The sequence below is a fragment of the Nuphar pumila genome, chromosome 14, assembly GCF_984573655.1.
Source record: "Nuphar pumila chromosome 14, dmNupPumi1.hap1.1, whole genome shotgun sequence".
In the NCBI taxonomy this organism is placed as follows: Eukaryota; Viridiplantae; Streptophyta; class Magnoliopsida; order Nymphaeales; family Nymphaeaceae; genus Nuphar; species Nuphar pumila.
Genome location: NC_143262.1, coordinates 16681310 through 16825488, shown reverse-complemented (window position 1 = coordinate 16825488; position 144179 = coordinate 16681310). Strand labels below are relative to the sequence as shown.

General features: G+C 37.5%; 2 protein-coding genes across 12 annotated transcripts; both read right to left on the bottom strand.

The window, feature by feature from the left end:
• Positions 1-4775: 4775 nt before the first annotated feature.
• On the bottom strand, positions 4776-5276 carry LOC149816511 (growth-regulating factor 5-like). The gene has a single exon (XM_089986910.1). It carries the CDS (start codon positions 5274-5276, stop codon positions 4776-4778), a length of 501 nt encoding a protein of 166 aa, XP_089843036.1.
• Positions 5277-32701: 27425 nt separating this feature from the next.
• Positions 32702-139424, bottom strand: LOC149816510 (DENN (AEX-3) domain-containing protein). Of its 11 annotated transcripts, none has more exons than XM_089987178.1 (19): positions 139276-139424; positions 137407-137768; positions 127716-127904; positions 126537-126620; positions 117145-117204; positions 116909-116953; positions 92203-92402; positions 90795-91262; positions 85489-85615; positions 85161-85358; positions 84974-85063; positions 69504-69566; positions 68853-68927; positions 68679-68729; positions 68305-68382; positions 48176-48310; positions 45870-45977; positions 44735-44800; positions 32778-33153 (listed from the first exon to the last, which is right to left on the bottom strand). In XM_089987178.1, the coding sequence occupies exons 2-19, from the start codon at positions 137713-137715 to the stop codon at positions 33133-33135; spliced, it is 2367 nt and encodes a 788-aa protein (XP_089843304.1). In that variant the 5' UTR covers positions 137716-137768; positions 139276-139424; the 3' UTR covers positions 32778-33132. The 11 variants fall into 11 exon arrangements, 9 of the variants coding, with proteins under 9 accessions (XP_089843308.1, XP_089843311.1, XP_089843304.1 ...); XM_089987176.1 differs by having other exon boundaries at positions 32778-33076; XM_089987177.1 differs by having other exon boundaries at positions 32778-33071.
• Positions 139425-144179: the final 4755 nt, after the last annotated feature.

The window sequence follows — 144179 nt, the reverse complement described above, 5'->3', positions numbered from 1 at the left end:
GAGATAGATAGATAGAGAGATAGAGCACGGGTTTAAAAGTAAGCAACAAAAAGAAGAAAAGTTATTTGGATAAAAGATTGTTTTCATTTTCATTGGGTATTTAACAGGTACGTGATAATTAAGGAGGGATGTGCCTTTTGAAATAACTTCTGTAGTTAAATAAGTAAAATCATGAAACTGCTTGGGGAGGGTTATGCACTTTTTATGGGCATGAGTGGCATTTTATTATGCATCTTTAGGGGCAAATCAAATCTAAAATTTTATGAAATACCATTAGAAATGTTGTCATTATGAAAGAAATTATAAAGACAAGTTTTTTCTGTGATGATCATCCCCATTTCTTTTATGTGTATAATGGTTGGTATGTTTCTGGATCTGCGCAAAAAGTATTTTCCTAGACAGCCTAGGTGCACCAATAACTGCATAGATTGTCTATTCAAATGTTTAAGGAGCCTATTTTGTCTGCTTAATATACTTATTTTGCTTTATACGTGCAGACAACCATAGTTGTTATACCTGGACTTTCTGCTTGTTTTGGTAATGTGTTTTCACTCCTTGTAATAAAATTGATCTAATTCCAAGTTGGAAATTTTTAATGGCGCATTTTTTAGGCCTTCAAAAGTTATTTATTGTAAGTGAACCGTCCATCAATGTCCATGTCCTGGCATTGGATAACTTGGTGAAAGTATCAAAACAATTGCCAAAACAGCAACTATAATTGTTGTTATTGCATTTTTAGTGGCTTTGTCTTGGGTTGAGGCTTTCCATGCTGCAATACATCCATCAGATTTTTGAATATGAACCATGTTGGTGAATTTAAAAATGTATAAACAAATCCTGAATAGCATCGCTTTGGTTTAACTGTTTCTTTTCTGCAAATGCTTGAAAATAAAAACTAGATTAGACTGTGCCTAGCATGCAGTTTTAGCAGTGAAATCAAACTGGATTTCCTCTCAGATAAATGAACAGTGCCGATTTTTTTCCTTGAATACCTCTGCTGAATTTCCCCGTGCCTGATCAGCAATTCCCAAGATCTAAGTTTGAAATCCCCTGCCTATATTTCTGCTGTACATTTCTTCCACACCATGTTGGGACCAAGCTAGTAAGGGTTAGAACTATGCCTGTGAATTTGAAATGGAGTACCATGACCTTAGATTTTTCCTGTCAAAGCCCCCAAAAAAATCTCAGCTTTCAAAGTTGAGACAATGATGAGGGGCTGTTTGATCCATGAACGATATGGATTGAAGGTGAATATTTAGGTGAACGTCTGGTTATACTGGGTGGGTCCTAGAATCGACCTCTGCAGCATGATCTGATGCTTGTGCCTGAGCATCTGCTGGCGCAGCACAATGTCAATTCACATCCTAAGCAAAGTGAACTAGGTGCTCTACATTCAGGATGCTAGAAGTTTTGGAAAGTTTTACAGCTAACATTTCAGAAGATTGGTCATATAGTGACTTCAGCTTATTTGGGGAAAATACTCATTTCCGTCACTAGCTTCATGCATGCTTAATTTGAAGTTGATATGATATATGAGATAGGCTGCTTGTGACTACAAGGTTGCCCACCAGTTGCCGTCCTGACTTTCTTGATGCTTCTATTCTTCTGCACTGAACTGAGCATCATGGAGTTCCATATCTAATAGGTAGGTGAAGATCCACGTCCTTTGGCTGTTGGCTATACTTTCTCTGGCAAGTAGATGGAAAAGAGTAGACACAACCAATGGGTTTTATAGTCTGTCCTGTTACGGGATAAAAGTTGCATTCTTTTTTTGATATTTCCATTAAATTGACAATAGAGGAATTTGTTGGGATATGCTGTGGCAAAAATTTTAAACTGATTGTTGAATCATCAGTTGCATCAGATGGTGGGACATTGCCTCTAGCTGGCTGTCCAACTTAAAAGCCTGCTAGGGTTTTCAAAGAGCTGCTTCCTTCCCTTGACCATTGACTGTTAAAACTCGTGAGATTAGCTACCTAGGAAAACAACAGCTCTTTAAAAAAAAGGAAGAAAAGAGTGGGCAAAGGCTAGTTTCATCTTTCTTTGCGTGTATGTACCTTTTCTTGAACGGAAACAGAACTATGATTTTTGAAAAAATCCTCCTCAAGCTCATGTGGGAAAAAAAACCCAAATTTTAAAGGTGAAAAAGAGACTAATCACAGACGGTGCTCCAGACTACCCACTCTTTCACCCCTTTCCCAAAGTCTCCTCCTTTCTTAATAAAAAAACTGCATCAAAAGTTAAAGCCATGGTTGCCTTTTTTTTCCCTTTTCAGGAGAAGTTCCAAAACCATGGTCCCCACGCTTCCCTCTATCTGTTCAAAATTTTCTCACTGTGGTATTGCCTTTTTTCTTTCTTCTTTTCCCTAGTTCACAATTTCTTCTCTTCACTCACGTACAAATGCATATAGAGAGGTCATGCTTTATTTCTGCATCCAACCGCATTATGAAAAAACTCATTTATGACAAGTTGCTTCCCTTTTCTTTTAACCACATTAACATTCATTTTATATTTGCATGTAAGTTTTTAGAGAGAGAGAGTGTGTGTGTGGTGGGTGGGGGGGGGGGGGGGGCGGGCTAGGTCAACCCATTCTCCCTATTTGATCCAAAATTGGAACATACCTAAGCATCTGTTTGACGGATGGATATGGCTTCTTGAAAGCTAGACAGGGAAGATCGGTTTTGAATTATGGATCTGATCCGCTTCACTTTGACCGAATATACTCATTGTAACTTTTTTTCTTTTGCATCACTCAATTATTCCTAATCTGAAATTTTCATTTTCATCCCTATAATGAAAAAGGGATGAATATACGAAAACTGATGGTTTTCCTATAAATGAACAGGGCCCTTAGGGTGTGTTTGCATCAAGAGGAAGCATGCCGCAGAGCCTTCTACCTTTGAAAAGGATCGAAACATCCACCACCCCCACCACTATGCGAAAGGATACTTTGGAAAGAGGGGTTCCCTGTTGAAAACGGGCAGGACTTCGTCTCCGTAGGGGAAGCCTTTGCTTGCATTGCTGTTCATGCGTTTCTATAGAAACAAAGGTTTCTGCACCATGCAAACGCACCCTCAATGTCTGTGTGTGTAAGCACGAACTTGAGAGAGAGAGAGAGAGAGAGAGAGAGAGAGAGAGAGAGAGAGAGAGAGCACGCTCTTCATAGTGTTACAAGTCGCGTGATTGGCAGTTTGAAAGGTGTTAAATTCTGGAGCTTCTGACATCAAGGGAAAGATCAGGTGCAATGTGATTGTACACTTTTGGTATGCTGCTGCATTTGATCACCCACCATCTGCTGTTGGGTCTTACAGCTGACAGGCTGTATCCCAAAGATGAAGGGTGATCAGGTGCAGCAGCACACTAAAACTGTGCAAATCACATTGCACCTGATCCTCCCTCTCTGTCATCAAGCTTTCTTATGTTATTTTTCTATTCTAGCATTTATTTTTAGCTCTGCTGCCTGCCTTTCTCAATGTAAAATTGGCATTCTTGGTATTAACATGACCAGGCATATCTCAAATCAAAGAAAGTCGACAAATGGTCAGCAAGAGTAATTTTTTTTAACCTCCATATAAAGACCAGTAGGGGTATTTAACTCCTCAAATGGCTACCTGAATTTTTTATAATTCCAACGGTCAAATTCGTGTAACCATGGTGCCAAACATAGGGAGGGCATTATCCTGGAGTTAAAGACCCTCTTATAAAAATGTGGTAGAAAATTCTTTACCGCTTTAAATATGAGAAGATAAGGTCATATTGTATACATTCCATCGTCAGTTATATTCAATCCTCACCGCCTATCTCACTTCGGAACTGTGCATGGTGCATCTCGCTTGGAATGTGTGAAAGTGAGGCCACACACACCTCAGTGGTGATGGAATATAACCAATAATTTGGTCATATATAATATGATCTGTGTGCTCTCATTTCACCATTGAGCTTCCTAACAGCAAGGGTTGCTCCTCAGTGGTTCAGATCACCAAAAAAAAGGAATACCATCTCTGTTATTGCACATGTAGATCAATCAAACATTCGCTAGCAGTAGGTCTCATACATGGTAAAACGGGAAAAAAAAGGTGGTGAAAAAAAAGGGGCAAAAAACAGACTGAATCATTGCAGACAGCGGAAGACTAAATATGCTTGATCAGTTGACTGACTGGACCCTGTAGAGCCACAGCTGTTGCAGGGTCTTGTTTAGTACTGAGGTCTGACAGTTGGGTAGAATTCCATCATCTGCATTAAAAAAGCAGCAGGTTGGAATCCAAAAATTGCAGAAATTTCAGGAAAAAAAATCATTAAGAACTAGGGTGGAAGACCCCAGTATACTGAACGAACAAGAGTCAAGTCCATAGAATCAAATAGAATGCCGCCTTCTTGTGGAAAACAGTGAATAATAATAACAGAGCTTACATTGTAAAAAGAACGAAAGAGAAATAGTTAAACTGTTTGACAACATGAATCAAGAGCAAGAGGGGGCTCCCATAAGAATGTTGAAGACCTATATGGAAGAACCCGAATCTGCAGATATATTAAGTGAAATCCAAACCACAAATTAATCAGCTAACCATGGTCTTGGGGGAACAGAAAGAGGAACCACAAAAAAGAAAAATAAACTAAAAGAATCAAGAAGAGGGAGAAACATGGCAAGAGTTCAATCTTGTTGAACATCAAAAAGACATGAAAATACAAAAACCACTGACAAATTCAATGAATATGTCAAAATTTCATGAATTGATTGCAGATGGTGTATGTGCAATTAAGTTACCTGTAAGTATTCATGAATTGGTCAATGAGAAATCTGAAGAAGCCATGGGGATGGAAATTGAGAGCTGGGTGGTCGAGAAAGACTTATCATTGGATTTATCCCCATGGAAACCAGACCATGAATCTCTGGCTTTAGGCCAATCATCAAAGAAGCACCGAAGTGGCTTCACTTCATGCACCCTCTCTTCTTTAACGTCCCTAGATTGCTCTGCCATAAAATCACTTCTCAGAAAGCAATGCTGCTGCTGCTGTTTTGGAAGACCTTCAGTCTTCACAAACTGTGGGACTTCATTCTGTAGGACACAGCCGTTCCTGTCTTTCTTCTGATCAAGAGTGCCAAGTTTGAGTGGCATTAAACTCCATTGGTTCTCTTGAGAGGAAGCCTCAATACTTCTTGAACCATCTGAACCTTTTGAGAGGAAGGCATGCTCATCTACATCCTCTTTCAGTGCTTGAAAATACCTGCAAAAGGCATCTATTATCTCATCATTGAATGATATACAGTTTTCCATCTATATGCATTTTTAGTGGGTTTTCAGCCAACCAAAAGATCTAATCATTAACCAACTACTTTTGTTAACAAAACAATGTGATTTTTGTGGTGGGTTTGAGACCAGGATCGGTACAGATGCAGTACCTGTATTCCTTATATGATGAAGAGTGTGATACTGTGCCAAGGGTTAGAGAGGAAGAGGAGGAAGTTGAGCCATGCAATGCTTGAAATGGGACACTGTGGTGATTGGTGACCACTAGAGAAGACAAGGATGAAGAGGATGGTTGAGTTATTGAAGATGGGTTCACTTCCACATGCTTTCTTGAACGGTTCCGGCCTCTGTGCATGTGCCGCTCACAGTACTTGGAGTCCAGAAATGCTTCCTTGGAGCACCTCCATTTCTTCCCGTCTGTTCTCCTGCATCTGCCAGGTTCAGGGTCTGCTTTCCTGCCAAGCCCCATCTGCAAGCAACCCCATCCTCCTAAAAAAAACAGAAAATACTTGAAAACCAAAAAAAAATGAACAAGGAAACTCAAACAAACGAAAACCCGTATCTTTCACTCAACATGACATAAAACCATACACCACAACAGATCACAAAATGGACTAAATGTAACCACACTCCAAATCATCAAAACCACAAAAAAAGGGGATCAGTAGTAGAAAAGAAGAGATCTTACCAGTTTGTTGATGAAAAAGGGATGCAGAGATGGAATCAAAACTTCTTCTTATTGGCAGCAGGAGTTCAGGAGGAACAGGGATTCCAGCCACCATGTATTTAAAGATGAGAGCTTGGTGTTCAAGTTCTTGCCATTGTGATGCAGTAAAAGGGGGTTTGCTCCTTGTATTGATCATGTCCTTCGGTAGATTCAATACCCACCTAGAGGAAGAAAAGGATGGTGAGAGTGGTAGCACAACCAGCCGAAGCAGCAGCAGCAGTAGTAGAAAGAACAACTAGCAGTCTGCCTTCCCTTTTCTCTTTAATCTCTGTGATAATCCAGAGATTTCAAGCAGAGTGGTGTGCTGAGTTTTTCTTGGTGGCAGAATCTTTGGTGAAATAAAACTAAGACTCTGCTCTGCTGTTTGCTGCTGCTGCCATTATGACTGCAACGCTCTGCCCTTGTCTCTCTGCCAACTCTACGGAAACCCATAAAACATATGGGGATCAAAAGAAGAGAGAAAATAATAAAAATTAAAATCAGAAAACTATCATTTCTCCCATAAAGCGTCTCTTCCCTACCTCTTTTATTTTTTTCCTCCCTTTTTATTGTTTTTCGAGTTTTCTTTTTCCGTTTTCCACCTGAAACCTATTACAACAATATGACTTTTTTAATCATGAAAATGGGCGTTGTGTAAGAGAGAGAGCTTCTGCCTCCAGGCCATAAAAGGTCTTGTCAGACATGAAGTAGAACTTTAATAGCGTCAAGTTTGAACTTTAAGATAGGTATACATAATATGCATTCATAATTAAATATAGCATGCACCAATACAAAGATTCATTCAAAATAAACTGTTCCATGGCAGCATCTTACCTCCTGGTTAGCTGATTACCACCCTAAAAAAAATGAGAGCAGATCAAATGATCTAACAGATCACTTTTAGAAATGTCATTAGGCATCCTCACCGTCCACAATGTACACAAGTACCATGAAGTCCTTATGGGACGAAGCAATGGACGGTGAAGATGTCAAATCACGTGATTTGACAGATCACCTGATCTACTCTCCCAAAAACTACCATGGTTGCTTTTATTTACTACAAATACCCCCATCTTGGGCCAAAAACAACTATGCATATCCCACCCCATAAAATGTTCTTCCATGAAATATGACAAGAAGTTATGGCTATTTATGTAAATATAACATGGATGCTGTTAATGCCATTGGCAGTGGAGGGTGTGTTGTGTTGTTACTTTTTGGGCGTTAAAATACATGGCTGCTTAGCTGAAAGTTACAAGATTATCCCTGCATTATTTCCAAATATTTTGCACTTACCTTGTTTATCATAAACATGTTTAATTCAGGTTAGGCTTTTAGCAGAAATATCCACCACCAGTAGGGCAAGGTAAAAGAGCCCAAACATAGGGTGTTCATGCTCAGCTGGCCCTTGGAAGGAGCCAAACTGAGCTCAAGCTCGTGGCAAACTTGAGTTAAACCAGCCGAACTAGAGCCAACTCATTTATAAGATTTTTTTTAAATTAAAAATAATAAAGTTTGTACCCTAAACCTACTAAGCTAAGCTTAAACTGGTCATTTACAAAATAAATATATTGTTTTAAAGTTGTATGCAACAGAACTTGAACTCTGAGCTTATTTCTTGCAGGCCAAGCTCTTCTACCATGTACACTCCATGATATAAAATGTATGTAACATGTATTTGTTCTTGGTTAATACGCCTATACGAGCTGAGTTGAAACAAACACCTGCTATTCATGTTCAGCTTGCCAAGCCAAGCTTATTTCACAAGTTTGAACGAGCTCTTTACAAGATACACACTAGCCGAACAACAAGCAGCGTGTTTTGCTTCCAGCAAAGGTCGTGATTATGTTAGTCTCTATTTAAAAGATGCACATTCATCCTAAAAAAAAAAGTGGAGTGTGTGTGACTGTCAATGCTGAGTGGGCATATTGTTCAGGTGCAGGTGCAGGTGTAAGGGTTTATGGGGGCAATCTTCCATGTTACCAGTTCTGTTCCACTCATCCCCTATGTCATCCCCCATCTTCATACCCCTCCTAAATCTTATGATGCATGCAAGTTGTTTTGATCAAAGCCCGGCCTTATAGAAGGATTCAGCATAGTCGATTTAATAAGAATTGACCCATGGATCATATTTTTTATGAAAAATATGATTTTTTAAATCATAAAATTATGTGTTTTGTCAACCGTTGATTTTTGAGTCTCAAAAAAACTGTACACAAGTCGGATTTCATCAATTTAGATGTCAATCTTTAGTAAATGAACTAAGTATATCACATATGTAGATTCCGATTTGATCAAAACAACTTGCATCAATGAAATCCCAATGAGGGGTATGAAGATAGGGATGATATAGGGGGTGAATGGAACGGATTCGCCATATTACACCTTCCCATTTCTGAAGCTTATGCATATTTAGTTGGAAATAGGAAAATTTTGAAAATGGCTCTTTAGGGCACAACTTACTAAAATGCCATCTTGTATTCATTCAAACGTTAATAGTAAGTAGCAGAAGATGCTCTGCTTAACATGGGGCCCTCTGCCATTTTGATGGGTGCCAACAATACACATGTAAGTTTTACCGTGAAGAAAAGCAGCCCATTAACACCTCTCTTTCTCTCTCTTTATATATATATAAAAAGAGAGAGAGAGAGAGAGAGAGAGAGAGAGAGAGAGAGAGAGAGAGAGAGAGAGAGAGACTTCACATTGTCGGGTTGGGAGGGTGTTCATCTTGAGAAATGTTGAGATAACATATAATGTGAAGTCTTTCTCTCTCTCTTTGAGAAATGTTGAGATGAATGGTCATATGAAGTGCCTAGACCATGATATCATAAGGTGGCACAATCACCCATAGTAATGAATAGCTTTTAAACTGTCTTAAACGGCTTCAAATTAAGGCCAAAGTTTCGGCTGTTTGCTTAATCTAAAGTTATAAATGTATACTCTAGCTTACTTAATAAAAGACATTAGATTAACCATTTCTCATGTTTAGATGTGATTTAGAGCAATAAAAAACAACAGCTTATATTGTATAATAACTTGATAAAATAAAAATCAAGGTTTCTGATAAAATTGATTCAATTTAAAGCATGTTTGTTTGTGAATAAACAATGATGAATACATCTCCAGGTATAAATTAAGCAAAAAAATACATCAACTATGTTTTCTAGAAAGTTTAGAATGGTTGATGATATAAACTGTTTAGGAGGAGTCTCTCTCTCTCTCTCTCTCTCTCTCTCTCTCTCTCTCTCTCTATATATATATATATATATATATATATATAGATAGATAGATAGATAGATAGATAGATACATGAGAACTGAACATATTACGCCCTATTTCTTGTTCTGCCCCATAGGTTTTAAGTGTTTATGATAGATCTAAACTGTTGAATTGTTTAGCATGCTCGATTTAATGAGAATCAACTCTTGGTTCATGTTTTTTCGATGAAAAAACATGTTTTTCTGAGCCGACAAAAACTGGTACCTTCATAGCCATTGATTTTGGATCACCAGAAAAACCCGTATATAGGTCAGATTCGGGCGATCCAAAAGCCAGTTCCCACTAAACAAAACCTATAGATCACATCTATGATGTTAGCCGTGAGAAAAAATACATAAAACTATGATTCTTGAATGGGCCTAACGAGACCTAACGAAAAAAGGGGCTTAAGGAACACATTATATATATATATATATATATATATATATATATATATATATATATATATATATATATATAGAGAGAGAGAGAGAGAGAGAGAATTGAACATATTAGGCCCCATTTCTCATTCTGCCCCATAGGTTTTAAGTGTCTTATGATAGATATGAACCATTAGATATGTTTAGCATGATCGATTTAGTGGGAATCGACTCTTAGATCATGTTTTTTTGATGAAAAAATATAAATTTTATGAGCTGAGAAAAAATGGTACCTTTATAGCCATTGATTTTGGATCACAGAAAAAACCTGTATACAAGTCAGATTTCGGTGATCCAAAAGTTGGTTCTAACTAAACAAAACCTATAGATCACATCTTCGGTGTTAGACACGAGAAAAAATATCTAAAACTACGAGTTTTGAAGGGGCTTAACAAGACCTAATGAAAAATAGGGCCTAAGGAATGTGTTACTCTCTCTCTCTCTCTCTCTATATATATATATATATATATATATATATATATATATATATATGTGTGTGTGTGTGTGTGTGTGTGTGTGTGTGTCTTATCTCCTAAACGATTCTAGACAGCTTCAAAAAGAATATCCGTAAGTGTTTGCTGAACCTAAACTTATGTAAAAAAAATCTATAAAAATTCATGCTTTAGATGAGGTATTTTTCATGTTCAGGCCAATTAAAAATATTAATAGCTCATATCATATGAAAAGTTTATCATAAACAGACCGATTTTCTTGTTAAATTGATTTGATGTAAAGCATAATTTTTAGTAATCATATCTATTGGTTTAGATTAAACAAAATACTTGTAACTATGTTTTATTAAAGCATTTAGGACATTTATGAATAGAACTGCTTATGGCTCCGTGTTGTAAGATTCAATTTTCAAGAGGATGAAAAAATGGATGGCTTAAAATTCATAATGATCAGCATGTTTAGAAATGCCCCAAAACATCATGTTAAGGTCAAGGCGTGAAATAGTAAACAAAATATGCTTGAACATAATCTAAAGGCCAGCATTTGCTTTGCCCACAGTTAGCATCGAAGCTACTGACAATGTGCTGTGGGTCATTGCGGGGGGGGGGGGGGGGGGGGAGGTCCTTGGATTACCCAACAAAAAGACTATCATTTGCTTTTAAAGATTACACAAATGTAAACAAGAAGTGTACGACAATTACTTATCACCATAAAATATTAACATGCATGTCTATTATGACACTAATCAATGATACCGTATACGAAAAAAGAGAACAATAAGGTATCATTGTTTAGTATCGACATGCATTTCAATATTTTATGGTGATGCCTTGCATTATTCGGAACTTGGCATTTTGAAATTTGTTACGCACGAGGGATCATTTGCATGGGTGCGTGTGTGTGTGTGTATTGGGTGATGAAAAGTTTTTTTTGTAACCCTAGACAACTTGAAAATCGCATGGTATACTAACCATACACAGGGTACCACCATAAAATATTGAAATCTTTAGTGCTAAGAATAGGTAAGGTTGTTAGTGTCTATTGCAATCTATTTATACAGATTTACAACATAGTCGATACCTGGTGCATATGAATACTCTTTAGGTTAGCTTTAATATCCAGATTTGCATGCAAAAGAGCATCTTGACAAGAATTTTGAAGACAATATGCAGACATATTGGTTGCTTCGCATGAATAAGTTTAGGACCAGTAGACTGAATAGGCTGGAGCTTTCAATCGCTTCAAGACAGATTGTTTCTTGTCACTCAACATGGCTAAGGCGGGTCTTGATTATTTAGAAAATTTGCTACTAGGAAACTCAGATGTTCTTGATTCATCCCAACCACGCGGTTTTCAATCATTATATATATATATATATATATATATATATATATATATATATATATATATATATATATATATATATATATATATAGTGATTTTTTTATTTGATTTGTTACTCGAAGAAACCGAGTTTGGGATCGAAGACATGGTCGCATTGGATCAATCTGTCATATCTAGTCATCATCTCAGAAGCATAAAACTTTGATGCTAGGACCCTCTCCACAGGGCCTATGCTGGGCATTGACTTGAGCAATGGGGTGACACTTGCAAAAATCAAACCTTGATCACCCATCTAACAGCCAAGGCCCAATCCTACCGCCCCCACCCCCTTGGGCTCTATACAAGGGAATAGTTAATAGCTTAAGTTTATAGTTGAACATCCAAATGCATTAATCCTCCTACAAAAGCTAACACCATTGTTAAATTGCTAATTAACATCAGATAATCACCAAAAAACCCCTCCATGCATGAATGATAAAAATACCTACGAGCAGTGCTAACTTGTACAACATTCTAGCTTTAGATGATTCTCCGCGTTGACACATTGACATCTTGTGCAGTTGTTGAAAAGAACTTTATGAGTTGCCAACCACAAACTAAACATTCTCCACAAAGAACAACAAAAAGGGGATCTCTTGAGGTCACTTCTTTCTTTTCATCCCGGATCCACTTACAATCACATCCACTTGAACCGGTTGGTAGAAAATAGGCGCGCATTTGACCTGGTTCACATTCAACAGGAGTATACATGTACGTTTCTAGGACAGCTTACCACGACTAAGATTCCAGTCTTGTCCCCAATCTTCATCGTTATTCGTTTAATTTATTTCCTCCTCACTAAGCCAAACCATACATGTTCTCCAACAACAAGTGTTGTAGTTTGGTAGTATAATGGAGTCTCAATCTCATAATATTCTTTTCCTTGTAATTATTACTGTGCTATTTGAGGCTTGAAGTGGCTTTATTCTCTCTCTATATATATATATAGAGAGAGAGAGAGACCAACTATAACCATTAACATTGCGAAAAACAGGTTCAACCAACGTTGAACCCGTCGAAAATACAAAAAAGGCCCAAGGCAAGCCTAAAAGCCCAGAAAAAGAAAGCAAGATACAAATACAGATGATCGACGAGCGTCACCCTGATTCAGGAGGTGTCGATGGTGTTGATTGCGCTAAAGCCCAGGAAGGCTAATGCGCAGAATGGGGTACACGTCTGCCAATATCAGGTTCGCTAGTTTATTGAAAACCACTGGAATATATGTCGAAAAATGGCATTGTTGCGGGTCATTCAAACGGCCCACCAGGACGAGAGAAGCCAAGTTTGCCAAATAATCCACCATTTTTTGCACTGACGTACTGGTTGAGGACCCCACAATAAGTCGTTGGGGAACGATTCCTAGCGTACGCTGACCACAGGCTTATTCCAGGTGACCTTAAAGATGTTTTGAAATACAGTGCACTCCCCAAAAAGGTGAAACGCAGTTTCTTCGGCCGCCTCGCACAACACACATTTACTCGAAAGCTAGAATCCGATGGTTTTGAGGAAGCTGTCAGTCTGCACCCGATCGTGAAGGATGATCCATGCCAAGAAATGAGATCTAGGAGTCGATCCCTTGCCCTAGATAAGGCTTGCCGGGAACCGTTCCACCCCCGAAGGAAGGAGAGAGAGGTAGCATTCTTTTGCGCAAAAAGAGCTGTTAGGAGCAAAGGTGCATCCTAAGAACTGAGACTGCGAGCCAACAATGCCATTATTTGAAAGAACTGCAGCCCAAGCTTGGATCCATGAGCGACAAAGCTTTGGCATTGCTTGCTGATTTGTGCAAGTGACCCCAACCAACGATTCCACACCCCCGTATTTAGCAAGAAGAACGCTTGCACACGAGGACCCATGTTGGTGCGCAAGCCAGCTCTGCTTCACGATAAGAATCATACTCCTCAATCTGGGGTCCTTGATTCCCAAACCCCCCATATAAAGAGGAAGCCTTAGGGTTTCCTACCCTATCAGGTGGGGCTTATTGTTGGGACCACTTTCAGACCACAAGAAGTTTGCCAAGACCCAAGATAGCTTCTTACTAACCCCCACATACATCAAAAACATTGACATAACAATTTCTGGCATGGCGTTTAGGACGTGCTTGATGAGAGCCAGTCTATCCGTGATAGAAAGGTAGGAAGCTTGCCAGGCCGAAATTTTATTCTGAACTTTGAAGAGTCGTGCTCCAGGCTGCCTTTATGACCCTGCTTAGCTGAAATGATAGTCTCAAATAAGAAAAGGAGTTGTCTGTTACCGTGCATCCAAAAATCTGCTGGCCCATGGCTAGCATCGACTGAGGGGAATTTATCAAGGACAAACAACACTTATCATAGTTCATAGATAAACCTGACATCGACAGGGGAAAAATGACAAGCTTGAATCTTAACATTTGTTAGATTGAAGCCCTTCCAAAGATAATCATATCATCGGCGTAGGTCAAGATATGACACAGGAACTTTGGTATACCGAGTGGCTCAATTAGACAACACTCCACTGCCCTCTTAACCAAAACCACAAGGCCCTCGGAGACTACATTGAAGAGTAAAGGAGACAGGGGACAACCTTGCCAAAGACTATGACCAAGTTTGAACTGCTTGCTCCTTACCCCATTGATCTGAATTTGTGACTGAGCATTGGTAACCAACTCCTGCACCCAGCTAGAGAAACGTCTGCCGAAAACCAAATTCGCCAACGTTTTAAAAAAGAACGACCAATGAATCGAGTCATAGGCTTTATGGAAGTCAAGCTTAAGAGTGAAGAAAGTCCCCTCGCTGATCTTGAGTGAATCAACACTTCTATGGCCAAAATGAAAGAATGTTGAAGCCTTCTATTAGGGATGAAGGCGAACTAAGTATCCCCAAAAAATCTAGGAGCGACTGACCACATCCTATTTGCCAAAACTTTTGTGATAATGTGGTATAAACCTTCTAACACTGAAATAGGGCGGAGCTGCGAGATGTCTGATGCGGCAACCTCCTTAGGAATAAGAGACACAATGGCGAGGTGGGAATGAATCGGCAATCGACCATTGCGATGAAACTCTGTGAAGACACTAAGGATGTCACTCTTAATGCATTGCCAGAAAATGCAAAAGAAATCCATGGGATACCCATCAAATTTTGAAGCTTTTCACCCAAACGAATCCCTCATAGCCGAGAAGATTTCATCTTCGAAGAACGACACCTGAATCGACTTTAAGAGAGCCTGATCCATGGACAAGAATAATGTAGTACCCATAGCACCCTCTGTCGCGCGACTGCAGAAATACAAGTTAGTGAAATAGTTGGTGACAACATGAAGTACCTGATCGCCCGAATAGAAGACACCATCGATAGACATAGAAAGAATCACATGACTTCTATGCCTATGAGAGGCGAAAGAATGAAAGAACCTTGTGTTCCCGTCACCTACTTTAAGCCAAATCACCCTTGCCCGCTACTTCCAACGTATCTCATCCTTTAGGCGCCAAGATTGCAACAGTAGAGACAACTCGGTCGATCTAGCATTAAAGCTTTCAATATCGGATGCAGACATTGAGGTCATAACCAAGAGTGACTGATTGATGTTAGACAACTCGCGCTCCCACTCTCCCATATTTTGGAATTTGATTATGTTATTGGAGACAAGATAAGATTTGATATCGCAAGATAACCAAAATAGTTTAACCATGCATCGTGAAGTCGCCCGGTCCGCATAGCAAGGTCTATTCCAAGATTATTGGACTAACGACTCGAAACATGTCTCCTTAAGCCACCATTGCTCAAATCTGAAGGTTTTGTTGTCAAAGAAGCCTTGACCCCATCGGATAACAATCTGACTATGGTCCGAGACAAATAGAGGAAGAAGGCAACAAGAAATATTATTAATAGAGTTTAGAAGATTCAGCGATACGAGCACCCGATCTAGCAGACGAAAGCACAGTCGAGAACGCTGATTGGTCCAAAAGAACGCTTTACCTACATGTGGGACGGGGTATGGTTGGTTCATAATAAAATTTTGGAAGTCCCTAATTGAGGCCGAGAAGAAAACCGGAAGGCTTGAGTCGGTTGGCGACAGAAGGCAGTTGTAATCACCCATGATAATATGCTGGTCCCCGAAAGTAGTAATGACCCTATTCAGGTCTGACCAAAACTCTTCTCGTCGAGAGTTGCAGTTGGGACCGTAAATCATTGTGACCACAACTGGCGCCGGCTTAGGCGGGAGTGGAAGAGCGATGGATATGAAAAATGTTTCTACGTCAACCTGGTGTAAGTCTAGAGAATGCTTCCCAAGGATGAGTATACCTCTCGCATAGTTAATCGCAGGCTTGAAGAAAAAATTTGCACCACGCCAGATTTCAGAGATGATAGTGTGCGAGATAACCATCATCTTTGTTTCGCAAAGGGAAATGAGATTGGGCTTTTCTTGATGGATCCAACTTGCCAGGAAATAATGTTTAGAGGGACAAGTCAGGCCCCAAATATTTCAACATAAGAACTTCATAACTGGAAATCCGAAAATCCTCTTGGAGTGCGGATCCTCACAGACCACCTCGAAGAAACCCCCAACTCGTCGAATGGAGAAAGCAGAGGCCGATGACGTCTCCTAATTGGGGGACCACCCTGCCCAGAAGGAGAGAACCCCCGACCAAAGCAGGAGGTTGGATGACGTCAGGGCTATTTCACTTAGTCTCGACCAAGGTTGGAAAGACATCAGAGATAGCAGTGAATGTTTCACGCATAACTGAATCGACGCTTTGTAACTGTGGTTGAGGAAGCGATAAGTCTAGACGCAGAGCAGCTTCAGCCACAGACAAACCCATGTAGGATGATATAGGATTGCTCGGTGCTAGCATATCCGCAATAGAATGAGAGACCGAGGAGTGGTAGCTCCCGTGACTATCGAAGGGGCACTCCCCGGAGGAAAACGAATTGTCCATAGTACACATAGCCCTGCAAATCATGGATAACAGAAGAGGACTGACAATACTGAAGGAGACCAGGCGAAGCAGACAGACGATGCCTTTGACAGAGATGAACAAAACCAAGGCTGAAAGGCCATCCACGAGCCTACAAAAAGAACTATAACTGATCGAGGCTCCAGAACAAGGCAACGTATTGGTCCATGTAACAAGTGAAGCCTCCGCTAGAAATAACCTCTAAGGTGCCATGGAGACCTCGATAAACGTGCTATCAGAGCTGCCACGTGCATCGATCCCGATAACCAAAAAGGAAAAAGGTAATCCCTCAGAAAGAAGATAACCTCCGAACGACGAGCTCAGAAAGGAGAAGACATCAACGAATGATGATGTCGACGAGCTCTCACCCCGAGGCAAAAAATAATCACACCCAGACTCAACGGCACAACAACCGCCTAGTTGTAGAGCGAGCCCGTACGCCAACACCACCAAATGAGAGCAAAAGGTCAACAAAGGATGTTAAAAAACCTTGCACGCCCACGTGGACCCCACGACGTCGGACAAGTGCCCCACCCTAGCCATTGGTAGTCGGGGTGCACAGACACCGACAGTCCAGCGCGGCCACCAAAGTGAAGAAAGGCAAAGACTCGGCCTAGGCAATGTGGTGGGACCGCCTACCTTACCTATATCCTTAACACCACCTCAGAAAAAGAAAAAAGGGAAAGAACCAAAAAAGTACCTCCACCGAATAGAAAAAGGCGACTCTATCGCAGCCACCCCAAAGCACGCATCCTGCAACCCCGACCTGCCATAATCATCGAAAGATGCACCCTCAGTAGCAGCAGCAACACAAAGATGAGGTGAAACCGACAAAGCAGAGCAGGACCCGAGTCGGCCCAATAGGTCGAGCGAACCACCATGATAGTCACGACAGAGGAGGTTGTGATCGAAACGTTTCCCTAAGAATGACATCAGTGCTGTCGACGACGGGAATGTCTTCACCCAAAAGGAGTCAATCTTGATACCCAAAAACGACAATGAAGGATCTTGCAATTTGTCGATCTGGACCCAAGGCGAGAAAGAGGTGTTGTGAGGGAGTTGCAAAATTCGCGGAGGCCCGACCGTTGGAGGAAGGAGAGGAAGTCGTCGTAAAGCACCTGGATACTGGGTGCCACCTAGACCTGAATGATGCGGAGCAATGGAAGCAAGCACGATGCCTACGAAAGTTGAGAGAGAGACAATCTGCATACCACTAGTCACTCTGCATAGCCCGTGGAAGATGTGACCTAGAGAGTTTTTTGGAGAAAGAGTGCTACTAGGATGCGATCACCGCCTACCAGCCCCTGCCAACGACCGAACTGGGAGAGGTGAGGTAGAAAAAAGGAGCCCGAAGCATGGCATCGACAGAGCAAGCATGAAGGGATTCAACCCTGATGGTCCACAAGAATCGCCCGACGTCACGTGGGAATAGTGATCCGGATGAGATACAGGACGTGAAGGCCTCCGAGAGAGAGAAAAACACCTGAAAGAATAGGCGTAAAGAGAGGAAAATAGAAGCGCCCTATCGACGAAGAGCGAAAGCAAGCCCCTAGTCATTCAATGCCTTCTGAATCGAAGAAAGTGCAAGCTGGTTGACACGCAGGGGGTGGGATGGGCATAAGCCCCAAAAGAAGGGGGAAGGGAGAGGCATGGGTCAAAGATAGGGAGAGAGAGAGAGGGTTAAGGGTTTCAGCAAGCAGGTTGCCTCCAACAACAAGGGTGACCTCCGGTTTAAGCAATGTGGCCTCCAGCAATAGAGGGAATGGGGTTTGAGGAGATGAAAGAGAGAAGAGTTGGGTTTAAGGTTTTTGTGGGGTCACACGTCTTCAGTCAACATCTCCAACGAAGAAGTTCATTGACCGCAGGTGGGTGGGGGTCAGGGGTGATCAAGCCTTGGGAGGGCAGAACAGGGTGGGTGGGGTCACGAGTGGAGCCTCACAGAGTGAGGAACAGGGTGAGTGGGGTCAGGAGAGGAGGCAAAACAAGGGGGGGGGGGGGGGGGGTCCGGCCAACAATGGCAGAGAAACAAAGAGAGAAAAATAGGAGTGCTCGTGCTTGGGTGGGTGGGGTCAGGGGTGGAGCCTCGAGGATAGAGGGACATGGTGGGTGGGGTCAAGGGTGGAGGCAGGTGGGATCATGCGACTCAGGCCGCTAAGGGCAGAATCAGGCAAGGCTCACATCGATTGATGCTTGAGAGAAAGGGAGAAGGGGAGATAGGGTTGCAGAGAGGGGAAAAGCAGTCTTCCAATGGTTGACAGGGTGCTCGCAACTCCTTCAGGCTTCAAGCTTGCCGCCGAAAACGCAATCTTTGACGCCTAAAAACGGTGGCAGAGGCCGGAGGGGGGTGGACCGCAGGAAAGAGGCCATTGATAGTCGATAGTCGAGAGAGGGAAAGAGGGCCAGGATCGCAGGGTTATGTCCTTCAGGCTTCGAGCGAGCCTGCTGCCGGAAACCACTTGTTGATGCCGGAAAATAGTGCGGGAGCGGAGGCTGGAGGCGGATGACCGCAGGAGAGAGGGCAGAGGGACCATGAGATGCACAGAGGGGGATGGAACGCGTGAGAGAGAAACCGGGCAAAAGGTCAGAGAGAGAGAGAGAGAGCCGAAAGTAATTCAACATTACCACTCATGAAGATCAACAAAATGTTGAACCCATGAACTGAACAAGAACAAAAGCCAAAACAAATAAAGAAAGCACAAGAGAAAAGAACATTAGACAGATAAAATGGGCTCACGCCATAGCCGCGTGCCCAGATTGTGACAAAGGATAGGTAGCATCAGCAGGAGGGAAGAGAGAGAGAGAGAGAGAGAGAGGCTCTTACCGACATGCTTGCGGGTCTCATTAATAAAAATGATAGAGCCAAGAGAGAGAGAGAGAGACTAAAATATGATATGAAATCGCTGATCTTCAGATAGGACAACTCTTGTGTTGCCACTCGTTGTCCCTTCCCCGCCTCCCCACCCTCCTCTCCCTCTGTCCCAACCTCATCTCCCACCTCTCGCCTCCGACCCGCCTTTCGTTCTTGCCTCTGATCCTACCTCTGCCGCATTTCCTCTGCCCCAACCTTCTCTCCCTCGCCTCTGCAGGATCCCCCTCCCACCTCCACGGCTGGTGGTCCTCCAACTAGAGAGAAAGAGAAAAGAGGGGCACCATATAAGTCGATTGATCTGAAGATTGGACGATTTCTGTTGGTTCATACCAGCAAACACAGTTGTGTTTGCTGGTATACATATTCTAGTTATATATATATGGTGGTTATGTATCATGCACCAACTTATTTGCATGGATATAGCCACCAAATGGTTTGTTTACTTTGTTATGTTTTATCATGTTTAATATACCACAAGATTCTATTTTTATATGTTGAAAAATCAGTGGCTCATAATTCATCAAATTAAAGGTGATTTAAAAATAGTATAAAACATCATATTTAAGTCAACTTTAACTCATGACAATTGTAAACTGAACATGCTAAACAGGATCCAATTGTTAGATTTGTATTTGGAGCTTAGATGGTAGTGGTACATCATCCACACACACACCACAGGCACACACATATATATAGTGAAAGAAAAATGGGTAGGTGCAAAATTGATATATGCTAAATGGGTTTTTTCTGCCCTTTCTGTGTTTTGACATAGTTTGGTCCCCATGAGCATGGTCAATTTAAGAGGAATCTACGCCTGGATCATGGGTTTTAAAAGAAAAAATTGATATTTGGAGCCTAAAAAATTTATAAATTTTGGACTGTTGATTTTTAGAACCTTATAAAAACCTACCTATATGTCTGAATTGAACACTTCAAGAGCTGATTCCTATAAAATCAAGTACATAGATCACGTCTGGACAGTCAAAATTTTAAAATAAAACCTGAAAAACTCATTCAGCACTCACCCATTACTCTCTCTCTCTCTCTCTCTCTCTCTATATATATATATATATATATATATATATATATATATATATATATATATATATATATAGCAAAATTGGTAGGTATGCATCTGGACACATTAACCTTGAATTGTCCAATCAAATGATGGAATGCTTAAATAAATCCCTTACATATATAATCTACATGCTTTCCTTAGTACAAAAGCAGGTTTGAATCACGTGATTAGAATGTGTAAGAAAACCTTTCAAGAGCTTCAAATATTGATAGCGCACAATACACCAAAATTTTATGATTCAAAATGTATGATTTTGCTTCGTAAAAACAGAGTATGAGGTATGATCCATAGCAGACAGGTCGAGTGAGGGCACTTTTTAACCGAGATGCATTGTGCGTTAATTTTAAGAAAACAGTTACATGGTCCAAATATCAATTCCTTGCAAATTGGCCATGCCGAACATATCTACAGTGTCGGAATTGTGAAAAAAGAACTGAAAAACTCAATTTGACACATTTTGCATGTTACAATAGCTATATACTGTTAATGTTTGCTACCCTCCATGGTAAGGAACCCCTTAGTAAAAAACTTTAATATTTTTTAATGTTTTAATGTTTTTTGCGCATCTGACCCCCACATATTGGATCATATTATTATAGAGTATAAATAAGATCTTGCTGGGGTTAAAAAAAATTACTGGCCATAAAATCATATTTTTACATAAAAAAAGTACAATCCAAGAGTCAATGTTTGACCATGGTAAACATGTCCATAGGTTTAGATTTGATTAAAACAACCTTTCACTATGACTTCTAACTAGGGGGTTGCGCATCTGACCCCCACATATTGGATCATATTATTATAAAGTATAAGTAAGATCTCGCAGGGGTTAAAAAAAATTTACCGGCCATAAAATCATATTTTTACATCAAAAAAAGTACAATCTAAGAGTCAATATTTGACCACGGTAAACATGTTCATAGGTTTAGATTTGATTAAAACAACCTTTCACTATGAGTTCTAACTAAGGAGTTACTCACACACACACACACACACACATATATATATATATATATATATATATATATATATATATATATATATATATATATATATATATATATATAGAGAGAGAGAGAGAGAGAGAGAGAGATTGGTACCTGCTAAATCCATAGGTACTAAATCCGTGGTCAAATGCATTGACCGTTCATTGCACGTGTTGATAGACGACCAACGAAAAACAAAACAAAAAATCGTGTTTTTGATGAGCTTTTTTGCCAAAGGGGCATTAGCAGCGACAATTTTGTCGTTGCTAATGCTCTGGGCAAAAAATGAGCATTAGCAGCGACAAAAATTGATGCTAATGACCTTTAGCGATGATTTTTGTCACCGTTAATGCTCGTTTGATCATTAATGGCGATAATTTTGTTGATGCTAATGTCCGACAGAAAAACTCAGCATTTTGATGCTTTTTTTTTGTGACCATCCACGTGATGGACTGTAACGACCTCAATCCATACCCTTTGAAAATGCGGAATATTTTTTTTTTCAATGTGAAAACCTTCCCAGAGATCCGGGGTCCTCACAGTTCCAATTTTCATTGGATAGCCCAACCACCACAAACGAAGTTGCAATCATCATCCATAAGAACCAAACCAATTCATTTATTTATGAGTAAGAGTAAATTTCAAAGACAAGATTTTATTCAACTGAAAATAAAGCGACAACTGAAAAGAAGCAAGAAAAACTAAGACAAAAGAAAGAGCCACTATGTCCCCTGCTGAAGCTAACAAGCCCAAGTATGACTCTCATTCATCCCCAGTAGCCAGTTCAGCCTCACTGTTCACCATGTCCTGTGAAAAACCAACAAAGTAGGGTGTCAGAACCGAAATTCTGAGCACAGCTACTTCTAAAGAAACCAGGTGAGACAAAGAACATGGATAAGATTTCATGCAATGATTTGAGTGAGTGCAGATATAAAATTTGCATCATTCAAATATCCATACCTACCAATAATTACATATGCTCACCAATCAAGAACAGTAAAGCAATACCATATATCAAGAACTAAATAATCAAACCTTGCAACATAATTTCAAGAAGTAAATCATATGCTACCACCAAATCATGTCATGATATAGAGAATGATTCAAACAGGCATGATCTAATGCCTAACAGAAAATTGCATGATTATGTGCAATGCATGATTCCTTTTTGTTATCTTTCATTTAAGTTCCATCTTTCCATATGCATGCCCTATTAAATGCACGCAACTTTAAGTTCATCTTTTTAATTACCGTTGCCCGCGGATACACCAAACGGGTATAATCCCCGAAGTCAAGTAGGTTTCCAGGGTAGCTTAACACACAATTTGTATTTTATTACTGGGTTTCAACTTAGCCCTCGACCGAATCACTTCGGAATATTAGACCTCCACATCTAATGTTGGGAACACAAGTGACACCCCACGCCCACAAGTGTCACTTCCTTGGTACCATAACAAACTCACAACTGTGACCAACACACCACTCCCGGGTAAAGTGGCGGACTCTCCCTAAAACCGTGGCCAGGAGAAAGAACCTCAATATCGGGTTCAGGGGACCAAATTACAGCACACGGAGTTTTTGTATCCTCACAGTCTCCCCAAGACCGGATATCCAAGATTCTCATACTCCAGATGAGATATCCCAGAATGTATATTACATTGTTCTTATTCATTATATTTTTATTAAAGTTAATTATTTAAGTTTGCAACACCATATGCAAAAGTAAAGTGAAAACCCGCATCCTCACTCCAACCTGTATAAACCACTAGAATAGTGTAGTAATGTGCCAAGTCATCTTATGTGGTTCAAGCGATGCAATTAAAAACATATGTGAAAGGAAACCAAACCCACGGCTCTTCAGGCCGATGATAGTCCATTTAGGCCATCGAGGCATCACATCACAAAACCAAAGTAAGGTAGTGTTTCATTCATAACACTAGGCTAAAGTGCCAAAGAGCATGTGCACTTATGCAATCATGCACCCAAACATATGCATGTCATAACTCATTCATATGCATTTTCACTATGTGTGTGTTATCACATACAGGTATAAACCAATCCATGGTTTCTTTAAGTGTGTGAGTGCACAATTCAAGTATTCTTACCCAAGAAGAATTATCAATAACTGGATCATGCTCACATTCATGAGTACCATAATCATAACAATAACAGTTACATAACCTTCTTAGAAATGACATTCCAACTTGTTCTTAACACCTATATATAGGTGTGCATAGGTTCCAAGATTTCCCTTTATTCATATCAAGACTTATATCATACACAGTATTTATAAAAATTTGGAACATATTTCCATTAAATCTGATTCATAACAGTCAAGTGAGATCATACACCTCCATGGCAAACATAAGTAACATATTAAAAACCAACACTTCCCTTCAGTCCTATAACAAGAGTTTAATTTCTATTTGGCACTGAAACACAATTCCATTTGTCTTAATTCAAGATAGAATAGCATGTTATCTATTTTTACATAGATGCAGTTTCAATTGAAATCTGCCTGCTGAAGATGGAAAACAGTTTCCTTACGAGTAACAATACTAACTGTTCATTAATCAAAGCCTAATGTATCACGTAGAAACACTTGAACTGGGAAAATATCAACTCAACGTAGGCACTAATAGTTCATTAACAAAACATACACAGCAACACTTTGGATTGATATCAAAGGCATTGCTATCGGGTCATCCATGTCGGATTCATGGCCCAAATCCAACTAGGGATGCAAATGGGGCAGATCAAGGATGGGGGTTTGAAATCTTTTGGCTATTTTAAATCTGTATCCCCATTATCAACATCAACTTCAGATTCCAAACAGTCCTTAAGTATTCGGTTTCAAGAATACAAGCACTCAAGTTCAGATAACCCTATTTCAGGTAAATAACAATATCAAGACTTAACTTTCAGAACACAGATTGATAAAACTAAATCATGTCCATAGAACACAGCCTACCTAATCCGAGGTTAAAAATAAAATCAGCCCCTGTGGATTTAACACACACAGCATATCTAAACCAAGATTTAAAATAAAATCAATCCCTGTTCTGTTTACATACCGCACACAGGGATATGCGTGTGCACCTAATACACTGGCCTTCATGGTATGAAAATTCAAAGTAATTAAACAGGTTTCTAAATCTTGATGGCCAGTCCAATCCTAATCACCTTAATACAATTAAGAAAACCATGCTATAAAATGACACTTCATGGTTCTGAAGTTATGATGAACCAAGTTGTTGATATGAAACTTTATCACATATAAATAGAAATTTGACCCAACTGTTGCAACTTAGTATAAAAACCATGATCAAGAATATTGTAGTCAAATGAAAACTGTAAAAGAAACATTGTACATGAAATAACCTAAAGTTCATGGGTTTAAATCTATCAACCTTCACATACACGTGAATCAAATTTCTTTAAGAGAATCGTGATTACCCCTAAAATCGACAGATCAAACACCAAATTAGGCTAATCAGATGCTTCTATACTGATTTCCTAAATTAATACATGCCGAACCAAAATCTGTGTAGATCACGCATTTAGAATCAATAATTTGCATTTACAAGTTAAACTCTTATTTCCGTCCGAGTTAGAGCTTCCTCTGTAACCCCAGGGTTCGTGATGGCCTTCAGGTCCCCTTCTTGCATAAAAACAAGAAACCCCAAAATCGTACATCTAGGGTTTAACAAAATTTTCTTCCCCTTTTTTTTTCTTTCTTTATTTTTGAAAATAGGGAATACCTCCATCGACAGCCTTCCCTGGATGCTCCCCTCAAACCCCTCACACGAGATCGAACCCATGTTCGATCCCTCACCCAAATTTGTTAGAAGCATCGTACCTTTTTTGAAGCTTTTCTGGTGATCTTTCAGGTGATCGGGGGTTGGGGACGCGAAGGCAGAACCGCGGCTGACGCTCCTCACTGCTGTCGTGACAGGCTGCTTGTTGTGGCCTTCAATGGCAGCCGGTAGCCCCCCGTTATCCGGCGTAACTCACACCGAGAGAGAGAGAGAGAGATAGAGGGAGAGAGAGAGAGAGAGAAGAAGGCAAGAACCCCCTCTCCACTCCCCCTTTATCGGCCCCAAGCCCCTCCTCTACCGAGAGGTGCGGGGTCGGTTACGCCCTGCGTACCCCCCCCCCCCCCCTTTCTTGTTCTGTTACAGTTTTATCGGGCAACCCTTATCGGGTTGCCCTTTTTTTCCTTTAAAAGGTTGTACAGGGTGCGGCTCGGGTTCGAACCCGAGACCCGTAACCCAACCCCAACGAGATGGATCCACAAGTTGGATCCCAATGGATCCAACTGTGGATCTAGGCCCAATTTGCATATTTTAAAATATTTTGTAACAAAAATTTTCGGGTTTTACATGGACAGCCAGCACGATTGACTACTGATTTAGTACCTAAGCATTTCTCAGCTATCAATTTATATATAGAGAGAGAAAGAGAGAGGACTGAACATATTAGGCCATCTTTTCTCGTTCTGTCCCGTTAGACCCCATAGTTTGAAGTGTTTTATGATTGATCTGAACTGTTAGATGTGTTGAGCATGCTCGATTTAGTGGGAATCGACTCTTGGATCATGTTCTTTCGATGAAAATGTATTTGTATGAGCTGAAAAAAGATGCCTTCATAGCCATTGATTTTGGATCATCAGAAAAACCTGTATACAGGTCAGATCCAGGTGATCCAAAATCCTGTTTCCAAAACTATGATTTTTTAAGGAGCCTAATGGGCAGAATATATATATATATATATATATATATATATATATATATATATATATATATATATATATATATATATATATATGAGGCCCCTTTGCTACTCTATACTAGTAAAGCAGCCATGGACCCAATTCTCTTGAGGGTGCAACCAGTAAGTTGGGAATTTACCTTAAAGCTATCTCAGGAGTCCAGCTTGTCTGGGTAGGTTTTGATGGCAGTGAACATTATTGACGCATTGTGCAATTTTAGTACTGAAGATGACGTTAGAAAATATGGAAATACTTCTGACCAATGCCCTGGGTAGTTGCTCATGTACAAGAGTTGGTACATTCATGAATGGTAGAGGGCGCCTCCTCATCCTCCCGTACTTCTGATGGTCTAAATGGCAGGTGATTGTTGCACCTAAAAGGCTAAAAGGGGAAGAATCTTCCTGTTGTGACTGTAGATAGCCCTGTGCCTCGTATCCCAACCACGGTATCCTTGGCTTTAATCCACACAGCTCTTCAATAATAAGAAAGCATGCAAAGGACGCAGCATCATGGTCTCATGTTCTTTAGTTTAGGACCGTTATGAAACAGCAACTTGGAACTTACAAATACATCTATAGGCTTATCAATGGTATATTTTCATATAATAACATCTTATGGTGTTGCTGCTGGTGGTAATGGTGATGATGGTGAAGAGCTTTACTAGTATCTGTTGTTGTTATTATTACTATTATTATTTATTATTGTTGTTGTTGTTGATAACAGTGTACATAGTTTAAGATCATATGCCTACTCTTGCTTTTTCATGTTTTAATCTAGATTGGAGAAAACACCAAATTCTGTTTGATGGAGGTACGGTTGGGTAACCTGTGTGTTGTTTGCAATGTTCGTCGATATAAAACCCTAGGTTCTCCTCACCCATTAGAGAGTACACCCAGTTTCTGTCTTGCTGTGTTGGGGGCTCAACTAATACATTAAAAACCCTTAAAGACAATTAAAGTCAAGCCCTTAACCAACTGGGGCTCGGCATGTCTGGCAGGAGCAGTTAGTGCCCGTCACCTTGTAGTGGGACGTTGCAAGTTTGAACCCCAAATGGTATGGTTGTATAACTGGTAGGGTCTTCCTAACACCAGCTTTCTCTGTCGAAGAAAAGTCAAGCCCTTAAACCACTAGGATCCTAACATAAAACCACGCTATACAACTGACATCCGCTTAACTCCAGGTAACTTTCATTTTTGGTGGCTTTCACTTTAGTCTAGAACATCATTTTCCCTCAATAGTCTACTGTAGGACAGCTCTCATTCTAGCCTTAAGTATTCCTTTTTAGTTTTTTTTTTTAAGGAAAAGTAGACCTTTCTAGTTTAGATAGTCATTTTCTTAGGTCACCCTTTTTTGGGAATCAAAATTGAGATGTGAAAGTTGAAAGTGGATCGGATACCAAGCATTAGGTGCCTAAATAATACCAAAAAGCCCTAAAGTGATTTAGATGCATAAAGTCAAGCCCTTAAACCACCATAATACTAACATAACCCACACTACTGGGTTTGAACTTTTGACGTCCTTTCATCTTGTTGACTTTACAAGTGCCCTCCTCCTAGCCAGATGAGTGGAATACTCAAGGGCAGAATTATGTTTTCTTCATTCTAAATGGAAATGTTATTTTAATATCCTAATTGAAACATTATGTGGTGTTCAGTTCCTGTTCATCATTCTAATTAAAGGTTTCATAGCATTCAGTGGCTGTTCAGAGTAGAGGGTCATTGTTTGGTAAACCGGTGTCACTGTTTTTCAAATTTAAGATTGTGACTTTGCCAGCACTGGAAAATTGATTGGCATCCTCTTTTGCTTTTGTTGGAAAACAAAGTTGAAATGGGAATACAGACCATATCTGTTTCTTGTTAGAAGGATAGTTTTGAGGGGATCTGGCACTCACTTCAGTCACCGGCATTTAATACTGTCACTGCTTGAGACAATCACATGTGTAGCTTTAATGAGTGCATCGTACCCTGCGCTGCCCCCCACATATAATTCCATTATATGGCCAAACCTTGCTGCTTTTGTTTTTTCCTTCTCTTCTTCACAGAAGAAACCAAACAGTCGATTTCAGAGAATAGTGATAGCAACTTTTATAATTACTAAAAAACCAAAAAATGGCTGATCTCCATGTCTGTCCAGCTAAAGAACAAAGTGTCTGCCCATAGCTCACACTAGGGATGGCAGTGGACCGGGGGAAAGCGGGGCCCGCCCCACTTCACCCCATTTGGACCGGGGATGGAGACAGGGATGACCCCTTCTACCTCTCCGCATAAGCTTCTCCTTCCTTCGGATCCTTCCCTATTTGCAGATCGGTCGGAACCACGCCATCGTCGTGACCAGTCGAAAGCCAACCGCCGCGCCACCATCGTGACCAGTCGAAAGCCAACCATTATGCCACCATCGGAAGCCACTGTCACTGACCACCACAGCCTCCTCCATCGCCGCACCACCGGAAACCAACTGTTGTGGCGAGCACGATGTTGCTATCACTTACGTCGGGAACCTCGACTATCGCCAGGTAACCTTCTTCTTCTCTCCTTCCTCTTCTCTGCAACCCCCATTTTTGGGTTGCCGGGGGTGTTAAGAGCCATCATTACCCCTTCTTCCAATGCCAGCCATCAAGGGTGCACCCCCTACTTCTAGTTTCTACCGAGAGTCACGTGAGTGTCCAGGCTCTATCGGGAACAAAGCCACTGCCCGGGGGATGAATCTCTTTCTCTGAGCATTTCCCCTTTCCTTTGTTGATCCAACCAGGCGGGGATGGGGTGGGGATGTGGCAGGGGCAGGGATTGGTTGGGGACGGGGCGGGGATGTGGCGGTGGCGGTGGCGAGGCGGGGCGGGGACCGGGTGGGGGTGGAGGTCCAAAGTCTCCCCCGCCACGGGGATGGACCGGGGATGAAGGTTAATTTTCTGAAACGGGGTAGGGGTGGAGACCTTGTCCCCCGCCCCGCCCCATTGCCATCCCTAGCTCACACTTAGGGTATGTTAGGACAGAAATGAACAAAAAAGATGAAATAGAATATTGGTTCGGATCGTTCCTTAACAATTGTACCAAGTCCAAAGTTTATTTGAACCGCACTCGGATGTTGTGTTTTAATTATGTGTACAGGGATAATGGGCCGGATTACTTCATTTTGGATCGTATGACCCGATTCGCCCAGCCATAAAGTGTTTTAACATGTTTATTATATATTTGAAATTGGATTTAAGTAAAAATAATATTCAAATTTTGGGCAATCTGAGAAAAAATAAGAATTCATATTTTTTACATATAAATGCAAAAACTATAAATAAATCATAAAACCCTAAAATGAAAAAAAATAAACCAAAAACTCTTAACTACAGAAAAAATAAACCATAAAATTAAATATAAAAATCCCTATTTAAAAATATTTGATTCAAAGCCCTAATAAATAAATAAATAACCCTAATCAATGAAAACCACCCTAATCAATAAAAATTAAAGAAAAAAAACCTTAATCAATAAAAACCAAAGAAAACCAAAGATCTAACCTAGTCAATGAAAAAAAATAGCTCTAATCAATAAAAAAAAAATCCTAATCAATGAAAATAAAAAAAAACCCTAATTATTTTGAAGATCTAACCTAATCAATGAAATCAAAGGAAAAAAAGCCTTAATCAAGAAGAGAGAGAGAGAGAGAAGGGGAAGAAAGAAGAAATGGGGGCAAGAGAGAGAGGTCACCGCCGGCCTCCCCTCCAACAGCCTTGCCATCGACCTTGGAGACGGTCTTGCCTTTGCTACTACTCTGGCCACTGCAGAGGAGAGAGAGAGACACCCCCCCCCCCCCCACCCCCCGAAGTTCTGTGTCTACTGTGTTCAAGGTTTGTTGCGATTTATGTCCTTTTTTGTGTTTTTCGTCCTGTGGGATGCGCCATCAAAGGTGCTCTTAGGGGTGTCAATGGGTTGGATCTGGTTTAGATGCAGGTGAGTCTGACCCTAGATTCTGACTTTGAGGTGTGGGTACCTGGTTTGGACCTGGGTCTATTCAGTTCCACCATAAGAAAAACCATACTCGGATCTTATAGGGATTACGTGGGGTCTATACCTTATAAGATAAGTCTTTTATCTTTTTAATATTGAAAAATCATAGGGACTTAATTGGAACTTGAGTTGGACCTGGGTCTGAATCATACCCAACATCATGTACTAATCGGACAGTTTGGATCTGACTCGGTTTCTAATCAAACCTCCTTATTTATAACCAAACCCTGACCCTACAGGGTTTGGTAAGGGTAAAGTCCAGATCAAACCCCTTCATACTATGAATCGTTTGAAGGACCTCAACTTGTGCAAGACAAGAGCTGGAAAACAAAACCAGCCCTATGCACAGCTTATAAAGAGCTTGTTCAAACTCTTAAAATAGACTTATTTGGTTCGTACAGGCACAATAAGTAGTAATAAATATAATTTAGATATATTCTGTATCACATAATGTATTGCAAATAAGTCCTATTGCTTTCAACGTTGAGACTATTTTTGTGTAAAAAAATCAGCTTCAGCTTTTTCTCCACAAGTCTAGAGATTAAATCCTATCACTTCTAACTTCGATACGATCTCTTTTTTTGTTAAATGAGCCAGCTCGGAGACGGCTCATTCTGCTTGATCTCGTCTCAACTCATCATAAAAATAAACTAAGCTTGAACACCTCATGTTCGGTGTTTTTGGCTCGTTTACAAGCCCCTGCCAAAACTGAGATGATACAAGCTTGTGTGTGTTGCGTGTGCGCCCACCGAAACTGAGATAGTACAAGCCTGTGTGTGTGCTGGCGCCAAAACTCACCCACACACGCACACACTCAAGGGCTATAGCAATTCAGTTCAAACTCTAGCTTTCCCTGTTTGGATCACTTTATAAATTGTTCATTGCCATTTATTTTTATTTTAAATGGCAAATTTTGGTGTTTGGATCTTTTTCTTTCATTTTTTTAATGACCACCCTTGTTTTACAAAACTATGGAGACCTACAAATTTTTTTCTACTTATTTTCTTCCATTCTACCGTCATTGTCCCCATCACCGCCACCACTTTTCCAACATTACCATCACCACCACCATCATCGCTACCACCACCATTACCATTGCCACCACTTGCATCCACCATCATCACCATTACCACCACTGTCACCACCATCTACCACCAGTGTTGTGAGAGGCGTACGCCTCAGAGGTGAGGCGCACGCTCAAGGTACTGAGGCGTTGCTGTGATGCGCAAATTGCCCCTCATCACAGTTCCCCGGTTACAAATTCCCCGGTGGCGAACTTCGCCGTTGGCTGCTCAGTCTTCTCCGACCACCGGACGCGGCCCCCCCTCGCTTCCGTACCAGCTGGGCGCGTGGTCCTTCTCCTACTGCCTCCCCTCCCACCGCTTCACTTCCAGTCCAGTTGTGAGAGGCGTACGCCTCAGTACCTGAGGCGTACGCCTCAGAGGCGAAGCGCAGGCTCAACGCCTCGCTTCGCCTCATTGCATTTAACAACCTTGTCTACCACCACCACCACCATCTATGCTAACTATCAACACTACTACCCACTAATCTTAATTTCTCTCATAATAATTTTAACAGATAGTAATCCAAATTCCAAAGATTCGCATAATTAAAAATAAAGGTAAGATTCTTATTTATAAAATGCGCTTACATATATATTTGTAAACAATAAATACAAATAGATCCACACAGGGCCTTAGAAAGTCGTCATGCTATAAGTTCACAAAAAAGGTGGATTTGGAAGCAATAAAATTAAAAATAAAGTTGAAGCAGAATTTTTAACATAGTAATTTCACAATAGCTTGCGAACCTTTTGGCTCGGTCCACACACACACACACACACGGATGGTGGATAGGCCGTCATAAACGATGAGCTTTTGGTTACCTACTTAAATTAAAAAAGAAAAACCTAATAGTGCATAACTACGTTATTATCCAATATTAATGACCAAATGTAGTTTATGAGTCCTGATGGACATATTTTGACAACATTTTGGTTGTAGAACGCACACATTTTCTTCTTTATATGTTCCAGTTATGGTACACGGTGGGTTCCAAATATATGTATATTTCATATGATGATTCCAAATTGTTTTCCAAGTCAACTAGTTCATTCCAGGATGCAAGTGGATCTAGGATGTGGGTTCCATGGCCCTATCGGGTGCAGTTTGTTAAAGTCGAAGAATGTGAAAAATGACTGGCACTCCGTTACGTACTTGGTTCAAACATGCTGAAAGAATTATATAATGTTGCCTAATGAGCTACGATTATCTCTATCCTAAACATAATTATATGTATTATTCCTTCACATAATTACTTAAGGTCGACACGCTTATGGATCACCGAATTGGGTGTGTTTGACTTCCCCGCCATGGAAGTTGGACCCATGCATACATATTCTAGTTGCAAAACATGATGGATCCAAGTGTAAATCATGGTGGGTCAAGCCTGGGTTGAAATATTGGATCTAAGCCAAATACGGATCATAAACAGTCCAAGAAAGAATTTTTCCTGACTGGGAAGAAAGAAAACATGCTCCTAGTAAAAACGAAAATCATACACAAAACGAGAAAGAGACAATTTTTTAAAATTTATTTTAACATCTTCAAAAGCACAATGTTGCCATTCCAAACTGTTGGGGGCAAAAATATGAACTTAATGTTCGTTGCAATAATTTTATATCAAGAACGTTACAATGTGTCATAATACTCCATTAATTTACATGGACAAACATTGAATAGCATACAAAGCAACAGTAAACTAGGAAAACTTCCTTTTTCCTTCTGAAATAAGAGAAAACTATTATGGTTGAGCAGGAAATGCTCTCGAGGGCTCTTAATCTACCTTAGCATGAACTTCTACAGCTGCCTGGCTACTACTCCTTTTGGTAGAAAGAAAGAACCATATCTGTATGTACAGAGAAAAGCTGTGTATCCACAAACAGCTGGGCTTGGGCCACCAATTACAGAAGTAGATTAGTACTCCCCTTGGATCATGATTTGCATTCAACAGAAACAAGCAGCAAGCTTTATAATTTCATAGGTGCAACACACAGAACACAAATATGAAATTAATAGTTAGTGACACAATGACCGCATAGAGAAAATTTGGGCGTCCGATTCGCATTACCAGAAGGCAAAGAACATGAACAAAGAATGGCACAATTGAAAAGAGAGACGTAGGAAGACACAGAGAAAAAGGAAGAGAACAACCATTGCAACTCCTATTTTCATGACATGTAAAACAACACTTTCAATTCCAGCCTAAAAACTTCAAGTTCATGATTTTTATCTATCAAGTTGTAATTTTTTTGTATCCAAACTATTATGTAAATTAATATTCATATTTAGAAAATCATGATTTTGAGTTAATCAAAATTACTCAGTTATTACACATGCCCTTCTATTATTTTCCTTATTCCAATTCCACGTCCCTTTATCTCCTCTCCTTTGATCTTTTCCCACACTTCGTTCTACCATGATCACATTTACTCTTATGGCACATTTGCAAGTGGGGAAGTAGACCACTGAGCCTGATGAAGTGGATGAGATTTGTTTCCTCAAGAAGAGTGGAGACAATTTTCATAGGTAAATGTTCTTGTGAAAATAACATCTTTTCTGGCCTTACCCTGAGCAAGTTGAATCACATGTTTGCAAAGCTGTTAAGAACTTTCTCACCTGACAAAGTATTCTCAGGGACCTAACTGTTGAAATGAAACAAGGGCGCACGAATACAATGCCAACAAAGAGCTACACAAATGCACAACAACAATGTGGTCTCTAATGGACCGATCACAATCTCATAAAAGATAAAATACAAAAACAGTAATAATGCATAAAAGCCTATTGAAAAACAAGTGAGAAGTTGAATACCACAACAAATGCTTTATAAAAGCACACATACAAAGTAGAGGTGAGGCTCTATTTATAGAGCCTTACCTTTAATGAATGGGATGCCTTCCAACGGTCATATTTATGACTGTTGGGAGGCAGTTCAACAATGTCTAGTTGGACTATCTCCCAACAGTCAAAAAGACTGACACAGAAACAGACAAAAAACAGAAAATAAAGAATAAAAAAGAAATAGAAAATTTTACATTTCAGTCCCTAGTGGACTGTTCTAAATATAAAGGACAAAAATACCTTTGTTTGGTATTTGTATACATTTAATTTTAACACTCCCCCTCAAACTTATGGTGAAATCACCAAAAGTTTGTTAAGAAGATACAAAAATCTAGGCAAAGGAAGAGCTTTGGTGAAGAAGTCTGCGATCTGAAATTTTGACTGAACATATGGCAATGTAATAGTCCCCTTCAAATATTCTACACGAACATAGTGACAATCTAACTCAATGTGTTTTGTTCGTTCATGAAATGTATGATTGCTGGCAATGTATATGGCACTTTTGTTGTCGCAGTATAATTTTGTAGGCTCTGAAATAAACTCTCATATCTGAAAGTAATGCATGCATCCACAACTTCAGTGGTTGTTGTAGCCATTGCCCTATACTCAGCTTCAGTGGAGGATAAGAACACCTTCTGTTTCTTGCATCGCCAAGAAATGAGGGAATCACCTAAAAAAACACAAAAGCCAGTAGTTGAATGACGATTATTGGGATTTCTTCCCCAGTCAGAATCAGTATATGCAATAAGATTTAAAGATGAGGAAGAGGATAAGAATAGCCCTTTAAAAATAGTTTTCTAAATGTATCAAATTATTCTCAATACGGCACTCATGTGAACTGATATGGGTGCATGTTGAAACTGGTTGGCGTTGTGTACAGCATGCGCAATATCAGGTCTAGAAATAGAAAGGTACATTAGTGATCCGATAAGTTGCCTATAAGGTGTTGGATCATCTAATAGTACGCCATCCTCAACTTTCATTTTTGCATTTATCATCTCAGGTGCGTCCGCATATTTTGTGTCAGTGATTCCCGAACGTGCAACAATATCTGTTGCAAACTTGATTTGAGATAAAATATATCCCCTTGGTGAGTAAGTCACTTTAATGCCTAAGAAATATCTCAAAAAACTAAGATCAGTCATATCAAAAGATTTTTTAAGCATAACTTTAATTTCTTCAATTTTCTTTTGATCATTACCAGTGATTATCATGTCATCAACATACAAAAGAAGAATAATAATAGAGGTACATGTAGATCTTATAAACAAAGCAGTGTCAGTGTAACAGGATTTAAAGCCAAATTTTAATATGGTATTACTAAATCGATCATACCATACATTAGGGGCCTTTTGAAGTCGAAGAATCATACCATTTTCAATAGTCAAACCGGGAGGAGGAACCATGTACACTTCTTCATTTAAATTTTTATTTGAAAATGCATTTTTAACATCTAGTTGATAAATAGGTCATTTTCTAATGGATGCTACTGCAAATAAAGTCCTAATTGTGAAAATACGGGCTACTGAAGCAAATGTCTCCTCATAATCTATTCCATATTCCTGTGAGTATTCTTTTGCAACTAATTGTGCTTTATGTCTTTCTATAGACCCATTACTTTTTGTTTTGGTTTTAAAGACTCATCTGCACCATATAGTCTTCTTTCCCTTGAAAAGAGGTTGAATTGTCCAAGTATGAGCTTTATACAGTGCATCTAATTCTATCTTCATGGCTTTTACCTAGTCTATGTTTTTAGCTTCATTGTAGTTAGATGGTTCATGATATGAATGGATAGCTAGAAGACAAGCCCTATAGTTTGGAGTAAAAGATTCATATGACACAAATCTAGTTGAAAGTCTATGAATTCGTTCAGATCTCCTAACACTAGTTTCCTCAATATTTGTTGATTGATTATATCTTTCAAGGGCACATGGATGCTCCCTAGTATCTCGTCTAGAATACTGTAAAATATTTTGAGACGATTCTCTTTCTTCACTAGAGTCATTAATAGACTCGAAATTTTCAATGTTATTAACAATTTCATTATTTGATTTAGGTAATAAATCAAATAAAAAAGCATACTCGGTTTCTTCTTTGGATTTTTCAAAATCAAATATGTTTTCTTTTTCAAGAAAAGTAACATTTCGAGAAACATAAAGTTTGTCATTTGTTTGATCATAGTATCGATAGCCTTTTTTATTCTCGACATATCCAAGAAAGACACATTTTATGGCTTTGGGAGAGAGTTTGTTATATTTTTCAAGAAGCACAAAACATTTACATCCAAATATTCTTAGTCTTTTCAAGTCAGGAGAAATTTCAAAAAGTTTTTCAATTGGAGATTTGTTTTCCAAGACTTGAAAAGGTATTCTATTTATTAGATATATTGCGGTAAGTGCAGCTTCGGCCCAAAATTGTTTTGGAACATTTTTTGAAATAAGAAGGGTTCTAGCAGTTTCAATAATGTGACGATGTTTTCTTTCGAAAATTTCATTTTGTTGAGTAGTCCTTGGACAAGATCGTTGGTGTAAAATTCCATGATTTTTTAGATATGATTGAAATTCATTTGAAAGAAACTTCCCCCTGAGTCGGAGCGAAGGACTTTAATATTTGTTTTAAATTGGTTTATAACAAGGTTATGAAAAGTTTTAAAACACGAAAAAACTTCTGATTTAAGCTTGAGAAAAAATCCAAGTATGTCTACTAAAATCATCTATGAATATAACATAACATGAATATCTTCCCTTTGACATGACAGGAGCGGGACCCCATACATCCGAATGCACCAATTCAAATATTTCACTAGATGAGGAAGTTCTTGATCCAAAAGGTATCATTTGCATTTTTCCAAGTATACAATCTTTGCATACAAAATCTTTATCTTTACAAAAAAAATTCAAAAATGGAAAATGAGATAATTTGGATATACTTGGATGTCATAATCTTTTATGCCAAAGGTTTAAATCTATGTCTTTGATATGATTACAAAAAGCGTTTTGGGGTATACATAAAAAGTCCATATAATAGAGATCCCCTCTTTTATGGCCTTGCCCAATCAGCTTTCCTGACTGGAGATCCTGAATCTAACAAGCCTTAGATGAGAAGAAGACTTTACACCCATTATCAGAAATTTGGAAAACTGAAAAAGGTTTAAATCTAACTTTGGAATAACTCGTACGTTTGGAACAAAAAAAAAATTGAAGTGTCTTTGAGATTTCCTATGCTTTTAACTTTTAAAGAAGTGTCATCGGCGGTTGATACACATGAAAAGTATGAATTGATGCAATCGGATAGTAGGGATTCATTATATGTCATATGAAAAGATGCTCCCGAATCCAAAATCCAAGTGGACTTACCTGGAGAAGAAGAAGACGATATGGCGACACCAGATGTAGAAGGAGTCGCTTTAAGGATGTGTGAAACGGTTTCCGCTATTTCAGCAATTGTCAGATCATTGAAATTGTCTTCTTTCTTGATATCTTAAGTTTCTTCACTTAGAGCGGCTACCTTCTTAAATTTGGGACAATCCGGTCTTATATGTCCTGGTTCCTTACAATGATACAAATGATTTTGCCCTTGTATTCACCCTTGTATCCTCCATGATGTCCTTCCTCGTTTTTTTTCTCTCAAAATGAGGGGGTTTATATGTTTTTACAAAGTTTTTGGGTCTTGCCATGGCAAGAACCTCATCATTCGACTTGTGCATGCCAAGTCTTGTTTCTTCTTGGCAAATTTGCGCAAGAGCATCTATAGAAGGAATTGAGGTCCTATGAAGTAAAGAGGACCTAACTTGTTCAAATTCCGGTCAGAGGCCATACAAGAAAGAGAAAAGGTTTTTTTTTCTATTTGAGTTTTTCTCATTTCAATAGCCGAACCTTCCCATTTAGGTTCTAACATGGCTAATTCATCCCAAATGGAAGATAAAACCCCATAAAAATCTCTCACACTTTTGTCTCCTTGTTTTGCATTACGTACCATGTCTTGAAGATAATATAGTCTAGCCATATCCTTTTGAATAAAAGAGTTCTTTAAGAAAGCTCATGCATCACATGTAATGAAAAGAGGTGGAAGCACCAATAGAGCAAAAGGCACTCTTTAAGAGTGACCACTAGAGCCAAGAACACAAACACCAAATGTGCACACACAAAACTCTCAAAAGTAGAAAATGACTTAAAGTCATAAGTTGGATATTATTGAAGAAAGGAAGAGAAGGGTGAAAAACCCATGCTTACAAGTGGAGAATACCTCCTCTATTTATAGAGGAGGGAGGCTCAAAGAAGGGACCACAAGGGGGCTCCCTTGTAGTCGTTGGGAGCCCCAACGGTCAGAAATCTGACCGTTGGGAGCCCCAACGGTCAGAAATCTGACCGTTGGGGCCCCAACGACTACAAGTGTGGGGCCCCTTGTGGTCTTACAAAAGGGAAAAAATAAAAAGAAAAAAAGGTAAAAAGGAAAAAGGAAAAAAGTAAAAACAAAAAAATACATTGGTTGTTTTACAATTTCACTAAAAGAGAAACAGTATATATATACATATTTTAACACGCCCCCTCAAACTTTACGGGGAGAATATCGAAAGTTTGTTAAGGAGAAACATAAATCGTGGAGTTGGGAGCGCCTTGGTGAAGAAGTCAGCTAGTTGATACTCTGAAGTAACATATGGTAATGAGATAGTCCCTCTGAGGTATTCGTCTCGAACATAATGGCAATCCATTTCGATATGCTTGGTCCGCTCATGAAAGGTGTGATTGCTGGCAATGTATATCGCACTTTTGTTATCACAGCAGAGCTTGGTGGGAGTGGAAATGGGGACGCCCATGTCACCAAGGAGACTCCTGAGCCATATGATTTCCATAGTTGTCATTGCCATGGCCCAATATTCAGCTTCAGTGGATGACAGTGAAACCTTCTGCTGCTTCTTGCATCTCCACGAAATGAGGGATTCACCTAAAAAAATAAGACTCGTTATTGAGATACGATCATTGGGATTTCCTCCCCAGTCAGCATCAGTAAAAGCAGTTAAGTCAAGAGATGAGGAAGAGGATAAGAAGAGTCCCTTGGATATAGTATTTTTGATATATCGCACAATTCTCATTACGGCTGTCATATGAACCGAAGTAGGTGCATGCTGAAACTGGCTTGCTGCATGAACCGCATGAGCTATATCTGGACGTGTGATGGATAGATAGCTGAGAGATCCGATTAATTGACGGTAGGGGGTTGGATCCTCAAGAAGAACACCATCTCCAAGTCTCAGTTTTGCATTAATAACTTCAGGAGTCTCAACTTTCTTTTCATCAGATATTCCTGATTTGGTACAAATTTCTGCAGCTAATTTCATTTGAGATAGGATGTATCCTCGCGGGGAATAAGCCACTTCAATCCCTAAAAAATATCTCAAATAACCAAGGTCAGACATATCAAAAGTTTCTTTTAACATAGACTTTACATCATTTACTCCCTTTTTGTCATTCTCAGTGATGATCATATCATCAACATACAGTAGAAGCATAATAATGGAGTCACATGTCCTTTTAACAAAAAGAGCAGTGTCAGTATAGCAAGAAGAAAATCCTAAATTGATTAATACATTACTAAACCTATCATACCAAGCTTTAGGAATTTGCTTAAGTCCATATAAAGCCTTTTTTAATTTCAAAATTTTTCCATTTAAATTCATATCTGGAAGCGGTTCCATATAAACTTCTTCATTTAAATTACCATTCAAAAAGGCATTTTTGACATCAAGTTGAAAGATTGGCCATTTTTTTATCAGAGGCTATAGCAATAAGAGCTCGAACACTAGTCATTCGAGCAACTAGGGCAAAAGTTTCATCATAATCTACCCCATACTCTTGGGCATATCCCTTGGCTACCAACCTAGCCTTTTATCTTTCTAATGAACCATCACTCTTAGTTTTTACTTTAAAAACCCATCTACATCCAATGGGTTTCTTGCCATTGGGAGGATCAATGATTTCCCAAGTTTGTGCCTTTTTAAGAGCATTAAGTTCTAGTTCCATAACTTTATTCCAATGAGCATATTGTTTAGCATCATTGTAATGAGATGGTTCATGAAAGGAGTGAAGAGCAAGTAGGCATGCTCGAAAGTTAGGAGAAAAAGAATCATAAGAAACAAACCTATTTGGTATTTTGGAAATCCGATTTGATTTTCTTTGAGAGGTATCTTCGATTGACTCACTTTAGGAAAAATTTTCAAGAGCACAAGGAAGATTTCTTTCATTCCTTCTAGAGTAGACTTGTATTTGTCTTGAAACATTTTCTTCTAAGTTTTGATCATCACTTGGATGTTCAAAATGATCTTCGCTAAGGGATTCACTAGGATCAATATGATCATCTATGATGTTTTCTTGAGGCAACAAGTCAAATAGAAAGGAATAATCAATATTTTCATTTGGTTGGTGCGAAAAACCATTTTCCTCTTCAAGGAATGTGACATCTTTTGAGATATAAAGATTGTTCTTAAGTATGTCAAAACACCGATAACCTTTTTGTTTTTCGCCATATCCCAAAAAGATACATTCAATAGCCCTAGGAGAAAGTTTATCATTTTTGTGAGTTAGAACAAAACATTTACATCCAAAAATTCTTAGTCTTTTATAATCGGGAGACATATTGTAAAGTTTTTCAAATGGAGAAAGATTTTTCAAAGAGGATGAAAGAGTTCTATTGATAAGATATGTTGAGGTTAGAACCGCTTCGGCCCAAAAGGTTTTTGGGATATTTTTTGAAATTAATAACGTTCTTGTAGTTTCTATTATGTGTTTATGCTTTTTTTCCGCAAGACCATTTTGTTGCGAAGTGTTGGGACAAGAGCGTTGGTGACAAATTCCATTCTCTTTTAAATAGCTTTGAAAATCATTGGACATATATTCGCCTCCCGAATCGGACCTAAGAATAGATAGATTTCCCAAAAATTGATTTTTAACCATTGCATAAAATTCTTTAAAGAAGGAGAAAACTTCGGATTTGCGACTTAGGAAGTAAATCCACGTAAATCGAGTGAAGTCATCAATAAAGACCACGTAATACGAAAATCCACCTTTAGACAAAATAGGGGAAGGTCCCCACAAATCGGAATGAACAAGTTCAAATGGCTGAGTGGTAAAGTAAGTTCTTTGAGGAAATGGAGTAGCTTTAGATTTCCCAAAAATGCAATCTTTACAAGTCATGTGATTGCCTTTACAAGTATTGTTCAAAAACGGAAAAAGAGACATTTTTACAAAATTTGGATGGTCAAGTCTCTCATGCCAAATTCCAATACTTTTGTCTTTTACAAGATTGCAAGATGACTTAGATGAAAGAGTCAAAAAGTCCATAAAATAAAGATCACCCCTTCTATGGCCTTGCCCAATCAGTTTTCCTGACTGGAGATCCTGCACGGTGCAATCTTTAGGTGAGAAAGAGTCCATGATCAGTGATTTGAGAAACGGAAAAAAGGTTTAAATTAATTTTAGGAACGATTCTTACTTTAGGAACGAAAAAGTTTTTAAAATCAAGTGTTCCAATACTTTCAATTTTCAATGATGTTCCATTAGCCGTTGAAACACAAGAGGATATGGGTTCGGAAAAAACATTTGAAAGAGAGTTTTTATGAGATGTCATATGAAAAGAAGCACGAGAGTCTAGTATCCACATACCTGGAGGTGATGAAGAATAGGCGATGGCGGCTCCGGAAGTTGAATAAAAAGTCTTGAGAAGATGTTGGAAAACTTCGGAGATATGATTAAGAGTTTCTTTGATATCTCCCTCTTTGGCACTTTCTTCTTCCTTCTTTGGAGAATTTTCTCCAATCGCGGCTACTTTTCCCTTAAGTTTGGGACAAACCGGTCTAATGTGCCCCGGTTCATTACAATAATGTTATATTATTCCCTTTCTAGGCCCATTGCTATTTTTGTTAAAGTGAGGGGGTCTATATGCTTTAATATTTGATCCGGGCCTAGTAACGACCAAAACTTCATCACTCTTAACACTTAAGCCAAGTCGAGTTTCCTCTTGGCATATTTCGGCAAGGGTGTCTTCAATAGGTAGAGCTTTGCTTCTATGGAGAAGAGATGCCCTAACTTGTTCAAATTCCGGGCGAAGACCATGAAGAAATTGAAAAAAATGCTCCTTTTCAATTTGTTCCCTTCTTAATTCAATATCTTCCGGAGCCACCCACTTAGGCTCAAAAAGAGCAAGTTCATCCCAAAGAGGGGTTAGAGAGCTAAAATAGTCCCGGACACTCATATCCATTTGTTTGGTGGAACGGATTTTTTCTTAACAAAAAATTTGTCGAGCAAGATCCTTTTGGGTATACATACCCTTAAGAAAAAACCAAGCCTCATTGGCCCTTCTAAATTTGGCAATATTAGCACAATTTTTAAGGTCTACATTGTTCATAAACCATGCCAAAATTTTGGCATGGTTACTTTCCCAATCCTCAATTTTGGATTGATGGTCATTAATAGCTTTGATGCGCTCATCGCCATCTAAAGCTTTTTAAACCTCATTTTCGATTTTGGTGAGAACAAGAGAGGGTTCGGGAGTAGTTCCCATAACAAAACCCCAAAGTTTCTTACCTCTTAGATGATTTTCCATAGCGAAGGCCCACATGAGATAGTTGGACCCATTTAGCTTAAAAGAAAGCTTCACTTTAGAGTCATCTTCCATCGGCACCAAATATCCTTCCTTTCTTCAAAAATTTGAGAGGCACACGTTCCAAGATAACAAAGAAAAGCCCAATCACCAACCGAGCTTTGATACCATGTAATGAAAAGAGGCGGAAGCACCAATAGAGCAAAAGACACTCTTTAAGAGTGACCACTAGAGCCAAGAACACAAACACCAAATGTGCACACACAAAACTCTCAAAAGTAGAAAATGACTTAAAGTCATAAGTTGGATATTATTGAAGAAAGGAAGAGAAGGGTGAAAAACCCATGCTTACAAGTGGAGAATACCTCCTCTATTTATAGAGGAGGGAGGCTCAAAGAAGGGACCACAAGGGGGCTCCCTTGTAGTCGTTGGGAGCCCCAACGGTCAGAAATCTGACCGTTGGGGCCCCAACGACTATAAGTGTGGGGCCCCTTGTGGTCTTACAAAAGGAAAAAGAAAAAAAGGTAAAAAGGAAAAAGGAAAAAAGTAAAAACAAAAAAATACATTGGTTGTTTTACAAGAACACCCCTATCGGGTATTTCACTAAAAGAGAAACAGTATATATATACATATATGTATATATATACTTATATATATACGGATGTATATATATAAGTATATGTATATATATATACATATTTTAACATCACATGCCTTCTTGAATTTGATGATGTTGGTGGCAATCTTGAATTCTATGGTATTCATAAACCATGAAAGAATTTGAGCGTTGCTTGCTTCCCAATCTTCAAACTTGTATTGGTATTCTTGTAAAACTTTTTCCTTTTCTTCTTCGAACAATACTTTGACTTGATCTCCTTCTCTTCTAGTCAATTTGAGTTGGGGTTCGTTAGTAGAACCACTAACAAAACCATATAGCTTTTTGCCTTTGATGTGATTTTCCATTGTCGTCGCCCACATCAAATAGTTGTTCTCATTTAGCTTGTATGTGATGACGGAGGCAGAGTCTCTTTCTCCCATAGTGAATTGCGAAGATTTGAATAGAAGAATGACTAACACGAGCGTGAGGAGCACTTACCACAAGAGGATCACTAAGGAAGCTTTTTCAAAAAGACCTTTGCTCTGATACCATGAAATGAAACAAGGGTGCACGAATACAATGCCAACAAAAAGCTACACAAATGCACAACAACAATGTGGTTTCTCATGGACCGATCACAATCTCATAAGAGATAAAATACAAAAACAGTAATAATGCATAAAAGCCTATTGAAAAACAAAGTGAGAAGTTGAATACCACAGCAAATGCTTTATAAAAGCACACATACAAAGTAGTCGTGAGGCTCTACTTATAGAGTGTCACCTTTAATGAATGGGAGGCAGTCTAATAGACGTTAGACTGCCTCCCAACAGTCAAAAAGACTGACACAGAAACAGACAAAAAACAGAAAACAAAGAATAAAAAAAATATAGAAAATTTTACATTTCAGTCCCTAGTGGACTGTTCTAAATATAAAGGACAAAAATACCCTTGTTTGGTATTTGTATACATTTAATTTGAACAACTGTTTCACAGGTTTGTAAATGTGCCCTTATTGTTGATGCTATTTCCATTCTCTGTCTAATGTGCAGCAAGTTATTTCAAATGGTATTCCATAAGCTTCTCTGTTTGACTCATTCATAATCAGATACCCTTGGCTTTTTTTTCTGTAACCATTAATCATGCATAAAGTCAAAATAGCAATCTATACAACACCTACCAAGTGTATCCCTTACACTTCAGAGAGAGCTTGACAACTATGTCAAGTGTAGCTCATACATAGATTGCTACAGGAAAAGGAAAAATAGATATATACACCTTAAAACAGAAAATAGAATGGACACTTCTAAAACTAGGTCAGCAAAATCACAAGTGATCATTGGGAATTTAAGAAAAAGTACATGTTTAAATCAAAAATCTTAAAGAGACCAACTAGCTATAGAACATGTTGGAGGTGCATGAAAACATTTACAACAGCATGCTTAGCAAATATCTGTCTTAGAGATCTTTGCACATTGTTTTATTGAAATGCTGCAAAAGCAAAGACCATACCTTCATAAAGGGCCTATCACGGACTGGGAATGAGTCAATGAAGCTCTCTTTCAGAAGTAATGACACCTAAAAATTGGAGAATTCAAAACAGATGGATTTAGCAGATGAAATAACGAAAACATCACCCAATGACAGCTAATAAATTTGAATCAAATGCAAAACTATGTTATTGTAGCCTGACAAACTTTCAAACATTGGTCTGTGTGGGAGAACACAACCAATGCTACATTGACAAGAAATGGAAAATAAACCATGCAAGAAAGAAACGCCAAAAGAAAGGGAGAATAAACAGAGTTTAACTAGGCAGAACTTGAACCTATTCTGCCAAGGAAAACAGGAATTTGTGAGGAACATATTGCAAAGAAAGAAAAGAACGCTGATGGAAAGGTTATTAATACAGGAAGTATCAAAACTCAATAGAGTATCAAGAAACACATCTTTCGTTCAATTTAGAAATCTTTTCACAGTTTTTCAAGGTATACTGATGAATGCATGGATGTTCAAAATATTTTGAAGGAATGTTGCCAACTTCATGCTATCAAGAAATCTCCTACCCAAAGACAAACTGCAACTAGTTTTTCCAATGCCAGACTTAATCCTTAGGCATCCTCAGGAGCAGCCTTACGAAATTGCCTTAATTCTGTCACAGGGATGCTCCAATTCACTACCGTGTAGTGTCCCCTTGTATACTATTCTTGAGGTTAAACTAGAAGTATGCCCTTCATCTCTTTTAGCCATGTCCACATGACATAGCCCACATTTATGTGCATGCATCTACCAATTTGTCCCTCACATGCCATAATAACAATTAAAACTTTTCTAGCAAACTTATGTAAGAAAAATTATTCAAGTTTTTTCAGTTCTAAGGCACGAAAGAGAGAGAGAGAGATGTGAATTTGTGTGTGTGTGTGTGGTGCCATGTCCAATTTTTGGTCATGTTGACACAAGACCCACGAAAAATGAGTGGCATCTCCATGGATTTTCAATGACCACACTGGTAGAAGACTGGATGGACACACACACACACACACACAGAGAGAGAGAGAGAGAGAGAGAGAGAGATGACAATTCAAATATTAAGTGTCAGTCATCAACTTTGTCAATTGAGAGACAAAACTATGAGCCAAGTACACACCTTGTCATCATTTGATTGCACATTTGTGATGGTGTGAGCGCGTAAATTTGAACAGAGGGACTCCAAGTAGGATCTTAAGGTTGCTAAGAAGCCTTGAGCAGCTTCAACCTAATAAAGAATCGCATGATGAGGTGAAATCACAATTATTTCTAGATAAAAATAATAACCAAACAAGAACTATGTAGTAGGAAAATAAACTTAAGAGACCTCAACAAGGCATGTAAAAGTTGGGACATAACTCAAGCTACTGACTTGAATCAGTCATTTTAGGCATACAAAAACGTAGATACCGATAGACAAAGATTCACTTAATTGCATTCAGACTCATATATTAAATAATTAGATAATGAATGTGACAAAAGTAAACACAAACAAGACTAAATATTTCAGTCCAGATCACCTATACCCAAAAAAAAAATCACAGAATGCTGAAGTGTCAACCTATGTCCTATGTAACACGGACTCTTCTAAAAGGGCAATGCACCAGCGTCACACCCGCACCAATGCAGGTGCAACACTTGGACACTGCTTCCTTTGTGTCAGGTGAAGTCAACCACACTGAGGTCCATTTTTGTCCCAAAAATAGATTCGGTTAACCATAACCAAGTCCAATTTTATCTAATATTATATATAAAAATACATAAATACGCACACATTTGTGCATATATATATATATATATAGGGAAGGGTACCGTCCAACCAAAGGAAGGTCCAAAATCTACAACCGATAACGATCGGATGGCTCACCTTCTCCAATGCTTGAGCATCTCATCGAATCGACCTTATATATTTGTTCTTTATAAGTTATTTACTAATAAACATGTTTTACATGAAGACTTTATGACATATAGACATGCTAAGTCACATGGACTTGTCATTTAGGCAGCGGCACCCGCATCGACGCAACGTGGGTGCAGCACCCGATGAGGTCAAATATCCTTGGGTGTGTTCAACCCGCATCCAGGGTTATATTTGTTTAAAATGGACTCAGTCAACTTTAACCGAGTTCATTTTGGTCCAATTGTCAAAAAAAAATTGAAATGGGGGTTTTCTTAATTCATTTTGCATAGCCATAATATATTTAAGTTGATTTAATCGTGGCGTTATTTTTTATTGATGAGGAATAGCAATTATAGATTGTTAATTTGATTTATTGAATGAATTTATGTGTGATGAATTGATGATATGATACTTGTTTTTATTTCAATAGTGTTAACTTAAAACTGTTAAAATTTATATATATATATACCCTCCCCGCACCCTTGCACCCAATTTTTTGTAAAGTGCCACATCACAGATGCACCGCATTCGCACCCACATCTATATGACATAGCCTATGTCACATGGATACGGACACATATGAAAATGACATGAATACAGGATACAGATTCAAGATTTTTATGAAAATGAGGACACCAGGACATGTGCATATGTTTCTCATATAGAACCAAATCCACAACTTGCAATCATAAGAATGCCATTTTTAATGAAGTTAATTAAAGAGAGGTTGGGTCTTGCTGGTTTTTGAGCATCCTGAAAAAGTGAATTATGACCCAACATAGAGGCTTGGGCTTGTTGCCTAAACAAGCCCAGTGTGATATGGCTCAAATGAGCAATCCATGCTTGACCTGTATCCAACTGATTAAAATGAATTTCATAATGCTTGTTAGTTTGGACCAGGTATAGCTTGAAACCCACCAGGATCTAGATGTAGAACCAAACCCACTTGAATTTGAATTTATATCTCTATCCACTCTACTGAGATCCATGTGCATGCATGTAGATGAGACTCAATCAAAACCCAATTCAACAAAGTCAACTAAAAATTGCAAGCTGTTGGATCAAACATCATTTATTGGCTAAAATTTTACACTAGTACCTAGGAGCGAAATTAAAAATGAGTGATTGTTCTTCATTGAGCATTTAAATGGGGTTAGTCCCATAACAAATAGAGTGAGGTTATTCTTTCATTCTCTGCTATTCAAGAGGGTAGCTGCACTTGGTTTTCATTGCATAAACGCACAGCTATGCAATGAGCACTGTGCTGCATGCATGGATGGAAAATACTTAGGAATATACAAATGTGAAAGTTGACACTATTGGCCCTGGGCACAGTTTGACCATTCCTGAAATGGCCAACCCATGTTGACCACATAGAACTCGGTCAAAATTGTGTCCTAAGCATGTTGGAGCACATTCTCACTCATACTAGGTGCCGTGTCGAATTCTATTGGACATGTTCAGTATTTGGCATGTTCTTCTGACAGGTGCCAAACAGTGCATTAACACTTCTAACAAGATCTCACCTGAATATCAGTGCATTCATAGACTGGACGCTTTTTGGCTAAGAAGCTTTCACCCACAAGCGTTGCATGATATGAACTTAAGGATGATAATAACTCGTTGTGTTGAGGAAGTTGTGGTATTGTTGGGCATTTCACCTACTTGCTCAATGAAATAGGCAACAAAAGATTAGTTAAAATCTTGATCTAACCACAAACAACAGCTAGAAAAATATAGAAATACAGACATTAATAAAGAATTCCAAAACAATTTAGCACCTAGAGACTCCCCAATTGGCAGTGAAAAAGAATATGCATAAAATCTGACAAAGGAGATGCAACCAAAAGAACTGCCATGTAAGATTAAAATAAGAGCACTGAGTTCCAATACATCAATGATTATTTATGGTAAATTTTGCCTACATTCTCATTAACTTACATTCTAATGAACAAGCACACACACCACTTAGAACATGTCATTAATAATACCAACCAGCTAGAAAATTGTGACAGTAAAAAGGATGAAGAAAAGAAATAAAGTATTTATCTCTACAAAGTACAAGACTTTGACTTTGATTTCATAAACATAAAGTCCATCAAGAAATTGGATTTAAGTTGGCTCCGACCAGATACTGAGATCATGGTCTGATTCAACTGGGTTCAAAGAACTGATATGGACCCAAACCGATTTCCCCAGACAGAATTTGGAATCAGTATTTGGTTGGATATAATATATGGTTTGAACACAGATTCTTTTAACACATATTTGACCGTCTACACGTGTGTGCCACAACCACCATTCAGGTCATGGGTGCCAGAATCCACTATTTTCCAGTCACAAACAGGCTTAAAATTGGAAAATTCACCATTTTCAAGTCACGGGTGCCCACAGCCATTACTTACCACTCACTAAAGAGGCTGGAAATTGGAAAAACAGAAGGCTAAAGACCGAGTCAGACTACAGCCAGCATCAGGGATCTCCATCACGAATAGACCACTGGGTCATCAGAACAATATGCAACTCATATATATATATATATATATATATATATATATATATATATATATATATATATATATATTAAGGACAACATTTTGAAATTGTCAAGTACATGAATTTTGTCCAGAGATGGAAAAAATTGTATGAATAGAGGATCAGATAACATTTTTTACCAGGCCAATGCTGCCAGTATCGTTGCGAATTGGTTGATTAATGATTTGTATTGTATAGCCAGAAAATCGATACAAAAATGACCCGATTCAGATTTTTTTTCAATGCTATAAAATAGTTTTTAATGTTTTTTTATATTTTTGGGACACATGTCAACTGCTGGTCAAAAGTTGGCTGATTCAGATCGATTCAGGCCTGAATCAGAATCGCCCGATTCACCTGAATCATTGGCCTACCGTGCCGATACGAATTTGACAACATTGTTTTGGAATGATGTATATAATAATAAGAAAACTAAAACCGTCTATCTATATGTTTGCTAGCATCGTAGCAGAAATCTATAACTTGTATAGCTGCCATGTTAGCACAAAGCTTTTAACATTTAGTAAATGCCTATTCTATGTCTTCTTTCTCACGCTCCTTGCATTGAAAGTTGTGTTCAAATTGAAGAAAATACAAACTGAACTTTTAGAGACCAATGCATGACAGCTCAATCAAATAAAGGAGCATCTCGAAAGCAGACTGCCTGTTAACAATGTCGCCCTCCCAATCAGAATAAGAATACCCTTGAACCATGCTACACATTTCTAAGATTTTCTTGTTTCACAGCACCAGTCTGATGTGGAACTCCAGGATCACTTTGCAATCTATCAAAGTGCATAACATATGGCAGGCCTAGTGCATAATGTAATACCACCAAACAAAAATTAAACATCAACCCGACTAAAGAAAGTCTCCGACAGGTCGAAAATCTCAATGAAAAAGATAGATTTATTTAACAAATATCGATTGGGTGTGTCCTCAGTCCCCTAAAATATTTATTATATTCAGGTTTCACTCAGATAGTACCCTTCTTACTAGACTACCAATCAGACAAAATCATGTCCAAATGAGCAGAAATTTTTTCATTCACAAAAACCATTATCTGAAATTTTATAAATCTCAGGAAGCTAGATCAAATATCTACAATCAGCCTACTATTGGAGGAATGACCCGAAATATTATTTCACACATATGTTATGCATGTTTTTTGGAGTTAAATAAAAAAGTATTTATAGGGATCATTCTACGTCTGTATTAACTATACTAGTTGACTGAATTTGATAGATGTAGCAGATTAGAGAACCAACTTCCTGTTAAGACGTTATATCTTTTATTGCATTGTCTGGGGTTTGGATTTGGGTTTGATGTGGATCTGAGACCCAAACGTGCTGTGTAATTGGTTGTATAATCAAGGGCTGTTTAGTCCTTTGTATGATAGCCCTAATTAGAGGCTGTATTATATATTAAAGAGATTCACGCCTAGGCTGAAGCTGCAGCTTTTGAGATCAGAGACACTCAGCTTGTTTTCCATCATCACTGCCACTTCTGCAGATCCAAACCGGCCTCGAACCAGGTACGCCCACAATCTTGCTGCTCTAACATGGTATCAGAGCAAGGTTCGTGATTGGGCGTAATCAGTCTGCACGTTCCTTCGTGATTGGGTGTGATCTATCTGCATCTCTAGACCTGGCGTAATCAGTCTGCGCGTTCCAGCATGATCACATCAGTTTGGGTGTGATCTATCTGCGTCTTGAGACATGCGACGATCAATAATCAGATCTCCAACGAGGTTTTCCATATTGGGTTATTCTTTTCTTGCTTTCATTTAGTTCTTATTATTTGTATTGTTCTTCTGATCAGAATGGCTATATTCTGATCACGAATCTGAACATTCTCTAGATCGTGAATATTTTCTCTGCCTGATTCTTTCTTGGTTGCTATTCTATGTGTCGCATATCTGACCAGAAACGTCATTTTCTGTATAACAAGCGTGATTTTCTTTTTTTTTTCGTCTGCTCATTGTTAGATTTTTTGTGTCGTGAATATTATCGTTGTGTTGTTTCATGTGTCGTTAATTTATCTATTTCTGGTTTGGCTTTGTCTATGTCGGTATCGTGAATTTGATTTCTTAATATCTGTGTCGTTCAAACTGTTACGTCGTGAAAATTCCGGTTCTATTTTCTCCTTAGTTTTGCAGCCTTCTTCATTCTTGAGTTTATTGTAGCATTCTGTGTCATCATTTTTTGCTGTTTTGCTTCTCAACAGCAATCTTCTTCAGTCTTTTCTCAACAGCAGCCTGCCATCATCCTTGATTTTATTTTCAGCATTTTTTTCATTACCTTTTTGTCGTCATATTCTTCACTTCTTCTCATGGATACTAATGTTCCACAACCCATGTTGTCCTCTAGTTTCCTACCTCAACTTGTCTCAGAGAAACTGAATAACAGTAATTTTCTAACTTGGAAAAGGCAGATTATCCCCTTTATTAAAAGTTACAATCTTGATGGATCAATTAAAATGCCATCAGAGTTTATCATGCAGGAGCAGAGAGACGACAAAGGAACAGTGAATGTGGTCTATATCAGAAATCCTGAATATGTGTCATGGGTTAAAAGGGACCAAGTAGTTGTTGCCTACCTCACTTCTACCCTATCACAAGAAGTCCTCATTGGAATCCCGAACGACTGTTCAGCCAGAGAGTTATGGGACAGCTGTTAAATTGTATTTCCCTTTATATACATATATTTTTATATGTATGTAACGAGGGATACATATACATATACGTATCATGCATATATGTATATATATATATATATATATATCATTATATACATATAAAATATATTTTCCTTCATGTAACCCCCAAGGGTATTTTTTGTCTTTTTGCTGTTTTACGCATATTAACATTTGTAAATATGTTTGTAATTTATTTCTCTTCCTTTTCTTTTCTTTTCCTTTTTTCTTTTTCCTTTAATCCTTTTTTCCTTTTTTCTTTTTTTCTTTTTTCTCTTTTTCTTTTTCTTTTTCTTTTTCTTTTTTTTTCTTTGTTGACTTGGTCAACATTGGAGGGGGTCCAACACTAGACGTTGGAGGGGCTCCAACGTCTAGTGGGAGCCCCTCCAAGGCTTCCTCTTCTCTATAAATGGGGTTGAACCCCTATTGTAAATGCATTCAATGCTTGGAGCATTGTTCTCCAATTGTTCAATAAAATTCTTTATATTTTTGCATTTGTATTCTTCATTTGTACCTTGGGTACATTTTGTTCTAAGTCTTCTTGTGCCTTTGTGCACATATCCCTTTGTGGAGTTGGAACTTGGGTTGCACACAACCTCTTTTTGAGATATTTTCACATGGTATCAAAGCGAGGTTGGTGATAGAGGATCGTGGGATTCTTCGTTTTTCGAGTGCCTCAAAAAACGTGCCTTCGGTGTTTTGCAGATTGAAGTGGTGGATCTTACTTCTCAAATATTTTAGAAGTAGTGATGGGAGTGTAGTGAAGCTCGGTGAGCAAGAAATACCGGTGAATGATTATTTCAAATATTTGGGATCCATCATTCAAAAGTATGGAGAAATTGATGGGGATGTAAATCATAGGATAAAGGTTGGGTGGATGAAATGGAAAAGTGCAACTGGAGTGCTGTGCGATCGTAGAATGCCATTGCGGTTGAAGGGAAAGTTTTATAGGATGACTATTAGACCCGCTTTACTATATCGTTCGGAATGTTGGGCTGCCAAGAGACATCATATTCAAAAAATGAGTGTAGCTGAGATGCGGATGCTTAGATGGATGTGTGGAAATACAATAAAAGATAAGATTCGGAACGAGGAGATACGTAAGAAGGTAGGTGTTGCACCCATTGAAAATAAGATGCGAGAGAATCGTTTACGGTGGTTTGGACATATTCGGCGAAGGCCTAATGATGCTCCAGTTAGAAGGTTGGAGAAATGGGAAAATATATTAGTTAAAAGAGGTCGGGGTAGGCCTAGGAAGACTTGGATGGAGATGATAGGAAAAGATATGAATGCTTTGAACCTCACCGAGGACATGGCATTGGATAGAAATGATTGGAGGAAAAGGATTCATGTGGAAGACCCCAAATGAATTTCTTTTTTGGTTCATATCGCTGACCCCAATGGTTTTGGGATGAAGGCGTAGTTGTTGTTGTTGTTGTTGTAATCTTACGTCAAGTAAGATTTGAAAAACTTTTTGTGGTACGTATTTCTTCTCCACTCTTCCCTCTCTAATGGGTGAAAAAGAGTCGCATTTTTCACTTGGTTTTAAATTAAACGGCTCCAACTATCATGTTTGGGCCGAGAATATGGAGGCTCACATTAAGGGGAAAGGTCTTTGGGGATACGTCAAAGGAACCATTCCTGAACCCGAACCTAAGATCACCATTATGGAGAGAAGAGAAATCAAGGTTCTTGATGGTGAAGAAAGAGAAAAAGCCTTTGAAGAATACAACATAAAGCATGAAGAATGAAAGATGAAGAACTACAAAATTCTTTCGTGGTTCTTCTCTTTTGTTGAAACAAAAATAAATGCCAATATCTTGAAGTTCAAGAAAGCGTTTCAAGTATAGGAGTATCTTGAAAGAATATATACTTCAAGAGACTTGTCCCATAAATATTATCTACAAAAGAAGGCATTAACTCTTCCACAAGGTGAAATGACCGTTAGATAATACTTTGCCGACTTATCCACGGTTTGGGATGAACTTGCTCTCCAAGAACCTAAATGGAGTGGAGAGGCAATTGAATTAAGAGCCAAACAATTAGAAGAGGATCACTTTTTCAACTTTTTAAATGGGCTTAGACTCGAATTCAAACAAACTAGGTCCTCTCTTTTGTCTTCGTTTTCTTCTCCCCATTGGAAGATGTGCTTACCAAACTAAGTGGAGAAGAAACTAGATTGGGGATGAATAAAACCAATCAAAATGTGTTGGTCGTTCCTTCGAAGGATGAGGATGAGGGTGCTTTTGTCGTCTCAAGACCGGGGAGTAATGTCAAAACATATAAACCCCTTCACTTCAATAAAAATCGAGGAAGATAAAATGGCAGGCATTATGGAAGAGACTATAGCAAGATCATATGCCATTTTTGCAAAGAACCGGGACACATTAAACCAGTATGTCGTAAATGGAAAAAGATGGTGGCGATGTCTACAACTTTTCAACCAATCAATGAGGAAGGACCTTCAACCTCCAACCATGGCACCTTATCTCTAAATCAAATCATGGAAGCTCTTCAACCTCTCCTTAAGGGATCCGTCTCTGGAGTCGCCATGACCACGTTCTCTCCTCCCGGTAAGACTCTTTGGCTCTTAGACTCGGGTGCATCTTTTCATATGACTCCAAATATTTTTGCTCTTTCTAAATACTCAAAGAATTTTTCTCCTTTTGTTTCTACCGCGAATGGGGCTTCTCTTGAAATAAAAGGAATTGGAGATTTTGAAAAACAAGGATTTTCTATTCCTAAAGTTAGATTTATTCCAAATATGAATTTAAATTTCCTTTCCGTCTCTCAACTATCGGATCATGGGTGTGATATCAAGTTCTCATCAAATAAATGTTGGATACAGGATCGCCGGTCCGGGAAGTTGATTGGGGAAGGCTTTAGGAAGGGAGATCTATATTTCATGAAATTTCTTCAAATTCCAAAACAATCTTTTTTGTAATATTGCCCAACATAAAGATATAAATGTTTAGCATAAACGCCTTGGGCATCCAAATATTGCCAAGCTCTCTCATTTACATTTTGCTAAAACTTTATGTAAAGACAATTTCAATTGTAATGATTGTATTCTTGGTAAAATGAGAAGCTTACCTTTTGGACAAAGAAATATGTTTTCATCTAAGCTTTTTGAAATTATACATTCGGATGTATGGAGACCGGCACCCGTAGTGTCTAAAAGAGTTTTTTCATATTATGTTATCTATGTTGATGACTTTTCAAGATATAGTTGGATTTACTTCCTAAAAAATAAACACGAGGTTTTTTCTACCTTTAAGGTTTTTCATATGATGATACAAAATCAATTCAATAGTAAATTACAAATTTTTAGAACCGACTCTGGAGGAGAATACCTTTCAAATGAGTTCAAAAGTTACATTGAAAATAATGGAATCGTTCATCAAAGGTCTTGCCCTAAAAACACCTCAACAAAATGGACTAGCCGAACGAAAACATAGACATATAATAGAAACTACAAGGACCTTACTCATTTCTCAAAAAAATTCAAAAAGATTTTGGGCCGAAGCGACTCTTACATCGATTTATTTCATAAATCGACTTCCTTCGAAAATTTTGAATCAAATATCCCCTTTTGAAACCTTGTACCAAAAGGAACCCGACTACAATAGACTAAGAATTTTTTGTTGTAAATGTTTTGTCCTCACCGATAAAAATAATAAACTATCTCCCAAAGTTATCCTGTGTGCATTTTTGGGATATTCTGAAACACAAAAAGGATTTAGGTGTTATGATATTAAAAACGACAAACTGTATGTCTCAAGAAACGTAATCTTTTTAGAAAATATGAGTGGTCTTGAAGAACATAAAACTCATGAAGATAATGTTGACTACTCTTTTTTGTTTGAGTTATTATCTAGGAATGAAGATTAGTTTAGCGATGATGAATTAAATGAGGATGAAGACTTAAGTGAAAGTATTCCATAACCCATCCAACATGAAGAAGAATTAACAGTTGAACCAATTACCTATATACATAGAGATAAAAGTACTTTTAGAAGTACAATAGAAAGTATAGTAACCTTAGTGAACCTTCCAACCACTCTCGAAGAACCGAAAGACCTAGGAGAAATCCTTCTAGATTTATATCCTATGAATCCTTCTCCCCAAAACATAGGGCATGTCTCAGTGCCATTCAAGCCTAAGAATTTTCAAGAAGCTAAAAAAATGATAAAATGAAGGGACGCCATGGATAACGAACTTAGAGCCCTCAACAAAGCTAAAGCTTGGACCTTTCAATATCTTCCAAAAGAAAAGAAATCAATAGGATGTAGATGGGTTTTTAAAGTCAAAACCAAGAGTGATGGCACTCTTGAAAGATATAAAGTCTGCCTTGTCGCAAAAGGATATAGTCAAAAATACGGTATTGATTACGAAGAAACCTTTACCCCCGTTGCTCGAATGGTCACTGTAAGATGTTTGATCACCATTGCATCTATTAAAAAATTAAATATTTACCAAATGGATGTTAAAAATGATTTTTTAAATGGGGATCCTAATGAAGAAGTTTACATGGATTCTCCTCCTAGCATGGACATACCGAAGGAAAAAGTCCATCGTTTGCAAAAAACACTCTATGGTTTAAAACAAGCTCCTAAGGCTTGGTATGATCGATTTAATGAAGTTATGATTCAAGAAGGTTTTATTTCATGTTATACTGACACTGCTCTATTTGTTAAAAGGTCTAATGCAGGAATTGTGATCTTATTACTGTATGTTGATGACATGATAACAAGTAGTGACATAAAGGGTATCAAAAGCATTAAAACTACTCTAAAAGAAAGGTTTGGAATGTCAGACTTGGGGTATTTGACATACTTTCTTGGTATAGAGGTAGTCTACTCTGACGATAAAATTTGTGACTCCTGAAATTGTGGGATCAAAGATGAAGATCAATGATGGGATTCCCTTGGAAGATCCTACTCCGTACCAACAACTTGTGGGGTCGCTAATGTATCTTAGCATCATAAGGTCAGACATCTCGCATGTTGTGCACACTGCAAGCCAATTTCAGCATGCTCCTATATCTGTCCATATGGGCGTCGTTCTCCGAATTGTCAGATACATAAGGGAAACCTTAAATAAAGAAGTCTTTTTTTCCTCGCCCTCTGAGTTAAATTTAATTGCATATACTGACTCTGATTAGAGAAGTGACCCAAATAACCGTCACTCCACTACAGGTTTTTGCATTTTTTTAGGTGAATCCTTAATCTCATGGAGATGCAAGAAACAACAAAAGGTGTTTCTATCATCCACAGAAGCAGAATATCGAGTCATGACATCCACAACCAAGGTTTTAAAACCCGTGACTCGGAACTCGACTCGTTCTTTATTGACTCGTGACTCGGCGGGTCAACTCGGTGACTCAGACCGGGTTTTGTTAACTTTTGATTTTAAAAGAAAAACAATATATAATTTGTCTGAAACCATGTTTTTGAGTAAACATAGTCTCCAAATGTCTGTAAGAATATAAAAACAACTGCAAAGAGCTATAGAGGTTTGCTTGAATAATTGAATTTGATATCTATACAAGCACTTTGACTAATTCATGACTTGAATTAGAGGATTTGGTCACCATGAGTTCAGTCTGCTACTACCTAAGGTTCCTAAAATGCCCAATCATATATGCTAGCTTGTTTTAAAAGTTTTAATTCCCTCTAACAAATCCATAAATGTAAAACAGGGATATATGTGCATATTGAAAGTTTACAGAATGCCCAATATCAACATAAATAAGCAATTTTCTCATGTATAAAACTATGCATGAAATATATTAATGGCACAACTATAAAAAGACTACTAATATTTGAATATGTACAATGCTTGTTCACATAACAAATGGATGATGAAACCTAAATGTGACTTCCCATAGGCACAGTTGACCCGCCATATATAGTGAGAATCATTTCTTTAAAATATTTTGCTAGAATAAGTTGATAACACAGGGTGAACAGTAGTTCGAACAACATGGCGATTTTATTCTATGGATTTAAATGCTTTTTTATCTTTAAATGATTTTTATTTTCTTTTTTATACAAAATCTGGGGGTAACCCTTGTTAAAATATATGTACTTGTATATTTCAAAACTGTAATTTGAAACTCAAAAAACAAATTTCAAACATCCCAAAACTCGCCCGAGTCAGGCCGAGTCAAGTCGAGTCAGGCCGAGTCAAGTCGAGTCAGGCCGAGTCAAGCCCGAGTTTTGGCAAACCGAGTTTGCCTTGTCAGGTTGACTCGCTGGAGGGGCGAGCCGAGCCGAGTCAGCCGAGTCAACGAGTTGACTCGGCGAGTTTTAAAACACTGTCCACAACCATGGAAATTGTATGGATTCATCAACTCTTACAAGACATGGGGATTCAGATTCAAGGACCCACTAAGTTATGTTGTGATAATAAGAGTGCAGTCTACATTACCAAAAATCACACATTTCATGAACGCACAAAGCATATTGAGATGGACTGCCACTACGTTAGAGAAGCATACTTGCAAAAAGTTATAGATCTTCCAAACGTGACCTCGGAATATCAGTTGGCAGATTTTTTCACTAAGGCACTTTGCTCTCTCAGATTCAACTTTCTTCTTGGCAAACTCTTGGTCATTGCGCCCTAAGTTTGAGGGAGGGTGTTAAATTGTATTTTCCTTTATATACATATATTTTTATATTTATGTAACGAGAGATACATATACATATATGTATCATGCATATATGTATATGTATCTATCGTTATATATATATATAAAAATATATTTTCCTTCATGTAACCCGAAGGGTATTTTTGTCTTTTTGCTATTTTATGCATATTTACATTTGTAAATATGTTTGTAATTTATTTCTCTTCCTTTTCTTTCTTTTTTTTTTCTTTTTCTCTTTTTCTTTTTCTTTTTCTTTTTCTTTTTTTTTTCTTTGTTGACTTAGTCAACATTGGAGGGGGTCCAACACTAGATGTTGGACCCCTCCAACTGTTAGATTTCTAACCGTTGGAGGGGCTCCAACGTCTAGTGGGAGCCCCTCCAAGGCTTCCTCTTCTCTATAAATGGGGTTAAACCCCTATTATAAATGTATTCAATGCTTGAAGCATTGTTCTCCAATTGTTCAATAAAATTCTTTATATTTTTGCATTTGTGTTCTTCATTTGTACCTTGGGTACATTTTGTTCTAAGTGTTCTTGTGCCTTTGTGCACATATCCTTTTGTGGAGTTGGAGCTTGGGTTGCACACTACCTCTTTGGGGGATATTTTCACAACAGCACAGTCAAGACATATTCTCAAATTTCAGAATCCAAAGTTATGTATTTAAAGAAAGAGTTTCAAAGCCTCAAGAAAGGATCTTCAAGTATTATGGAATATTTGAATAAAGTGAAAGAAATCACTAACCAGAAAGATTTGTGGTTGGAGAAACTGTTTCGGATCGTGATAAAGTCAACCAGACACTAGCTGGCCTTGGAGACGAGTATCATGTTATCTTCACTACGTTGCAGTGCTTTCCTATTCTCCCATCCTTTGAAGATCTCAGGTCACGATTACTTTAGTTTGAGATGAATCTCAAGCATGCCACCAGAAACTCTGGGCAGTTATATGACTCTCATGAGGTGTTGTTTACAGGAACAAATAGGGGAAGAGGAGGTTACCGAGGAGGTGGTCGTGGGCGTGGAAGAGCTGAAATTCAACAAGGTAGAGATATTTTACCTTTTCCTAATGCTTCAAATACCAACAGCGTTAATATTGGGGGCAGAAGGGTCCTAGTCTGTTTTATATGCAGAAAGCTTGAGCATGTAAAAACTAATTGTTAACATAAAGATGATCCCAACTATAATGCAGAAGACAACTCCACTTATCATAAAGGCAATCCAGTTATACCAACTAATAAACCACTCAATTGCTGGAGGAGAGAGAAATATTGGTGATCTGAATGTGTTGCTCGCAACCCTAAACTCTTTAAATCTAAAGCAGGATGATCAAGGAATTTGGTATGTTGATTCCGGAGCAGCTCACATCACTGGAAATGCAGGTAAACTTTCTAGTCTCATTAAATATTCTGGAAAGGACAGTGTTGTCACGAGAGACTGTACTAAACATCCCACCACTTATGTTGGAAATGTTTTTGTTCCCTCTTCTGAGTCTAAGTCTATTGAACTTTTTGATGTCCTTTGTGCACCCAATATCAAGAAAAATTTGGTGTTTGTTTCTAAACTTGTTGATGATACTAATTCCTGCATTGTTTTCACTCATTCTGTGTATGTGAAGGATCTTCGCATGAAGACAACGTATGCTGAAGGGGAGCAACGTGGGAACATGTACATCTTTAAGAAAAATCTACTACGAAAGTGTTCTTTCTCATCATCAACTTTGACTCCTGAGAAGTCTCATGCTTTCGCCGTCGGTCTTGTCAATAATGTCAATCTTTGACACAGTCGGTTGGGTCATTCAACAACAACAACTACGCCTTCATCCCAAAACAATTGGGGTCGGCGATATGAACCAAAAAAGAAAATCATTTTGGGTCTTCCACATGAATCCTTCTCCTCCAATCATTTATATCCAATGCCATGTCCTCGGTGAGGTTCAAAGCATTCATATCCTTTCCTATCATCTCCATCCATGTCTTCCTAGGCCTACCCCGACCTCTTTTAACTAATATATTTTTCCATTTCTCCATCCTTCTAACTGGGGCATCATTAGGCCTTAGTCGAATATGTCCAAACCACCATAAACGATTCTCTCGCATCTTATTTTCAATGGGTGCAACGCCTACCTTCTTACGTATCTCCTCGTTCTGAATCTTATCTTTTATTGTATTTCCACACATCCATCTCAGCATACGCATTTCAGCTACACTCATTTTTTGAATATGATGTATCTTGGCAGCCCAACATTCCGTACCATATAGTAAAGTGGGCCTAATAGTCGTCCTATAAAACTTTCCCTTCAATCGCAATGGCATTCTACGATCGCACAACACTCCAGTTGAACTTTTCCATTTCATCCACCCAACCTTTATCCTATGATTTACATCTCCATCAATTTCTCCATACTTTTGAATAATAGATCCCAAATATTTGAAAAAATCCTCCACCGGTGTTTCTTGCTCACCAAGCTTCACTACACTCCCATCACTACTTTGGTTGGGTCATTGTAGTAATAAATTTATTGAAAATCTTGTCTCTTATAAGTTTATTCTAGAGACGAGCTTGAGTCATGGTTTAAATAAGACATTGTGTTCCAGTTGTGAGGTTTGCAAGAGTCATGTAATTCCTTTTCATTCCATAAATGAAAGAGCTTCAAAACCTTTTGAGATTATGCACTCTAATGTTTGAGATCCTGCTCAAGAAAAATCTTTTTCTGAAAGTAGATATTATGTTGTATTTGTTGATGACTATTCTCGTTATTCCTGAATAATTTTTTATGAAACAAAAGTCTGAAGTTTTTTATATCTTTTGCAAGTTTCGTGCCTATGTCAAAAATCTAATTTTCCTTAACTATTCTTAATTTCCAAAGTGACGGAGGTGGAGAGTATGTCTCCAATGACTTCATTAAATTTCTACAATTGAATGGAATTATTCGAAGGGTGGTGTGTCCTCACACCCCTCAACAAAATGGACTTACAGAACGAAAACATCGGCACATTGCAGAAAGTGCCGTACTATGATGCATGCCAGTGATTTACCAGTGGAATTGTGGCCAAAAGCCTTTCATTTTGCAGTCTATGTAATAAATCGACTTCCCATGAAAGCTCAGAACAAACGATCATCGTACTTCATGCTATATGGTAAACATCCTGATTATGCACTTTTGAAGTCTTTTGGTTGCATCTGTTATGTTCATATTGATAAGACTCAACGAAACAAGTTTGGGAACAAGGCTAGTATTTGCATATTCGTTGGATATGCTGATTGTTATAAAGGGTATCGATGTTATGAGATTGCCCCCAAAACCATTCGCATCTCACGAAATGTTGTTTTTGATGAGAACTGCTATTAACATAAAGACAAACTCAATGTGCTTCAAGATCGACAATCCAAGATTGAATATTATCAATCTTGGCACAATGCACTATTATTTTCACACGCCGAAAAGATGGCTATTGTCCCTGCAAAATCAAATACAACAGGAATTGATGATAAAGACAAGACAAATGAGGAAACACACAACAAATTTATAGAGGGACAAGTTTACACCAAAGGTACGAGATCTCGTTTTATGCCTTAAGAATCATAACAGAAAGAATTCGTGACGAGAGATGATAACTCCATAACCTTGAGAAGGTCGACATGAAATACATCATCGTGTAGAGAAGTAGATCAGTTATGAAAGTTTTAGTGCCGATCATCAAGCTTTTCTTGCCACCATAGAAGCCCAAGAACCCAAACATTTTTATCAAGCTTATCAACATAAGAGATGGATTGATGCGATGAATGAAGAGATGGAAGCACTGCATAAATGTCAAACATGGGAAATAGTTCGAAGACCTTTGAATAAGAATATTGTTGGATCCAAATGGGTTTATAAAATAAAGTATAGGCCCAATGGTAGTGTGGAGAGATACAAAACACGACTCGTAGCAAAAGGATTTACTCAATAGCATGTATTGGATTATGATGAAACTTTCAGTCCTCTGATAAAAATGGGTACCATTCACATTGTTATGTCTTTAGCTATTATGGCTGGACACTCAACCAGATGGATGTTAAGACTCCTTTCTTCATGGCAACCTGAAAAAAGAAGTGTATATGGAACAACAAGAAGGTTATACTTAAGGTGATTCAAATGGTTATGTGTGTAGATTACAAAAATTCATTTATGGATTAAAGCAAGCTTCACGATCATGGTTTGAAAGTTTTTTCCAAGAAATTCAGAGGCATGGATTTGCTCATTCATATCTTGATTTTTCCCTATTCATCTACAAAAGAGAAGAGTGCATAACACTACTCCTTATATATGTTGATGACATGATAATCACAGGGAACTCAAAAGAACACATTCAAAAGATCAAAAGGTTACTTAGCAGCAGGTTTCAAATGAAAGATCTTGGAGAGTTAAAGTACTTCCTTGGTATTGAAGTTGACAGACAAGAAGAGAAGTTAACGATGACTCAACACAAATATACCATTGACCTTCTTGCTACATGCGGGATGAAGGACTGTAAACCAATGGCCACGCCATTTCCCATCCACCAAAAGTTTAGTATGGATGGAGACATATATGAAAATGCCACCAATTATCGGAGCATAGTCGGTATGCTTCAATATTTGACCTTCACTAGGCCAGACATAAGTTTATGCTATGAATCAAGTGTCTCAGTTCATGCACGAACCAAAAACTGTACATATGGAGATAGTCAAAAGGATCTTGAGGTATTTGAAAGGTACAATAGAAGACAACATAGTATATGAGAAAAGAAGCCAAAATTACGATACATTAATGTTAATGGCATATTCAGATGCAGATTGGGTTGGAAATCCAGATGAAATAAGGTCACTAACCGGCTATTGTGTCTTTCTTGGAAGAAACTTAGTTTCATAGAGCAGAAAAAAGCAAAGGGTTGTTGCCAGATCTAGCACAGAAGCAAAATATTGTGTTATGGCTTCTGTCACATCCGAATTAACCTGGATTAAACATCTTTTGGTTGAACTAGGAGAATTTTTACCAAAATCTATTTTATTATGTGATAATCATATTAGAGCAGCAAGATCGTGGGCATACCTGGTTCGAGGCCAGTTTGGATCTGCGGAAGTGGCAGCGATGATGAAAAACACGCTGAGTGGCTCTGATCTCAACGGCTACAGCAATAACCCAGGAGTGAATTTGTTTAATATATAATACAACCTCTAATTAGGGCTATCATACAAAGGACTAAACAACCCTTGATTATACATCCAATTACACAGCATGTTTGGGTCTCGGATCCACATCAGACCCAAATCCAAATACGAGACAATGTAATAAAAGATATAACATCTTAACAGCCTCCCTCAAGATGAGCATGCATTTGAATCATGCTCATCTTGCCTTTAAGAAACCAAAATCTTTTGACAGTCAGCCTTTTCCAGAATATCTAATGGGACTAAAAAGTTTACTTGCATCTCCAGTGATGTAACTAGCTGCTCCGGAATCAACATACCAAATTTCTTGATCATCCTGCTTTAGATTTAGAGAGTTTGGGGTTGCAAGCAATGCATTCAGATCACCAATATTTCCCTCTCCTCCAGCAATTGACTGGTTCATAGTTGGTCTAACTGGATTGCCTTTATGATAAGTGGAGTTGTCCTCTGTATTATAGTTGGATCATCTTTATGATAACAATTAGCTTTTACATACCCAGACCTTCTGCATATAAAACAGACTGGGACCCTTCTGCCCTCAATATTAACATTGTTGGTATTTGAAGCATTAAAAAAAGGTAAAATACCTTTACCTTGTTGAATTTCAACTCTTCCACCGCCTCCTCAGTAACCTCTTCTCCTATTTGTCCATGTAAACACCACCTCATGAGAGTCATATAACTGCCCAGGGTTTCCTGTGGCATGCTTGAGATTCATCTCAAACTGAAGTAATCGTGGCGTAAGATCTTCAAAAGACGGGAGAATAGGAAAGCATTGCAATGTAGTGGAGATAACATGATACTCATCTCCCAGGCCAGCTAGTGTCTGTTGGACTTTGTCACGATCCGAAACAGTTTCTCCAACCACAAAGCTAACTGGTCAGTGATTTCTTTCACTTTATTCAAATATTCCATAATACCTGAGGATCTCTTCTTGAGGCTTTGAAACTCTTTCTTCAAATACATAACTCTGGATTCTGAAATTTGAGAATGTCTTGACTATGTTGTCCCATAACTCTTCGGCTGAACAGTCGTCCGGGATTCCAATGAGGACCTCTTGTGACACATTCAGGATTTCTGCTTGGTCCCTTTTAACCCATGACACATTCAGGATTTCTGATATAGACCACATTCACTGCCCTTTTTTTGTCTCTTTGCTCCTGCATGATAAACTCTCATGGCATTTTAATTAATCCATCAAGATCGCCAGATAGATCGTGACTTTTAATAAGGGGGATAATCTGCCTTTTCCAAGTCAGAAAATTATTGTTATTCAGTTTCTCTGAGACAAGTTGAGGTAGGAAACTAGAGGACAGCATGGGTTGTGGAACATTAATATCCATGAGAAGAAGTGAAGAATATGACGACAGAAAAGGTAATGATAAAAAATGCTGAAAATAAAATCAAGGATGATGGCATACTGCTGTTGAGAAAAGAATGAAGAAGATTGTTATTAAGAAACAAACCAGCAAAAAATGATGACACAGAATGCTAAAATAAACTCAAGAATGAAGAAGACTGAAAAAATAAGGAGAAAATAGAACCAGAATTTTCACGACGTAATAGTTTGAAACAGATCCACGACACAGATATTAAGAAATCAATTCATGATACCAGCATAGACAGAGCCAAACCATAAATAGATAAATTAATGACACATGAAATGACACAGAGATAATATTCACGACACAAAAATTCTAACAATGAGCAGACGAAAAAAAATCAGGCTCGTTATACAAAAAATGACGCTTCTGATCAGATATGTGACACATAGAATAGCAACCAAGAAAGAATCAGGCAACGAAAATATTCATGATCCAGAGAATGTTCAGATTCATGATCAGAATATAACCATTCTGATCAGAAGAACAATACAAATAATAAGAACTAAAGGAAAGCAAGAAAAGAATAACCCAATATGGAAAACCTCATTGTAGATCTGATTATTGATCAACGCAAGTCTCAAGACGCAGATAAATCACACCCAAACTGATCTGATCATGCTGGAACATGCAGACTGATTATGCCAGGTCTAGAGATGTAGATAGATCACACCCAATCACGAAGGAACACGCAGACTGATTATGCCCAATCACGAACCTTGCTCTGATACCATGTTCTTGAGTAAATCCTTTTGCCACGAGTCGCGCTTTGTATATCTCTACACTACCATCGGGCCTATACTTTATTTTATAAACCCATTTGGATCCAACAACATTCTTATTCAAAGGTCTTCGAACTATTTCTCATGTTTGACATTTATGCAATGCTTTCATCTCTTCATTCATCGCATCAATCAATCTCTTATGTTAATAACCTTGATAAAAATGTTTGGGTTCCTCTTGGGCTTCTATGGTGGCAAGAAAAGCTTGATGATCGGCACTAAAATGACAAGACTAATCGAAACTATTTCCCATGCTTGAAATGGTTGGGTTCTTCTGGAAGTAGATATTATGTTGTATTTGTTGATGACTATTCTTGTTATTCCTGAATATTTTTTATGAAACAAAAGTCTGAAGTTTTTGATATCTTTCGCAAGTTTCGTGCCTATGTCAAAAATCAATTTTCCTGAACTATTCTTAATTTCCAAAGTGATGGAGGTGGAAAGTATGTCTCCAATGACTTCATTGAATTTCTGCAACTGAATGGAATTGTTCGAAGGGTGGTGTGTCCTCACACCCCTCAACAAAATGAACTTATAGAACGAAAACATCGGCACATTGCAGAAAGTGCCCTTACTATGATGCAAGTCAGTGATTTTCTAGTGAAACTGTGGACAGAAGCCTTTCATTCTGCAGTCTATATAATAAATTGACTTCCCATGGAAGCTCTGATACGATATTAGAGCAGCAAGATCAGCGTACCTGGTTTGAAGCCAGTTTGGATCTGCGGAAGTGGCAGCGATGATGAAAAATACGCTGAGTGGCTCTAATCTCAAAGGCTACAGCAACAACCCAAGCGTGAATCTCTTTAATATATAATACAACCTCTAATTACGACTATCATACAAAGGACTAAACAGCCCTTGATTATACAACCAATTACACAGCAGGTTTGGGTCTCGGATCCACATCAGACCCAAATCCAAACCTGGGACAATGCAATAAAAGATATAACTTCTTAACAAATCAAAGTGCTATAAAGATCTCACTGAATCCTATACACATCATGGAAGGACAAAGCATATTGAAATAGACCAGCATTTCATCAAGCAAAAGATTGAGGATCGAGAAATAGAAGCCAGATATATTAGAACGGAGAATCAAATTGCAAATTTGTTTACTAAAGGGCTGACAGTCAAAAGATTTTGGTTTCTTAAAGGCAAGATGAGCATGATTCAAATGCATGCTCATCTTGAGGGAGGTTGTTAAGACGTTATATCTTTTATTGTATTATTCCGGGTTTGGATTTGGGTCTAATGTGGATCCGAGACCCAAACGTGTTGTGTAGTTGGTTGTATAATCAAGGGTTGTTTAGTCCTTTGTATGATAGCCCTAATTAGAGGTTGTATTATATATTAAACAGATTCACGCCTGGGCTGAAGCTGCAGCTTTTGAGATCAGAGCCACTCAGCATGTTTTCCATCATCACTGCCGCTTTCGCAGATTCAAACCGGCCTCGAACAAAGTACACCCACGATCTTGCTGCTCTAACACTTCCAGGGTTCTAAATCTCCAGTTTCGGTTGCATCGCCCAAGAAGAAATCTAATTGTATCTCAAAACTGTGAGAACTGCAACCTTGGGATGTGTACCCAGTGAATTAGAAAAGACCTGAGAGAAAGAAAAAGAATGGAGAAGAATAATAGAGGTCATACCCAGTATGGGACGTCTCCTTTTCTTTTATATTACTGGTTGAATGGGGCAAATTACAATAAGGCCCTTGATACAAAAGATAAAAATACAGCTTATAAATAAAACACAGAAGAGACGGTAATGCCCCTGTTACACATACATTAACGAGTTCTAACAAAAACAAATGTAGCCCATATTACAGAATGAGCATGATTCTCCTACAGAAACCAAGTACAAACTACAAACGTGAGAAAATATTTGTTTTATGTAAAGCATGCAATTCCACACGAATATTGACATCAAGGTTGCCAAATAGAGAACCGGAATTGAGAAGCGATGCAGTAAGCCGAAGCGAGAAACAAGGTGTTCATAAGTACATACGAAGTGGGAAGAGAAAAATTACTAGGAAGCATTTAAGAAGTGAATTAAGAAGCTCTTTAGAATTGCATATTTTAAGAAATTATAAAATATATATCCCATTTCAGACTTGTTCTTCAATCTATTTAAAATAGGTCGACTATTGAGTTGCTATTATAGGATTCATAGATCATTAATTACATAGATATAATGTTTTTTAGTGAAAAATAAATTTTCATGTGGAAAATCTGATGTACTTGGAAGCATGCTTCCCATGACAAGGGAACCAAGTTTATGAAACCCTTAGTTTCTACCTTTAGTAGCAACTTCCCATAAAGCAAGCTTCCAATATAGCTAAAAGCTTCTAGTAACCATGGTTATCATGCATCATACCAAAGCTGTAGCAACAATGATATTTCGAGCTGCAAAAGTTTGTATACCCGGTTTTTATTCACATCAATCACAATGGAGTTTCCCAATTTCGTGTGCACTTCTGTGGTTTTGTTTTTCACACCAACCTGCAGAGTTCAGTATAGAGAAAACTAGCATTAGACCAATAAAGAACAATGACACAAAGACATCCAAATATTAATCCCAAGCTAAAAATGTTAAATCCCCCTTGGACCGAATTCCCAAATAAAGATGAATTGAACAAAGTTTCCAGTCAAACAAAACCCCCAATTGATTACAATTATCTTACCCACAAAAAAGGACACAAGTGAGTCATAGTGGACCATAGACACTAGAATAAATTAATACATCTTTTAGGTCAAAAGGGGATGAATAACAAAGTAAGCAACTCTAATAAACTCACTATATAGGGAACAGGAGCATCGAGAAAGTCCAACATGTCATTCGGTAAAACCTAGCAATTTTTCCATACAAAAGCAAATATTACTCAGGTTATATTTTACAACTTCAAAGCAATAAGAGACTTTCAACTTAACAATTATTACACTATGAATCCAGTAGAGAGAATGTCCCATACAGGCATTAGCAGACTCTGCCACTGGTAGGGCCGTATAAGAGGTATAATAGACAGAACAGAAGCTGACAATACCCCCTGCAAAGAAATTATTTGTTTCAACCCAGTAATATAACTTTTAAAATATGAAGTAAATTATAAAATTTGAAAGCACAACAGAAGCTGTTATGCACACAGTTCTTCCAATATATAACCATGATATTCAGTTAAGAGCTTGGAAACTGTCATTTACATATTAGCATTCTGTCTTGCATGTATGATATTTAACACCCTATTTCAAATAAACCAATTTTAATGGAGGACACACACACACTAAAGCACATGCACACACACATGCAGACATGTATGCGCATGCAAACACATACACACACGCTGCATGTGTGCATGTACGAACGCACATTTCAAGAGAACCAGGGTGTTACATTCCATACCAAGAATTGAAGACCATGATCCCACTAATATATAGTGTTATAAATTGCATGCCCTAACATAACGTATAACTCTACCATGAGAATGAGCCACTAATTGCTCAAGAGTAACCTTATATAAGCATAAATGACAGAAACAAATCATATATTCATATAACATCGAGCGAAACATAGCATCCCTTTTTAAATATAATTAACTAAGTAACCAAAGGGCAACAATGTTTACCAAATTAGAGCAAACTAAAATAATGTGTTTCTCCAAGAGTGCAGCTGCAAACATCACCAATACCTGCAAGATTAACAAGGTAGTGTCAAGGCGTGTCATCCTTTAAGCCAAGAGAAGCATGTTTAATGCATAAAAGGGCTGACCAATAAAATGTAGATCCAAAGTCCTATTTACCACATCACATGAACACTTAAAATTTTACACTACACCATCATTAAGATAAGTCAAGCTGAAAGGAACATTCTAAAGGAGAGACAATAAAATAGACAGCTAGAATAGATGACGTAAACCAAATTGAGGAGCAGTTCTTTTAATTTTTAAAAGAACTCAGACTAGAGTTCGAGCATGTCAGATCTTTTCTAATTTGTGGATCATCTATTCCTTCTGCTCATGAAGTCTTAACAAAGCTCACCCTGGAAGAAACTCAATTGAAACCAAACAGGAATTAAAGGAGGGTTGACAATTCAGCTCTAGTTGTGACTGCTAGAGCATCCATTAGGTCTATTTCTCATCCTCCTCCCTTTGGAGGTAATAGGAGTGGTCATGATCACATGTGCCATTATTCCTATGAAATTGCGCACATGAAGTACAATTTCCCAAAGAAAAAGGGAAACAAAAGACATAACCGTTCCTGTTTCTTTGAGTACAAGCACCATTAGCTCCTCATTCAGACTCGTTCAACCTCAGCAGATTGTCTGGCTACTTATAGTATTCAGATGACTAGAAACTTTTTTATGACACAGCTAGCAGATAACCTTCAGCAATTGCAGCAGCGCCTTCACACATCATTAGGTGTGTATGCTCCAGATACTACCTTGGCTCTATCTTGTCCATCTCCTCCAAGTATATCTTCTTGGTTATTAGATTCAGGAGCATCTTTTCACATGACACCAAACTTATCCCTTTTGTCAAACTATTGTCCTAATATGTGCACTACTAATGGAACATCATTAGAAGTAAAACACATAGGCACTCTACAAAAGGATCTTATGACCCCATGTCATTTTTATGTTCCACAAGTTTCACATGTTACAAGTCATACTCTGAACCTGTTGTCTATGTTACAAACATCCATCGGATGTAATGACACCTTTCTTCCTCCAGCTATTGGGTGCAGATCCCCAGTCAAGAAAGCAGATTGGGGCAGGACATAGAATGAGTGACACCTATGTCACAGGGATTCGGCCAGACAGGTGCCGCACCCGCATCGACGCGGGTGCGGATGCCGGTGCGGCACCCGGTGTGGTCAACCCGACCCTGGGTGTGGTCAATGCACTCAGGGTCATTTTGGTCCAACTTTGGATTTTATTTTATTTTATTTTATTTTTAAATTGCCCTATGAAATGGGCCGCAGAATTTAAAAAAAAATTGCCCTATAAAATGGGACCCGCGCCGGGGGAACCCCCGACCGCCCTTCAATATATATATTTTTTTTTCTTTTTTTCTTTTGTTTTTTGCCGCACCCCCACACCCAAGGTTTTTGAAAGCACCCGCACCCATGTGACATAGAGTGACACATATCAGACGGAATTTTTTTATGTGCCTTAGCAAAAATCATCAGTTTGTATTGCCTGCCTCGGCAATAATCATATATTGCATCTAACCACGAATTTTGATTGTTATTATGACACAAAAGACCGGGACATATGATAGTATCAAAATCTTAGCATGTAATAATTGCATGTTGGGAAATTTGGTTGTTTTACCATTAGATCCAATCGTACAATGTCTACAGGCCCTATTACACTTTTCACTCTAATGTTTGGGAACTAACCTTATGTGAAGAACCCCACAAATAATCAAGTTTATAAAAAACTTGACAAGAGCATTCACTCATCAAATGCACTAAGGCAAGAACAGCACAAAGTGCTCTAAGGCACAAATATCAAAAAGTGCACTAAGGCACAAGTATACTGAATATTATTGAGAGAGAAACTTGAAAGATAAAATACAATGGGGACAACAGTCCCTTATTTATAGATTACAAAGGAGAGTAATAGCTGCTGGGTCCCAACGGCTATAATTAGAGCCGTTGGAAACAACCCAACGGCTGGTCAACTAGTCAATATTTGACTATTGACTCTAAGAATCAAAAGCGAAAAAGACAAAAAAATAGGAAAAATAAAAAAAATACATATTACAAAAAATATATCACATGCATATATACTTTAAATACATATTTATATACATATATTTATACATATATATACTCTTGTATTACGAAGAGTATATATATATATATATTCAAGTATATACGTGTATATATATGTGATTTTCTAACAGTCTCCCTCAAACTTATGGTGTAATCACCGAAAATTTGTCAAGTAAAAAGTTGAATCTTAGCAAGCACAATGCCTTGGTGAAGAAATCAGCAAGTTGATATTTTGATGTCACATAGGGAAGATCAATAGTCTTCTTTAAGTATTCTTCGTGAAGAAAGTGGCAGTCCATCCTATATGCTTAGTTCTTTCATGAAACGCATGATTTCGAGTAATGTATATAGAGCTCTTGTTGTCATAGCGCAATCTTGTAGGATTCTGAAGATGAATTCCCATATCTTAAATTAGTTGTTTGAGCCACACGATTTTCATGGTAGTAGTCGCCATTGCCCTATATTCAGCCTCCATAGATGATAGTGACACATTTTATTGTTTTTTGCACTTCCATGAAATAAAGGATTCACCTAAAAACACGCAAAAGCCAGTTGTTGAGCACATATTATTTGGATCCCCTCCCCAATCAACATCTGAGTATGCAATAAGATCTAATGAGGAAGAAGAAGATAGAAAAACTCCCTTATTTATTGTGCCTCTAATGTATTTACTAATTCTCATGAGTACCATCCATATAAGTTGATGTTGGAGCATGTTGAAATTGACTCTCTATATGTACAAGATGAGCTATGTCTGGTCTTATAATACTTAAATACATGAGAGATCCCACGAGTTGTCTGAAAGGAGTTGGATTGTCCGAAGAAACTCCATTATCAACTCGCATCTTCATTCCAACAATCTTTGGAGTGTCAATGACTTTGTTATCTGATAATCCTGACCTATCAATGATATCTAAAGCAAATTTTGTTTGTGACAATATATACCCTCTGTTAGAATATGATACTTCTATACCAAAAAAGTATGTTAAAAACCCAATATCAGTCATTTCAAAAGAAATTTTCAAAAATTGTAATCAACACGTCATCAACATATAAAAGTAAAATTATAATACATGTAGAAGAGTTCTTGATAAATAAAGATGTGTCAGTATAACATGGTTTAAAACCATATCTTGTAATAACATTGTTGAAAGTGTCAAACCAAGTTTTAGGTGCTTGTTTGAGACCATACGGTGCCTTTTTTAGTTTAAGCACTTTACCTGAAGGGACTATCAATCCAGGTGGAACATCCATGTATACTTCCTCAGTAAGATTCTCATTTAAAAAGGCATTTTTAACATCCATTTAAAATATATTCCAATTTTTAATAGCTGCAATAGCTACAAGAATTCAAACAGTGGTCATCCTAGCAATAGGAACAAAGGTTTCTTCGTAATCTACTCCGTATTCTTGAAAATAATCTTTGACAACTAACCTGGCTTTATGTCTTTCCAAGGATCCATCGTTTTTTGTCTTGACTTTGAAAACCCATCTACAGCCTATGGTTTTCTTTTCGATGGATAGAATTAAAATTTCTCAAGTGTTGGCTCCTTCAAGAGCGTCTAATTCTATATGCATAGCTTTTACCCATTTGGGTAAATTTTTTGCTTCATTGTAACATGAAGGTTCAAAATATGATTGAATAGCTATAAGACATGCTCTATGTTTAGGAAAAAATGAGCCATAAAAAACAAATCTATTTGGAATCCTTGAGGTTCGTTCAGATTTACGAATAATGATTTGTTCAGAGAGAATTTCTAATGCTTCATCATTATCTTGATTTACACTTTCACTGGATATGATTCTATTTCTTCTAGTGTATACTATTGGTTCAACTCTTGTTCTATTCTTAATAGAGGGTTCTGCATAAGTATCTTCATCATTAGACAATAGTTTAAATAAGTAGTCAAAATTTATGTCGGGAGACATATTTCCTTCAAATCCACTTTCATTTTCAACAAAGTTAACATTCCTTGAGAGAGTTTATCATTTTTTATATCACAACATTTAAACCCTTTTTGTATTTCAGAATAGCCAATGAATGCACAGGGGATGGACTTAGAAGATAGTTTATCTCCTTAATCATTTAAGACAAACATTTGCAGCCAAAGATTCTCAATCTTTGATAGTCAGGTTGGTATTTGAATAATTTTTCAAAAAGAATTTCACTAGACAAAGTTTTTGAAGGTATCCTATTTATGAGATATACTGAGGTTAAAGCCGCTTCATCCCAAAGATTTTTAAGAACATTCTTAACAATAAATAGTGTCCTTGTAGTTTTCATAATATGTCTATGTTTTCTCTCTGAAATCCTGTTTTGTTGTGGAGTTCTAGGACACAATTTTTTATGCAAAATTTCTTTGTTTTCTAAAAATTGTTTAAACTCATTTGACAAATATTCTCCCCCAGAATCAGTTCTTAGGATTTTGATTTTACTTTCAAATTGATTGTTAATCATGTTATGGAAAGTTTTGAAGGTTGCAAATACATCAGACTTAAGAAAATAAATCCAACAATATCTAGTGAAATCATCGACAAATATAACATAGTAGGAGAATCCTCCTTTAGAAACTACCGGAGCAGGACCCCACCCATCCGAATGAACAAACTCAAAAGGCATTGAAGAGTAAAAAGTTCTTTGTCCATAAGGCAAGGATGTCATTTTCCCAAGAAAACATTTTTTACATTCAAATTTATCTTTACAAAGATCCTTGGTAATAGGTACAAAATTCAATTTTCTTATATTTGGATGCACAAGTCTATGATTCCAAATTTTTATATCTTTTGTTTGGGCAATATTACAAAATGATTCATTTGGAATACAAAAAAAATATATATAATAAAGATCTCCTTGCCTAGAACCTTCCCCAATCAATTGCCCGAACAGGCGATCCTGCACCCAACATTTATTTGATGAGAATATACGTGTTACACATCCATGATCCGAGATTTAAGAAACGAAAAGTAACTTAAGGTGAAGTTTTGGTATAAGGCTAACTTTTGGAATATAAAACTTGTGTTTTGTCAAATCATTTTTAAAAATTTCAAGACCCTCTATTTCCAAGGAAGTATCATCGGTAAGGGAAACAAATGATGCATTTAAGTTAGATTGACACTCGGATAAAATAGACTTGTGTGGGGTCATATGAAATGAAGCTCCTGAATCAATAAGCCAAGAGCACATCCCAGGAGTAAAAGAAGATGCAATGGTCGCTCCTGAGCTAGATCCTTTAAGTAATGGTTGCAATGCCTCCGACAATTGGGATAATGATTTGGTGAGATCTTTGAGGTTCAGAGTATCCTCGTCTTGTTTCTGTTGGAATTTTTATTTTCAGCCACGTCAACCTTCAGCAAAGAAAGAGATAGAGAAAGACAAGAGGTTGTTGCACAGAAAAGGTCATTATCGTGACCTAGAAAGGCTCTGTTTATATACAGTGTTTTACAAAATACTATGGACGATAATGTCCCTGATTATAAATACAAAATACAAATATGTGCACATGTGCAAATTAGAAATACTAAACATAAAGTATGGATTTAGACCAGACGTAAATCCAGAACCATATCACGTCTTCTTTAACAGCCTCCCTCAAGTTGTGCATCATCTCGAATCATGGACAACTTGCTTTTTAAGAACCAAAAATTATATTTGGTCATCCCCTTTGTACACATATCAGCCACTTGATCTTCAGTGCGAACATAGTATGGCTCAATTTCTTTCTCTTCAACCTTTTGCCTGACAAAATGTTGATCTATCTCGATATGTTTAGTCTGACTATGATGAATGGGATTAAAAGAAATATTTATCGCACTTTGATTGTCACACAATAATAATGATCTTGAGATAGATTCTCCCAATTCTGTTAGCAAGTGTCTAACCCATGTAGCTTCGGCTGTGGTCGAAGCCATGGAACGATATTCAGCCTCAATACTAGATCTGGCAACAACCTTCTGTTTTCTACTACTACAAGACACAATGTTGCTGCCAAGAAATATACAATAGCCTAAAACTTACCTTCTCTCATCCGGATCTCCTGCCCAGTCCGCATCTATATAGATAAAAAATTTATGAGCCCCATTATCTATAAGTTTCCTCTTGTAAACAAGTTCATCTCCTACTGTACCCTTTAAGTATCTCAATATCTGCTTAACTGCATTCATGTACATAGTTCGAGGTTTATGCATAAATTGAGACACTTGATTTACAGAATACACAATGTCAGGTCTAGTGAAGGTAAGATACTGGAGCATTCCGACTATACTTCGGTATCTGGTGGGATCATCATATAAGTCTCCATCACGGGAACTCAACTTCTGTTGTAAAACGCTCAGAGTAGCTAAAGGCTTGCAATCTTTCATACCCGCTCTACTTAACAAGTCAAGAGTATATTTATGTTGTGTTAGGGTCAACACATTGTCTTTCCTGTCAACTTCTATTCCAAGGAAGTACCTTAGTTCTCAAAGGTCCTTCATTTTAAAATTCTGACTTAAGAATTTCTTGACTTCCTAGATATGACTGCAAGAGTTGCTCGTGATAATTATGGCATCTACATAAATCAATAAGAATGTGATTATATGCTCGTCCCTGAAGATAAAGAGTGAGTGATTAAAAGTGCATCTGCGATAACCAAGATTTTGAACTTTGAGAGAAAAACTATCAAACAAGGACTGTGATGCTTGTTTTAAACCATAAAGAGCTCTCTTCAATTTACAGACATACGCCTTAGGATCTCCTTTCGCATATCCAGGTGGGTGTTCCATATAAACTTCTTCTTTAAGGGCCCCATGAAGGAAAGCATTCTTCACAGGCTCAATGTCCATTACACATTTGTAATGGACGGCTAGAGATAATATGATACGAATTGTCTCCATCTTGACCACAGGACTAAAAGCATCATCATAATCCTGGCCATATTCTTGAGTGAAACCACGTGCAACAAGTCTTGCTTTGTGTCATTCAATGCTCCCATCAGGTTTATACTTGATCTTATAAACCCACTTAGACCCTACGATATTTCTATCATTGGGTCTGGGAACAACTTTTCATGTTTGACATTCATGTAACGCTTCTATTTCTTCATTCATTGCCTCTATCCACTTATGTGACTTGACTGCCTGATAGAAGGTAGTAGGTTCATCTTGCTTTTCAACCTGTGACAGAAATAACTGAAAATCCAGAGTGAAATTATCATAACTAACCCATCTCTGAATTGGGTGTCGAATTCTTTCAGATCTCCTGACAAAGGAATGATTTTCAGGTTCATCAACAATCACATCAGTAATGGTGGGAATATTTTTTGTTGCTCTTCTCGTATAGACTGGTCCTGAAAACTTTTCAATCTCCTTGGGCGGCAAATTGTCAATCTCAATTTAAGTTGTGCAAGAGGTTTCATCTGGTACAAGAATAGGCATGGGAGCAACACAGCAATCAGATGAACATTCTCCATTGATGTTAGCAAACAACTTGACATTCAACCCTAGAGAATAAACTTCAACACTATGACGTGTATTTTGTAAAGAATGCCCATCTTCAAAATTCTGCTCATCAAAAACCACATTTCTGGAGATCTTAATACGCTTGGACAGAGACTCGTAGCAACAATATCCCTTATAATCATCTGTATATCCCACAAATCTGCACTTAGAAGTTTTATCCTGAAACTTATTTCTTAATGATTTGTCAATATGCACATAACAAAAACAGTCAAAAAATCGTAAATTATCATAATCTGGGTGTTGTCCAAAAAGAGTATAATAAGGTGATTTATTGGCTAAAATGACAATCGACAAACAATTTATAACATAAACCGCAGAATGAAAAGCTTTTGTCCATAACTCAATAGGAATATGACTGTCATGCAACATGCTCATCGCACTTTCAACAATGAGGGGATGTTTTCGTTCAGCCACACCATTCTGTTGCAGTGTGTGCGAGCAGGAAACTCTGCGACTTATACCATTGTTTCAAAGAAAAGCAATAAAGTCATTTGAAGTGTACTCACCTCCCCCATCACACTGAAAATTCATAATATTTGACGAAAATTGAGTTTTGACAAAGGCATGAAACGTTTTGAACAATTGAGGAACTTCATATTTATGTTTCATGAAGTATATCCAGGTATAACGAGAATAACTATCAATGAAAATAACATAGTATTGACTTCTCGAAAGACAACAAGTAGGTACAAAACCCCATACATCAGAGTAGATAATCTCAAAAGGTCTTGAAGCTCTTTTATTAATTGAATTGAAAGGAAGAACATGACTCTTACACAATTGACAACTTGTACATTGCTCATTACCAAAAGTAGGACTTAAACTAGATGAGGAGATAAGATTATCTCTTACAAGCTTTTTAACAAAAGAGGAACCACAGTGACCAAGTCGACTATGCCAAATATTTGACTTATTACATTTAGACAGACTAAGAAGACATTTAGAAGAGGATTCATCGGACTCCAATGAAGGCTTCAAAATGACAGGAGCAAAAACACGAACAAAAGGATCTTCCATGAAGATATACATATTTTCTTGTCGCTCTCCTTTAACGAACGTCTCCCTCGTTTGAAGGTCCTTGACATGCACAGAAGAGGGAGTAAATTCAACAGAAGAATGTGTATCATCAACAAGTTTGGAGACAGAAATAATGTTCTTTTTTATATTATGAGCAAGTAGAACATTGAACAGTTTTATGGATGAATTTAAGAAGGGTATTATGGCATTCCCAGTGTGAGAAATAGAATGAGGAGTTACATCTCCAGTGACAATACTGTCGTTATCGAAATAAGGAGATAAGTTTGAGAGTTTAGCTGCCAATAAAAGTTGTTGCGCATCTCCACTAGATTTACTTCCATCAGTCTGCCTTTTGACTAAATGATAGAATTCTTGCCTTTGTTCTGAGGGTTGAACCAACAGTCAGCTTTAATGTGCCCCCTTTTATTACAGAGGAAGCATGTGGGAATATTTCTTGTATTTCCTGCATGAGCATTAGGAGGCATGTTTGGGGTAGGAAGCAACCCACATCCCCCTTGTCCACCATATCGTCGCCCACCATCATCATCAGAAAGGTTCTTCAAACTGATGTCATAATGTAAAAGTTTAGCATGTAAGTCTTCAAAACTGGGTAAAACAGGCAAGCATGTGAGAGACGTGACAAGAACATGATAGTCTGCTCCCAGTCCGCTTAAAACTTGTTGCACCTTATCTCTCTCAGAGATCGCATATCCAACAAGAGCCAACTGATCTATGATGCTTTTTACCTTGTTTAGATATTCCATAACAGACATGGTTCCCTTCTTTAATGACTGAAATTCTCGCTTGAGATACAAAACTTTTGCTTCAGAAATTTGAGAATAGGTTTGAGCCAACATATTCCATAGTTCAGCGGCTAAACAATCATCTGGAATTGCAATAAGTATTTCCTGTGATAAAGTAGAAGTGATGTACGCGACTAGTGCTTGGTCTCTTTTCATCCAAGCCGTGAAGTCAGGATTTTGAATAATTCGAGATGAGACAACCCCTTTATCATCCTGTATTTCCTGCGTGATAAATTGAAGCGGGGCTGAAGTTGATCCATCTAGATGCCCAGAAAGATCTTGGCTTCGTATGAAGGGAATTATTTATCTTTTCCAGATCAAGAAATTTGAATGGTTGAGTTTTTCAGAGACAAGTTAACTCAAAAAGCTAGAGGAAAGACCAGAATGAGTAGAGGAGAAATCCATATTTTTCAATTATGGATTGCAAACTTTTCGATGTGTTTTGATTATGGATCTCGTGATGTGTATCCTTTTTTTTTGAAATATTAGTTCTGGTTATGTACCAGAACCACAGCACAGGTCCTTATGACGCCCAGTATTTCAGAACAATGGATTACGTGATTCCAAAAGAAAAGACATCTTTTGTGAAAAAAAAATAATCGACCCAACAACAGTGAGATGGAGAAAACAAAACTTTTGTTGTAGAAAACCAAGATGCAATGCAGCAGTCTTAGTGAGCGTGGATCGGTTCAACCTGCTCTAATACCATGTTGGAATTTGTATTTCCAGCCAGTCCACCTTCAGCAAAGAAAGAGATAGAGAAAGACAAGAGGTTGTTGCACAGAAAAGGTCATTATCGTGACCTAGAAAGGTTGTGTTTATATACAGTGTTTTACAAATACTATGGACGATAATGTCCTTGATTATAAATACAGAATACAAACATGTGCACATGTGCAAATTAGAAATACTAAACATAAAGTATGGATTTGGACTAGACGTAAATCTAGAACCATATCACGTCTTCTTTAACAGTTTCGATGGGGCCACGACAACTCACTTTTCTTAAGGTCTATAGTCCTTTTTGAATCTAGGACATTGAGGCCTAATATGGTCGGGCTCATGACAGTTATGACAGATTATTTTTTATTCTCCTCTATTCTTACTAAAATGAGAAGGTCTATATGGCTTGATATAGTGTCCCGGTTTGGATGCGGCAAGTGTGCAATCCTCTTCTTGACCATTGCTAGAAGTAGTAAGCACACTATCATTCTTACGCATGATTAGCCTAGTCTCTTCTCCACTAAGTTTAGTGAGAATCTCATGAATAGGAGGAGGCGATGAGCATGATAGTAAGAAAGCTCTAGTTTGTTCAAACTCGGGTCTCGATCCATAAAGAAAAGCAAAGAGTCTATCTTCTTCAACTTAGAACTCTCTGAATCTCAATACACTTATCTTCCCATTTGGGTTCAAATTGATCAAGTTGAGTCCAAACGGATGATAACTCCATAAATTAATCTCTTGCATTTTTATCTTCATGTTTAATATTTCTAGCCTTTTCTTGGAGATAATACTTATAAGCCATCATATCTTTTTCGGTAAACATGCCTCTAAGATATTCCCATGCTTCATTTGCCTTTTTGTAACACAAGATTTGAAGCAATTTTTGTCTCAACTCCACTTAGCATCCATAAAAGAATCTTGACATTTTTCATATCCCATTCATCTAATTTTTTGTAATATTCTTTCATTGCTTTGTCCTTTTCTTCAAGACTTGTCTCGACACTATTTTCACATATTGTAATTTTAGGAGTGGGTTCAAGAATAGTACCTCACGTATCCCCACAAACCTTGACCTTTTATGAATGTCTCCAAATGTCTCGCCCAAATGATGTAATTTCTTCCATCAAGCTTAAATAGCGGAATAAAGTTGGAGTTGCTTGTATTGTGTAGGAAGAATTCGCCCGTGATGAACAAAGACAAGAAGAGAACCACAACCAAGGAAGGATTGCTACCACGCTTCACGAGGCAGCCCACCAATGTAAGCTTTACAAGGAAGCCTTTAAGAGTGATTACAAACCAACCTCTGATACCATGTGAAGAACCTCACAAATAATCAAGTTTATAAAAAACTTGACAAGAACATTCACTCATCAAATGTGTTAGGCAAGAATAACACAAAGTACTCTAAGGCACAAATATCAAAAAGTGCACTAAGGGAATATTATTGAGAGAGAAACTTACTTGAAAGATAAAATACAATAAGGACAACAATCCCTTATTTATAGATTACAAAGGGAAGTAATAGCCAGTGGGCTACTCCCAATGACTCTAATTAGAGCCTTTGGGAACAGCCCAACGGTTGTTCAACTAGTCAACATTTGACTATTGACTCTATGAATAAAAAGAGAAAAAGACAAAAAATAGGAAAAATAAAAAATACATATTACAAAAAATATCACATATCTATGTCACATGGGTGCGGGTGTGGGGGTGCGGCACTTTCAAAAACCTTGGGTGCGGGGGTGCGGCAAAAATATAAATATAAATATATATATAGAAGGGGGCTCCCCCCGGCGCGGGGGGTTATAAAGGGGCAGCCCCCCCCACACACACACAGAAATTTTTTTTTATTTCGCAGCCCATTTCATAGGGCAAATTTCTAAAAAAATCCAAAAAATGGACCAAAATGACCCTGGGTGTGTTGACCGCACTGGGTGCCGCAACCGCGTTGCGTCGCATCGACGCAGGTGCGGAACCTGTCTGGCTGAATCCCTATGGCATAGTCACATATGTATATACTTTAAATACATATTTATATACATATTTATATACATATTTATATACATATATTTATACATATACATACTCTTGTATTACGAAGAGTATATATATACATATATATATATATATATATATTCAAGTATATACGTATATATATGTGATTTTCTAACACCTTAATTGTCAAAGGCGCTAGGCGGACCCCTAAAAAGATTAGGTGAGGCCTAGGGAGACTAGACGGTACCCTAAATAAATAAATAAATAAAATGCAAAATATGTAAACTAACTACTAAAATTAATAACAAACATGTATACAACATAAAATCAATCAACAATAAGCAATAGACAAATAATAACATGTTGTCGAACACTATAAAACAATTATATTACATGAAAACAGTCAAATAGATAACTCATACGCTTATAGATTATATATGAATTAAGTACACATATATGTATATATAAATAATTATATATAATATAAACACATAATATTATAAATTTATAATATATGTTTAATATATATAATTATATATAATTACGCAAAAAACATATATATATATATATATATATGTGTGAATCTGTGCATCAGACAGAGAGACTACCTCGGCTAGGCTCCGCCTTTGACAACTAAGGAGAGGGGTGAAAGGAGGAGGAAGAAGAAGAAAAATAAGGTAAAAAAGAAAAGAAAAAAAATGAGAGAATAAAAAAAGAAAGCTTCTGAGGCGGGAGGAAGAAGAAAAAGAAATAAAAAAAAATTAAAAAAAACATGACAACTATGTCCCTGCAGCTTAAGCATGACAACCTAGGTAAAAAATACAAGGCCCTACTGCCTAGACCCATAAGCCTAGGCAATGGCCCTAGGCCTAGCCAGCCTAGGCAGAACCTAGGCACAGCTTTTGACAACTATGGAACCAACTCCCACTACCTCAAAAGGTGGTTTTACTCAGAGTTAGCGTAAGTTTTTTAGATATGTGGGAAATTCGCTTCCCGAAAACTCGCTTCAAAAGAGCGATACTCCTCGCTTCCAAAACTTGATGAGAATCTCAATTATTTCACGTTTCTCCTATGTATTCCACACTTCATCTATTCTTCTTATATATTCTATCACTCTATTTTTCATGTTTTTTATGTGTTTCCTCTCAGGCTTCTCACTTACTTCCATGTGCTTTCTCTAAATTGGCAATATTATTTTTAGATTTTGCTAAAAATTTAATTCTTATACTAAAAATAATGAAATTCAAGAAGTCACTTTTATTTTAGTTTTTATTTGCATTCCATTTCAATTCATATATTATTTTTTTTAGTCATTGCTTCCTGCTTCTTATACATTTTAAAATGCATCGCTTCTTGCTTCCGCTTCCAGTATCGTTTTTCACTTTCGCTTCCTAGTCTGGCAACCTTGGTTTTACTTATTAGTGATATTTGTAGATGACTTTTCTACACATACTTCATCATATTTATAGGGAAACATATCAAACATATTTTATGTTTTCATTTATTTTGTGCTCAATAAGCAATTTATAACAAATATTTCGACTCTACGTTTTAATTTAAGAAGAGAGATATGTTAATTGCTTTTAGGACATTCTTAAGTTTAATGGCCTTATACATCAGAAATCTTACCCAAACATTGCTCAATATGGTGGAGCAGTAGAAAGAAAAATATCGACATATTGTTGACACCAATGTTATAAATTAAAAATCACAAAAAAAAACTGAAAAAAAAATACACAAAAAATCAGAAAAATCATAGAATGCAATAAAAAAAGAACATGAATATATGCATTATGAGTAATTAAACATAAACATGCACTAGTAAAACAATTTGCAATACTTTTAAATTCAATTTAAAATTATACATCTAGATTTTCTCCAATACTTCCTTGGAATAGAGGTATCTTTATCATATGTGGATATTTCTTGTCACAAATGAATTTGCAGCTGGTATAGTCTCAAGATCTGGAATATCATATGACAAGTCCAACACTCCTAAAATTGTAAATGGAAAGATGAGAGCCTTAGATGTTGTCTTACTTAATGACCCTACTCCATATTGTCAGTCATCATGGGCATTTTCCTATTTGACCATCACTCGACTAAACATAGCTCGGTGACATGCATGTGGTCAAACAATTTCAGCATGCCCCTACCACTGTTCATATGAGTGTTGGACTTCGTATTATATGGTATATTAAACATTACTAATGTTATATGACATATTAAACATTTTGTTCGTAAGAAACTTTCCCCGTTTCCTTCACCATAAAAATTTATGATGCTCATTATAGTGATGACACGGCATATAGACTTTCTACTATTGGCCATTGTATGTTTCTAGATGATTCTCTCATCTCTTGATGATGCAAGAAACAATAGGTCTCACTTCTATCTGCTGAAGCAGAATCTAGAGCTATGGCTACTACTATAATAAAATAGTTTGACTAAAAATGATATTACTGAATATGGGTGTAATACTAACTCAACCTTCAAAAGCACATCACTCTCTTTCATCTCCACGATTTCATTTCTTGTTTAGCAAACTCTCAGGTATTCAACTGTGAGTTTGAGAGAGTGTTAAGATTGTATACTTTGTTTAAGATGTAAATAAGTTCATCTTTGTTAGGGAATTTTGTTTATTCAGTCATTCTTTAATTTCTTTGTAAATACTGCATTTTTTTCCTTTTTTTTGACATCTCATACCTATAAATAAAATGTATTAACATGTAAGAACTAATGAAGAGAGAAAATCTATTTTATCGTCTCTCCTCTAGAGCTCGATAAAAGTATGTCTATAAGGAATTCCTAAAGTGAATCCCCACAACTCCTTTCTCAGTCAAAAATCCTCTCCGTGATAATGAGAAGTGTTACTTCTCTGTTGCTTTCAGGTATTAATATAGTCACGTAGTGAAGGTATGGGACAGGAAAAATTGCCCACTTTGGTATTAGATATAGCTAGTGTAACCAGTATAAATTTCAGCCATTGGACATCTCAAGGGGTCATGCCTGACCTGGAGAGCGTATACTACATCCAATTACATTGCTTTCTTTAGGCATCTCAAACCCTAGGCCGACACCCTAGAACAATGGTTATTGCAGAACTGTTTTATTTTGTTAAATTTGAAGTTTAACCTGTCTTTAGAGGATTATAGATTTGGTTATCCAGATTAACCCAGACATTTATTAAAGAATTCAGGCAACAACTAATGCATTAATTTTCCATATTCAAACCTACAGAACTGTGCCAATACATTATCCCCATCCATGGAGCAGAAACTTACATGGTCAAGACGTAAGTTACCACACATGCATGCAACAGTCCATACAGATAAAGCCATTGCCTCTTCCTCTGACAAAAGTGCACTATACGCCTGGAGACCAAGAAAAACATTGATCAGTAACATGTTAACAAGGACATGTGCCAGATCAAAACTCCAACTGTGAGACTGAGTGCATTAAGACAACCACCTCATTAACCTCAAAACTTGTTCTACAGGATTTCAAGCTGATAGTCGATCCAGCAACATGTAGTACGGGTTCCACTGGTCTGTGAAATTTTAAGGAATGTAGATGCTCCAAAGGGTGGAAAATTATTGATGACCCACGTTCAGGGCAACATAACCGATAATATTCACAAACTATTTGCAAACACCCATGGTTGTTTGCCTGAAAGAACAAATAAAATGTTGGCAAAGGATAAGATTCCATCATCCATCAAAAAATATACATTGCAAATTTTGCACTCGTTTCTACAACATGACAATGATTAAGGGAAAACTGTGGCAGCTCAACTAACCTTAGCCCACTCAAGTATGTCAGCATGATTGCTAGAATCTTCATGTCCAGAGGAAGAAGATTCTTCCATCTCTGTACCATCTATATCACTCCTGAAGTTTCCATCTTCACTTGGAGAATCTTGAAAACTGCATGAGGTTGAAGATTACTTTTACAAATTTGATTGTATAATCTTGAAAATAAGCCAATAACAGAGTTCAAAAACATCCAACTAAGATTACTACATAGACGACTAAAATCATGACAGTAGCCTATATGACAAGGGAACAAACTAAAATACCAATAAAGATAAAATTTACTGCAGGCATTTAGAATAATTTTTAACTTGTATCCTACCAAGAATTGCATTGTGAACATGTTTTAGATTTAACAAAAAACTTTCAAGTTTCAACAACCTTTTGAAAGACTCAAAGTTCCCTGGTTTCTATCACAAAATTTTCATCGCTAACTTTGGCTGCATTTAGTGTTTGAAAGGGCTTTCTCAATAAAGGGTCCTTAACTTCTTTTTTATTATTGAATGCATCCAATCCCATAACTAATTAAGCATGCAATGAAGAACCATAAAAGAGAAACGAACACCAAAGAAGAAAAGACAATAAATAAGCGAGAACACTCTAAAGTTTACCTGATCAGTTTTTAATTTGCATCCTAAGGACTAGGCACTTTAAAAACTATGAAGATACCCACTGGAAATGCACAGATAAATATAGTATTACAATGCACAAAGACAATTTAACCACAATTGTACAAATCCCTCCCCCCCCCAAACCCACACACACTCTTCCACCCTCTTTCAAGCAGATAAAGGCATCTACCAATGTTGTAATTATCGTATCGGAATCCATATGCTAAGGGCCAGAGATATGGGTGTATCATACCATATCATATCGTAAAATACTGAGAAAAACTCAATTTAAAAATCACAAAAAAATGTAAAAATATGAAAAACGAAAAAATGTCCAAAAAACAGTAAATTTAAAAAAAAAAACATAGAATGCAATAGAAAAAAATCAATATTAATATAATCATTATAAATAATTAAACAAATACATGGACAAATAACATGTTCAAAACGAAATTGAAAACACTGCTAGTGCTAACAACTAATAAAAGTTAAATACACAATTGTTTCCTAAATATTATAAATGTAACGCCTCAAAATTTCAAACTTTCGAACCTTTCAGAAAACAGGCAAGAGACTAGAAGAAAATCTCTTTCCTTATAGAGTTTGTTTATGAAATCAGCGGAAGATAATTCTTTTGTTGAATTTAGAAAGGCAAACTAACAATTTTGAGCCCGTTAGCTAAAAGAACCAAAACTCACAACCCATGTTACTTGCAAAATACTTGGAAATGCCACTTTCATTAAAAGAAGTTCCCAAATAGTACAAAATTCGGATATCCAAAGAAAAATCCGTTACAAAACCCAAAAACATCCAGGACACGAGCTAAGAGCAAGAAGAAGAAATCTTGAAGCCATCTCGCAATCGCGTCATTGCCTGTGGTGTACCTAATCATCATTTGTACCCATAGAATGGGTTAGTTTCGCGAAAAACTAGTAGGTGCACAAGAGAGACTACAGGAAACTGAATTAAGAGCATTTAATTCAGCATGCTAAGCAGTTTAAAGCAGATATGCAATTAAACAGGTAAGTCGTTTCAAACAGGTAAGCAGTTCAAAGTAGGTAAGCAGTTCAAAGCAAGTAAGCAGTGCAACTGTCAAACGCAGCACGACGATTCATTTAATCGTAAGCTATGAACTACCACGCAACAAGCAAGTCTTATGACCCATCAACCAGTGTGAACAGACTTTATTTTTCGATATTACTGGTCTGCGGGTACGCACAGACAAATCGTAGAAAGTCTGTTATTCTATGTATTTTCAATAACCCGAATAGCTAGTTGAGTCTGCTCCTAAGGAGATGGCTTTAATCGAGAGAGGATTCCCCAAAGGCAGGTACTTAGCAACGGATGCATCCAACTTCTGCAGAAGTCCATGGGATCTACCACTTAGAATAATGTCTGATAGTCCCTTGCCCTAACTCCAATGACTGCGGAGGTCGGATCTTTGCCCGTAGGGTGGTTGTTAACAACCTGTCCATTGGAGTGTGTACCGCTCCGTCCTCTCCCTTGACAAACTACAAGAAGTGAATGAGTGCGTCAGGGGTAAGTTAATTGACGACTCATTCTATATGCTCTGGTCTTTTGACGAAATAAGTATCTTACCTGTGAAGTCGATTTAATTTTTATGTGTTTACAGCATTGTGCATTTAGCACTTTTCGAGGTCGCATGACCGTCTCATCCGATCATCGCAGTACTAGCGTGTAGTACACAACTACAAGTACTCTAGGATGAAAGGGGTATAGTTCCTCAATAGGAACCTCAACAAAAGTGTTTCGCAAAGATGTAATGTTTCTCAAACTTTACTTTTAACATTTTTTATCCTTTGAAAGGACCAACAACTTGTGCCAACATTTGGCATGAGATTTTCTATAATCTCGTCCACTATCGGGGTATCTACATGCCTCGCATAACTCGATACCAGCCTCGATAGACGAGATACGGGTTTCTCAACAAAACCCCCACTAAGAAGTTCACTCAAGCCCAAATTCGGGGTTACCCGAGATATGTCGAATAGACGAACAGAATCAGCCAATCGCATCCTTCCAAATACTTTGATTTGGGCAGTCTTTGATGCTTTTGTGCAGCTCCCTAAATTCTTAAGTCTACTTTGCAGGACTGCTCACTCGAAAAGCCAGGATCCCTACTAGGGATCCCTCTCCTTAGACGAAAATGTATCGTTAAGCTCCCGACTTAACTCTTGTCGCAAGAAGAAAAGTGGTAAATGTCTCTTGCATCCTCCACGAGGATGCCTTTAATAGCACATGCAATGAGCGAAAACCTGAACGTCATCTGCAATGGTAAGGCAATAACGAAACATTTGCAAAAGCAGGAGCCTGAGCACAAAGCGCGAGGGCAAAGTAAAGACATAACAGAAAGTAAATGACAAGGATCACGAAATCACGTCCTTGAGTTAAATGTGTACTCGTGTATATATATATATATATATATATATATATATATATATATATATATATATATGTATATATATATATATATATATTTATTTATTTATTTATTTATTTGTCTTTTTTAGTTAATTGAACTCAATTCAATTGTCCAAGTCTTTCATGCAATCTTTCCCTACCTCGGGGGTTTGCGAGCTTGTTGGCGTCTGCGTGTATAAGCGATTAACGGCTCGGGTAGCGGAGCGCGAGCGGGATTAGTCGTACAAGCTGCAAAAGCAGCAGTCTTAGCAAGCTAACACCAAAAATAGAAGATCAGGAGCACTGCCGCTGACCTGACGTGAAGGAAGCAGAGGCAGGGGCAGCGTGCCCCTATGAACCTGTTGAACGCGAAAGAAGCAGGGGCAGAGGCTGCAAGCCCCTGCTGTCAGCAACCACGGGAAGGCAGGGGGCTACACACCTGCCTGATGAAGGCAATGAGGGAGGTCGGGGCTTCGCCCTGCCTGCCGGAAGAGCAAGAAGGCAGGAGTGAGGCCCTTGCCCGCTAGACATAAAGGTGAAGGCAGGAGGCTTCGCCCCTGCCTGCCGAATACGGAAAGAGGCAGAGGCTTAGCCCCTGCCTGTCGAACACGCAAACAGGCAGGGGGCGAAGCCCCTGCCTGACGCCAGAGAAGAGGGGGCAGGGAGGGGGCTCGACCCCTCCCCTGCCGGAAAAAGGGGAGCAGGGAGGGGCTCAACCCCCCCCCCTCCCCTGCCGTCAAAGGGAGCAGGGAGGGGCTTGACCCCCTCCCCTGCCGTAACAGGGAGCAGGGAGGGGCTCGACCCCCTCCCCTGATGTTCGAGGTACCGAGAAACAGGGAAGAGGCTCGACCCTCCCTGTGGAAAATGGAAGCAAAGGCAAGGGGCAAAGCCCCCTGCCTGTCAAAGGAGTAGCAGAGCGAGAGAGAGGTAGGGGAAGGCACGACAGGGGCCACTAGCCTCCTGTCGGCCTTCCAGCGAACGTAGAGAAAGAGGGAGAGAAAAGAAAAAAAGAGGAAAAAGGGTGCGAAACTGGAGGTCGCCAACGTGCGTGTGTCGTCGAAGGCCGCTGCTCGGCAAAAGCAAGGAGAGTGGGAGAGGCGGTGGGTAGTCGGGAGGTCTTCGACGAGCCGACGAGAGAAAGAGTCGGGGGCGAGAGAGAGTGCAGAGAGACGAGAGAGCGAGAGGGGAAAGGGGTTTCTATTTGAAACCCCTCCCCTGCCTCGCTATTTTTAGACGGTGCGAGGGAGGCGGTGCCTCCGTTGGGTCTGGGTCGTGTCGGGGTCCAAATCCGACCCGAATCCAAGTTTTTTTTCAGGTTTTACAATAAAAGTAGAAGCAAGGGTATCATGTGCAAAAAATTAAATGCTTTATAACTTTTTCTTAATTGGCATTCTTGTCATGTAAGTTGAGAATGTAATTAAAAATTTGTATGGGCATTTGCATAGAGTTTTCATAAAAAAGGAAGTGTGACATGGCACATTGTAATTTTTTCAAACATTAATGAGCTACTCTCTCTCTTTCTCTCCAAAACGTTTTTCTCCCCTTTTCTAATAGTCATAAAATAAAACTATTTTAGAATTTTTTTAAAATATCAATATGACTATGTTTCTCAAAACATTATTTTTACTTACAATCATGATAAATGCATATAATGTAAACTTTATCTTACCATTTGAATTATCTTATAGAGTCCGGCCATATGGGCAGACTGATTATCTATACTATTAAAGAGTCACATATTACATAACAAAATAAAAATTGAAAACATCCTAATCTATCTATATTCATCAATCATGATGAAAACAATAGTAAAATGATGAATCATCTTCTTCAGAATCACCGCCCTCTCCTCCTTACTCAACATTTAACTTTGGCCTTAGAAAGAGAAAAAACTTATAAACATGTTCAGATTGAAAGTCCAAGGTTCACCTTTTTTCTTTGAAGTATGTGTTTTTTATATGCTCTTAAAGATTTTTCTTTCTCTAAATTAAAATAGAATATCTAATGGACGTCATGATATTTCCAAATAGTAACACATGAAAGCAGATATCCTGGCAACCAATATTTGGAGTGAGACTGAAATTTTGACAGTACAAAATCTAGTTTGTCAAAAACATTAATGTAACCCCTACAAAATAGCAACTTAATGTAATTAAATATAAAATGAGTATCTCTTAATCTCTGAACACAAGGTTAACAAGTTCACAAATCTGTTATGTAAAGCTTTATTGAAAAATGAAAGAAGAAACATTGGCAGGTACCTTGCACATGAGTCAGAGCTTTCACATGCATGGTATCGTGAAATAGGTGAAACTGACCCAGGCAAGTGTTTTGCGGTCATTCCTTTACTCCGGATACTTCTGTCCAAAGATAGGTTGTGGCCACTGGAACTCTGTGTCTCAAACTCATATGACATGCCATAAACCTCTTGGGCACTTTCCATGTCAGAATTTTCTCTAACAGATTGACAATTGATGCCAGGTTTTGAAGCATGGATTTCCTTCCCCAAAGCATGATGCGCGAAGAACCCTCCACTACCAACAATTTCTTCAGAGACAGAAACTTCAACATTTACTTCATCATTTTCAGCATATTTGTTTAGATCTTCAGCATTTTCAGGCAAGCAATTGTCCACTTTATTTCCTTCCTCGGTTTGTGTTTCAGCTGAAACCAAATTGAGCATATCAATGCCTTTGGTGAGCCGCTCCAACCTTTCCTCAATGAAAATGCTATTTGAAACCAAAAAGTGCCAATGAGGATGCAGCGAAAAAATATAAAAATAAAGTAATGAATCTATGTACGAAAAAATATAGAAATAAAATAATGAATCTAAGAGTCATGTACTGATTTCTAAAAGCTAAACATGCATAATCGACATCTACTCTGGCAACATGGTGGAAAACTACAAATTTTCAGTGAACACTTCCTGATAAGTGAAAAGAAACAATAAAAGGAAAAAGAAAGTCAAATCATAGTACAGGTTGATTATTTGTTGAAGCAAGATAATAGCTTTCAAGGTGACCAAAGGTTGAAGCCTTGGTAAACTTACCATCTTCTAGATAAAATTAGAGCACATTTGAGGAACTTCGGGAGCAGAAATTGTAAAAGAAACATTAACCATGGTACATTTACTCAACCAGATGTAATGCATAGTGATCTAACACCACAGTGAAGGAAAAGTCATAATAAAACAACATTTTCTGGTTCCTATTAATAAAAGCTTGGGTTCCAAGCCAAGTCAAACAAGAATATTTCAAGAATACCATGCAAAAAGCTGCAGATCGGCTTGAATGATAATACTTAAGACTGCATTTTAGTTATTTATAGTCGTGGCTATTGAATCTACTTGGTTGTATACTTGTTGGCTATTTAGCTTCATTCATAATCACCATTATGTGATTTTTTTCCAATATTTTAATTTTTTAAGTTTATGCAAATTTATAATTTTTTACGATACATTACAATACAGTATTATTTTCTTGCAATTATGATGTGGGTTATGCATGAATTTTACATGATCGCTCAAAATGAATGTTAAATACAAAAATAAAACAACTGATTTCATGTGTAAGCAAGTACAAGGCATTTTCATACCAAAATTGAAGCATTCAGAAAGAAAATAATTAATTTATGCAATTTTTACTGTGTGAATATAAAAAGATATTTCACCTTTTCAATACTCCAAAATGCAAATCAAAGAAAGGAAGTCTGGACAAAATGCAGTAACAACGAGGTGTGGTTAAAATATGACGTCCCGAAGATGAACAGAAATAATGTTCATCTGATCCCAAGGAGATCAGACCTGAAGGCTTCTGGACAATTTCTTCAACTAAGACACAGCAACCATATAATGTTGAATCATCAGCCACCTGTGTAAATTTTAAGAAACAATAATATTTATTAATTATTATTAATTATTATTAATTCTTAATGAGTACAATAATAGTACACACTAAGAACTAGAAACACAAAACCTATGTAACATAGGAAATGATCGAATTTTTTGCTGTAAATTATAAAGACACCAAACAAGTACTAGAAGGTGTCCAGGAAAAGAGAACTACATTTCAAGTACAAAAAACATGTTGAAGAAATTTATAGAGAACAAAGCTAATAATATAATTAAGCAACACAAACCTCTACTGCAACATAAGATAACCAAAAAATGCAGCAAGATTGTCCAATTGATAAGTCCAGAATATGTCAAAATGAAATTGATTTTATTCTTGCATCCCAAGGGTACCACTCCTTCAGAAGTAGCTATCTAGTTAGCCTTAAACGGACAACTCAAGATATGATGCATAACTCTTGGCATCAAGTACTAAAAATCAAACTTCACTTCAGATTACTTCTCCATAGATGACAGTACCGACACAATGCGACACACAGATACTTCACAGATACAACACGATAGGCAAACCAGTTTCTCACACAGTCAACATTGTATCATTAACTTCATTTATTTTCTTTTATGATCTTATTTACTTATTTTGTATTCACTTGAGTTGTTTATATTTTAAAATTTGTCATCAATAAAATTACATGGCAATTTCAAATTTTCAACTTGGTTTTATTATTTTCTGTTGCTAATTATAGTGATTTAGACTTGTTTTATATACAAACACACATACATTTATTTGTGTACATTACATTTATTTCCAGAGATTATTTTATTTGTCCCCGTGTCCTAATTTTTTAAAATTAGCATATTGTACCAAGTGTATCCACATCGTGTTCCGCTCTCGGATCTGTATCCATGTGACATAGGCTGCAATTCCTACTTGAAATTTTGATAGACTTAGCCTATTGTGATTTTATACAATTTTACTTTAAAACTACTCAACATGCATTCGAGCCAATTCTAGGTCTTTAAGTCAAAGCACCAATAAAATAATCTCTGGAGTTAATAAGACACATGTCATGTTGTTAACCCACTCAAGGGTAGGAACAACGAGGTGCATTGGACTCTCAACAGCAAAGGTAATTAAACAATTGCTTGCTTTGTTTTATGGGTTTTTATTGGAGCCATCAGTTGGTCTACTCCCAAAACACACGATAGGGACCAGGCCCGTCACCCAAATCTATATTCAAGAAAATTTAAAGAGTAAGGGATCTCAAGGCCCAAGCAGATGTATTATGTGCAATGTTGTAAGTATTGTATTGTATCATACGATACGCATTGTAACGATTGGCAAAATCGATATGATACACACTCATATCGCAATACGAGTGTGTATTGTATCCATATCGGGTGTATCATATGATACAGCCCTGTATTCTACCATATTGTAGCGTACAATATAGGTTGTATCGTACGATACACCTTTGGCGCAATTTAAAAAGGGCTGAATCATATTTTTTATTTTTTGAATTATAAAGACCTCTTGAGGGCTGACTTCCTCATTTGTGTAGAGGCTATTAGAGGGGTATTCATGCGCCTAGGGATTGTTAAAACATGTGTATATGTATATATATATTTATATTTTGGTCTTGTAATAGTTAAATGCCCTATAGGGGCATTTTTGTCTTTTCATATGTAATAAATATTCTTTATTAAAACAAGTACAACAACTACACCTTCATCCCAAAACAATTGGGGTCGGCGATATGAACCAACAAAGAAAATCATTCTGGGTCTTCCACATGAATCCTTCTCCTCCAATCATTTCTATCCAATGCCATGTCCTCGGTGAGGTTCCATATCCTTTCCTATCATCTCCATCCAAGTCTTCCTAGGCCTACCCCAACCTCTTTTAACTAATATATTTTCACATTTCTCCATCCTTCTAACTGGAGCATCATTAGGCCTTCGCTGAATATGTCCAAACCACCGTAAACGATCCTCTCTCATCTTATTTTCAATGGGTGCAACGCCTACCTTCTTACATATCTCCTCGTTCTGAATCTTATCTTTTATTGTATTTCCACACATCCATCTAAGCATACGCATCTCAGCTACACTCATTTTTTGAATATGATGTCTCTTGGCAGCCCAACATTCCGTACCATATAGTAAAGCGGGCCTAATTGTCATCCTATAAAACTTTTCCTTCAACCGCAATGGCATTCTATGATCGCACAACACTCCAGTTGCACTTTTCCATTTCATTCACCCAACCTTTATCCTATGTTTTACATCTCCATAAATTTCTCCATACTTTTGAATGATAGATCCCAAATATTTGAAACAATCATCCACCGGTATTTCTTGCTCACCAAGCTTCACTACACTCCCATCACTACTTCGTTGCTTACTAAACCGACATTCTATATATTTTGTCTTACTCTTACTCAACTTAAAACCTCTTGCTTCCAATGTTTGTCTTCATAATTCTAACTTAGCATTAACCCCAGCTCTAGACTCATCAATCAAAACAATATCATCATCAAACAACATACACCACGGCACATTTTCTTGAATTGATCTCGTAAGCTCATTCATCACTATAGCAAATAGGAAAGGGCTAAATGTAGATCCTTGTTGTAACCCAACTGTTATAGGAAAATTGTTTGTCACCACTCCACAAGTGCGGACATTGGTTACTACTCCTTCATACATATCTTTAATTATACTAATGTACTTGAGAGAAACACCTTTCTTCATCATTGTCCACCATAGAACATCTCTAGGTACTCTATCGTATGTCTTCTCTAAATCAATAAAAACCGTATGTAAATCTTTGTTCCTCTCTATATCTCTCAATAATTTGTCTAAGAAGATGTATAGCTTTCATAGTTGATCTTCCAGGCATAAAACCAAATTGATTCTCCGATATCATGACAACCTTCCTCAACCTATGCTCAATCACCCTCTCCCAAAGTAAGTTTCATAGTATGACTCATGAGTTTTATACCACGATAGTTTGTGCAATCTTATATGTCACCATTATTCTTATATAGAGGCACCAAAGTACTCTTCCTCCACTCGTTAAGCATCTTATTTGTCCGCCAAATCTTGTTAAAAAGATTTGTCTACCATTCTAAACCTTTCTCTCCCAAGCATTTTCAAGCCTCGATAGGTATACCATCTGGGCCAATTGCCCTTCTTGATTTCATTTTCTTCAAAGTCTCTGCAATTTCTTTCTTTTAAATCTTGCGCATGAAGTCACGATTCATCTCATGAAAAGGAATGGACAAGTTTCCAGGATCTTGAGCATGACTTCCACTAAATAGCTTATCAAAATAATCTTTCCATCTCTCCTTAATCTCCTCATCTTTGACTAAAACCTTTTGTGTTTCATCTTTGATACATCTAACCATACCCAGATCCCTTGATTTCTTATCTCTCATCTTTGCAAGCCTATAAATATCCTTCTCACCCTCTTTGGTATCCAACTTGTCATAAACCTCTTTATATACCTTATCCTTCGTGTTTCGAACTATTTTTTTAGTTTCCTTCTTTACTATCATATACTTCTCTAAACTCTCATTATCACGACTCTTACTTAGATTTCTATAACACTCTATTTTAACCTTAATAGCTAATTTGACATCCTCGTTCCACCATGATGTATCCTTACCTAACGGTGCACCGCCTTTAGACTCACCCAATACCTCCTTAACCACCTTTTTCATGCCACTCGTTATCTTATTCCACATTGATTTTGAATCCTCCTCGAGACACCAATCAGCTTCCTTAACTACCTGCTCTACAAACATTCTTTGTTTAGCTCCTTACAATGCCCACCACTTAATTCTAGGATCTATCCTGTCTATCCCTTTTACGGCATTGTCTAATTCTAAGATCTAAAATTAAGAGTCTATGATGTGTAGCTACACTTTCTCCTGATATAACCTTACAATCGATGCAACAACCTCTATCTCTCTTTCTAAGTAGGAAAAAATCTATCTGACTCGTATTAACCCCACTTTTAAATGTTACTAGGTGAGACTCCCTCTTCCTAAACCAAGTGTTTGCTAAGATCATATCATAGGACAAACCAAAATCTAAAATCCTTTCTCCACTTTCATTTCTTTCTCCTATACCATAGCCTCCATGGATACTCTCAAATTCATCCCTACTAATGCCTACATGTCCATTAAGGTCATCGCCGATGAAAAGATTTTCTCCATACGATATCCCTTGTACTACATCTAAATCTTCCCAGAATTGACGTTTAATTGAATCATCTAAATCTACTTGAGGTGCATAAACACTAATAATACTAATAATATCCGTACTTAATACTAATTTAATAAGTAAAATCCTATCACCCTTCCTACGGACCTCAACTACATTATCTATAAACTCACGACTCATAACAATCCCTACTCCATTCCTATTTCTATTTATTCCTGTATACCAAATCTTATATCCCCAAGGTTCTATCACTTTTGCCTTCTCACCTACCCATTTGGTCTCTTGTAGACATAAAATATCAATCTTTTTCCTACACATAACATCTACTAACTCTACCAACTTACCAGTTAAAGACCCTATGTTCCAAGTGGCTAACCTAATTTTATGGTCTTGGACTAACTTTTTTACCCTCACCCGTCCAACAAAGTGAGGGAACCCTTGCCTATTTGACACCACACTCGGGCGTCGGTGTGACGCGTCGCTTCCGAGCGACGACCTAGCAACCCTTGCCCATTTATCACTGCCTCCGGGCCTATAGAGTACAGTGTGTCGCTCACTAGGGAACGGCCCAACGAAATTATCATATTGGTTCATATTCATAGGGTATGACTAATCTTTATGTTGGCTGTCACTGGCCTACCGCAACCCTCCTCCTTTATTAAAAATAGTAGTTTTCTTTTTTTATTACTTTCTTTTTATTTTTCCCTTTTTTATAATTAGGGAGTGTGACCATTGGGGACTCCAATTGGGAGCTCCCCAAGGTCACTCCCTCTCCTTTTTTTTGTATAAATAGGGGTTATCTCCCCCTTATTCTCTCAATGCTTTTTCAAGCATATTATCAATAAACCACTTATTCTTTTACTTGTTTGTGTTGCCCTTTGTTGGCACTTTGTATTGTCCCATAGTGGACTTGTGCTTTTGCACTTTTGTGCTTGTGTCGTGCCTTTGTATTGTCTACTCCTAGACTCGTATGTGGCTTTGCACTTTGTTCTTGTAATTCCGCTTACATCGTTACATGGTATTACAGTCATAGTGTTCTTGGTCCTTTGAGAAAGTGTTCGTGGGTTGGTGGTGCTTCAGGAACTTAAGGTGGAGGAGTTCTTTTTGTAGTCTTCCATATTCTCTCTTCCTTCTTCTATTAAGTCAAAATGAAGAAAGAACAAAAAATATATCTCTCCTTAAAATTAAAGGGTTCCAATTACATGATGTGGGCATCTGCTATAGAAAATAACCTAAAGGCAAGAAGCTTTAGGGATACGTGATGGGTTCTATTCCGGAGTCTCAACACAAACTCACTAAGTTGGAAGCAAATCAAGAAAAAACATTGGAAGGAGATGATCGAATCAGAGACATTGAAATCATCAATCCAAAGTAGAGGATTGGGAAAGCAAACATGCAAAAATTTGTGTATGATTTATAAACAATGTTGACCTCAAAATATGTGCCAACATTGTTAAGTTATGCAAAGTTAATGAGGCATGGTTCTTTCTGAAGGGTATGTATACCCCAAAAGACCTTGCAAGGCAAATTTTTCTTCAAAAAAAAATATGTACCATCAAACAAGGAGACATGAATCTCCGTGACTACTTTAGTACTCTTGGTCCTCTATGGGATGAGTTATCTCTTCTTAAACCCAAATGAATTGTTAGTGAGGATGTTGAGCTAAGAAGGGAACAAATAAAAAAAAAGCATTTTTTCCAATTTTTACAAGGGCTTAAGCCCGAATTTGAACAAGTACGATTTTTTTTCCTCCATCAATCTAAATCTCTTCCTTTGGAAGATGTCGTTGCCGAAATATGCTAAAAGGAAACTCGTCTTGGTATGAGGAGATAAAGTATTGGTCGTTTCTAAACTCGACAATCATGTGAAATCCTACAAGCCTCCACACTATGGAAAACAAAATAGCTATAATGGTAACTATAAAAAGGCTATTTGTTATCATTGCCATGAATCGGGGCACATCTAATTGTCCCAAGTGAAATGACTCTCCAAAGAACAAGGTGGCTTCCATTAAAGAATCTACACCAAAAAATGATGAACCGAGTAAGGGAAGAGATTCTTCTTCACTTGCTCAACTATCGAAGGCACTCTAATAATTACTCAAATTTTCATCTATTTCGGGTGTCGTGCTAGCCTCATCTTCTCCTTCAGGTATGTCTTCTTGGACCCTTGATTCAGAAGCCTCCTTTCATATGACATCTCATGAGAATGGTCTATCTGATTTATGCACTAGTTTAAAAACTACCTATGTTTTTACTGCTGATAGAACATCTTTGCAAATTAAAAGTATTGGAACATTAGACTCATTTCAAAATTTTTGTGTACCAAAATTTAGGTTTGTTCCACAACTAAATTTAAACCTCTTTTCTGTTTTTCAAATTTTCGATCATGGATATGAAATCTCCTTCTCATCTAAGGATTGCTCTGTGCAGGATCTTCGGTCCGGAAAGCAGATTGGGCAAGGTCATAGGAGATGAGATCTCTACTTCATGAATTATCTAAATCTTTCACCAAATTGTTTTTAGAATTATGTCCAAAATAAGGATATTGAAACTTGGCATAAAAGACTTGGACATCCAAAATAAAGATGTATTTTTTTCCTTTTGGAAAAAAATTTGTAACGAAAAAAATTTAATTTGCCAAGATTGTATCTTTGAAAAGATGAAATCCATTCATTTTCCTAATAGAACTTTTGTCTCTAAGAGACCTTTCGAATTAGTGCATCCGGATGTTTGAGGACCTTTTCTCATTATAGCAAAAGGAGCATATTTATATTATGTTATTTTTATAAATGATTTCACTAGATATGTGTGGATCTAATTCCTTAACTTCAAATCTGATGTGTTCTCTTTCTTTAAAAAAAATTGTATGATTGTCAAAAATCAATTTCAAAGCAATATTTCTATTCTTAGATATGATTCGGGAGATAAATATTTATCAAATGAGTTTCAAAACTATTTAGATCAAAATGGAATTTGTCACCAAAAGTCATGTCTTAGAACTCTCCAACAAAACGGATTAGCCGAAAGAAAACATAGGCATATTATAGAAATCACTAGGACACTACTTATTTCTAAAGATATTCCAAAAAGTTTTTGAGCCGAGGTCACTCTAACATCGACGTATATGATAAATAGAATGACCTCATTTTCCTTAAAAAATATATCTCCTTATGAAAATTATTTGAAAGAACACCCGATTTCAAGCGATTGAAAAATTTTGGTTGTAAGTGTTTTGCACTCTTACGTGGAAGAGATAAATTGTCTCCAAAAGCCATTGAATACGTATTCGTGGGTTATAGAGAAAACCAAAAAGGATATAAATGTTTTGACTTTAAGAATAACAAATTATATGTTTCTAAAGATGTAACCTTTTTGGAAAATGAAAATGGTTTTGAGAAAACCAAAGAAAATAATGAAGTAGATTATATTTTTCTATTTGACCTCTTGCCACAAGAAGAGTTGACTTCTTGTGATGATTCCTTGAATGATAATGAAAATGGTGATGATAATGTGCATTCAAATGATGAGAACGAGGAATCATCTATAAGAAATGATGATATTGTTGATGAACCCATACAAATATATACCCAGTGTGAGTAAAGGAATCCTCTAAATGCTTTAGAAAAATATTCACAAAATTCGTCTTTAGAAGAAACTGCTCTTAGAAGATTCAACTGTGTCTTCAACCCACCAAGCAGGTTTGTATCTTATGATACATTGTCACCAAATTATAGAACATGTCTAATAGCTTTATATTCCTATCATGAACCATCGCATTATAATGAAGCCAAAAATCTTTCAGAATAGGTTGAAGCAATGAATATAGAACTTAAAGCCCTTGAAAGGGCTAAAACATGGGAAATATCTTCATTACCTATAGAGAAGAAATCTATAAGTAGATGGGTTTTTAAGGTTAAAATCAAGAGTGAATTGACTTTAGAAAGATATAAAACTAGATTAGTGGTCAGAGGTACTCTCAAGAATATGAAATTGACTATGAAGAAACTTTTGCCCCGGTAGCTAGAAGGACTAGTGTTAGGACACTCATAGCAATTGCATCTATTAAAAATGCCTTGGTTAGAAAGTGAAAAAAGATCGAAGAATCGACGAACGATTGGCACGAGAGATGGATCCTTTCTCTACTTCCTCTTCTTCTTCTTCCTCCTCCTTTCCTCTCTTTCTTTCTTTTCCCTTTTTCCTTCCCTATCTCTCCCTCTCTCTCTCTCTCTAGAAAACAAAATGTAGAGAGAGAGAGACGAGTTAAACCCTTATATAATTTTTTTGTGTCTTCTAGAGAGATGAAGACATCCCCTCTAGAGTCCTTTCTATAGAGGATAGAGTTCTACACAACGTAGAACTCTATTTCTCTTTAACTACTACTTATCCTCTTATTATCTCTTATATTTTATTTTATTTTTTATTATTAACTAATTTGAGATTCTATCTAGAACACCTATCTAGATAGAGTCCTACTCTATGTAGAACTCCACCTTATCCAATAAAAAAATTTTGAAATTTAATTAATTAATATTTTTATTAATTATTTAATATTAAATTATTAGTTTTTAGAATATTTCAGAGGGTGTCGCCTCCCTCTGAAAGTCCTCTCATAGCATAATTCTCTCTTAATTTAACCTTTAAATTGATTTTAAAATTTTAAATTGGTTGTACTTGGATTTCGGATCTGGATCCAAGATCGAAATCCATATCCAAAATCCATATGGATCGAACCTAGACCGGATCTTAGTTAATATGGGTCCTGGATTGAGTCCAGATCCAATATCAACTTGGATCAAACATATCAGATCCGATCCAATTCAATCCAGAAAATGGTGAAAATAGAGGCAGGTCATTTTTTAAAAACGTGATTTTTAGGCCAACCTTCACCCGATTTCAAAAAAATGAAATACCAATAATCTCAAATTTATGAGATGTATCTAATGGTATACTTACCTGATTTTCGCCTCTAAATTTTGCTCAATTTTCAATTAATTTTAAAGGTTAAAAACGAAAAGTTTTACAAATATTATTCTTGTCAGTGGGCCCTGGGCCACGCCCAAACCCAACTGACGTCACCTATAATTGAGAATAATTTCTATGATTTTTATCAACTTTATAAAACACTCAGCCAAATTTTCAAAAATTCAGAATTTAAAACTATGGAAAAACACACGATATTACAATATATAACTTATCCATAAAGCAAGCTCCCAATGAAAAAATATGTTTTTTACCATAAAAAATAAAAAAATCAAAACCTAATGTTGCAATTAAAGCACAATTTCATGCTGGAAAGCCAGAAACCAGTGTTGTTCATGAGACTAAGGACTTTTTGTGAAGAATTTTGAAGACAACACAATTTCAAATTCGGTTCGGATCTAAGCATTACAAAATCTGACCTAATTGGGTATTGCTTAATTAGATTTGGATTTATATACATTTAATACAAAAGTCCATTCGAATGCAATTTTCACTTTTTTTATTAATGCATTTAATATAAAAATACGACCTACTCGATTCTCCCTATTTAATACAGAATCCGACCTACTCAGTTCTCCCCATTTAATACAGAAATTCATTTCAATGCAGTTTTCACTTTTCTTATTAATGCATTTATGACAAAGCTCTGTAAAAAGTATAAAAGAATATACATGGATCAGCTTTTTATGACAAAGCTTTATAAAAACAGTAAAAGAATGTATGTAGCTCAGAGCATTTAATGCACAATGTTTCAAAGCCTTGTAACTAGGACAAAACTTTAAATAATTTTAAATTTCCTGCGTGAAGCACCTTTTCGAGGTACCCCTTGGAGGGGCTCAAGGTACCCCATTCTCGAGTTACGGTCGAGCTCCTTTCTTTTTTTAATGGACTAAAATGGACTCAGTCAAAGTTGACTGAGTCTATTTTAAATAAAAATAACCTTGGGTGTGGTCAACCCACACCCAAGGTCACATTGACTGCACCAGGTGCCGCACCCGTACCCATGTCGCGTCGACTCGGGTGTGGTGGCCTTTATGCCGAGTACCTGTGACATAGGCTATGGGTTATCTCTATGAGGCCATGAATAAGGCAAAAGAGGGCATTAGAGATAATTTGAATAGAAAAAAATAGTTTATACATGTCTATATGAAACATCATTGATTATAGGTAGACTGGCAACTTCATTGATCTCTTCATGTTGCAGCATATTATTTAAATCATGCATTTAGATACTCTCCTACGTTTAAAATAAACAGGGAAGTCAACAAAGGACTTTTGGATTGTATCGAAAGGTTGATCCCTAAATATTGCATTGAAGATCAAATTCATAAATAAATAGAAATTTATAATAATGCATTGTATGATGGAGAGACCTGCAACAGTGTGAAACTATGCAACGATGCATCCAGGTAATTTATTTTGTCTAATTCAATTTTAATTTCATATTATTATTTTGTGATGATGTTTTGTATGATTGTATATGTTATTGTCTTATTGATTTCTCATTTTCTTATTTTTTCAAACATGTGGTGGACAAGGTTCAAAAGTAATGTTCTAAATTTGTGAGCTTTTGTTATTCGCATTCTTAACTAAACGTGTAGTGCAAGTGGATGTGAGAGAAACTGGATAGTCTTCGAGCAAATTCATAAAAAAAAAGAAATAGATTGGAGCACAAAATGTTCAATGACCTCATTTACGTTCACTACAACTTACAGTTGAAGCAGAGGTACATAAAATTCTAAAGTTTATTTATCATTTTTATGTGTTTATTTAAAGTTTTTTTATATCATACAAAACCCAACTAATTATAATTTTTTCATGTTATCGTTTTAGGAAAATGGAAAAGTTATCATCATGGAGGCATAAAGAGCAATTTGATCCCAACAAATTGGAACATTTTGATGCATTGGATGAATAGGTTGAGAGAGAATCGTTTACGGTGGTTTGGACATATTCGGCGAAGGCCTAATGATGCTCCAATTAGAAGGATGGAGAAATGGGAAAATATATTAGTTAAAAGAGGTCGGGGTAGGCCTAGGAAGACATGGATGGAGGTGATAGGAAAGGATATGAATGCTTTGAACCTCACCGAGGACATGGCATTGGATAGAAATGATTGGAGGAGAAGGATTCATGTGGAAGACCCAAAATGATTTTCTTTTTTGGTTCATATCGCCGACCCCAATTGTTTTGGGATGAAGGCGTAGTTGTTGTTGTTTGTTGTTTGTTGGATGCATAGGTTGAAGAAAAAACATGCATTTTAAATGAAGAGAACATTTAGTGGTTTAATGTGGAAAGAGCACAGGAGGTAGATGATAAAGAGCCCACGTATATTGGGGACGATGTGGATGTTGAAGGAGGAGAAGAAGAAGAAGAAGATAATGATGATGATTGAGGTTATATTTTCAAAAAACTTCATAAACTTGGTTATTTTGTTTTTGTTTAATTAATATAAAAGCATGAGTCTCATGGTATGTTCTTAATTGCAAGATATTTAATAGTTTTCATTGTTCTTGTAAGATAGTTGATATTTGATGATGTCTTGTACAACTTATAGAGTCATAAATGTTTCATATATGATTTTATGGTTGTATTTTGTGCAATTCATTAATGTTTCATGTGTTATGATTTTTTTAGAATTTTTTCTAATTTTTCTTGAATTTTTTAAAAAATTTGGAAAAAATATTAAAAAATTATGATTTGTTACAATTCATTTCTTTTTTTGGGCCCGGTCGATACAAGAAGCAATACGATACTTACAACCTTGGTTATGTGTGTTCAAGAAGTTAAATTTACGGATGATTTGTTATAGAAATGTTGGTCTTCTAAACAGCTTCATAATCATTCATGGCCCATCCCCAAATTCAAAGCCCCTACTATGCGTGTATTAGAAAACCTCTTTTCAGACTACCGCAATTTGTAAACGGCAAGTATTTAAAGCATATTTGGAAGTGTTGGCTCTTCACCATTAGGTGGGCAACTCGGAGAGAGAGAAATAGTTGTACTTTTAGGTTTTGTTTGATTGCAGTAAAAAATACTCTCCCTGAACTATTTGTCCCGCTTTTGGTTGGGGTGCATGGCACAACCAAACGCACTATTTTTTACCCCATTTTTTGGAACAAATTGTCCCAAAATGGGAAAGAAAGTTGAACCCCTTCTTTTTCAGGAGTTGTCCGGCCTTTTCTTAGAGAATTTATCCCCGAAGTCAATGGAGGCCAATGACCATGACAATGTAAAGAAATGGCTTTGAATACATTAGGTTCAATAATGAACCAATGCACATGCACATGAAGTGCGAATATACCCACTAAAGGGAACAACACAAGCACATAATGTGCTAACACAAAACCCACAAAAGGGGCAAAATGCCTATAAGGCATAAGTTAATATTATTGAAGAGAAAAGGGTGTAACACCCATTACAATGGAGCAAAAGCTCCTTCTTGAAGTGGTAAATACAAAGGGGAGAGCCCCTATTTATACACTCTCAAAGGGACCACCTTGGGGGCTCCCAAAGGAGACGCTGGAGAGCCCCCAACGGTCACATTTGTGACAGTTGGGGGCTCCCAACGTCTCTATTGGGAGGCCCCCAATATGATACGAAAAACAAAAAATAAAAACAGAAAATAAAAGAAATATTACAATGCATATTCCAATTGGATTATATTTCAACATACATATATGTGTACAAGTACACATATTTTAACACCCCCCCTCAATCTTTGCGGGAAAACGAAAAGATTGAAAAAAGTCTCAAGACTCCAAGAGGCTTCAGTAAGGATGCTATTGAAACTTGAAAATGCCTTCCTCCAATTGCCTTCTAATGGTGAACACATTTCCCGATCCATCCAGGGTACTTCTTTTTATCCTATCTCCAAGATCATGTGGAATAACAACAAAGAACAAGTAAAAAATATATTTGCACTTTACTCAAATGGAACATTCCTAACAAGGTGCAAAATTATAACTCATGCATAGAAATTTGAAGCACATGATAGGATAATTATTTTAGCATGAAAAGAAAATTTAGAAAACCAAGGTTTCAAAATCATATATCATCTTAAATAGTGAGCGGAAACGAATTGCAAAAATGCATAATGCATTAATAAGGTCCATCATTGGACAACCACAACCCCATAATGGGGAATAACAAAATGGTCCACTAAGGGACACCACAATAAGCCTACGAAGAAGCATAAGCTACATATGCTTTATTGAATGAGGGCCTAAAAGGCCATAATGAGCATATGCATATACTATCATAAAATGAATTAACACTTAAAGAAATCATTAATGAACATGCTCCAAACATACTTTAGTCAAAATGAACACGGATACAAATGTTCAAAAGGTTTTAAAAGAACACGGATACAAATGTCCAAAGGCATGACGAATATGAACTTCAATAAGAGGGGCTTTATAAAGGTATATTTAACATGCATAGATCAACAATAGAGTTTTTCACATCTTTAGGGAGAAGATCTATGTCAATCAAATGTCATATATAAGAAGCATGATTTGACTAAGTATATTAAAACATTCACCCAAGATTCAAGAATGAATATCATTTGAGACAAAAGGCTCATTTTGCATATCAAATACAAAAGTGGTCGAAAAACTGTAAGCACTTAATATATAGATTAAATGCTAAAATATCAATTTGATTTAAAAACATATCATAGATATGATTCACTTGTATCTAAAAACACAAGTTATGAATGAAATTTTGCAATTTTTAATAGTAGTTTATCCACTACAAGCAACTACCTCATTAGTCCTCAAAAACCTACAAATCAAGTGTATAAGCTACTAGAACAAGAACACAACCATAATGTCATTAAAGGCCAAAAGACACACAAAGGTGTGTAAAAATACCTTTTGTCTACATGTAATAATACTTGAAATGAGTGTATCAACGATAAGAACAAGAGAATACATGCCAACATGGACCAAAAGCATCTTTTGTCTACATAAAAAGACACTCAAAAACGAGTATGTTCAGCTACTAGAACAAGAGTATCAAGTCAACCATGGGCTAAAACACAATACATCTCTTGTCTACATAAAATGGCACTTGAAATGAGTGAAAGAAGCCAACCATGGGCATACATTGCAACGACTAGAACAAGGACACAAATGCCAACATGGACTAAAATCACACACCATGGTATGAATCAACGTGCCTTGTCTACATATAATAACACTCAAGTAAAGTGTGTTCAGCTACTAGACCAAGAGAACAAAAGCCAACAAAGAGCTACCAACACACGAAGGTGTAATAATATGTTTTGTCTACATATGATGACACTTAGATAAGGGGCATAAAAGGAGATGACTTTTGAGGCAATAAAACTTGTAATGACGAACATATAAATAAAACCTTGAATCAATAAAACAATATTCCTTTTAAAAAGAATACCCATAACAATAACATTTTGGAATAAATGTGTGCATATACACACACCAAGAACACTTGGAACACTTGTGCGCAAAAGCACAAAACACGAAATTACAAATGTGCAAATGCACTCATAAGATTCAATAATCCCAAAAACCTTGATTTTAATATACCTTAAAACATTTAAGGTTTCGTATATCCATCACATTTACATATAAATGAGAGCATCCACTAGATCAATGGCCAAAAGAGGAAAAACGAGTGACACACTCATAATTAGAGATCATATAACAAATCATTTTAGAGTCCCCAAGGTGCCCATAACTCACCTCAACAACCATCTTTAATATGGCAAGTGGACAATCTAAAATGACATAAGGTGCCTATAACTCACCTCAACAACCATCTCTAATATAACAATAAGGCCATAAAAGGATTGCTGCATCATATAACAACTTGTGATGGATAAAATAAGTGTCATAAAAGGCAAAAATACCTTTTCAACAAACATAATGACATAAAGAAATCATCTTGGGATAATCAAGAGAAGATAATCAAGCTTTTAACAAAGATATCACAAGAACCGTAATGGTTCGCAAAGAGAGCTTTAACACAATATCCAAGGAAAAGATATTCAAAAAATACTTGAAAATTTATAAAAGTGGGATTAAATCCCATACAACAAATTTTAATATTCTTTGATTGCGATGAGATATGTGGAAACGTACAAAGTGCCATAAGCACTTACAATGTTTTATAATGATTCGACAAAAGAATCAATATCTAAATTCATTACACTTTCACCAAAAGAAATGTGCACAAAAGCCCCATAATATAAAAATGTCTACGAAGAGACAATACACATACAAGCATAAATATTTTATAAAAGAAGTGCACAAAGACACTCTCACAATACTTGAACAAAATACGCAAAAAGCGTAAAAGTGGCAAACATGCAATAATGCATGTATTTCATAAAAAAAACAAATGCTTGAGTCTCTCAAGCTATAATTATGCAATTATATGCTTGATAAATGCAATTTAAGACAAAGAAGACCATATTATGGCCAATGTAGGCATCCTTAAAGATACAATCAAGAGGTTTTGAAACCTTATGTGAAAAATACAAACAAACATGTTTATAAAGTTGCATCATTAGAAGAAAAATCAAAAATTAATGAAATCTTTTATACCAAAGGATGCAATAGATACACTATGCATTCTATATAGTGTGAGAAGATTTTTAAAAGATCTTTCCTAATGAACACAATGGTTCATACAACATATTTATCACAAACAATTTTTCAAAATTCTTTAAATAAACCAAAACCATTGAGAGACTTTTAGGAGTTCATAAATATTTATCATTAACAAGAACTACTTAGGGTTCATAAAAAAGTAAACTACAAAGATTTAGATGTGAGAAATTCTCATACAAGAATCATATCAAAATATTTTTTTTTGTTTTCACAAAAAAATGCACTAAAAATCATACACAAGAGTTTTTAAGCAAAGATCATTAATTTAGCAAGAAATCATATATAAAAAGTTAACTTATAGGTTAATCACGAAATTCTTATGGAAAAATCATAAATCTCACATAATTGAAAAACAATTTTGCAAAACATAAATTACTATTATATGTGATGAGGAATCGATAAATATATAACCAAGAATTATATATTTGGACAATAAACAAGTTTACCAAATTTAAAAGAAGATATTTTAAAATATACGAACACGCGAAATGTGAAAGGAAATGATTCAACTATCAAAAACACTAAATGTGCAAGAAAAATAGTTTCATAATGCATAATATGTTAAGAAAAGAGATACATACCGAAAACTTATAAAAAAAGAAAGGAACAATGAATACTTCACCATTTCTTGAGCACCACGCTTTCCGTTGCACCAAGAGACAACCCCATCGTAACCTTGCTCTGATACCACGTAAAGAAATGGCTTTGAATACATTAGGTTCAATAATGAACCAATGCACATGCACATGAAGTGCGAATATACTGTTAAAATGTATCTCTCTTTATGTAAATATTTACATATATATATAAAGAGAGATACATATACGTATATACATCACGTATATATGTATATGTATCTATCTATCTATATATATATATATATATATATGTAAATATATATGTTTTCTTTTTTCTGTAAAACCCGAAAGGGTATTTTAGTCATTTCTCTCCATTTTGCGCATATTCATAATTATGAATATGCTGTAATTCTTTTTCCTTTTTTACTTTTCTTCTTTTCTTTTTTCTTTTCCCTTTTTTGTCTTTTTCTTCTTTATTTCTTTGTTGACTCAAAGTCAACCTTGAAGGGCTCAACACTAGCTGTTGAGCCTCTCCAACGGTTAGAATTCTAACCGTTGGAGGGGCTCCAACAGCTAGTGGAGCCCCTCCAAGGCTCTTTTTCCCTCTTATAAATAGGGGAGTTCCCCCTTTGTAAACTTCACTTCTTGGAGCTTTTGTTCTCCAATCCTCTCAATAAAATTCTTTATATTTTGTATGCCTTTGTGCATTTGAGTTTCTTTATTGTACCTTTGTGTACATTTGTTCTAAGTGTTCTTGTGCTTTTGTGCACATTGGTGGTGGTGTGCTCATCGCACACTTTATCTCATTTTTTGAGATATTTTCACATGGTATCAGAGCTAGGCTTAAAGGAAAAGAAGATCGTGCTCTTATTTCTCTTCGTTGGAATACCTCGTAAAGCGTGTCATTGAGTTGTGGTGGTGGAAGTGAAGACTCGGCTCTTCATTCTATATTTTGCAAGCTTCCTACATCAAGAAGGGACTCACTTCGCATTGTGGTACGCATTTATTCCTCTTTGTATCCTCTCTAATGGGCGAAAAGGATTCGCACTTCTCTCATGGCTTCAAATTGAATGGAATGAATTATCATGTATGGGCCGGGAATATGGAGGCCCATATAAAAGGAAAGGGACTTTGGGGATATGTTCAAGGAACTATTCCCGAACCCGTACCAAAAATTACTACCCTTGACAAAGGGGAGATCAAGGTTCTTGAGGGTGAAGAAAGAGAAAAGGCTTTTGAAGATTACAATAAGAAGCATGAAGAATGGGAAATGAAAAACTACAAAATTCTCTCATGGTTCTTCTCTTCGGTTGAGACCAAAATTAATGAGTTCAAAAAGGCATGTCAAGTATGGGAATATCTTGAAAGAATGTATACTTCAAGAGATTTGTCCCATAAGTACTATCTCCAAAAGAAGGCCTTAACCCTTCAACAAGGAGAAATGTCCGTTAGAGAGTATTTCGCCGAGTTATCCACTATTTGGGATGAGCTTGCCCTCCAAGAACCTAAATGGAGCGGTGAGGCTATTGAATTGAGGGCCAAACAACTAGAAGAGGATCATTTCTTTAACTTTTTAAATGGGCTTAGACCCGAGTTTGAACAAACTAGATCCTCTCTCTTATCTTCTTTCTCTTCCCCTCCTTTGGAAGATGTGCTTACCAAATTAAGTGGCGAAGAAACTAGATTGGGAATGAATAAAACCAATCTAAGTGTGTTGGCCGTTCCCTCTAAAGATGAGGATGAGGGTGCTTATGCCGTCTCAAGACCGGGCAATAATGTTAAAACCTATAAACCCCCTCATTTTAACAAAAATCGAGGAAGAGAAAATGGTGGGCATTATGGAAGGAGAGATTATAGTAAGATCATATGCCATTTTTGCAAAGAACCGGGTCACATTAAACCGGTATGCCCTAAATGGAAGAAGATGGTGGCTATGTCTACTACTTTCCAATCAACCAAGGAGGAAGGTCCTTCTACTTCCAATCATGCTACTTTGGCTCTCAATCAAATCATGGAAGCTCTTCAACCACTCCTCAAGGGATCCGTTTCCGGAACCGCCATGACCACCTTCTCTCCTCCCGGTAAGACTCTTTGGCTCTTAGACTCGGGTGCATCCTTTCATATGACTCCAAATGTTTTGTCACTTTCTAAATACTCAAAAAATTTGTCACCCTCTTTTGTCTCCACCGCGGATGGGGCTTCTCTTGAAATAAAAGGAATTGGTGATTTTGAAAGATAAGGTTTTTTTATTCCAAAAGTTAGATTTATACCAAAACTAAATTTAAATTTGCTTTCCGTCTCTCAACTATCGGATCATGGGTGTGATATCAAATTCTCATCAAATAAATGTTGGATACAGGATCGCCGGTCCGGGAAGTTGATTGGGGAAGGCTCTAGGAAGGGAGATCTTTATCTCATGGAATTTCTTCAAATTCCAAAAACCTCTTTTTGTAATGTTGCCCAACATAAGGATATAAATGTTTGGCATAAACGCCTTGGGCATCCAAATATTGTCAAGCTTTCATATTTACATTTTGCTAAAACCTTATGTAAAGACAATTTCAATTGTAATGATTGCATTCTTAGTAAAATGAGAAGCTTACCTTTTGGACAAAAAACTATGTTTTCAACCAAACCTTTCGAAATTGTGCATTCGGATGTATGGGGACCGGCACCCATTGTGTCTAAGGGAGGTTTTTCATATTATGTTATTTATGTGGATGATTTTTCAATGTATAGTTGGATATACTTCCTCAAACATAAACATGAGGTTTTCTCTACTTTCAAGATCTTTCACATGTTAATACAAAATCAATTCAATAGTAAATTACAAATTTTTAGAACCGACTCCGGGGGAGAATATCTCTCAAATGATTTCAAAAGTTATATTGAAAATAATGGGATTGTTCATCAAAGGTCTTGTCCCAAAACTCCCCAACAAAATGGGTTGGCCGAACGAAAACATAGACACATAATTGAAACTACAAGAACTTTGTTAATTTCTCAAAAAATTCCAAAAAGATTTTGGGCCGAAGCGGCTCTTGCATCCGTTTATCTCATCAACCGACTTCCATCCAAAAACTTGAACCAAATATCTCCATATGAAATCTTGTATAAAAAAGAACCCGACTACAATAGGTTAAGAATTTTTGGTTGTAAATGTTTTGTTCTCACCGATAAGAATGATAAATTATCTCCCAAAGCTATTCCTTGTGCTTTTTTAGGATATTCGGAAACCCAAAAAGGTTTTAGGTGTTATGATATTAAAAATGATAAACTATATGTTTCAAGAAATGTAACCTTTTTAGAAAACATAAGTGGTTTTGAAGAACACAAAACTCATGAAGATAATGCCGATTATTCCTTTTTGTTTGAACTATTATCTAGAAATGAAGATTTTAGCGATGATGAATTAAAAGAGAATGAGGATATAAGTGAATGTATTCCTCAAACCATTCATGATGAAGAAGAAATGATAAATGAACCAATTACCTATACTCATAGAGATAAAAGCACTTTTAGAAGTGCAATAGAGAAATATAGTGATCTTAGTGAATCTTCCAACAACTCTCGAAGAACTGAAAGATCTAGGAAAAATCCTTCTAGATTTATATCCTATGAGTCTTTTTCTCCAAAACATAGGGCATGTCTTAGTGCCATTCACTCATACCAAGAACCTAGAAATTTTAAAGAAGCTACGGAAATGATTGAATGGAGGGATGCCATGGACAACGAACTTAGAGCCCTCAACAAAGCCAAAACGTGGGTTTTTCAATGTCTTCCAGAAGGAAAGAAAACAATAGGATGTAGATGGGTTTTTAAAGTCAAAACCAAGAGTGATGGCACTCTTGAAAGATATAAAGCTCGTCTTGTCGCAAAAGGATATAGTCAAGAATACGACATCGATTACGAAGAAACCTTTGCTCCTGTTGCACGAATGGTTACTGTAAGGTGTTTGATCACCATTGCATCTATTAAAAAATGGAATATTTACCAAATGGATGTTAAAAATGCATTTCTAAATGGGGACCTTAATGAAGAAGTCTACATGGATGCTCCTCCTGGTATGAACATACCAAAGGGGAAAGTCCTTCGTTTGCAAAAAGCGCTTTATGGTTTAAAACAAGCCCCTAAGGCTTGGTATGATCGATTTAATGATGTAATGGTTCAAAATGGTTTTTCCTCATGCTACACTGACACTGCTCTGTTTGTCAAAAAGTCTGATGCAGGAATTGTGATTTTACTGTTATATGTTGATGATATGTTGATAACAGGTAGTGACATAAAAGGCATCAGAAACATTAAAACCACTTTAAAAGAAAGGTTTGAAATGTCAGACCTGGGGTATCTGACTTACTTTCTTGGTATTGAGGTAGCCTACTCTCATAGAGGCTATTTTTTGTCTCAAACTAAACTTGCCTGTGAGATTCTTGACAGATCAGGTATTACTGATGATAAAATCTATGAGACCCCTGAAATTGTGGGATCAAAAATGAAGATCGATGATGGGAAACCTTTGGAGGATCCTACCCCCTACCGGCAACTTGTGGGATCTCTAATGTATCTTAACATCACAAGGCCGGACATTTCTCATGCCGTGCATACTGCAAGCCAATTTCAGCATGCTCCTACATCCGTTCATATGAGTGTCGTTCTCCGAGTTGTCAGATACTTAAAGGGAACTTTAAACAAGGGAGTTTTTCTTTCCTCTTCTTCTGAGTTGAATTTAATTGCATATACTGACTCTGATTGGGGAGGTGACCCGAATAACCGTCATTCCACTACAGGCTTTTGCATTTTTTTAGGTGAATCCCTGATCTCATGGAGATGTAAGAAGCAACAGAAGGTGTCTCTATCATCCACCGAAGCAGAATATCGAGCCATGGCATCTACAACTATGGAGATTGTCTGGATTCATCAGTTGCTGCAAGACATGGGGATTCCAATTCAAGAACCCACAAAGTTATGTTGTGATAATAAGAGTGCAATCTATATTGCCAAGAACCACACGTTTCATGAGCGGACAAAGCATATTGAGATGGACTGTCATTTTGTCCGTGAGGCATATCTACAAAAAGTCATCGATCTTCCTTATGTGACGTCAGAATATCAGTTGGCAGATTTCTTCACCAAGGCGCTTTGCTCCCCAAGATTCAACTTTCTCCTTAGCAAACTTTCGGTCATTGTGCCCTAAGTTTGAGGGAGGGTGTTAAAATGTATCTCTCTTTATGTAAATATTTACATATATATATAAAGAGAGATACATATACATATATACATCACGTATATATGTATATGTATCTATATATATATATGTAAATATATATGTTTTCTTTTTTCTGTAAAACCCGAAAGGGTATTTTAGTCATTTCTCTCCATTTTGCGCATATTCATAATTATGAATATGCTGTAATTCTTTTTCCTTTTTTACTTTTCTTCTTTTCTTTTTTCTTTTCCCTTTTTTGTCTTTTTCTTCTTTATTTCTTTGTTGACTCAAAGTCAACCTTGGAGGGCTCAACACTAGTTGTTGAGCCTCTCCAACGGTTAGAATTTTAACCGTTGGAGGGGCTCCAACAGCTAGTGGAGCCCCTCCAAGGCTCCTTTTCCCTCTTATAAATAGGGGAGTTCCCCCTTTGTAAACTTCACTTCTTGGAGCTTTTGTTCTCCAATCCTCTCAATAAAATTCTTTATATTTTGTATGCCTTTGTGCATTTGAGTTTCTTTATTGTACCTTTGTGTACATTTGTTCTAAGTGTTCTTGTGCTTTTGTGCACATTGGTGGTGGTGTGCTCATCGCACACTTTATCTCATTTTTTGAGATATTTTCACATATACCCACTAAAGGGAACAACACAAGCACATAATGTGCTAATACAAAACCCACAAAAGGGGCAAAAATGCCTATAAGGCATAAGTTAATATTATTAAAGAGAAAAGGGTGTAACACCCATTACAATGGAGAAAAAGCTCCTTCTTGAAGTGGTAAATACAAAGGGGAGAGCCCCTATTTATACACTCTCAAAGGGACCACCTTGGGGGCTCCCAAAAGAGACGTTTGGGGGCTCCCAACGTCTCTATTGGGAGGCCCCCAATATGATACGAAAAACAAAAAATAAAAACAGAAAATAAAAGAAATATTACAATGCATATTCCAATTGGAATATGCGTAAAATGACAAATTACAAGAATACCCTTGAGGGTATTTTAGGAAGAGAAAATATATATATTTATATATATATAAATAGAGATACGTATACATATATATGTATATGTATCTTTATATATATATATATATATATATATATATATATATAAATATATATATGTACATTTAAGGATTATATTTCAACATACATATATGTGTACGAGTACACATTTTAACAGACAATGGGTACTCAAAGAGGACCAGAGTGCCCACTTGTTGAGTTGACCTACAAGAACCAGTTGCAAAGGAGCTCCTGGACCGTCTCAAAGCACCAGAACTGGAACGACAGGAAGCTGATGAAGAGGACCTTCTTCATACAAACTCGGCAAATGCCTGGCAACTCCTTCCTCTACAAGCAGTACTAAATACCCTGGACTTCAGCTAGGGATTGACACCTCTGGACTCACCAAAACTGAAGACCATCGCCTTCTCTAGGTCATCCATGAAGCTTTAGAACCCTAAAACCCACCGTCAAGACAACCACCCTTCTCCACCTTTTTTTTAAGTTGAAGCCCTAGGAGAACAAGGGGGCGTATAAAAAAGAACCAGTCTTTCTTTCTTTTTTATGTTTTCCTAACATGGGTTCCTTTCTTTCTCCTCTTTCAGGTGAGAGTCTATGTCACACGGACTCGGCTAAGGAGGTGCCGCACCCGAGTCGACACGCCCCGACACGGGTGCGGCTTCGGACTCGGCCCGGACTCGGTCAACGCCGAGTCGGACTCGGTCAACGAGTCCAGGCCGAGTCCGTCCACATTTTGGACTCGGTCAACTTTGACCGAGTCCAAAAATGTCCCTAAAAAACTAATTTTTTATATTTTTTATTTAAAAAAATATATATAAAAAAGGCACTGTGACTGTGCAGTCTTTGCAGTGTGCACAGTCACAGACTGTGCACAGTCTGTGACTGTGCACAGTGCACAGTCTTTGCAGTGTGCACTATGCACAGTCTGTGACTGTGCACAGTGCTGTGCCTGTGCACAGTGCACAGTGCTGTGCCTGTGCACAGTCACAGTCACAGTCACAGTCACAGTCACAGTCACAGTCACAGTCTCAGTCTGTGACTGTGCACAGACACCTGTGGCATTTTAAAAATAAAATAAAATAAAATTATATATATATATATATTTTTTTTTGCCGAGTCCCCGTGTCCAAAAATTTTAAAATTGTGCCGCACCCGTGTCGCACCCGCACCCGCACCCGCACCCATGTGACATAGGTGAGAGTGAGTAAAAGGGGTTGTGCAGAGCAAGGATGGGAGTACAGACCTTTAGCTTGGTGGATGTGAGTTTTAACATGGAATCTGGCTGATGCAGAATTGCAGATAAAGGATTTGCTTTACCAGATGCATTCACGAAGCGAAGTCAAAGGAGCCGCAGCCCTTGTCCTTGGGAGAGAAAGGCAGCATGGGTTTTCCAGATATCCTTTCTCCATTTTTTCATGTTTTTGGTATTTGCAGAATCAAACACAAAATTGGCCAGTGTTTCCCTTGGTGCAAGTCAGACACCAAAGAATTTGTTATTGTGACAAATCCTACGGGATATATTGTCCCTGGAACAAATCACCCCAGGGACAATTACTCTGTGCAATCAAACAACCTTCTATAAAGACCCTCCATTGTATTCCCAACTACTTGATGGATGATGCCTTGTCAACCAAACTGTAGTGTTGTCATGTAAATTTCTCCCCAATTATTATACAAATTTCCATCCCTTTCGAAAAAAAAGGTGATGCAAGTATTATTTGACCAGTCGTCATGCAAACAGAAAGACATATATAGGTCGTTTTAACATGTATTATAGAACCAATGTCCATATGAAAAGTAACCAGTTACAAGCAATAGTAATGTCTAACTAATACTTAGATGTCAAGCTCACCTGTAAACGGAAGACAAATGAGACGTCGTTTTGTTTAAAATTTTCCTGAAAATGAATCAATGATGCAAAATTTTCACTATTTTGTTCCACAAAACCGATAAACATCCTAGAAAAAATAATATAATTTAAGAAAAGCTGGTCAAAGATGTCTGAGACTAGAAAAGAAATAACCAGACTGCCAGAGCCTGGAAAACAGCTTATGGCTAATATGAATACTTTTTTAGAGATGATTTTACCTGACCAAGAAGTATTTCATTCAATTCACTCATTGAGGGAGTTCTCTCCACTGCACGAACCTGGCAATGAAATCATACATCTTCAGGATAAAATAAAATAAAATTGTACTTAGACATATAATATCCAGAATTTTATACTTTCACATTAATGCACGGGAATACAAAGGAACCACTGAACTTATAGAAATACCAAAAAATAAGTTATAGATTGTTTTCAAACAAGATAAAGAGATAATAAATGCAATAACTCAAATAATACCAAGGTTCTGTAAATGGTAGGACCCAATCTATGGATGATTTAAGGAAGAAGAGGTCAACTTGCTTTTCTTTCAAGCGGTACAAAGTACAAACTCATGTCCTAATCTAAAAAGTAATTAGCTATAAACCTATGTCACATGGGTGCGGGTGCGGGGATTCGGCACTTCAAAAAAACCCGGGTGCGGGGGTGCGGCAGGGGCAAAAATGTAAAATGTATATATATATAGAAGGGGGTCGGGGGTTCCCCCGACGCGGGTCGGGGTTCAGTTTTTTTTTATGGTGTATTTGTTTGAAGACTTGTTACCCACGTTCTGCTTGTTGTGTACTTTAGCTCAACGGGACAAAATTGATGAACCGAAAGGATTGGCAATCTGATCGACCCAGTCTGCTGTGTTCTGCTGACTGTCATGATTCAATCATGTCTGAAACTCCTTGGTCTTCACAAAAAAAAATATAAGTGAAAGGTTTGACGTGGTTTGTTGGAGAGACAGTCTTCACGAGGCCTACGGCACCACTGCCACGCCACTGCCTAGGGTTCTTCAAATTTCATTTTATATATAGTTGCACACAGATGACAACTAAAAGAAATTTATTGGATTTGGAAAAGAGAGGTTTACACAAGGCTACGGCTAGAGCACTCATCTCGTCAGGAGAAAAGTGAATACTAATAGCCACCAAGGCTCAACCACCACCATTATCATTTATTATGGAGAGAGAAAATCCTTGACGAAAAAGGATCTGGTTGGTTGAAGCATAAAGACTTCAAAAGGCTCTTGAATTTTGGTTTTAATTTTTGAGGAAGATGGATCATCATTTCCAAGTTAACAGTATGTTTTCCAACGCTGTGAATTAATTGTTTGGAGGCAGAAATAGCATGGGATGCCAACAAAGCTCGTCAGATGTTGTGGACACAAGTGCCCCTTTATAAAACAAGAGCAGCAGCAGCAAGCAGCTGTCCAGATTTTTTTTTTTTTAAATTCTGCAGCCCATTTCATAGGGCAATTTTTTTTTTAAATCCAAACAAAAATGGACCAAAATGACCCTGGGTGCGGTCAGCACACCCAGGATCAGGTTGACCGCACCCGGTGCCGCACCTGCACCCGCGTCGAGTTGCGTCGACGCAGGTGCGGCACCCTGCTAGCCGAATCCCTGTGACATAGCTATAAACTTATCTTCATGTGACAGAATGAGAATTCCACAATAGGTGTTCTCATATGATTACTAAATAAAGACTGCTTTAGGGCCTTGACTTTCAAGGATTAAGCAATAAATCATGCACCCAGACTTAAATTCACTCTTGACAAGCTTCTTTTTTTTTTGCCAAGTATGCCACGATGAACTCACTTAGTTTTCAGTACTCAAAGAAAAATGTCCCCACTAAATATGTTCATGCCCTATGTAGATTTTGTCATCTCTCTGAAATTTCTGTTCATACCTGTTCCTAGTACTTCAGAGAGGCAGAACAGTACAAAAAGGTTTTGGGTAAATAGAAGAGAAATAGAAAGTGAGATATTGGAATGGCACTCTCCAACAACCACTTATTTTTTATTAGAAGAGGAAAGGTAAGATTATTACAATGACAGTATTATCCTTACAATGTAACAGTATTCCTAGTTAACACTATACAGTTGGTCAAATGACCTTCTACTAATACTCCCCAAGTTGTCAAAGCCACTATCAAGTTTCACTTTGCTCAGTAGATCCATACATCAAATCATATTAATGTACTTTGTGAAAACATCAGCCTATTTTAAGTCCAAACATGAAGACTTGAAGAGTTCTTAAAAACTCCCTTGTCTACTTTCTCATGAACAAAGCCACCATCAATATTGACATACTCTATATGCTTGTCAAACGGGATCAGAGGAAATGTTTATAATTGTGATATTATCACAATAAAGACTATGAACAGTTTTACTTCAGTGCCCATTTCACTCAATACTGATTTGAGCCATAGCAAACAAGCTCCAAGTGCCACTGCAATATAGGAAGAGTGATTAATGGTTTTGCTTCAGTGCTCATTTCACTCAATATTGATTTGCACCATGGCAAATCACAAGCTCTAGGTGCCATTTAGGGATGCCAATGGATCGGATTTTATCCGATATCCAACCGAATCCAACTCCATTTAGTCAGGTTTGGTAAGCCAAAATGATATCTGATTATAATCGAATGCGGATATTGTTTTGATTTTTTGCTACTGAATCCGACAAATTTTCAGATTTGATGGATATCTGAATCTGATTACATGTCAAAATCCAGATATGGTATGAGCTTTTTATTAGAAAAGGAAGTCTTCACGTTCAGCTGTGTAGGAAAAGAAAGAACAAAATAACGAAAGAAGGGGCTGAAGGAAGAAAATACGTCAGAGTGACAGTCTGCGTCAATCAATGTATTAATATATTGAATACAAGATTTTAGGGTACGAAAATACCCTCTAACAATATCTTAAATTACATTACAAAATAACTGGACATTGAACTGGTTCAGTACATGGATCGGGTAGGGTCATGTACATACAGAAGTTGGGTCCAAGACCCAATAACGACTTCTTTTCAGCCTCCCTCAAGTTGTGCATGGTCCTGGACCATGAACAACTTGCCTTTCAGAAACCAAAATCTCTCATTTGTCAGCCCTTTGGTGAAAATATCAGCAACCTGCTTTTCAGTTCGCACAAACATGGGTTCAATCTCCTTTTCTTCAACATTTTTCCTAATAAAATGTTGATCTATCTCAATATGCTTTGCTCGACTATGATGGATGGGATTGAAAGACATGTTGATGGCACTTTGATTATCACACAGTAGCAGTGATCGAGCAATAGGTTCTCCCATTTCCGTTAGGAGATGCCTTATCCATGTGGCTTCAGCAGTGGCAGCTGCCATCGACCTGTATTCAGCCTCAGTACTTGAACTAGCGACCGCCTTCTGTTTTCTACTGCTCTAAGATACCATGTTCGATCCAATGAAGCTGCAATAACCAGATACTGATCGTCGTTCATCTGGATCACCTGCCCAATCAGCATCATCATAAATAATGATCTCATGGCCGCCGCCTGGATCTAATTCACTTTTCTTATATACCAGCCCATCACCAATTGTACCCTTCAGATAACGAAGTATTCGTTTGACTGCCTCCATATGCGACGTATGATGTTCATGCATAAACTGAGACACCTGATTAACCGAATATACTATATCTGGTCTAGTAAAAGTCAGATATTGTAGCATGCCAACTATGCTACGATACTTAGTGGGATCTCCATATATATCCCCTTCTTTAGAACTCAGTTTCTGATGAATGACACTTGGAGTTGCTAATGACTTACAATCTGTCATGCCTGCCCTGCTGAGAAAGTCCAACGTGTATTTGTGTTGAGTAAGTGTGAGTGTATCACATCTTTTATCAACTTCCACCCCAAGAAAATACCGCAACTCCCCTAAATCTTTCATTTTGAATCTCTGATTTAATAACTTCTTTACCTCCTCAATGTAACTTTTGCAGTTCCCTGTGATAACAATATCATCAACATATATCAATAGGAGAGTAGTGACATCTACTTCATTGTGAATGAATAACGAGTGATCCAGAAAGGACCGAGAAAAGCCATGCCTTTGTATCTCTAGTGAAAAACTCTCGAACCAGGATCGAGAGGCTTGTTTCAATCCATAGAGTGCCCTCTTTAGTTTGCATACATACTGCTTGGCGTCTCGTTCTGCATACCCAGTGGGTTGTTCCATGTAGACTTCCTCTTTTAAATCCCCGTGTAAAAATGCATTTTTTACATCTAACTGGCTCAATGTCCATCCATGTTCAATGGCTAGACTCAACACAATACGAATGGTTCCCATCTTAACCACAGGACTGAAAGTTTCATCGAAATCTTGTCCTTGTTCTTGTGTGAATCCCTTGGCTACAAGTCTAGCTTTATACCTTTCGATGCTTCCATCTGGTTTATACTTTATCTTGTATATCGATTTTGACCCAACGACATTTCTATTTAGTGGTCTAGGCACAATCTCCCATGTCCCACATTCATGTAAGGCTTCCATTTCTTCATTCATTGCTTCGACCCATCTTCTAGAACTTACAGCTTGATAGAACATGAGAGGCTCATCCTCTTTATTTATGGACGTCAAGAATAGTTGAAAATCCAATGAAAATTTTTTATAGCTTACCCACCTGTCAAGTGGATGTCGAATCCGTGAGGATCTTCTGATATCCATCATCTGTGAAGCAGGATCAGAAGGATCCGTATCTGTACAAGGAATGGATGAGGGCTCTTTCTCTCGTCGGGTGTATACAACACCCTTATACCTTGTTGGCTCCAAGTTTTGTGTGACAATCTCTTCTGTTTGAGTTGCATTTGCTGATTCTTCATATATCTCCTTTTGACTGCAGTCTGCTGGGCAGTCTTCCTTAGCACTGGAGAAGAGTTCTGACTTTAACCATGGGTAGTATACCTCAACACTCAGACTTGAGTTAACAACATGAAGACTTGAATTAGGCGGCTGATCATCAAAATTCAATTCATCAAAAACTACATTTCTTAATATTTTGACGCGTTTACTCAATGGATCATAACACCTATACCCCTTGTAGTCTTCAGCATATCCCATAAACCTGCATTTTAAGGTTTTGTCTTGAAACTTATGTCTCAATGAGCTATCAATGTGAACATAACAAATAGACCCAAACACACGTAATTCATGATAATCGGGTTGTATGCCAAATAGAGAAAAATATGGTGACTTATTTTCTAAAATGGTTATGAGCAGTCAATTTATCACATGAACTGTGGAATGAAAGGCTTCAGTCCATAGTGCTACAGGAAGATTGCTCCCGTGCATCATGCCCATTCCACTCTCAACAATATGTCGATGCTTCCTCTCAGCAATCCCATTTTGTTGAGGTGTATGTGGGCAAGACACTCTTCTCTTTATCCCATTATGATGAAGAAAACTAACAAAGTCACTAGATGCGAATTCACCTCCTCCATCACACTGGAAATTGAGAATGTTTGTAGAGAAATGGTTCTGAACAAAGGAATGAAATTTCTGAAACAATCCAAAAACTTCTGATTTGTGCTTCATGAAAAATATCCAAGTATAACGTGAATAACTATCAACGAAAATGAGATAATATTTGCTGCCAGAAAGAGAAGCAATTGGAGCACGACCTTAGACATCAGAACATATGACCTCAAAGAGCCTTGAAGCTCTCTTATTAATGGAACTGAATGGCAAAACATGACTCTTACATAAATGACAACTAGAACACTTTATATCAATGACTTCTGAACTCAGACTAGACTTAGGAATGAGATTATTTGAGACAAGTTTTTCAATAAAATGACGACCACAATGACCCAGACGATTATGCCAAAGTCTTGGCTTATTACATTCAGAAATGGCAAACACAAACTCAGAAGGAGCGAGAAATTGATGTTGATGAGGCTTCAAGGATGAGTAGTCAGAATGAACAGAGGAAGGATCTTCTTGAAAGATGTACATGTTGCCCCATCTTTTTCCCTCAGTGAATGTCTTCCTCGTGCGAAGATCCTTAACATAAACAGAAGAGGGAGTAAATTCAACTGAAGCATTAACATCATCAACAAGTTTTGAGACAGAAACAATGTTCTTCTGAATATTAGGAGCATGAATAACATTTGAAAGTTTAAGAGAGGACTTAGACATGGGTATAATGGCATTTCCAATGTGTGAGATAGAATGATGAGAACCGTCTCCCGTGACTATGCTATTCTTACCAACATAAGGAGAGAGATTCAAGAGTTTACCCGCATCACCCGTAACATGAGTCGCTGCTCCGGAATCAACGTACCAAGTGCCTTTATCATTTTGCTTCATATTCAAGCCTGCCAAGGCTGCCAACAACAACTCTTTTACTTCTTCATCCCTCCTAGCCTATGCTTGTGATGCTTTTCCCTTGTTTTGAGGGTTGAACCAACAATTTGCTTTAATATGCCCTTTCTTGTTACATAAAAAACAGGTGGGAATGGGCCTTTGTCCTTGTATATTGGTCGTTGGAAGTATACCACGACCTCCAAAAGTATTTCTCCCGTGGCCTCCCCTTCCTCGAAAGAAATTTCCTCTACCTCTACCTCTACCATAAGTCATTCCTGTGGCCAGCACATCTTGGGTTCCTGAATGTCCATGAATGTCTTCAGAAGATCCTTTCAAAGTCATTTAATATTACAATAGTTTGGCACGAAGGTCTTCAAATTTTGGAAGTTCTGGTAAACATAATAAAGTGATCGTCATAGCATGATAATCTGGCCCCAACCCACTCAAAGTTTGTTGTACCTTATCCTTTTCACTGACGAGACACCCCACAATAGCCAGTTGATCCGTGATGCCTTTCATTTTGTTCAGGTATTCAATAATAAACATGGAATCTTTCTTCAACATTTGAAATTCTCGCTTGAAAAACATGATTCTCACCTCAGAGATCTGCGAATAGGTCTGAACTAGCTTGTCCCACAATTCTTTGGCCGAACAATCATCAGGAATGGCTACAAGAACCTCTTGTGAGAGGGTTGAAGTGATGTATGCCACTAACGATTGATCCCTTTTTATCCAAGTAACATATTCTGGATTCTTGAGAAGAACAGTAGATTGCGCCCCTTTATCGTCCATCTTTTCCTGCGAAGTGAACTCTGGAGGAGGAGGAACCGATCCATCCAGATGACCAGAGACTCCTTATGAACGGAACAATCTGTCTTTTCCAGGTTAAGAAGTTGGAATTATTCAGTTTTTCAGAGACTAGTTGACCGAGAAAGTTGGAGGAGAGACCGGACTGCGGAAGGGGGGAATCCATTTGAGGGGAAAGTAAATTATGATAGAAATCGGCACAGAGATATGAAAGAAATTTATGACAGAGAATAAAGGTTTGACTGGGAATAAAATAATATTCAGATAGAAAAATAAAAGGATGATCATATATACTATTTCAGAACTATGTAAGGCACACAGTAGATATGGAGGCAAATAATGAAGAACTCGTGTGGACAGAAGAAACGAGAAGGGACAGATCTGAAATAACCAGCAGGTATGAAGAACAAACAGGGAAGCTCAGCTTTTGCGTGATACAGGGGAAGGTGAATCAGATTCACGTGCCTGAGCAAATCACGTGAAGAGTTAGAAAGTAAAGCGAGAGAAGAAGGGGCAGGTTCACGTGATTAGGCAAATCGCGTGAAAGAATAGGACTCGAATCCACTAGAAAAGAGAAGAGGAAGAATCGTTAACTTGACAGAAAAGAAAAATAGGAAGATAGTTGGAAACAGAATCCAATAGGTAACAGCAGACTGAATATGATTCAGATCTGCGATAGAAGATATAAAAGAGAGGAGGAAGAATCGTTAACTTGACAGAAAAGAAAAGGAGAATAACCTGTAGGAGAGAAAATCGACTTTTCATGTTGACAGAGTGAAGCCGAGACAGCTCTTTACACCCAGAAGTTTTCACGTTGACAGAGTGAAGCCGAGACAACTCTTTACACCCAGAAGTCACGCTACTCTGATACCATATTAGAAAAGGAAGTCTTCACGTTCAGCTGTGTAGGAAAAGAAAGAACAAAATAACGAAAGAAGGGGCTGCAGGAAAAAAAGACGTCAGAGTCACAGTCTGCGTCTATCAATGTATTAATATATTGAATACAAGATTTTAGGGTACGAAAATACCCTCTAACAATATCTTAAATTACATTACATAATAACTGGACATTGACCCGGTTCAGTACATGGATCGGGTCGGGTCCTGTACATACAGAAGTTGGGTCCAAGACCCAATAACGACTTCTTTTCACTTTTCACCATCCAAAACTGAATTTGAATCAGTTTAGCCAACATCCAATTAGTCGGATCTGGTATTGTCTACATCCAATCCGAATCTCAACCGCTTACATCCCTAGTGTCATTGCAATATAATCAACTTGTGAACTCAATCTAGGCACTACATCTTGTTTCTTGCTTTGAGACAAAACTAAATTTCTCTTAATAAATGCACCTATCATGATATAAATCTTATATCTTTCAAAGAACCAGTCCAACCTGCATCTGCACACACTTCTTTATTACAATGAGGACTTATTTTTCAATATTTCTTTTTAAGTGGCTTAACACTCTAAATGTGGCTTGCATGTGAGGATTGCTCAGCCTCCATACATTGGTTCAACACATTTAGGTTTGTCCAGCAAAGTAGCGGTGAAGCAAAAAAGTTTTTCAAGTAGTCTTTCATACTTTTGTCTTTGAGTCCTCCATTAATCACAGAAAGTCTATGATTTTGCTCCTCAGAACCATCAAGGGGCATCCGTCTTAATATTCTAGTCTCCTTCAGAAAAGTACTTTTCTGTTTTAACATCATAATTCCTGAATACTATGCAATTGCTCTAATGATCTTCTACAAACACTCCTGAGGTTGTCAAAGAAGTCAATCCATATATTTAGTCTTATTGGCATACTTTATGAAAACTGAAAACATCTTTTTTGAAAGTAGTTACCTTGCACAGGACAGACAAAACAATTGAACCATGAGCAAAGAGAACCTCAAAAGCTCCTACAAGGAAGATATTAAAGGTTTCAAATATTCAAGAATGCTTGACCAAATCTAAATCAAGATAGTTGCATGGTTGATCAGGCTTATAATGTCACATTTGTAAATAAAAATCTCCTTGTCATTTCCTGCTGGTTTCCTCTGTACAGGTAAAGCAGGCATACTAGAAAATTTAGCATCACTCATTAATCTAAACTACATTAGGATTAAGTATAAATGGCACTTCTTCTCATACTCCACAAGAACCAACAGTATCATTTCATAGTTGATCATTACGAGAAAATCTAACATAAAAACATGCATACAAAACATGGCATCTTGTAATTGATGCATTGCTACTATCATTAGCACAAAGATGCTATATCCTAGGTTAGTCTGATAGGCAGAAAAAAGCTTGAAGAGATAAATTACCTATAGAAAGACACAAGTAGGAAAAGAAGTTAGATCCTGTTAAATTAAATAGGAATTTGAAATAGAAATAAGCAGCCAGCAACGTTGTAAGGTAAAAGCAGTTAGGTTCAACTGTATGGAAAAGAAACAACTAATACAGTATCACTTCCATACCTCAACTCCTGCAGGAAAGCAGAAAGAGAGTAGATCCTTACACTTCAGAGGAAGCTGTTTCTCTGGAGGATATACAAATAGAACCTGAAATAAGAAATGAACATAATCATCAATTTTCTCATATACATTACACTTTCAATAGCAACATGCTCATAATTGAGAAATACACACACAGCATTAGCTGATTTCCTTTACAAATAAGGACAACACTTGCGACTTAACCCCTAACAGGTTATGATATAATAGGGATCACACTGCATCAAAATTACAGCTTATACCATTAAGGCTTTTTTTGACATTAAAAAATAAAAAATATAAAACTTATAAGATCGGCCATAATGGCATCCAGATGCAAAATTACCAACACCTCTGGTGTTAATACAAATGAAGATGACCAAACACCCTTCCAGTCTAACAGTAAAACACACTAGAAAGAGGGAGGGGTGTAACACAAAAAAGTTCTAGAGAGAGAGAGAAAGAGAGTGTGTGCCCTCATACTCAAAGTTCAATTGGTTAGAGATTTTCATAAAAACATCTTTTCCTGCAATCCATCTCAACTCAGAGCACGAATATATATATATGTGTGTGTGTGTGTGTGTGTGTGTGTGTGTGTGTGTGTGGTTAACTAGAAACCAATTCATCAACATCCAAATTAACTCAATATTACCAATGTGTGTGTGCGTGTATGTGTGTGTGGAAAGCTGCCCACACATTTTGAACACTTTATATTCAGCACATTGATTAAATAAAAGAAAAAAAGCATCCCAAACATATTAATTGCTACATTTATTCTCCCGCACTTGTCTTGAAACATTGGAAAGTTACATAAGAATATCCATTAGGACAGGCTGTTCATCGCCTCTTTAAGGGGCTGTACGTGTATTTGTGCATATGTGTGTGTATAAAAGGTTTACAGATCCAACTAAGCAACAAAACAATAATCACATCTATGATGAGCCATGAAACAAACAAACAAAATGACATAATGAATGGGCCAACAATCTTCATATAAGAAACATGAAACACTTGAAGAATCACAAACAGAAACAATCATCATGACATAACGCATGGATCAACAATCTTCAAATAAGAAACACGAACCACTTCAGTGAATCTTCAAAACTGCAACAATGTCTTCATAGTTACAATAATTTTATAATCATCGATAAGCTAGAAAACCTGAGGATCAAGTTTAGGCTTGTCTTGAAAATCATTGTGTTGATTAAATACACTTCTTATTTTTCCGAAGCCATCACTATTCTTCTCCGACAGCATCATTTGAAGTGAACGACCGTCTGAGTTTGGATGAAGACCAACAACAACCATGCTCTCAAATAGCCTTGATGGCTCTTTCAGGCACTTCTGATCCTGCACGATATTAATGTGGTCAAAGTATATCAGTGTAAACATCCTTCACTAAATCAGTGAAACAAAACAAAGACCAGCCATCAACCAAAGAAAAAAAATAGTGTCCCAGGGAAGAACTAAAGAATCAATAGGGTAAGAAGAAACAGCATTGTAATATTGTATGCCCAAGTGTTAGCATGCAACTGTGTTTGGTCCATCCTTAACAGCTGCTCTATAAATATTTGAAACGCCACAAATAACCCAGGATGTGAAATGGCCAAAAAAAGGTCAAAGCAAGCACTGCCTCCTAGCAAGGGAAGTAGCAGTTGGACGTTGCTTGAGGTACATCATTCTATTGTAATTAGTGCAGAAGTAAACTGTTAGGGCATAAAGCAAGCTTGAACACAAAAATAAGATGGAGTTGGAAAAAGTTATTCCAGATATCAATTAAGTAGTTTCCATACATGTTAACACAACAATTGACAACATCATTTCTAATGAGCTAGATTTATTATGCACTATAATAAAGACATGATAATAGTGGACGCAGATTCCAGAATATAATTTATAACCAAGATATATTCAAACAAGAATAGGAATTTATACCTACAACAACAACAACTACTACGCCTTCATCCCAAAACAATTGGGGTCGGCGATATGAACCAAAAAAGAAAATCATTCTGGGTCCTCCACATGAATCCTTCTCCTCCAATCATTTCTATCCAATGCCATGTCCTCGGTGAGGTTCAAAGCATTCATATCCTTTCCTATCATCTCCATCCAAGTCTTCTTAGGCCTACCCCAACCTCTTTTAACCAATATATTTTGCCATTTCTCCATCCTTCTAACTGGAGCATTATTAGGCCTTCGCCGAATATGCCCAAACCACCGTAAACGATTTTCTCTCATCTTATTTTCAATGGATGAAATGCCTACCTTCTTACATATCTCCTTGTTTTGAATCTTATCTTTTATTGTATTTTCAGACATCCATCGAAGCATATGCATTTCAGCTACACTCATTTTTTGAATATGATGTCTCTTTGCAGACCAGCATTCCGTACCATATAGTAAAGCGGTCCTAATTGTCGTCCTATAAAACTTTCCCTTCAACCGCAATGGCATTTTACGATCGCACAACACTCCAGTTGCACTTTTCCATTTCATCCACCCAACCTTTTGATAGAATTTCATTTGCACCTACATTAAGAGACAAACAGAGAAAGAGAGGGAGAGAAAGAGAGACGAGAAGAGAAAACCAATAGGGGGCAACTGCGGCTGTCACGATTTCTGCTTATCAGAAATCGTGACCTAATGCTTTGTATAAATGCACTTAAGTGTACATGGGTCGGGTCGGGTCGGATCTAATGTAATATCCGAACCCAAAAAAAATACACTTAAAATTTTACACTAATACATAAAATGGAATGAACTCGGTTCTGGTATAGGATCCAGACCCGAAACACTAAACACCTTTTTCACCCCTCCTCAAGTTGATCATGGTTATGAACCATGCACAACTTGCCTTTGAGGGTCCAAAAACGATCCTTTGTTAATCCTTTCGTAAATAGGTCCGCAACTTGTTGTTCAGTATTGACGAACTCAGGCTCAATCTCTTTTTCTTCAACTTTCTGTCTCACAAAGTGTTGGTCAATCTCAATGTGCTTAGCACGACTTTGATGTACTGGATTGAATGACATGTTAATAGCACTTTGGTTGTCACATAGAAAGGTAGTATGGGAGATCTTTTCTCCTACTTCAGTCAGTCGATGTCTGATCCAGGTGACTTCGACAGTAGCAGCAGCCATAGATCTATACTCAGTCTCAGTACTTGATCTAGCGATAGCTTTTTGTTTCATACTGCTCCAAGAGACTAAATTTCTTCCAATGAAGACACAATATCCTGATGTAGATCTTCGTTCATCAGGATCCCCAACCCAGTCTGCATCACAATATACAGTGAGTCCATGCTCATCTTTGCCATATGACTGTGGTGAGTATGTCAATCCATCCCTAATAGTCTCTTTCAGATATCTAAGGATCCTCTTGACAACTTTCATATGTCCAGTAGTGGCGCATGCATAAATTGAGATACTAGATTGACTGAATAAACAATATCTGGTCTAGTGAAGGTCAGATACTGTAACATTCCTATTATGCTTCGATACATGGTGGGGTCATCACACAAATCTCCATCATGGACACTAAGTTTTTGATGCAGCACACTCGGAGTTCCCAAAGGTTTGTAGTCTTTCATACCTGCCTTGCGGAGAACATCTACGGTGTACTTGTGTTGAGTGAGTATCAAGCCATGAGTTTGAGTATCAACTTCTACACCAAGAAAATAATGTAGAGTTCCAAGATCTTTCATTTTGAACCTCTGACCTAGTAAGTTTTTCACTTCTTGGATATAGACCACAGAGTTTCCTGTGATAACAATATCATCAACATAAATTAATAATAGAGTGGTCACAGTCTGGCTTCTGAAAAAAAACAATGAGTGGTCCAGCATGGAACGCGAAAATCCATGTTTCTGAATCTCTAGTGAGAAGCTATCAAACCAAGAGCGAGATGCATGCTTCAGACCATAGATAGCTCTCTTTAACCTGCACACATGGGTTTTACAATTTTGTTCTTGATATCCAGGGGGTTGCTCCATATACACTTCCTCCTTCAAGTCCCCATGCAAGAAGGCATTCTTTACATCAAGCTGACTCAACTTCCACTCATGTTCAACAGCCAAAGATATAATAATCCGAATTGTTCCCATTCTTACAACCGGACTAAAAGTCTCATCATAGTCTTGCCCTGCTTCTTGAGTGAATCCTTTTGCTACGAGCCTTGCCTTGTATCGCTCAATAGTTCCATCTGACTTGTACTTTATCTTGTAGACCCATTTACATCCAACAACATTTTTGTCAGGCGGTCTGGGAACGACTTCCCAAGTTCCACATTCATGCAAAGCTTGCATTTCATCATTCATGGCTTCTACCCACTTGGTAGAAGTGGTTGCCTGGTAGTACATAGTGGGCTCATCTTCTTTATTGAGAGCAGTTAAAAACAATTGAAGATCCAAAGAGAAGTTGTTATAGCTGACCCACCTGTCAATGGGATGTCGTATGCGGCTCGATTTTCTGATCTCAGGAGTGTGAGAAGGGGTCGAATTGCTGACTGAAGCATGATCCGAATGGCTTGATGTCATCGGTCTTTGTCTAGAATAGACAATGCCTTTGTATCTGCCAGGTATTTTTTTTGAATTCTGTGACCCCGACGTCTTAGTGTTTTCAGACATCTCTTCTTCTTGTTGCACGCAACCTGGTGAACATGCTTCGCTGGAGCTAGCAAAAAGTTCTGAACTCAACCAAGGATAGTAAACTTCAGTTGGTATATTCGTTGCATCTGCTTTGTCATCAAAATTTTGTTCATCAAAGACAACATTTCTTGATATTCTGATACGTTTGTTGGTGGGATCATAACACCTATATCCCTTGTAGTCATCTGCGTATCCCACAAACCTACACTTCTGGGCTTTGTCTTGAAACTTGTTTCTCAGAGACCGATCAACATGCACATAGCAAACACATCCAAAAACACGCAGATCATGATAACTAGAATGAGCTCCAAAGAGACAGTGATAAGGAGACTTGTTTTCCAGAATGACCATCGGCAATCTATTTATCACATGCACGGCAGAATGAAAGGCTTTTGTACATAGGTTGGTGGGGAGATTGTTGTCATGAAGCATACTCATGGCACTTTCAACGATATGTCTATGTTTTCGTTCAGCAATCCCATTTTGTTGAGGAGTGTGAGGGCAGGACCCCCTTCTTCCTATTCCATTATCTCGAAGAAAAGAAATAAAATCATGGGATGAAAATTCCCCACCTCCATCACATTGGAAAAACTGAATGGACTCAGAAAATTGGTTTTTGACCAAAGAAAAGAAATTTTGAAACAAATAGAAGACTTCTGACTTATTTTTTATGAAATATATCCAAGTGTATCGAGAATAGCTATCAACAAAGATTAGATAATATATGCTTCCAGACCCAGAGACAATTGGGGCGGGTCCCCACACATCAAAACAAATGATCTCAAAAGGTTTTGAAGCTCTCTTATTAATTGAATGGAAAGGCAATACATGACTCTTGCATAAAAGGCAACTGGAACATTTATGATTGCTCCCATCCCCTTTAAGACTTTCTTTTGGAATGAGATTATTAAAAACAAGTTTCTCAATAAAATGACTCCCATAATGCCCTAACCTACTATGCCATAAGAATGGCTTATTGCATTCAGAGATACTAAAAACACTAGCAGAAGAGGAGGAACATGACTATGATGAAGGCTTCGAAATCAGGTGAGAAGGGCGAACATCACGACATGGAGCTTCTTCAAAGACATACATGTTGCCTCGTCTCTTTCCTTCAGCGAATGTTTTCCTCATGCGTAGGTCCTTGACCTGCACAGAGAAGAGAGTGAATTCAACTGAAGCATTATTATCATCAATAAGTTTAGAGACGGAGACAATATTTTTCTTAATGTCAGGGGCATGAAGAACGTCAGAAAGAGTAAGAGTGGAATGTGACATGGGGATGACAGTCTTTCCAACATGGGAAACAGGATGGTGGGATCCATCTCCAGTGACAATCTTACTTTTCCAAAATAAGGAATAGGATTAGAAATTTTACCTGCATCGCCTGTCACATGAGTCGCTGCCCCGGAATCGACAAGCCAAGTACCTTCATCATTCTGCTTCAATTTTAACTCTGACAAGGCAGATATCAGCAAATCTTTAATCTCTCCACTGTCTCTGGCATTTGTGAACTTTCTCTTGATTTCTATCTGCTCTTTCCTTTATTCTCTGGATTATGCCAACAGTTCGCCTTGAAATGTCCCTTTTTGTTACAAAGGAAGCAGGTAGGGATGGATCTTGTTCCCTGCGCATGAGTAAACGTGTTTGGAGTGGGAAGTAAACCACGCCCTCCGTGTCCACTTCGCCCTTGTCCTCCTCGTCCTCGTCATCTACCATAGGTCACTCCTGTAGCAAAAACTTCTTGAGAATTTGAATGATTATGAGTTTCTTCAGAGAATTTCTTCAGAGTCATTTCATATTAGATCAATTTGGCTCGTAGCTCATCAAAGGTAGGAAGAACAGGGAGACACAATAGTGAAGTGACTATCATATTGTAGTCAGATCCCAATCCACTCAGAGTTTGTTGCACCATGTCACTGTCACTAACGGCACACCCTATAACTGCAAGTTGATCTGTGATGGTCTTCATCTTGTTCAAATATTCCATGATGGTCGTGGAATCTTTCCTTAACAACTGAAATTCTCTTTTTAGAAAAACTACTCTTGCTTGAGAAACCTGTGAATACGTCTGAACTAGTCGTTCCCAGAGTTGTAAAGTTGTACAATTGTCAGGAATGGCAAGAATGATCTCTTAAGACAGGGTGGATGTGATGTATGCAACAACTGACTGGTCTTTTCTTTCCCAATTGAGAAATTCAGCATTTTTGACATACACGATTGAACTCGCCCCTTTATCATTTTTTTCTTCTCTCTGGCTAAATTCTGGTGGAACTGAAGTGGTTCCATCCAGGTGACCTAAGAGACCTTGACTCCTTATGAAAAGAATAATCTGCCTCTTCCAGATCAAGAAATTTGAGGTATTCAACTTCTCAGAAACAAGCTGGTTGAGAAAACTTAAAGAAAGATTTGATTGGGGGTGGTAGGGATCCATAGAGAATAAGAATCAACAGACAAAAAAAGTTCAACCTTCTCCCAACACCTTTTTTTTTGTTGTTGTCTGAGAATCACAGACTGTTAAAATCAGAAAATGAAGAAACTTTGGCCTTTCTGTGCACCAAAAAGGGGCTTGCGTGAAAAGATAATCACACGTTAAGAAATAATCTCACGTTAAGAAACCCCTCCTTTGACTGTTTCAGCAAAGGGAAATCAAGAATAATAATGTGCAGCAGAGCACAAGGAATCAAAGGGAAACACTATAACATTCGAATATGCAGAGAGACTTTGGAAAAGATAGAATGGAAAAGGGAATCAAACGATTAATAGAAACAAATTTAATATCTCACATGAATCAGTTCACGAGTTCACGTGAAGAGTCGTTAACCCACGATCTGGGAGAAGACCGATGTTTCACGTGAACCAGTTCACGTGAAATGCAATTAATCCACGATCTGGATTCACGTGAATAGAGTTCCCGTGAATCACATATTCACAAAGATGTAACTCACGTGAGGTATGAGTACACAGGAAGATTCAGAAAGGGGGGAAGAAAAGAGACGAAGGAGAAAGAAAAACAGAAAGAAAATGAGAAGCGAAAAACCTCAAATTTTTTTATCGTTATCACGAGCCAGAGTTCCTTTTTTTGCCTCTAGAAGGATCTATGCTCTGATACCATGATAGAATTTCATCTGCACCGGCATTAAGAGAGAAAACAAAGAAAGAGAGGGAGAGAGAGAGAGAGAAGAGAAGAGAAAACCAAAAGGGGGCAATTGCGGCTGTCACGATTTATGCTTATCAGAAATCGTGACCTAATGCTTTGTATATATGCACTTAAGTGTACATGGGTCGGGTCGGGTGTAATGTAATATCCGAACCCAAAAAAAATACACTACACTTAAAATTTTACACTAATACATAAAATGGAATCAACTCGGGTCTGGTATAGGATCCAGACCCGAAACACTATACACCTTTTTCACCTTTATCCTATGGTTTACATCTCCATCAATTTCTCCATCCTTTTGAATGATAGATCTCAAATATTTGAAATAGTCATCCACCGATATTTCTTGTTGCCAAGCTTCACTACACTCTCATCAATACTGCGTTGCTTACTAAACCGACATTCCATATATTTTGTCTTATTCTTACTCAACGTAAAACCTCTTGCTTCCAATGTTTGTCTCCATAATTCTAACTTAGCATTAACCCCAGCTCTAGACTCATCAATCAAAACAATATCATCAGCAAACAACATACAGCACGGCACATTTTCTTGAATTGTTTTCGTAAGCTCATCCATCACTATAGCAAATAGGATAGCAAATAGGAAAGGGTTAAATGTAGATCCTTGTTGTAACCCAACTGTTATAGGAAACTTGTTTGTCACCCCTCTACAAGTGTGGACATTGGTTACTACTCCTTTGTACATATCTTTAATTATACTAATGTACTTGAGAGAAACACCTTTCTTCATCATTGTCCATCAGAGAACATCCCTAGGTACTCTATCCTATGCCTTCTCTAAATCAATAAAAAACATATGCAAATCTTTGTTTCTCTCTCTATATCTTTCAATAAGTTGTCTAAGAAGATGTATAGCTTTCATAGTTGATCTTCCAGGCATAAAACCAAATTGATTCTCCGATATCATGACAACCTTCCTCAACCTATGCTCAATCACCCTCTTCCAAAGTTTCATAGTATGACTCATGAGTTTTATACCACGATAGTTTGTGCAATCTTGTATGTCACCCTTATTCTTATATAGAGGCACCAAAATACTCTTCCTACACTCGTTAGGCATCTTATTTGTCCGCCAAATCTTGTTAAAAAGATTTGTCAACCATTCTAAATCACTCTCACCCAAGCATTTCCAAGCCTCGATAGGTATACCATCTGGTCCAACTGTCTTTCTTGATTTCATTTTCTTGAACTTATACCTAAGAAATGTAAAATAATTTAACCAAAGAAAAGCAATACTTGGCTGACAGAAAATCAAAAAATCAAGCAAAAACTCTGGCAGTGCCATGTGTATAGTGGTAGAAATATTTGAATAATTAACAGCAAAGATGGACACTTTTTCGAAAACATCCTCCAGGCCTTTAGATAAGGTTATGGTTGGTGAGCCGAACCGAATAGGGCATGTTTGGGCTTGGCTCGTTTACCAGTAGACCGAGCTGGTGACTCAGCTCGAGTTCATGTTCAGCTGAGCTCAAGCTCGGCCCGTTCCTGAACGAGGCGAGTCGAACATGAGTTAGCTCATATAAAAAAAATCTATATTATTTATACATGGTGTAAGAAAATGAGGATCTTCAACGAAAGCACAAATGCTTGTAATATGTGTCTATTGAACCACAAAAGGGCATAAATGAGAGAACTCAAAAGAGAAAATAATAAACTTTATTTCATTCACATGAAATGCTTAAAAAGCATTGTTACAAAAGAGAGGGAAGTCACCCCTATTTATACATAATGAGACGGAGAGAGAGAAGCTTTAGAGAACTCATAGAGAGTCGTTGGAGCTAGTCCTCCAACGGCTCTAATTGTAGTCGTTGGACTAGCTCCAACGGCTATAACAATTAGTAAAGATCTAATTGGATCTTGACTAGTTTTGAGTATAGTTCAAATTGAACTAGACAACAACAACAACAACAACAACAACAACTACGCCTTCATCCCAAAACAATTGGGGTCAGCGATATGAACCAAAAAAGAAATTCATTTTGGGTCTTCCACATGAATCCTTTTCCTCCAATCATTTCTATCCAACGCCATGTCCTCGGTGAGGTTCAAATTGAACTAGACAAAACTAAAAAATACAAAAAGAAGAAAAATAAAAATAAATAAATAAAATAGTATATATTAAAATATTATATTATTATATTATATATAATTACATTTATGTGTACACTTTTTAACACATGGAATATATAAATTTTCTATATAGTAAAGTTAATATATATATATATGTATATATATATATATATTATTAAACTTAATAGTTCATATTTTACATGTGTATTTTCCATGCATCCTTCTCTTTATATATATAATTTTTTGCATCCTTTTCTTTATATATTACACTTAAAATATATATCACATTAAAAAAATAATTATCTATATGAGGTCACTCAAGCAGAACACCCTGTGTTCGGGCTCAACTCGTTTAAGTTCAACAAGCTGCTCGTGGCTCGGCTTGGTAGCTCTTTTTATATCACGCATAAAAATACATATTTTTTTTATCTATACAAGCTCACCTGAGCCGAGCCGAACACCCTGTGTTAAGGCTCAACCCATTTAAGCTAAAGGAGCCGATCATGAACAAGCTCATGATGAGCCAAACCAAGCTGAGTCACAAGCTGTTCCAGCTCATTTACCAGCGTTACATATGGTAGCAGAAAACCGTCAGACTTTGTTCACTGAGATGACTGCAATGTCATTCATTATTTTCTTTAAAAGATATTCACATTACGAAATTTTGCCCCTCCTTTTTCTTTTTTGGCTAGGCGAAGGGAAAAAACCCCACTGCCAACCACACATTGGCAGGCCTCCAGTTGGTAAAATGCTGAAGGTCCCCTCTGAGTACACCCATCTTCAACCTTGTGGTAACGCTGTGGGTTTTGAACTCGTGGCATCCCGTCAACTTGGTGTCATTCACAAGTCGGCCCTACCAGATGAGGGGATTCAGATGCATTTCCTCTTTCATAATTCTTAGCAAAAAAAATTACAGACTATGAAGAAACAAATAGTATGAAAACCACTCACCGATGACTGAAGCTGAAACCTTGCCCACTGACGTTTTTGGCTGGTAAGGACTTCAGGATTGTATGCCCCTTGCTTCACTTCATGTTGAGGTGAAAACCCTTTTAAAGCTTTTGTCACTTGGTGCTGTATTTTCTGAAGTTGGTTACTGCCATTGTCATCTTTACATGAATAAACTACAGAAGGACGTGGAGACCGAACGGAAGCTGCTGCAGTAGCAGCAGCAATGACAACTTTTGCAACATCCTCTGTGGTTTGCATAAGAAAAGAGTCACTCCAACTTGGGCTCTCAGAATCTTCATTCTCCGTCATATTAGATGTGAACCTTCTTATACCATTAACAATGTCATGGTTTTATATCACCGCTGTGTAATGGACAAGACAAAGAACATCAATGTAAAGGAATGCAACAAAATAGACATCCCAAGAGCACCAAAGTAATAAACACGGAAACTTTGAGAGGAGGAAACCTCAAATTCTTAATAAAACACCACGTAAGGTCTAGTAAAACGACGCAACAATCTTGAACATTTTCCCTTGTAACTAATTGGCATAGCTCCTGCTAAAACAAGCAGGTCATAGACAACAACATATGAAGGTAAAGAATGTCCAACTGATCAAAAATCACCTTATGAAGAGTATCGGAATCAAGATCCAGAAACCAAGCAAAGATAAGCTCTATTTAGAAAGTCAAAAGTGTCGAATGTCAATATAAGCCAATGAAAAGTTCTTCTAAGCAAAAGAAATTTTGTCATGCCTAGCCAACCAAACCTACGTGTGAACCCTAAGATTTAGAATGGACGTAGTTAATCCTGCGTCCAGATGAATTGAATCAATAACGCTTCTATTTTAAATGGGTTAGGTTTCAATAATCGAAACAATGCCGATGTGAGCATGAACTGACCATGGATTTAGTGATGGATCCAAATTAGGATTTAGGAAACAACTCCGAATGAATGTTTAGAATAAAGCAATCAGTTTGAGAACCAGCATGGGTCCTCAAGCAAACAAAGATAAAGGTTCATGATGAAGAAACCAAATCAGCAAATGGAATTCCTCACTCTCCCATAATCTGACCCATATCTGAGATACCCCAATGCTTAGACGAGTTTTGGAACAGGTTAGTATGGACGATTGATCGTTCAAAGAACTTTATTAAGTACCCACAAAAAAATCTACACTGAAGCAGCTGCCAAGATCATGGTCATGATCACGGAAGTGAAATCCCTGTGTATACACACATTTCAATATCCAAGATTCGATCATTTTAACTCAATCGAACTGGAGAGAAGAGATGCATCTTTCGTTATCACAAAGGGAATCAATTTCGGTAAGAACTTGCTTTCTTGCACAACCAAAAGACAGAGATGACAATCACATCATAACAACCTTTCCAAGAACCACAAACTAATCGATGCAATTAAGAATCGGAAGAGAGAGAGAGAGAGAGAGATTTTCAATAACGAACAAGTTCCTGAAGCTTCCTAAACGCAACCATGATCGTAAAGCCACGCGACGCAGATCGGCGAATTAACAAACTTTCGAAACCTAAAATTGAGCAGCTCGGAAAAAGAAGCGCAGCATCATTGACTCTGTCAATCAAACCCCAAACTCCTCGAACAGAAAGGGATAAAACAAGGAATCAAATACAATCAAATCAGCACGATCGTTCTATAAGTAATCCAGCATGTTTAAACAATTTCTTAGAAAAAACTTTTCAGAAAAAAGACTAACAGCAACATGCTGTCAAAATTGATTCATAAGGATTGAAGAGATCGAAGAACGAAAAGCTATGAGAAGAAACAGGGAGAACATGATGAATTAACAATTAATACTCCGGAATTTCAAATGAGAGAAAAAGGAGGTTATTACCTTTCATGAGTCGATAAAGAGGCCCGAGAACAATCAACTCATTCACACGATTGAGGAAACTTGGAGAAACGGAAATAGATCAATCAGAGCCTCTGGGGAAAAAGGGGGATTAAAATGAAAGAAAAAATAACATCGCATGCCTCGAATGTGCAGGCGCATAGAGAGAGACGTTCATTTGTAGGCAACGTCGAAGACGTTCCTCAGGGGCGCCGTTTTCGTGACTGAAATGCCACTATTCTTTCAACGAAACAACGTACCGTTTGTTGGAAACATTGCTGGAAATTTTTACGTTTTTTCGATGCCCTTATTGTCCTTTGACAGATTTGTCGCTAACTATGGTTTTATTTTAAAGGCAAGCTGAGGTACCATTGAGTTTTGAAACTGCAACGACCCAACACAAGGTGACGTGCACTAGCTGCTTCTACCAGACAAGCGGAGCCCTCGTTGGTGGCTAACTAAAAATATAAATTGAAGCATGAAAGAATAATTATACCCATGTGGCAGGATCAGTTAGTGCACGTCACCTTGCGTTGGGACATTGCAAGTTCGAACCCCAAATGGTTATGGTTGTATAACTGGTAAGGGTCTGTCGTTGGTCGAATTTGTCCCTACAGCAAATATTCATGGCCCTAAAAAAGCCCTTGCTAAGGTTGTTTTTACCAGCGACTCACCGAGGTGGTATCTCATGTGCTTAGCAGGGTCCTGTGTCAAGCTGAAGGCCTAGGATCGAATCCCTCTCCCACATGAAGCGGCTGTTGTCCTGTTAGGGGTTACCCCATCACTTATACAGCCATACTATCCTGAGCCTTAATACAAGGTGACGTGCACTCACTGCTCCTACCCCATTGGTTTATGAGTAATGTGTTACTATTGCTCTATAAGTTAACTCAATTTGTCTGACTCGAGTCTCAACCCTACTCCACTATAGACAGCGTGACCTGCAAGTAAGTAAGGGTGTCAACGGGTAAGGATTAGTCCCAAACCAGACTTAGATCAGATTTTTGGGTATGGTATCAAGTTTGGATCTGTCACTAATTCATAATTTCAGTCAAGCATTTATGTATTTTAAGATTGGGCAAGTCCGGGCCATGAGCTTTTCTTCAAACACGTGCCCGTTAAAAACCAGGCCAAAACTCAGCCCGTTAGTAAATGGGATGGGCCATTGACTGAGCCAGCCCGATCCATTTAGTGGGTCGAGCCGGCCCGATGCCCACTCCTACTGCCAAGGTGCACAATAGATCCTAAGCATTTTATTGGTAGATTCATACCTATCTCGAATATGGCCAATGAGAAGAGGATTTTCCATGCCTTCAATGTTGTTTGAGTCGTATCTGACCTGAATTGGTTTTCAAAAATGATTTGGAGAATTAGTCGATTCAGACCCTAAACCGAATCGGCCAATTTTTAACCAAACGGATGACAGGTGTTAGTAAATATTAAAAAATATTGTAATTCATTTTTTAAAGTATTAAAAAACTAACCAATGAGCTCGTTGCAAATGGATTTTTGGCCAATACATTAAGAAGCAGCCTGAGTCGGCCTTTTGCAATGGTACTGACAACAATGCTGGGCTGAAATATTGTACACAAGCCAAGTTGAGTTGCCCCAAGGGTGTGTGTCTGTGTGTGGTGGTGGTGGTGGTGGTGGGAGAGAGGGTTGGCATAGTGGGGTGGGGTCTTCACTGTTAGACGGGTAGTTAAGGTTCGATTTTCATGGGTGTCGCCCCTCGGCGCAAGCCAATGTGCAGCATAGGTCTTGGAAGTAGGGGTCTTAGCATTGGAGTTTTACGCTGCTGGCGCGACGACGGTAAGTATGACAGGCTGAGCACGACCAGGTCCTTGTATCGGGGTGCAGTTTCTTTGGGTTATAAATTAAAACAAAAAGCCAAGTTGAGCTTGAGTCAGAGTTGTTCAAGATCAAGTTGGGCCGAGCACGAGCTTGATCCATAGATCTTGATTCTTGAGCTCGTGGAAATTGTCTCAATGGAAATTGCAAAATGTCATGGTGGAAACGCATTGTTTTTTTTCGTGAAAACATTTTAAAAGATTATATACATCTTTTTAGGATCATTCGGTATTGAACTAAATGCACATTATTGATGTCATTAGATCGTTAGGTACATATCAGTTATAGCAATTATGCCTATTAATAATTACCTATTAATAACCGGTCCACGCTGACATTATTTTAATGAAATACCTACCTTTTTTCGACTAACCTTTTTGAAGAAGATTTTTTTATTGTCCAATTTTTGTGAAAACCAACAAAAACAAACCATTCATTAAGTGTGCCAGTTGACTGTTAAAATTACGTTTTTTACTTTCATTTGACAAAATTTCTACTTTTATTTAAATTCAATAACTGTCTCTCATTATTAAGGAAATTAAGTTAAAATTGAAAGCCATTTTATAGAAGTTACAGATGCCAGCGGGGTGCTGAGATGAGGCGCCATATCAAATCTCGCTGGTGCACAGGTGTTTCGGTAGCTTTCAGAGGTGGGCCAAGAAAAATGGCTTTCAGAGGTGGGCCAAGAAAAATTGAAAGCCATTTTTCTTGCTTCGGTGAAGGTTTCTCATCATAAAAAAAAATGAAACGAAAATTATAGCATAGAAAAGGCCTTACAACTAGGGGGTGAACACCAGGACGGGTACCTGACGCAGGATGGTCTAGTTTTGGGCTTAATATGCTAGCCCAAAGCTCAATAATTCTCTGGCCTAGTGCGTCCAGAGTAGTGCAAGGGTCAGGTCCTCTTAGGGATGAACGATTGTCAAACCGCATGCTAAATAGGTTTTCAGCTTCTCCAGTATTTTTTTATGCAGTTTTAACCCTATAAATGTGTTGGGCATGGTCGATTTACTAAGCATCCACACTTGGATCATGTGTTTTCAATGAAAAAATGATCTTTGGAGCCTCTAAAATTTACAAAGATTTTGGACCGTGGATTTTCAAACTTTATAAAAACTCACCCATGTGTTGGAATGAAAGGTTTCAATAGTTGATCCCTTTAAAATCAAGTACATAGATCACATCTGTACGGTCAGAATTTAAAATTAAAATAAAATAAATCCTGAAAAACCCATCTCTCTCTCTCTCTCTCTCTCTCTCTCTCTCTCTCTCTCTATATATATATATATATATATATATATATATATATATATATATATATATATATATATATATATATATATATATATATATCGGGTGCGCACAAGCTTGTGCGTTTGTACGTGTGGGGGAAGGGGCTCATGGAACATCTACTCCAATCAAATAAAAGCTTTAAATTTTTAAAATTTTGAGTTGTTTTTATTGATCAGACCCTATAGATAAGACCTCCAAGCAATTTTTTAGTGGAAAATAAGTTTTTGATCACTACATGTAGATTCTTTAAGATCTTATATATTTCATGACTTGAAAAACATATTTTTATGTCTAAAAAACATGGTATAATTCATGATTTCTACCAAATAAATTATATTGATTACATCTATAAGTTGTTATTGAAAAGATGCAACCAACTATGATTTCTAGTAGTTGTTAGTAAGTGCCCCAATAGCTGTATTAGAGACGGACGTTATCCATCGTTAATCTGTCGCTAACGTGTTTAGCAACGGATAGCGTCCATCGCATAACCCTAGTCGCTAAACTGCGATAAAATTTATTTGTCGACAATCTGTCACTACTTAGTGACGAATTAGCGATGGATCATATCCGTCATGAATTCATCGCTAAATAGAGACTAATTTGGTTATGCGATGAAATTTAATTCGTCGCTACTCTGAAACGAGGGATACATATCTGTCGCTAATGTTCGTCGCCAATTTGGCGACGAACATTAGCAATGACTTAAATTCAGTCGCAAACTAACGACTGATTTAGATTGGCGAAGGAGTAGCGACGGATAATATCCATCGCTAATTTTTAAAAAAATATTTTTTTTTTAATATTCTGAAACTCGAAAAAAAATTCTCGTTATACAATTCATATAACCTGCTTAAAAAAAACAAAGTACACATAAAAAATACATATACAGGTGAAACAAATTTAACACAAGTTCTAAGTTAAACAACTTTAACAACAAAATACAGTCTTTGCCAAGTTATAATTAGTTACAAGTACGTCAAACAAACTAAACACATGAATCTAATCCTCGCCAAGGTTCTAGGCATCATCCTCTTTATTTTCCCAATTTGCCCCTCCCTCCATGCCTCCATCAGCTCCTCTACGCTGATCATCTCCAGCATCCAACAAGAAAACTAAAATGTTAGTATTTATAAACAAAATATAATGAAATAAATTATATGCAATGCACCTAATCTAATGCAATAAAGTAAATGGCTGAATGACACAAAGTCTGGTAATAAACTGAAGAACATTAACAGAATTCAAATATGTGTTCTAAGACTAAAAAAAAAAAACTATAGTGATTCAATCATGCAGAGATGCATTCTAAGATTGTCAAAGAATGTCACAGTGATTCACGCATGCATATATGATTTATAAGGTTGTTAAATAAATGTGTTATGTATCACAATCATGCATATATGTGTTACAAGGCAGTCAAAAAACTTTCATAGTGATGAAATCATGCTTATATGTGTTCTACTGTTATAACAAAAACTTTCATAATGATTCAATCATGCTCATATGTGTTTTAAGGCAGTCAAAAAACTTTTATATTGATTCAATCGTGCATATATTTATGAGTTATCATTTTCTTCTGCTGGCTCCCAAAAGTTCTTGATCCACCTGTGTGTAGATGGGCATCGAGCATCTTCGCTCAGTTTTGTGCAGCCTTTGCTGAACGGTTTTTGAAATTCATTGATCGCTCACTTGTCGCACATGCCATCCCAATAATTTATATTGATAGAAGAAGGCCCATGGCCCTTCCACTGCAGTGGATCATC

Bases quoted from the DNA above. Each gene is read 5' to 3' on its own strand.
- LOC149816511 (XM_089986910.1), bottom strand. From the start codon at position 5,276: ATGGAAAACTGTATATCATTCAATGATGAGATAATAGATGCCTTTTGC.
- LOC149816510 (XM_089987176.1), bottom strand. From the start codon at position 137,715: ATGACGGAGAATGAAGATTCTGAGAGCCCAAGTTGGAGTGACTCTTTT. The intron at 92,403-116,908 runs GTGAGCTTGACA...AAATTTACACAG, and splicing joins CATTTGTCTTCCGTTTACAG to GTGGCTGATGATTCAACATT. The intron at 68,383-68,678 runs GTGAGTTTATTA...TGAACTCTGCAG, and splicing joins ATGCTCCTGTTCCCTATATA to GTTGGTGTGAAAAACAAAAC.